The sequence below is a fragment of the Podarcis filfolensis genome (assembly GCF_964270895.1).
Source record: "Podarcis filfolensis genome assembly, chromosome: 5".
NCBI lineage: Eukaryota > Metazoa > Chordata > Lepidosauria > Squamata > Lacertidae > Podarcis > Podarcis filfolensis.
In genome coordinates, this window is record NC_139608.1 from 47590146 (window position 1) to 47731430 (window position 141285).

The 141285-nt window shown below is 41.9% G+C and overlaps 4 protein-coding genes and 2 long non-coding RNA genes across 9 annotated transcripts; 4 read left to right on the forward strand and 2 right to left on the reverse strand.

Moving 5' to 3' along the window:
• The first annotated feature begins 574 nt into the window (after positions 1-574).
• On the forward strand, positions 575-11513 carry PDCD4 (programmed cell death 4). 2 transcript variants are annotated; one of them, XM_083616648.1, is made up of 11 exons: positions 575-671; positions 1648-1947; positions 2445-2539; positions 3177-3293; positions 5296-5517; positions 6166-6263; positions 7113-7227; positions 7948-8055; positions 8740-8850; positions 9722-9861; positions 10834-11513. In XM_083616648.1, exons 1-11 carry the CDS (start codon positions 629-631, stop codon positions 10892-10894), a joined length of 1410 nt encoding a protein of 469 aa, XP_083472774.1. In that variant the 5' UTR covers positions 575-628; the 3' UTR covers positions 10895-11513. The 2 variants fall into 2 exon arrangements, with proteins under 2 accessions (XP_083472774.1, XP_083472775.1); XM_083616649.1 differs by having other exon boundaries at positions 3180-3293.
• Positions 11514-12479: 966 nt separating this feature from the next.
• BBIP1 (BBSome interacting protein 1) lies at positions 12480-15236 on the reverse strand. Its single transcript, XM_083616670.1, has 2 exons — positions 14844-15236; positions 12480-13292 (listed from the first exon to the last, which is right to left on the reverse strand). The coding sequence occupies exons 1-2, from the start codon at positions 14881-14883 to the stop codon at positions 13120-13122; spliced, it is 213 nt and encodes a 70-aa protein (XP_083472796.1). The 5' UTR covers positions 14884-15236; the 3' UTR covers positions 12480-13119.
• An 8599-nt stretch (positions 15237-23835) lies between these two features.
• Positions 23836-74973, forward strand: SHOC2 (SHOC2 leucine rich repeat scaffold protein). 3 transcript variants are annotated; one of them, XM_083616640.1, is made up of 9 exons: positions 23836-24049; positions 44800-45779; positions 54422-54559; positions 60558-60688; positions 63963-64151; positions 67317-67439; positions 68283-68420; positions 69215-69332; positions 70265-74973. In XM_083616640.1, exons 2-9 carry the CDS (start codon positions 45077-45079, stop codon positions 70471-70473), a joined length of 1749 nt encoding a protein of 582 aa, XP_083472766.1. In that variant the 5' UTR covers positions 23836-24049; positions 44800-45076; the 3' UTR covers positions 70474-74973. The 3 variants fall into 3 exon arrangements, with proteins under 3 accessions (XP_083472766.1, XP_083472767.1, XP_083472768.1); XM_083616641.1 differs by lacking the exon at positions 23836-24049 and adding an exon at positions 24336-25152; XM_083616642.1 differs by lacking the exon at positions 23836-24049 and adding an exon at positions 24396-25175.
• LOC310762802 lies at positions 34070-38176 on the forward strand. The gene is made up of 2 exons (XR_014548187.1): positions 34070-34187; positions 34445-38176. It is a non-coding gene; the product is annotated as an uncharacterized lncRNA (long non-coding RNA).
• LOC310763844 lies at positions 72686-76898 on the reverse strand. Its single transcript, XR_014548838.1, has 2 exons — positions 74010-76898; positions 72686-73955 (listed from the first exon to the last, which is right to left on the reverse strand). It is a non-coding gene; the product is annotated as an uncharacterized lncRNA (long non-coding RNA).
• A 22508-nt stretch (positions 76899-99406) lies between these two features.
• On the forward strand, positions 99407-105287 carry ADRA2A (adrenoceptor alpha 2A). Its single transcript, XM_083614982.1, has one exon. It carries the CDS (start codon positions 100560-100562, stop codon positions 101919-101921), a length of 1362 nt encoding a protein of 453 aa, XP_083471108.1. The 5' UTR covers positions 99407-100559; the 3' UTR covers positions 101922-105287.
• The last annotated feature ends 35998 nt before the right edge of the window (positions 105288-141285 follow it).

Consider the following 141285-nt stretch of genomic DNA (forward strand, 5'->3'; position numbering starts at 1 on the left):
ACACACTCACTAGATAAATAAATAAAAACGCTAGTCTTAATTAAATTTATACCTCAGTCCTGAACTTGGATGGCAAACAAGCAACTTTCTGTTGTTCCACTGCAAAGTGGAAATAATGATTATGGGTTGTTCGGATAAATGAAGTAAAAAAAAAATTTTTATTATGTATTTATAGTCTATAAAAGCATTTCAAGGCAGTATAGGTATGAGAATAAAATCAACAAAAATATGCATAAAAACAAATACTGAGTGGGTTAAAAAAGAAAATTCATATTACAAAGGCCCATCTAAATAGTATAGTTTTCCAAAAAATGTCTGATAGAAGGGAGGGATGATTCCTGCCAAACTTCTGCTTGTAGGAATTTACAAATCCTAAGCTTAAGAGAAGTCTTTGGAACAAGAGAATAACTTGGCTGATTCAGTTTCAATAATAAAAATAATAGAAAATTTGCATAAGGTTTAATGTTTACAAAATATTGTGTGTTACAATTTTATCAAAGAAAGTACGCTGTACAGCTACAGTTTTTATAGTTCTAATTGCACTAAAAGGTTCTATTTTTGTGTTTAGGTCTGAAACAACAATATTAAACAATATTTTTGCGTTTGGTTCAGTTACTGTAAAACAGCTATGGAAATAGGAAATGAGCAGACATACAACATCAACTTGACAGGTAAGGAATCAGCCCAATTCATTTGCGGTCTTTGATGCTTGAAACGCTGCAAAATGCATTTCCATTATAGAATGGAACACATAACTAAACAAAGTTTTTTAAATTGAGAAAATTGTTCCTAATACCTGTACTTATTTAAGCTCTGAGATATGCTACTGGGTTTGTTAATGACTTTGTTGTTCTAATTTTACAGTATCCCATTCCATATGCTCTTGGATTTGCATGTTGCATTGTTATAAGAAGTTGAACTAGGTCTTTGTCGCTTACTATTTTCAAAAATCCCCTTGATTTTTTTTACTTTTGGAAAATACATATTCCTATGTAAAGTAACTACTGTACAATAATCAAGGCCCCCCCAAATTCTAATGTCTTTATTAAAAATACATATTCCACCTTTCCATATTTGTATAGTAATTGTTCAAATCACAGTGAATAAACAAAACAATTTAAAAATCAAAGCTTTTGTATAAATCTCGCGTCTGTATAGCACTGCAAGCACAAGAAACACAAAAATACATTTAATACACAGACACCTGTAGGCTTGATGAAAAAGATATGTCATAAGCTGTCCACTGTTATACATATGAATGTGGCTTACAAATATAAAAGTGGGGCTATACTTCAGCCACATCATTAAACAAACCCTTCATGAATATAATTTGCAATAGGTAAACTACAATTTTGTTGCGATATATCCCACTGTGACTATAATACCATGTTAGCTTTTGTCAACTGATTCTTCCTCCTCCACCAAATGCCCCTGAAACATTTCTTCCTGTTCTCACCCAATAATTAGTTTGTCACTTTTGCAGGAGAGCTGCAAGAACTAAATCTGTCAAGGATTGTTAAAAACTTTTTTTTTTTTTTTTTGCATGATGCTTAGAATGGCGTTGGAACTTTTACCATGTTGGAAATTTGTGTGATTTTAAAATTACTTGCCAATAGCTAAACCTTCCTGTATCTTTCTGTTTTTGAGAACTGGATAATCTGAGTGATACTCCATTTTCCGGTGATGAAGAAAATGGTGGAACTGAGGAAATAAAACCTGAAATCAATGGTAACTGGAACGCTGTAACGTCGATTAATGAAGCTAAGATCAATGCCAGAGCAAAGAGGAGACTGAGAAAAAACTCTTCTAGAGACTCTGGAAGAGGAGATTCAGTGAGTGATAATGGGGAAGCACTGAAGAATGGAGTCACAGTACCAACAAGTCCAAAGGGAAAGCATCTGGATAGGCGATCTCGTTCAGGAAAGGGAAGGGGTCTACCCAAGAAAGGTTGGTGTGTTTTGAATTCACAGCAAACAGAAATAACCTATTGAGAGTTTATCTAGGTTTAGATTGATCTTCATTTTGTACTTATTCCTAAATGTTTTGTTTTACATTAATTTGATAGCAACAAGAATAGAGATCTGCATAGTTTATATCTGCATGTATAATACTTTTTCTAATTTAGAACTCTGAAATTTTAAGGTTCATAATTTTAATATGAAATTGTTAATTAAATAAAACAAACACAAATACTTGGAGACTTGATAATGACTGCTGCAGATAGCTTATGCTGTTCTATTTAGCCTGATTAAAAATGATTGCCTCCTGTCTTGTTCATATTAGGAAGATAGTGAACAGTGTCAGCTTTGCTGTTCAGCTTCTGTGAGCCTTTCATGTGAATTTGAAAACTAGATTTCTATGAAAGGTTAGAGTGCAGTAATAAGACAAAAAATAACACTGACTTGTAGTCTGGTTCTCATCTTTGCTGTTAAACTTTTTTTCAGGTGGATCAGGAGGCAAAGGTGTTTGGGGAACACCTGGGCAAGTGTATGATTTGGAGGAAGTAGACATTAAAGATCCCAACTATGATGATGCTCAGGTAAGGAAAATGGTTAGTTTCCTCATCTGATGAGTGCCCCACCCCTGAACAGTTATTTCATCAAAAACTGATGATGTAAGTAGTCTGTGTTTTTCACTGACTCTTTCTAGTCTTGATAAAAACAGAAATTGGGCATAAAGTCCATCTCAACTCTATTTAGCCACAGACATTTAATTCTGTGCTTAGTTAACAGCTCCTAGAGGAGGAGAAAACAGCAGTGGCCCAGTGATAGAATCAGCGACCGGGAAGGAGCAAAACATAGGGGTTTGAAGCAGCATTTGCTGTGCTGTTCTGCTCACCTGACAGATAAATTGTGAAGGTGGAATTGAAGTGTGGCTGAAGAACACACTGTGAGCTGTTTTTCATATCAATCTTCAGCTATAGCTGCATTTCTCCATTTTTGGATTAGTTCAACAGCTTACCTCTTCCTTCTTGGTGTTATAGAGTAGTTGAAACTGATGGCAGCAACTGAAGAGAACAAAGCCATTACTCATAGAAGCCTGACTGACAGTATTAAAGGGATTATGAATGGAAAGCCTGTGAAAATTTATGGGGAACTATGTTCTAAAACTGAATTGTTCTGAGCCTCCCCAATATAAATTTTGTTTTATTAAATTTGTTGCATCTTTGTTTAAAGCAGGATAACTGTGTCTATGAAACAGTAGTTCCACCTTTGGAAGAAAGAGCTTTTGAGAAAACGCTAACTCCAATAATCCAGGAATATTTTGAACATGGGGATACTAATGAAGTTGCGGTATGTCTCATGGCTTATATTTTGGAAATTACAAGCAGTGATTAATGAGATTTAAAATAGTTCTTTCAAGAGTGGGGTACTTAGGTCCTTAACCATCAACCATAAAATCCTTCTGGACCGTCTTGAGGAGCTGGGGGCACTGTCATACAGTGGTTCTGCTCCTTTCTCCTGGGCCGTGTTCAGAAAGTGGTGGTGGGGGATGAGTGTTCAGACCCCTGGGCTCTCACTTGTGGTGTGCCTCAGGGTTCTGTCCTCTCCCCCATGCTTTTCAACATCTATATGCAGCCACTGGGAGAGATCATCAGGGGGTTTGGGCTGGGTGTTCATCAGTATGCGGATGATACCCAGCTCTACCTCTCTTTCAAATCAGAACCAGTGAAGGCGGTGAAGGTCCTGTGTGAGTGCCTGGAGGTGGTTGGAGGTTGGATGGCGGCTAACAGATTGAGGTTGAATCCTGACAAGACAGAAGTACTGTTCTTGGGGGACAGGAGGCGGGCAGGTGTGGAGGATTCCCTGGTCCTGAATGGGGTAACTGTGCCCCTGAAGGACCAGGTGCGCAGCCTGGGAGTCATTTTGGACTCGCAGCTGTCCATGGAGGCACAGGTCAAATCTGTGTCCAGGGCAGCTGTTTACCAGCTCCATCTGGTACGCAGGCTGAGACCCTATCTGCCTGCAGAATGCCTCGCCAGAGTGGTGCATGCTCTGGTTATCTCCCGCTTGGACTACTGCAATGCACTCTACATGGGGCTACCTTTGAAGGTGACCCGGAAACTACAACTAATCCAGAACGCGGCAGCTAGACTGGTGACTGGGAGCGGCCGCCGAGACCACATAACACCGGTCTTAAAAGACCTACATTGGCTCCCAGTACGTTTCCGAGCACAATTCAAAGTATTGGTGCTGACCTTTAAAGCCCTAAACGGCCTCAGTCCTGTATACCTGAAGGAGCGTCTCCACCCCCATTGTTCTACCCGGACACTGAGGTCCAGCGCCGAGGGCCTTCTGGCGGTTCCCTCACTAAGAGAAGCCAAGTTACAGGGAACCAGGCAGAGGGCCTTCTCTGTAGTGGCACCCTCCCTGTGGAACGCCCTCCCACCAGATGTCAAAGAGAACAACAACTACCAGACTTTTAGAAGACATCTGAAGGCAGCCCTGTTCAAGGAAGCTTTTAATGTTTGATGTATTAGAGTATTTTAATATTTTTTTTGGAAGCCGCCCAGAGTGGCTGGGGAAGCCCGGCCAGATGGGCGGGGTACAAATAATAAATTATTATTATTATTATTATTATTATTATTATTATTATTATTATTATTATTTTACTTTTACAATTTCTGTCTTTTATAATAATTAGTGGCATAAACACAGACTTTTATTAGATTATGAAATGTGGGTCTGTTGGTTGCAGATTAGTTTGATGGCATCTAGTAATAATTTTTATTTATTATTATCACTGATTCATTAATTGCCTTCTAAACAACAGTCTCAAGGCACCTTACACATCGGATAAAAACAGTTAAAAACACAAAAGCAAGCCAGTGTATTTAACACAAGACTAAAACCCTAAGAAAGTTGACACTCATGGTAAAGACTGGTAAATTTTATAGGTAGAAATGGTACCTTTCTTTAAAATCCATATATTTAGATTGAACTCCTCTCTCCTGCTACTTCCACAAAAATATAGTAAGAATTAAAATTGCTCCTGAGTGATTCCCAAATAAGTCATATTCACAGTAGTTCCATTGAACTCAATTGATTTAAGTAACTTTCATCCATTGATTTCAGTGGGTCTCCTCTGACATACAGTAATTGGACAATTGTCCCTTATGTCAAAGGAGTTTACTTAACTTGCAAACACATTAGTTAGAGAATTTCTCTTACTATACTGGTTCCATAAGAGAGACATTCTTCCTTGCTTGTTTTTTTCCTCTCATCTCTACTATAAAACTCGTGTGCACTTGTACTAAAATAAAATGACTGCTTATTTTACTTTCCACATATTTAGGAGATGCTGAAAGACCTCAATCTTGGTGAAATGAAATACAGTGTACCAGTGTTGGCTGTATCATTGGCTCTGGAGGGAAAGGCCAGTCACAGAGAAATGACATCTAAACTTCTTGCTGACCTGTGTGGGACAGTAGTTGGCAAACAAGACGTTGAAAAATCATTTGATAGGCTTCTCAGAGAGATGCCAGAATTGGTATTGGACACTCCCAGAGCACCACAGGTTTGTTTAAAATACCTATTATCAGTGCTATTTTTCTAGAAAAAGAGGTGCCAGAACTCACCATGAACGTCTCCCTTGTTCTCTTATAATGGCAATGACATCCACTTGAGAGGTGACGGAACTGAGTTGCTGTGAGTTCTGGTTGAAAAAAGCCTTGCCTATTATTAATTATAATTTGTTTCTGTGGTAACATCTGTTGCTCACATTTATTAAAGTACTTTTATGGCATAAAGGTACACAATAAAGTTTTGATACCCTAATGGCTAAATCATTAGAATTTATATGCAAATTCCATCACAGCACAATGTACCTTAACTTTCTGTGTCCTAGAACTCCTTGTCTTCCCTGCTACCACCCAATGTATTGTATTATCTTTTATGTATTGTGCCAATATATTCTTACATTTGTAGCTGCATGTAATTGGCTCATCTGTTTATGTAAAATTAAGAAATGTAGGCAGCTGAGGTAGCAGCACTGCCTGTACTGCTGCTTGAACCAGCCCGAAGGGGAAACAGCAGGGGTGCTTGGGTATGGCTTCCTTCTCCCATTTTGGGGGTGTACTACTGCTTCGTGTGACATTGTGACTGATCAAAGAAACCCTGTCTATCTCAAATTTAATCTGTAAGACATATTTCTTTTTCATGGCAGTTGGTGGGTCAATTTATTGCAAGAGCAGTCGGAGATGGGATTCTTTGCAATAGTTACATAGATGGTTACAAAGGCACTGTGGACTGTGTCCAGGCTCGGTAAGTGCATTGCCCTTCATAGCTGGGGTTCGCAATTAAAGGTGATAATCCAGTAAAAATTTTGTATTTGCCAGGTTAAAGAAGGCTTACCTATTATTTTTTAAGAAATAAAAACATCAAAGATTGGGGTTTATACTCTTTCTTGAAAAGTTATGAAGATATAATGTTTCTGCTGCCTCCTTCCATTGCATAGCTTGTGGAATATTTAATACCTAAAGGCAGTGAATGGCTAAAAGTACAGAATTCAGAGAAAAGCTTTAGACAAATAATGGAAATTTAGGGAATAATCAGCAGCTGCTAAGTTTGGATGTTTAGGGCATCAGTTCTAAAAGTGTTAGAATATTGAGGTGCTAGAGCCTTAGATAGAAGAAACAGAAGCAATTATCTCAAACATCTGGGTATGATGGATATAGGGTACTCTATGTCATGGACTATATTTTTAAAGAAAATACACCAAGGAAGCATCATGCAGGTAGTGTCCTTTCAATCAAGAAACATGTATCATATCTTAAATAGTAGCTAATAATAGTTCCCTGCTGCAGGATTATTTTGGGAAATAAACTAATGTGACTGTTATATTCACTGTGTAAAACTTTGAAAAATAATTTGAATTGGATTGATGATTTGTAGTGAACAAGCTACAGCTTTTTTGACCTAAGTTAATGCTGAACACAAGTTACCGGACCCCATAAATATTAGGTCACTTTGTTACAATAGCAGTCTTGGTGTATAAATCTTGCATCTCATTGTTAATGCAGATTTCTACAGTGTAGTTTAAAGGCTTAATGGTGAATGTAAAGATTCTTAAATATGTTTGCTTTTATTTGCAACTCTCCTTTCTCTTCACAGGGCTGCTCTGGATCGAGCTACTGTATTGCTGAGTATGACCAAAGGTGGAAAACGCATTGACAATGTGTGGGGATCAGGAGGCGGGCAGCAGTCTGTAAAACATCTTGTTAAAGAGGTAGGTAATTAAGTTCAGCTGTTCATTAGTGGTTAACTTTTATATCCAGTTAACAGGACTGGTTCAGTGTTACAAGGGGCCCCTTGACAACATGTTTTTGGTCTTCCCACTCTCCTTCTGCACCTCCAAGCAGGCCTAATGTTTCTTGCTGCACCATATAAAGCGAACAAGGCAGAGGTGGGAGCAACTGCTGCCCAGTGCCTTTGCCACGTCGTCTCAACTTGCTCACAAGCTGTCTTTCGGTGGTATTCTGCTACCACTGGCTGTTCTTGCATACTTTCTGAGTGGCCCCACTGAGTGGTATCCTCTGTTCTGCCACAAAAAGTGAGAGTGCAAGTAGGAAGAGACGTAGGGTAAACTACTGGACAAAGCAATGATGCCTCTTTGTTTTTTCCTCTAGTAATTTACTAATGCATTGTATATTATTAAATTCATGATTATTCATTCATGATTACATATGTACTGAACTATATTTCAATTCCATTTCATTTATATCTCAATTACAATAATTGATACATAATTTATCTTTTGGGATCTTACCTGCATTATATAATGAATTCATATATTTTTTGTATTTAGCAAGAAAGCATTGACCCACTGTGCCATAGAGGGTGCTCATCAGTAAACATTTAACTTAGAAATTGAAATACATTGTAGATTTCAGAATTGTAAGCTTTTTAACATCTGGTCTTATACATTCCTGTATTTTTAATCTACTAGATTGATATGCTGTTGAAAGAATACCTTCTTTCAGGAGATGTTTCTGAAGCAGAACGTTGTCTCCAGGAGTTAGAAGTACCACATTTTCACCATGAACTTGTATATGAAGTAAGGCAGGATTGTAACTTTATTTTTTATTTTATTTTTTACAACATAGTATTATAACTTTCATTGGAAGTTTAGTTCTGAAGTTACAAACTTTAACAAGCATAATGATTTTTATGTTGAAGGAGCTTTATTGAGAGTTTCTCCTTGGTGGTACTATTTTACACTTGCTTGTAAGCTGACAAAGATGCTTCCTACAGTAGCCTGCGTTACATAATCTGTACCTTTTATACTAGTTTATTTCCCTAATAAAATGCCTGGTAAATAAAAAGACTGAAGTTGCTTCTTAAATAGTTCATTGACTACCTCTTACTTTATTTTCAATGAAGGGAATATCAATACTGCATATTATTGTTAATTTCAAAAGAGAATGTTTTCATATCACCTTTGGGTTTCTTTTACTTTTTACTGGCTTCAAAAACATGTTTCTCTATTACACTTTGTGGGATTACCAAAAATGGACCTGTATAGGACCAGTATAGGAATGCATAGTATCAAATTCCTTGAAATCTCTAGATGCCTTTCACACTATTGATTATGGGAGATTTTCTCTTCTCAAGCTTGTTTTTGTGCTTTCCATAATATCCTTTTCCCTCTGCAGTATAGTTATGTTTGTTCCTTGCTGAAAATATGTACTTTCCCACCATTTCTACCTGAACATTCAGTTAATTTGATTTTACATTTTAGGCAGTTGTGATGGTTTTGGAATCAACTGGAGAAACAAACTTTCAAATGATGCTTAATTTGTTGAAATCCCTCTGGAGGTCTGCTGTTATTACTATGGACCAAATGAAAAGAGTAAGTGTGCCTAACAGATTTCCAAGCATTTCCTGTTAAATATCCTTATAGCTGAAAAGATTGGGTTGCATTTATTTGTGTTTATTAACTGGCATTAAATGAACAGCCCTAGAATTAGATCAGGGAACACAAATTCTGACTTCGTTACAGAATTTGAGGGTTTTTCAATGATATTTTTAAAAAGAAAATCTAGGAAGAATGTAGAAATCTGTCTTGTACAAAGTCAGATTGGTTGTCTGTTAAGTTTAGTAATGGTGGCTCTATTGTCACCTGCTACCTAATATTCAGGGGCAGATCTACTAGAAGACACTTTAGTCAACGTTGCTTAAAATTTTTGGATTTTGTAGACCGAATTTGAGTCACACAACTCAAATCATTCTATGATGCATCATGCATGTATATAACATTTCCCTAATTTTCATCTCCCATAACTTGAAAACTATAAGGCATAGGAATTTTTTTATTTACACCAGTGACTTTGACATGTGAGATAAACCAGTACAACAATTTTATTCAAAATGTGAGATGTAGTAGTTATGATGATGGTGATGAACTGTCATGGAACAACCCCGTTGAAGAAGGTAACAGTGGTTACCCAGACTTTATTGCTGGTTGCGAAAGGGCCCCCATCACAGTTTAAGCTCCAGGGCCCCAAAAACGTAGGTCTGCCGCTGCTGATATTTTAACTGTAGATACTGGGGACTATATTAGTATGAAGTCTGGCAACAGATATAAAAGATATATAATTATATATATTTAAGTGAAAGTTAAAGGTAACATACCCATTTAGTTAGAAACATTTTAAAAGTTTACTTAATTCATACTGAAAATTCCTGAGATAGTGAATTTTATTCTAATTTTGATGTTGCAGGGCTATGAACGAGTTTACCGTGAAATCCCGGACATTAATCTTGATGTGCCACATTCTTACTCTGTGCTTGAGCGGTTTGTAGAGGAATGCTTTAGAGCAGGAATAATTTCCAAACCAATGAGAGACCTCTGTCCTTCCAGGTACATACTTAAGGATCACTGTGTCAGAGAGGTAGCTGTGCAGCAAATTAAGTCCAAGGGGTGCAAACCTAGCTAGTTTGTCAACAGAATTTAATCAAGTCAGATTGGCAACTTATTGATTTCTTGCATGGTAGTACAGGCTGTCTTAGGACTGGTGCTGGCTAAAGTGGGTAGAATAGCTTGGAATCTCTGATCCAAACTTCCATTCTAAACCTGAGCATGTGGCTTGAAGGCCCAAGAGGCCAGTCACCTTGTTGAAGTGAATTAGGTGTGGTTCTAGTCAGTTCCTGAATGGGTGACCACCTGGGAACTACGTGTTTGCCACATTGGGTTCTACAACTGAAGAAAAACAGCATATAAATATAAGAGAGTAAGACTATATGGATATTTCACTTGTGTCTTCCTGTTGCTACATTGTGCTTTCTCAGATATTGCCAATCTTCTTCTGTGCTGTAGCTGCTTTTAATTTCTTTCCACTTCTGCTAGGATGATTGGGGTCAGAGGAAACTGGTTATTATTTATAAATTAATTTATTTATAAATTATTTATATTATTTATAAATTTCCGTAACTTATTATAACCCTGTTGAAGAATTCTTAGATTCCTGCAGAATAAATGATTTTGAAGCATAACCCTCGCCAAAACTAGGATATTAACTGAGCCGATTCTGGAATCTCAATCTATTCTTAAATGTCAGAGTAGGGTTCTCCTTTGTAGATTCCTGGCTTTGGGTCTTGCACTTTAATGCTCCAAACTTTCCTCCCCTGACCCCATCAGAGTTTGAATCCAACAAGCAGCTCATATGCTGCTAATAGAACAGAGCAAATGCAAGTGTCTATAATTTGCATACATATAACTAACCACACTGCTTTGAGGGTGATTTACAATTTTTTTTGCAAATTAACTTTCTGCCCTCTTCATATGGCCAAGTTTAAGGGATATATTGAAAGCTAATTGTATATTTAATTTTAGGGGAAGGAAGCGCTTTGTAAGTGAAGGAGATGGAGGCCGCCTGAAAGCTGAAAGCTACTGAATGAACAAACTCTTGCAGCTGTAGATGTTTAAGGGAATATATATGTATATATTCTATAGTAAGAGTTGCTTAGCACAGTTCATTTATTTTTTAAGAGATGCACTTGTTTTGGGGAACAAATACCTTCTGATGGTTTTAAAAACTTGTGTTCACAAGGGAAATTCTTCAGTTTTCTTTTCTCTGGAGCTATAGTTGGGACAGAACAAGTAACAACCTTTCTGTGGAGGTTTGCTAAAATAAGCTACTATTTTGGAAGGGCCATATGTTTGACCTAATCATTCCATGTTTTGCATTGATGCCTGCCTGCCACTCCTTTGTTTTAAGGACAGTGCTTTTATAGTGAAATCACTGGTTTATACAAAGCTTTATAGAATGGGTCATTAAGCTGCTGGAACCCTATTTTGGCTTCTGCTGGGAGAAAAAAGTTTTTTTCTTTGTTTTAAAGAATCTAAGAATTTAGTTTGATCATAAGATGTATTCATCTTTTTCCAGGGGAACAATTGATTTGCTCTTAAATTAATTCAGCAAATGGTGGCTGGAACATCTATTTTTTCTACAATACTGGAAAAACGAACAGTTCTGATAGAATGTATTGCAAAATAAACTTTTGTGAAGCAGATTTTTGCCATGTTTTATTAAACAATTCTAGAAGTACATAATCGTTTACTCTTAACTATATCTATGGTTGGTCTCCTAATCTACTCCTAGAGGAGCTCTACCTGTGGCCCTTTGTGTTATCTGCTTAAAGTGCACTTTAGTTTGTTTTAATGTATGCCAGCATCATTACTCTACAATGAACTAATCCTGGAATAATTTAACTGATTCATCCTAAAAGCTTGCCAAGCACAGAAATGGGTTTGCATGGCAAGAAAAAGAGGCCACCGCTAACATAAAATTGCTGATTCTTTTATGCATGGTTAATAGGGGTGTGCTATTAGCAGACATGCTCCCACTCTTAGCTAATTATGGTACATTGAAATGTTTGCACCAATGTTAATGCTAGCCTGTAATAAGCTTCAAACTAGTTTGCAGCCATGGTTAAAAGCCTTAATGTAAGAATCAACGCAGACAAAGTTGATGGAAGATTAGCTGTAAAAAAAGAGAAGTGTAGAAGGAATTTGCATACGAGTTAGTAGAAGACTGGGAATATTTTGGCTGTATCCAGCCACAGCTGGTACTGACTGGCTCAGTTAGAATGCATGCAGAGTATGTTTCCTTCTTACATGAAAAGCTATTAGACATATAAAGCAGAATTCAGAGGCAGCCCCACACCCAACAGCATGGCTCTCTGCCAGGAAATGGAATAACAGGAGCCAGCCTGTCTTTGCACGACCTTTGCCAGTCCTGAGTCCAAGGAACCTATAGCCTAAAGTTACGGTACCAGTACTTTACCTTCTAAAAGTAATCTCTGCATGTGTATGAATTAGATAGAATGGATTTTTTAAAAAAACACCTTAAATTCTCATGAACCTAGACATGTCTACATACAGAAGGGTGTGTACTGAATGTTTTCATTGTTTCATTGCTCACCTTACCAATGCAAGAGTGACAGTACAAATGAATAATTCAACACAACACAAAATAGTACTCTTTAGCATATTGGTATATTTAACAGTATAGAAACAGGTTTTATTAATAGTCTAGCGGAGAAATGTCAACATTTTAAAACCTAAACCTTGGGAAATCCAATTGCTCAGCTGATCTCTGCAGAAAGAAGCTTTGTCAGCCCAATACACTGCACTTTGCTGAGCATAGAGCTGGCAAAGCCACTTGCATTGTGGTTCCCAAGTGTTGCACAAGGGATGGGCTGGTGGGTGTGGCAACCCTCATGGCAATCATCCAGCATCATTATGATATTAGGCAACAGGCAAATTAGCTGCCACCTGTCAAGAGTTGTCCTGCAGAGGTGAATGATCTGACCTGCTGGGCCAAAAAGGTTCCCCATGCTAAGTTAAAGGTTCAGTAACATATGTAAGGCTGCTAAGTTGACCTCCGATGTGAAAAACAATACAGAAATCCTAGAGCAGGATTCTGAATGCCATTTTTTAAAAGATTACCTGGATTTAAATGACTGCATATTTGAATATATTTTAAAAGGGAGCAGTACAATTGTGAAAATCTGTAAGAATCTACAACCACTATCCTGTTCATGTGTAATGTTTTACACAGCATATCATATTGCTATATACATTGATACAGCAGTACAGAAACTCCATTTAAGTAAACTATTGAATGAATTCAGAGTTTGAACATTGCTGAGCAAGTAGTTCCTGCTGTCGAATAGTTTCCTGTGCTTCACGTTGCATTTTCTCAAGCTTTTCTAGGGTAACTGACTTTAAAGGTAGCAGCTTCGGCTTGCATAACACCATAGTAGTCACATCTTCTACTGCTAACATCCCTAAAACAAGAAAAATTGAGAAACCAAAGATAATTACAAAGCTCATAAAATATACCGTATGTTCAAGAATATATCTGCCAGTACAAACACTACAGTTCCATGTGGATGCCACCAAACCCACTTCTCTGAGTTATTCAGCTGTGAAATATGACAGCTGTGTAGAGAAGTACACATGGAAGTTTCCATTTAAGCACCTCACATTTTGGGCAGCTGCTGGTATAGTACTTGCATCAAAGCTTTTCATGTTATTGGGCCATTTGTGTACCTGTACTAAAAAAATGGAGTTCAAGTGTGATACTAGCCCCTTAGCACAAATATGCTCCAATATAAGGGTCAAAGGGCAAGCCTTGCTGAAAGAACCTAATCTATTCACCTTCTGTTAAAAATACTGAAGGGGAGATATATAATACAGGATGCAGAGCATGAAAGAGCTAAACAGGTGTAAAACTATTAATAGTTATAAAACAGGCTACTTCTATGAAGAGAAGAATAAAGGCTCCGTAATCCTCCGTAAGGAAGCATTTAGATCTCAACATTGTAACAAGGCCAGTGGTAAACTGTTACCTTGAAGTAACATGTCTGATCCTGTGCTACATATTAACAACATAATTACTTATACAGTGGTACCTCGGGTTAAGTACTTAATTCGTTCTGGAGGTCCGTTCTTAACCTGAAGCACCACTTTAGCTAATGGGGCCTCCTGCTGCTGCCACACCGCCGGAGCACGATTTCTGTTCTCATCCTGAAGCAAAGTTCTTAACCTGAAGCACTATTTCTGCGTTAGCGGAGTCTGTAACCTGAAGCGTATGTAACCCAAGGTACCACTGTATGGAAAAATCCCTGCAATATAATGTTTCTCAGACATCTGTAGATGGCCAGAGAGAACATCACATCAATTCTGAGAGTATTTCACTGCTGCTGGCGAGCTACCTGGTCCAATTTAAGGTATTGGTACTATTATACAGACATCCTAAATGCTCTAGGCACCCAAGTACTTGAAGGAACACCTTTCTCAGTAGGCCCCAATGCACATTTACAATCAGGAAGAGACGCTTTTTGCAATACCATTGCTGTGGATGCCTAGGAGGATGAGAATGCACAAGAGGGCTTCTTCTGTGTTAGCACCCCGTCTCTCCAGACAGTCCCCTTCCCTGCCCATGTTCAGATGGAATTTGAATACAGTTGTATTTATCCAGAGCTCCAGAAGGCAATAGGTACATTCAGGCACTGTGTTTTTTGTAATTGTCCTCATAAATTATAGTATCGTATACTGGCTACAGTTTCACCAAATTGCATCCTGTTTGCTGCCCTAATCACGCTGTTGGGAGAAAGTGCAGAATATAAAATCTTGCAGTGCTGATAAAGAATTTGCCAGAGACACAACCCTAAGAGTGCTGCCGACTTGTAGTGTGATAAGGTGAAACTCCATGCAACCTTTGTAACTTGGCAAAAAGAAGGGGGATCACAAGAGGTAAGCACAGGAGACACAACAACAGCCACTTGAGAAGCTTGGCAAGTGTACTTTGATAAATGCTGGGGAAAGTCACTCACCTTGCTTGGGCAGCACCTCCCGAAATTTTAATTCAGACATTCTTCTAGTGGCAGAATTGAAGAACAACCACCACCAATCTGTCTAGGATTAGAAATCATGGGATTATTGTAAAAGTCAACATTGCATTCCTATCTTCCCCTTTCCTCCTTTAGCTTAAAGCAGATAGGCAGCTGCCAAATCTGACTTCAGCTGATCCAGGATCTTCATAAGGCAGAGCTGCCCTAGAACTTGCTTAATGAATGTTAGCTCGGGCCTGTTTAAGCACCTGCTGGAGATGTTTGGGAGTAACTAAGCAACCTCGCCTTGCAAATGCAAAACCTCTCAGAAGCAACTGCACTGTAGAGGGTTGGACTAGATGGTCCTTGGGGTCCCTTCCAACTCTACACTGGGAGAAAAAGTTGCCCTGAATCTTCCATTTTAGTACTAGGGGGAATTTTAGTACTAGGAGAGGAGGAGAAAAAACTTGTTTATTTCCCCACACCACGTACGATTTTTCTACGTCCCCCATCACGTCCCGCCTTACCCACCGCCATCCCGCATTTAAAAGCCCCAAACTGAAACAGTTCCTCCTTCCTCAGCGCCCCTCCCTCCACATCCCTGCCGCCAAGATCCCTCACCTGCCTTGCCTCTCCGCTTCTATTTGCCGGGCTCAGCTGCTCAACCCGCAGCGGGGACCACCATAGCAGCCCAAAGGCACGGGAACCGCCTCAACCACCCGCGACAAACACTTCTGGTTCCGCGTCGAACTCGTGGCTCAACCGACGCACGACGGAGCACCATAGAGATCCCAAGGAAGAGCGGTTCCCTCGCTTTGGAATAAGGCATCTTCCCCGCACGCGGTGTTCAAACGGCAGCCGGACGTGAGGACTGCCTCCTTTGTCTCAAGCCTCTAGGCCAACCGCGCCTAGACGCCTTTTTTATTGGTCGAGAGGGCAGTAACGTCTTGGTTGCTACTAGCAACCAAGGGGCGGGCGGTGGTCGGTGTGATCCGCGGGGGGGGGGGAGCGGTTGTTCCAAGTGTGACGCAGGTTGCGTTCCATCGGGACCCCCCGCCCCGCCCAATTGGAGCACCAATTGATGTAAACACATATAGCTTGCAAACGGCCATCCGGGTCAGGCGTGGCTTAGTTCAGGAGAGCCTCACCCTGGCCCTACTCTCTAGCACTTGTTCCTGTTACGAGTTTTTCTAAAACGTTCCCAGAGCCCCTAAGCATGTGCAGAGCCCCTTCCGCTCTGTTTCAGGGTGCAATCGTCCGCACACTTTTCAGGGGACACTGGCTAACTTCTGAACACAGGCTTGCAGTTTTAACATGCTGCAGTGGATACACATTCCCATTCTTGCCTAACCCAAGAATTCACCTCCTACCTAGAAGCTAATGCGGAAGTAACATAGTAGACAATATTGATACTGTGGTGTTGTTGGTTTTTTTAAATAATAATAATTTTGTTTTGTCCTCTCTCTCTTAACTGCAAATTTAGTTTTATCATTTGCATTCTCAGGATTGCTTTTATTTTTTGTTGTGGTTTATATTTTTATATGCAAGCCACCTTCAGTTTTACTTTATTGTGGAAATGTGGGGTCAAATAAATAATAAATACATTGTATTTTGAGGTTAAAGGTAAAGGTAAAGGGACCCCTGACCGTTAGGTCCAGTCGCGGATGACTCTGGGATTGCAGTGCTCATCTCGCTTTACTGGCCGAGGGAGCCGGCGTACAGCTTTACGAAGCAACAAATCACAGCTATAAAAATACCCTTCATTATGTATTGGCAGTAAGTGTTCTTACTGAATGATTTCTGAATGATTTTGCAATGTTTGAATTGTTGTTATTATTTATTCAGTATCTTACCTGTGGTTCACCATTAGGTCCCAGAGTGGGTTGTGGCATACACACACACACACACACACACTGTTAAAAACAGTGGGAAAGAAATTGGTGGGAAAGAAGAAGGGAGTGGGTGCCAAAAAATAAAGTTTTTCGAAAGCAATATATTTTAACTCTGGTACGCTTGGCACTAAAAATACTGTGTAGCCCTTCCATGCAGTGGGATCACCTTTGGTTCCTCTGGCACACCTTGTTGCAAGGAAGCTCCCATCTTCAGTGCTTAATGTGGAGCTTTCTATTTCGCTGGCCCTGCATAAAATTTATAACTCAGAAAAAGGCTCTTCTGAACTGATGTACAGAGTTCATAACAAGCTGTGGACTTGTTCAAGGTCTCTCTCCCCCCCCCCCCACTTTCTATTATCTTTTCCTAGTTCAACTCATTAGTCCCAAGGCATAGTCATGTGTTTTCCCGCCTTTCATTCCCACGCATGTGGGAATCAAAGGGAGTTAATTGGTTCTGGCTGCCATGATGGCAAAATGTCTCTCCAGTAGACATGTTAACTAATAATGAGCGGTATGTCCCTTCTGGCAATTTAATCTGCCTTGATTTTAAACTAACAGTGTCAGATTACATGGGAAAAGGAGAACAAAAGACATCAACTTTTGAACTTAATTCCGTAGTAGTGGAGTTTAGTCTGCACACTTTTGCCTCTGTGTCCCTGCTCTTTCACTCCCCAAATTTTATAGAGATTTTGTTAACTTGCTTTGCAGCCTGTGGATGTGGATGTGTTTTGGAGGAGAAATATAACTCTCTGTGTGGACTTGATAGTTCAAAATGCAATTGGCTGGTTTCCATTTTCAAAACCTCTGGGAATTACTTTAGGGATTCATTATCTTTAGCCTTTAAGAGAGTTGTATTATCTTTTGTTGGGGCCTATTTTTGTTGGGGCTTGTCAGTCTACTGAAGACCTGGATCTGTATAACAAACTCGGCAACATATTCTTCTTTTGATTACCAGCCTGGCAACTACCAATGTACATTTGGGATTCTGTAAAAAACTCAGAAACCGCTTTCGCTAATGAAATGCCTTGTCGCAAAATGCTCCTAGAACAATGGGAGTTTCAAACACTGCTTCAGACAGGTGTTTATTGTGGAACTGGTGCTCCCCATGCATGGAAGTGTTGTTGTTTTTTTTGCCATACCCACACAACAGTGCCATTAAAACACCAGCCCATATCCCCCCACATTCAATCCAGATTTATCCTTTGCAGTGGAAACCCAATACCACACACACACACACACACAAACAAAAAAACCATACATTTTAATTTTTTAAAAAAACACTGTTGCCAATAACTCATTTATGATATTTCACCAGCCTGTTTAAATATTAAGCTTCCATCTGGAAGCATTCTTAGTCAAAAGCTTTTCCATAACAGCGTAAGAATGTCACAGATTTTATTAAATTAAATCGTAATATATTTGATATCAGATGTTGCCTCACCCTATGGTAAAAATATGAAATATTTAAATAATTGACCATTTGTGTTCTTTAATAATACTTCAGATCTGATAGCTGCTACCCAAGGCAGGTGATCTCACCTATCTAATGGATGCCGCAAGATTTTTAACACACCCTCTTCAAGCACTGCACTATTCAGTTCAGAAAGTTTCAGTTTTTACTCGAAAACTTTTCTGTAGAAAATGAATGACAGCCTTGTCAGTAACTTGCAAAGGGCGAGGCTGTGTTTTATTTCCTGTCTTTGTGCAGTTTGTGCCAAAGACGTTTTAAGTGGAGTTTCACAAGAAGACGAAAAATGAGTGAGCTGTGCCAGTTTGTGAGGTTTAAAATCCTCTGGCATTTATAATGTGTGTGGGCTTTTGGAAGCCTCCTTTTTGTACCTATTAAGATCATGAGGAAATTTTGCATCTGCTATATAACATGGGGCGATTTATTCTCATGGGTGCTCAAGAATATCCCTTCGCTGGAATTTTCTGAACACGTTGAAGATAACTTTTTGGTTTGTTCATATCATATGTGGTAGCATAGATGACTGGTTTCATCTAGACAGAAATCCATGTTTCCCACCATCCACATCCAATGTCCACTTCTTATTTGCCCATAATTTAAGTTCATTCACGGGAATAAGTTTGCATGTTTGTGGGTATAAACAACTCTGGTTAATTGCACAGAGAAACCAGTGCTTATGTAACATGAATGTTACATGTTAATTCCTAGTAGGTATCATGTTACCTTTTTCATTCATTTATTTAAATATATCCAGTGCTATTTTTATAGAAAAAGATGTGCTGGAGCTCAGTATGAACACCTCCCTTGTTTTCTTATAATGGCAATAGAGCCCACCTGAGAGGTGCTGAAATTGAGTTCCGGCTGAAAAAAAGCCCTAAATATATCTATGCTGCCTTTCATATGCAATAGCAAGGTGGTGTGGTGTGGTGTGGGGGGCAAGGCCAGAAGCAGTGGCAGAGGAAGAGGAAGAGGAGTGCAGGGGGAGTGCACGACCCGCGGCAGCGCGATCCTGGTGGGATGCCATCGCGGCTGCCCCCTGCCTGCGCTGGGTGCCATGCCCCTGTGGGTGGCACGGCACACCCCCGGGATGCACGCAAGCCTCACCCCCACCTGCTCTCTGCCCCCTGGTGTCGGAGCATGAAGCTCTGCCACTGGCCAGAAGTACAATGAAATTTTAACTGAGAACAACAAGGCAGCTGCTAAGTCAACAGCAAACAAGTTAAAACCCAACCAGCTTTGCTCCATTGCGCCATCCATTGTGGCCTTTTCCTACCCACCTCTCCTTCTGGGCTCTCCCATCAGAAACTGGACAAAGGGCTTCATGCACCCTTGGAATACAGGCTGCCCACCCCTGCTTTGGACAAACCTTCCACATTTTGCGGCCCAGAACTGAGTCCCACTGAATGCAGTTGGACTTCCTTTTTAGGAAGTACACCGGAGTCTTTAATCTTAGGAAGTAATAATCGAACCACCTCTCATGGAAACTAGTTACAGCATCTGGAAACTATACTTCATTATGAATCACCCTGTATTAAGCCAAGGTTTTGAGGTCAGTGTCTCTCTCCTTTCATAGGAACACGCTTAAGAACTGTGTTCAGTTCCTGAGATCCTCCTCACTGTCCTTTTGCCAACAAAGTATGGAGGTTAGGGACAAGGAAGCGGCCCCTTTTTGGAAGTGACTCCATCCTAAATTATAGAATAGCCTCCCAACAGAGGTTCATCTAGCCCTTTGCGTCTTGCTTTCTATTGGACTTGTAAGTCTTTTTAATTTCAGCTTCCTGCTTGCCCACAGTAGCCAGCCATATGCTTCCGGGAAGCGCACACAGTACCATATGAAGCCCCACCCTGAGAAACTGGTATACAATCTCAGAAGCGAAAGGATCACTTGGATTATCATGGCTAATACTCACCGATAGATGCCCTACCTTTCGAAAGCTGCTCTCTTGCTAAACAGAGAAGTTCTGGATCAATGTTGTGCCTCCTTGAAAAACATAGAGCAGTTGTTTGATTGCTCTTGAACCATCACTATTCCCTGCAAACACCCCCCCAAAAAAAAAATACAGGGAAGGGAAGTTGGTAGAAGAGACACCAGTTAGTTAAGGAAGATGTATTTTCAAATACAGCATTGAGTAATTCATGCAAATTATTAATGTGTTTATGAAGAAAGGTGCTAAGAGATGCAAATTAGCTGTGTTTCTAATAGCGTGTAGGGAGATCTTTAGGCTCATTCTTTCAAGAAGGTTAGTCATGCAGAGGACGATGCAATCACCTCTGGTCAAATGGGCAAGGCTAAATTTTGAAACGACTGGAAGACTTCAAATGTGTAGACCTCACTAACACTCTTCCCAGGAAATCATGGTCAAAAATACATTGATGCGTCAAATCCAATATATATGAAAGACTGCCCTCTTGTGGTCTCAGATATAATGACTGCTGTTCCTGAGCAGAATCATACAAGTTTTCCAACGTTTGGAAACCGTTGCCTGTTGATAAATTGGAACAACTGTAGGAATGAGCATTGGCAATCACAAGCCATACCACTGTCGTATGTTGGTAAAAGAGCAGCAGCTTTCATGCATCACAAATCAGCCCAGAGACAAACCACATTGAGCAGATTTTGTGATGCATGGAAACATCTGTTGTTTGCAGTTTGGATGGGCTGCACAGGAAGAGAGTAAGCAAGAAGAGAGAGACACCCTTGTGTGATTTAGAATACAATACTATACCTAAAATTAATCAAGCCAGGGTAGCCACAGGCCTTCTAGGGCAGCTTCTGGTTTGAAAGCACAAAACACAGTATGTGATTCTAATCGCAATATGGTAAGTGGTCCTGAAACTCTTAACAACTTGGCTGTCTGGCTGCCAACATTTGCTGTTTCAGGGCTGAAATCCAGCGGGTGAAGCATTTCCTGGCATGGAAATGAATTGATAGGAGAAACTCCACCTTGTAAACTTCTGCCTGCCAAGAGCAGGGCTATTAAGAGGAAATGAGCTCTTCAAAAAAACAAAACCACACTTGGCAGCCAGGAGACACATGACTGCATTGTATACATTTGGCTGAAGAAATTGCATTGCTAAACAGCTAGTGTCATATGAAGAAAATGGATGACTTTTCCTGTTTAAATGTTTGGAATCTTTTGGGTCTCATCAGTATTGTCCTCCCTCCCATCTCCTAGCTCTTTTTGCCTGTGTGGTGACTTACATTTCCATGATTAATTCAAGCCATTTTTTTTCCTCTTGAAAAGCACTAAACTGGGAGGTTTAGGTGGTTAATTCTATGCAGTACCTTCAGAGATGCAACAGTGAGATCAGAAATACTTTATTGGAGGCAGTTTGGGGTACATTCATGATCACAGGGTGTCCCAAGGAAACAGTCCATTTCTGCAGTGTTGTTGTGGTGGTTATGCAGGGAAGGCTACAGTTACTTTTTAAAAAGTTTTAAATTGTGCTTTAGGCTGCAGTTCTAAACACATTTACAGTACTAGGAAGTAATTTCCACTGAACATAGTGGGACTTATTTCAGGGTAAACATGTGTAGGGTTGAACTGTTAGGCATGGAGAATAGAAGAGATATAAAACATTCTCCTTGTTATTGGTTTTTAAAATTGTCACATTGTTAAACAATTAATTAAGGCTTCAATGAAATCTATGCAAAACCTAATGGTTGTTACTATTGTTGCATGGGAATTTAGTTTCAGATCTCTGCTTCTTCTTGTGAAAAATCATACCCCACATTTATTTTTTTGAAAATTTGTTTTACATAAAGCCCTCTCCGCTCAAATATTTCTACCTTGTCCTTCGTCTATGGGCCTAACTATGGTGCAAAAAAGTTGGGACAGAAAAATAGCTGTGGGGCAAAGGGTTAAGCAGTCCCATGCCCTCTTCTGCTTAAAGCTTCAGGCCACTTGGCTATAAGAAGCAGTTGGGGGAATTCACAAGTGCCTGCATGCAACATCTAGTTTGGCTGTGTAGTTAATGCTGTGGTGGTAAACCTGTGTCTGGACTGCACCACTTCACACAGCAAATGGGAGCTGATCTGATTGAAGACTCCTCCACTAAATAAATAAATAAACCTCCGAATGTAAGTAAGTAAGTAAGTAAGTAAGTAAGTAAGTACCATGTCATGGTTTGTTGTACATTGCCCTGAGTGCCTTTGGAGGCAGGAGAGCCATCCATCTGTCTGTGAATGCATGGGAAAATGATGAGGTAGCCCTGGGTTTTTCTACTCCCTTGCCCCCCCCCCATGCCTGTCATTTCATCCATCTTCTTCTCCACCTGCTCTAGTGAGTAGGAGCCCAGGCTGCAATTCCAAACAAGCTTCCAGCAAAGTAAATCCCAATGAACTAAGTAGCTTTGGACATTACAGCACTAAGATGTTTAAGTGTGCTATGTTTCCAGTGGTGGTGCTACTACACAAGATTTGGATTCATATCCTGCTTGCCATTCATTCCTACCTTCCCCTTTGGTCCTTGAAAATGGAAGCATGAGCCTCTTACCACTGTGGATGGCCAAGGGTGCTGTGAAATGCAAAGCCATTTCTCAGTCTAGTTTAAATGTTGAGTGTGTGGTGAAGCCCTTACTTGTGTGGGATTCCACGTGGCCAGTGCCATGTTTAAATCGGATCGCTGGACCCCATACTAGCATGCTCATGTAGGGGAAGGCATCTCAGTTTAGAGGTTATGCCAGCTACGTAATACCCGATATATTTGCTTTTTGTATGCCTAACATGTTGAAATTGGGCCTCTGTAGATCTCTGCAAAAATACTTCTTTGCTTTCCCTACACAATACTGTATACATTTCGTGCTTGCATTTCAGGCAGGCAGAGTGGGCAGTGCCCCACTCCCTTACTTTTCATGACACCCCGTTCCCATTTTGAGAAGACCACAGGGAGGACTTATTTGGCCCCAAACAGGGAGACGTCGGGAGTGGAGCTTGTGGAATTAAATCGAGATCCACCACTGCACAATTCTCTTTGATTTAAACATGGGCCTCCTTTGCTTCTCCCCTCTGCCCCCCAATTAACAAAATACATGCACAAGGAAGCTTCCTATGTGTTTTGGTGTCAAACTCCCACTTTTGCCTGTAAAAAAAAGTTCGCCAGGGCCTATGGTCAGGGCAATGAATTCCTGACGTTGACGACACACTAAAATGGGTGTCGGCGGGAAGACGGGATCCTGACTTGGAATTCAATCCACAAGGGAGCTTTATTTCCTTATTTGTTTTCTCCATTATCCGCCGTGATTAAAAGCCATTCGGATCCAGGTCTCAGCCCCGTCCGCGCGCTCGGCCTCGCCCAGGGGTCTCTCGCGAGCGCGCAACCGGGCGAACGGCAGCGGCGACGTCCTCGCCCTTTTGTGCGGCAAACGGACAGCCATGCCTCTTGGTACGAGGGGGAGGAGAGGGCGGCATTTTTACCCTCAGCGCGGCTGCCTACCTAGCGAGGGCAGCGGGTGCTTTATTCTGTGTCACGTTTAATAAAACCAACTTCGTTTGTTAGACTTTGGAGTCCTAACGAAAGACTTTATTTATATGCACACGCATCACGGTGTTTGCCCCGGTATCCCCTCCGCCATTAATGCATTGAGTCGTGCTCGCCCGTTGCCAATAGCAACGAAGACTCCCCCCCCCCACTCTCCCTGCCTCCGGTTAACATGGCGGCGTCCGGGCGCTGAAGCCGGCGCGCCGCTCCACCTGCCACTTTCCCTCTCTCTATGGTTACCGTGGAGGTCTGTGGGCGGGGAGTCCCGTGACGGGCCGCTCGGTGCGCGGTGACGGCGGCAGGCAGGCGGGCGGGCGAGGCGGACGGTGGAAGCGGCTGTGAGGAGGGGATGGCGGAGGAGCCTCCACGGTAAGGAAAGCTCGGGGGGCAAGAAGGCCTGAGGGCGGGGGGTGGCGTCGGTGGCAGCTATGGGGCGGCGGCAGGGGGCAGCTAGGGGGCTGCAGCTGGAATGTGGAGGGAGGGGAGGGAAGTGGGAAGGGCGGCCGTCTTGTAGGGGTAAGGGCAGCCGGGGAGGGAGGGAGGCGGGCGGCTCGAGCGGGGTATCGGGAGCTTGGGAAGGGAGGCGGGAGCCTTCGCTGGAGAGCGGGGTGGGGGAGGCGGAGGAATGCGGGAGGTCGGCGGGGCTGCAACCGAGGCGGGGGGGGTGGCTGTCGTTGGCAGCTGGGAAAGGGGAGGCGGCGGGAGGCGAAGGGGACTCTGCGCAAAGGTGAGCGCGGAGGGGAAGGGAGGGAAATGGGGCTCCGGATCGGGCAGGGGGCGCGTCTGTCGGGGGGGGGCGCAAACGAACCCGCCTTTTCAAGGGGGAAAATGGATGGGGAGGGGAAGGTTGGGCTGCAGGGGAAGGAAGGAGAGCAGCTGAAAAGGGGGAGGTTCCGAAGGCAAGGCGTGCGTGGAGAAAGGGGGCGATGGGTGCCAAGGGGGGAGAAGGAGGAGGAGGGGACGCAGTGGCAAGCCAAGGCCCCTCCTGCCTCCCTCCCAAGCAGGGGTGCTTGTTGTTGTTGTTTGCACCTGTGCAATGGAAGCCCTTGTTTAGGGGCGCAGCCCCAGCCGGTGGTGGTGGTGTTGGGGAAGGCTGCTGTGGCCCAGGGAGAAGGGCGAGGCTGCAAGGGGGACCCCTCCGGCTCGACCTCGGGCAGTGGGTGGAGTATGCAGGGGAAAGGGCTCGGGAGGTGGTTGGCGAAAGGGCGCGCGTGTGCCTGAGTCTGTGCGCGTGTGCGCCGCTGCTTTGCTGGCTGCTGCTGCTGCTGCTGCAAGGGTGTAGGTGGAGGAGCCTCTGATCCAAGGCTTGTCTAGGGCTGCTGCCTGTGCTGCTGACAGGAGGCAGGGGTTTGGGCCTAAGAGGCCACAAGGCAGAAGGAGAAACGGCAGCAGCAGCAGCAGCAGCAGAAGGTAGTCGCGAGAAGAAGCAGGAAGCCCTGAACGCACAAAGCACTGACGCCCTTTCCCAGCAGGTATAGCCAGTGTCCTCAGATGGGTGAGAGTTGGATTATTTGCTCTAAGATAAAATGTCTGGTGTCAAGAGAAAGTGTGTATATACTGTGGAGGAGTGATGTCAATTACAGAAGCAGAGATGGGCAGCATGTCTTTCACCAAGCATGAAGATCAAGGGGAAAAGTTGTTTCAGGGATTTTGACTGTAATCAGCACCACTGTTGTATTTCCATTTTTAACACTGGATGTTGATTCTGAAAAGCCCTGCTTTCCTTTCTAAAGGACGTGTATGTAATTCTTTTCCTATTTCATTGTGATTATATTTCAGTTTTCTGTATATGATTCTACTGTCTTTAATCATCTGGCTATCAAATTTAAAGGATTTGATTTTAGTGGTTGCCATTTGATAAACACTAAAGTAGTTTGAAATCTGTTTCCATTTATTACGTTGAACAAATGTGTGTGTGTGTTTGCTAACTGTATAAATACAGTTTTATTTAATGCAGCATGAGATTTCAGTGTTGGGTGTTTTGATTTTTTCAAGACTATTTTAAAAGATTTTAAAATGCATTTTTTAAAAGACAAACTTTAATTCAGCATTTTCAGTGCAACATTTCAAAATGTAGCTTAAACTGGTATGTAAAATCATTCATTTTTAGTAACTGCATATGCGCATGAAGAAATATGTTTTCACAGGCAAATAGCAATTATGGCTGAGTTTTAATTGTATATCATAGCCTGCCTTTTGGAACTATAAAATTGCTCAAACATAAGTTAAAAGAGCATTTCCCACAACTGACGCAGATTCTTAGTCATTTTCAACAGAGGTTTTTTTTTTAAAAAACCGATTGTAGCCTTAAGTTTAAAATGGGATTAAAAAATAAGGGGAAATACAATCAGCAATCATATGGGGGTGCGTCCTATTGAACCCAGTGAAGTTACTGTACTTCTGAGTAGACTTGTGTAGGATTGCACTGTAAGGCATGCTTGGCATTCTTAGAAGTTACACAATATATGCAGTCATGCTTTAAGCATAAATACTTTCTTGATCTCTGGAGTTCCACCTAGTTCTTATCAATACATTTATTCTGTTTAGTGTCATATTTTAGATAAGCTGATTTTTCAGACTCCATTACTGTTGACATGGGTTTAAATATTTAGATTGTCTCAGTGATTTATCCCAAGAGCTCTTAGCAAGTAAGATTTCCCAATAGATGGCAGCTGGATTCATTTTAGTTGGTGATAATCATCACATGTAAATTGGTTTGTTGAGCTTTGGAGTTTCTGTAGATGAAATTAACAGGCCATGGTTATTTACATATGATTTGGGGAAGCAGCAGGTTTTTGGTGGGGGGGGGGGAGGAGCTACTTTGTACTTGGAGCTCCGCTTGCAATAGCTTTAAAATGTAGAAGCATGGCTGGAATTACATGAAAGTCTGCAGGCTCCCATGCTCCCAGTAGTTTATAGATGTAGAAAGTGATTTCCTTATCTGTGCTATGGATTATGATAGAAGTAAGGTTTGTAAACAGTGCTGTCACTGTGTGTAGAGCTGCTGCTAGTTACAGTTTTTCCAGTGTTTGCAGATGTCATAGAGGGCAGGGAGAGGCTTGCACATATATTATCTTGATAGTTACAGTATAGTATCATGCTGGTTCTTGTTTTAATTGAGTGAGATGGTCAAATTTTCATTGCACAAGTGTATAATTTCTGCAACAGTTTCTGGGTATACTGATTTATGGATGTGTTCATATTTTCTGTGTGCACTCCTTCAGTTTCATTTGATGATTCTTCTAGTGAGCTCATCCATGGCAACAGTTTCATTTTGACAGATATTAATTTTGTGAGGGAATAAATTCAATATGTGCGGTGGTATTTATTTGTTTTATTAAAACAGTAATATCTTGTCCACCAAGGGTGGCTTACAGCATATATAACATTACAGTTCCATAAAACAATATCAAAAAGAAACAGGATCAGCTGTCAAAAATTCATATACATTATCATGTTTCAGTTCTAAGAAATATGTCCAAGGACTGATACGGATAAACATTCTAGATTGGATCAAAATTAATAAAGGCTTTTGTAAAATACTGTCATGAGAAGACAATTTTGCAAGAAGAATTTGAAGTGATTTTGGAATACTGTAAACACTGTAATATGCTGTGTAAGCATTGGACACAGATTAAAGGTTCAAGGCAGCTCATATATTATTTGCTGGTTTTGCCCAAGCTGTTTGTGGTAAAGTTGATCAGATAATTCTTTTCAGATGAAAGGCAATGGCAAATAGAGGTTTTCATTTATATTCACCTATATCTTTGATGGCTCACTGCTGTTCCTTTATGTATCTTTCTCCATCAAAACTTGCTCCCTGCTACTTTTATTTCCTTCTGTGTTGATTAATGTATGACAAGCCAAGCTTGTGCAAGTTCTTCCTCTTGTCACGGCCATACAACGCCTTTGTGCAGTATGAATTTTGGTGCAACCCCATCCAGGATAGCCAACTGACTAATTTTTCGGACACAGGAACCCCCCCACCCATAGTGTCTCTATCTTGCCAGGGTTCAAGCTGATCTTGTTCTTCCTCAATTCATCCAGGCATTGGTCCAGGGACTGCACAGCATCTCCTGGTTCAGATGTAATAGGGCTGAGTGTCATCAGAATACTGATGGGACCTTGCCCCAGATCTCCTGGGGTCTCATGTAGATATTAAATAGCATTGGAAATAGTACCTTGTGGCAACCCATAACACAGCTGCCGGGGCTACAAAGCACTCTGCTTATCCAGCTCTCTGGACTTGGCCCTGGAGGTAGGATTGGAATCACTGTAACACAGTGCCCCCGATTCCTGTTCCCCAGAGCAGGTCCAGGGGGATACCATGGCCAGTGTCATCAAAAGCCGAGGACAGATCACGAGGCAAGGTCAAACTTCCCTTGCTCTGCTCTTTGCAAAGGTTATCCATCAGGGAACCCATGGGCAGGCCTGAACCCAGATTGGAATGGTTCTAAATAACCTGTGCCATGCCCCACCACAATCCTCATCACCACCTTCTCCCCGAAAGGTGTGTTTTTCATTGGTAGTTCTAGTCTAAGAAATCTAGGAGTGCTGCACCACTGTTTTCTTTCAAGGCAGGGACCCTCACGCAATGCAGTGTTTTTCATGCTCTGGACCCAACCAGTCAGACCACCTCTGCTAGATTTAATGAGCCAGGAGGGACAGGGGTCAAGAGGGCATGTGATTGGATATATTGCCGCCAGCACCTTGCCCACATCAGCTGATTGCATAAGCTGAAACTGATTCCACTTGATTCTGGGACTGGGTACTTCAACCATTTAAACAGAATAAGGGACCAGAGAGGAAAAAGGAGAATAAAAGTTTGTCTGTATGAAGAAGTAGATTGTTGCCGACCTGGAGCCCTTGAGATGTTTTTGGTGGGGCTAATAGTCCAGAACATAGGGAGGGCATCAAGTTAGCAAAGGCTGACATGGAGGAATAAATGACAAACCCTGTTCAGTGTGTCAGGACCCAAACACTTGTCTCTGTGTTAGAATTGCTGTGGCTGATAGCTATATTATTATTTCTGTTTTAAAATTCCATTTTGTTGATATGGTAAGTGTCTATGAGTTGATAACATTGTTTCATTTACCTGCACTGCCTAGAGCTCAGTTTCCATTAGACACGCCTAAAGTACTCAATCTGGCTTGAAGCAGAAGTATTTTCCAGCATAACATTCTTTTCAGTGTAGTATCATTGCTATGTGTTTTTCCAATCATTATCTCATGAAGCAACTGTACTGATCTTAGGCAGTTCTGTGTTAATTGTGTAGATCTGATGTGAGGGACTGGATCTGGGGTGGGGTGGGGGCACTTACGTGTCAGATCACTGTGAAGAGGGAGCGAATTTTAAGTACATTTCTGATTCTTTCCTTTCTTCCTTTGGTCTCCCAAGATGGAACTCAAGATGGGCTGTAAAGGAAGTTGCCTTTACTTATGTTAGTTAACAGTCACATTATTTTTGAAGGCAGTGCCAAACACGATACAGTGGTACCTCGGGTTACATATGCTTCAGGTTACAGACTCCGCTAACCCAGAAATACTACCTCGGGTTAAGAACTTTGCTTCCAGATGAGAACAAAAACCGTACTCTGGCTGCGTGGCAGCAGCAGGAGGCCCCCATTAGCTAAAGTAGTGCTTCAGGTTAAGAACAGTTTCAGGTTAAGAACGGACCTCCGGAACGAATTAAGTACTTAACCTGAGGTACCACTGTAATTGCTTTTATCATTATCATGGTGTTGTTGTTTTTTATAATGTGCTTTCCCCCTCAGATTGGCATTATCTCTGAAGACAATGTGTCCATGGCCTTGTGAATATGTGTGTCCTTTCTGATGCTTGTGCAAATGACCAGTTGCCGTTTCCCAGCATACGTGTGTTCAGTGGGGTAGATGATATGCATGCAGCTTGCACACTTTCATAAATGGAACTGGCTTCTATGTGGGAAGTTTGTGCAGTCTGAGGCAGCTAAGTCCATCTCCTTTCTAACCTCATGTGGATGTCAAGAGAGACCACAAGAGAAGGGCGTGGCAGAAAGAGAAATGGGGGATGCCCTGCCCACTTTTGGCTCTGGCCACACCCACTGCTGTCCCTATCTCCACCAAACACCAGCATGCAACCCCTGACTACTTTGAGGGAATGCAGCGCTTGACAGAAAAAGGATTTCCCACTCCTGCTATAAAGGAGCAATGCCTTTTACGTGATGCAAGTAAATTTTGAAATATCTTCTGCATTTGTACTCTCATGACTTACGAAATATTGCTTGCTGCACAGCTGAGTTCATGCTTGCTGTCTAACTGTTGATGCTAAAATATACAGTATTATGTTTATGGAGATTTGCTCAGAGCTGGCAGTGTGCTTTATTAAAAGAGGATTGTGCAGGATGTTACTGCTAATAGGCAAGGTTGCTGACAGTTAGGGAGTACAGTTTCTCTTCCATATATTCCTAATCTATGGACTAGAAAGGATGGTTGGTACCATCTGGAAGGATTAAATGAAATGACCTTTTTTGATAGTCCATGACCCTAATAACATTATTATCCACAGTGGCCATCAGTGTGAGTAGCTTCCACCAACCCTGCCCTCCCTTAATTGTGTTTTCTAAAAAGACAATAATATACAATTTGTTTCATACATTAAGAGAGATCAAACTGACTGGAAAGATCAATAATTATTGAAATAATTGGTGGTGGTAGTGGTGGTGTGTGTTACTGAAAAGATACAGAATTCTGTAAATTATACTTAAGAGATATACCGGTATATCTTTCTCTCTCATTTGTCCTCATTTAGCATGCTGATACTGATCAGTGATCAATCATATCTCTATTGAGGTAACATTCTTGGTGTAAAACAATATTCCCTTCTTCCTCTATCAGCACAGTTCCTTCCAAATGCATGTGTCTTTAAACTGAGTGGTTAATACCAACTAGGTACTATTTTCTTTCCTTTTTTGTGTTAGCCTGTGCTCCTATTGTCCATGCTGGCAATCTGTAGCCTCCACTGAACCCTTCCCCCCTTAATTGTATGTATAAAAAAGGAGATGAAAACATGTAGTACTCAGATGTAAATGCAAGGTGACGAAACTAGGCAAACTGCGATTAGGCACAGCTCAAAGTGATTTCAAAATTATTTTGCGATCTAGAAGTGAATGTTTGTCACTGGCTTCTGCAATTCAGTATTTCTAAGACTGTTTAGGGTTTAGTAAAAATCCTGATCATGTGAAAAAATTGGTGTGTTTTTTCAATTTCTTTCAGAAATTATGATGGTTGTAAAACACAGAATTTATTCATGCTGAACAAGCTTAGTTTGGGAGCAGTGGAAGAAACTCATGCTTTCATAAGCAAAGAATTTGTCACTGATGACATGTCATGAAGTTTCTTCTTTTGTTTACATGGCTATTTAAAGTTGGGCCAATCACTGAAATTGCTCCTCTTGAGAATGCAGCATTAATGTTAGTTGGACTTGTACCAGCTTGCTGTTTTAAACACAAGTCTGTTGTGCTATGCCCTTTGCAATGAATGCTTGTGGAGAAATTAAAAATAACTTTGAGACTGAAAGTACTTGAAGATACATTCAGGCGACTTAAAAACAAATTTATGCAATGAAAATCATCCTGATTTGGTGATGAGAGAGAGCTAAAGCCAATTTTAGAGAGCTTTTTCTCCAGATAACTTCTTTCATATTTAGACACAGGTTATCAGTGTTCTCTTTATTTCTGATGCAAGTCTTCACATGCTCGTGCAAAGGTAGACAGAAATGCACCACCCACAAGAATGAGGTGTCAGGAGGCTCAGGATAACAGGAGTATAAAAACTTCAGGGAAATACCCCATGGTGGTTTCTCCTCTGCCCCTACCCCCCCTCCCAATATGGCCACACATTGCTGACTAACATAGACTGGGAAAAAAACAGAAAACGGAGTGGGAGGATGATGGAATGGGGCGACTGGAAAAGGAAGCCTGAGGAAGAGGCACATAGAGATAAAAAGGGAAGAGAGAACCGTCTCATTATCTTGATATATTCTAGTTAACATGATGAATCTGTTTTAAGTGTCCCTAGGGACCGAAGTGAGAATCACTGATAGGGATCCATGAATCTGAGCATGCTCAGTGGGCACAGAAAGCTACCTTGATTGAGGGTAGGGGTGGGGTGGGGAGATGAAATGAGTGGCTGCAACCTTGGTCAGAAGTGTTCTGCATTGCAACATTTTGTTGCAGAGCCCTGCTGGTAGTAATATCAAAAGACATGTGCTTTTAGGAATGGTTCATGCATTTAAACGAAAGCTTGAATTCTTGGTATATAGAATCTCCTTAGATGGTACACTCTTGGAGGATATATATTATGCAAGCATAATGATTCTGGAAAAAACTGGAGACCCCCGTTCATAAACTGAGTACTGTCTAAGGCATGTCATGTTGAAAATCTCTTCCCTCAAAGTTGTCTCAGTCATTATTGTTACATATTCTGTCTGTGGGGTTTGTCTGGCAATATAGCTCCAGCATTTATCTTAAAATATTTATATGCTTTCTGTCATGTAAAACATGCAAGTGGTGTACAATACAGTCAAGCACATGTATACAATATACTAAAAACAGCAACACAACGCAAGCAGTAGTGAGTCTTAAAATTATAGTGGCTGGCATTATGAACCATCAGATGCTGATGCAAAAAAGAACATTTTCAGCATGTGCCTATGGTTCAACAAAGTCAAGGCATACTTTATTTCAGGGGGAAGCTATTACATAGTAAGGCTGCCATCATAGAAGAGGTCCTCTTCTTGGCTTTTGCCAGCTGTTGCCAGATGCAGTTGGTTACACCAGGAGGGTCTCTGATGATGACCACAGTAGCTGGACTGGTCAGTATTGCAGAAGGCATTCACATGAATAGCCCAGCCCAAAGTTGTTTAGGCTTTGTAGGTTAATACCTGGTCTGGTAGCAAATCAGCAGCCAGTGCAGTTCTATCATTCTGCATTATCTACAGCTTCCAGAGCATACATCAAGGTGTCTAGGAATAGCCATTGCTGATGTACTAGCCAAAGCTGTTTAAAGAAACTCCTTGCTCCAGCTGTTGGGGTTCCAATAGCAGTAAATGGCTCTAAGATGGGTGGCTAACTACTGATGCTCATTCTCCCTTCCAAGAGCAGTGCTAGAAACTGGGATAGAAAAGCTATTCACCACATGTTTGCTGCCTATGTAAATTGTGTGGCCAATGTGTGTGCCTATAGAGGAAAGTTTTTGCAAGCAATCATTGATTCAGTTCCTCAATACTTTAGAGTTTACTAAAGATTCCTTGGCATGATGGTTAAAATGACTCTTACACCCTGCATACAATGTACACTCTTGGTACATAGGTTAGTTTTAGGGTCTATCAAAGTTACCACTTTTATTGCCTTTTTTTGTGTGTGCTATGAATGAAGCTCTTATGACCAAAAAGGCAATAAAAGTGATAACTTTGATATTGAATGCTTAAAGCTCCAGTGATGTAATGGTGGGCTGTGTGTGTTGGTGTTCGGGAGACTTGTGAAACTACATCGTAGCTTCTCCCAGTTATTAATAATTAAAGCAATACAAGAAGTTCACTTTACAAACTAGGTTGATGTGCCTTGACACAGTGGGTGGCAAGGAAGCAGAAGCCAAAATGTATGGCATTGCATAAATTGGAGGGCAGCTACGTGTATACTGGAAGGTCTGCCACTACATGAACACTGGAAAAAGCGGTGAATCAAGTTTTGCAGGCTGCAAGATGAATTGGTATGAGGCAGCTGACAAGTCTAATGGCTCAAGTCCCTCAGTATATGACTCTTGCTGAAATAATAGATATCCACATGCCTCAAAACATTATTTTGGATGTCTGCTATTGTTTGTGTGAAAAATTATCTTTAAGTACGTAGCAATCTGCTGCACCCAACACTTTCCTTACTCCTGCATATTGCAGCTCAGGTTATCTTGAAGGAACCAGTAAAAGTTTTTAGAACACATATTCTGGTGTTTTGGAGCCTGGTGAAATAAACAATATTCTCAGATATCATTTATGCTAAATAGTGGAGGTAAGGCTGTCTGGTTCTAGCATGAAGTCAGACCTGCACTCCTGCCTACTTCTCTGTGGCATTGCTGCTTGCTCCTCTGCTTAGAAGTCATTTTGGCATTAATGTGTGTGTGTGTGTGTGTGTGTGTGTGTGTGTGTGTGTACCTACCTATCTACCTACGTGTATTCATATGTGTCTATTTTGTGTGTGTATTAAATATAACACATCAGCTTCTGTATCCCTTCCTGTATCTTAATGTTGTACTGGAATGCAGTTGGGGATCGCCCTAGCTTTGTGTTGTATTTCCAATAATTTCAGGAGGGGAGGTACTGTTGTCTCCCATGGGCTGCTTTCCAGTACTGGTATTGCCAGCCACTGTTGGGGTTAATTATGGTTGTGTGTGATATTATCCCCAGGTGTAACTCTGTTTTCTCTCATAGGAATGAATAGGATTTTTCCCCCCATTCCTATATGGAAAAGTACAGTTATACCTCGAGTTGAATGTGCTTTGGGTTGAGCGCGTTCGAGTTGCGCTCCGCGGCAACCCAGAAGTAACGGAGCGTGTTACTTCTGGGTTTCGCCGCACGCGCATGCGCTCAAAATGACGTCACACACATGTGCGGAAGCGGCAAAACGTGACCCGCACACGCGCAGACGTGCCGTTGCATCTTGTGTTTCGTTTGGGATGAGAACAGCGTTCCGGAACGGATCCCATTCGCATCCTGAGGTACCACTGTAAAGGCATGCACACCATTGAGGAGGGGGCTAAACTTGCTCTTGGCAATTCTAGTGCTTGGAGCAAGAAGCTGATTTTGCCCCCTCTAGAGTGAGTTTGTTAGGAATTGGCACGATACTTTACCTTATATGTGAAATAATGTACAGAAATATGGAAAGAATAGTTATCAGTTTTATGTTTGCAGTTGCGATTGAGTTCTGCCTTGGGTGAGTGTACTTGATCTGAACAAATCTATTAGCATGAAGCCAAAAACAGAAACCGGAACCAAGAAGTTAAAAGCTCTTACTGCAAAGTAAGGGAAGCAAATTGTAATTGCAGCAGATGGTATTTTTCAACCCACGCTAGCAATACACTATTTCACTATCGGTTTTTCTTTTGCTTTATCACAATCGGTCTAAACAAGCGCTGTCTGCTTTTTCTCACATAAGTCTAAATTAAAGTTTATTCTTTAATTTAAAAAAAGTTAATAGTGAACACAATGTTTCAAGGTATATTTGGAGTACAGTAAGCCTCAAATTCATAGCTTGGACAGTAAAAGTTTGTTTGAAGTGTAAATACTTGCAGATTCAAAGAGAAAAACCTTAACCAAGATATAATATTGCAGTTAAAAATTAATTCTGCAAATGATTTTACATTATTAACCTTATTGCCTGGGCTCTTTTGCCTGATCTATAAGTCATGCACAGCAGAATTTCTCCTTATTCCATGTGTGTGCACATGTGTGTTTTCACACGTGTGTTGGGAGATGTTTAAATGAGATGCTGGAAACTTTATGAAAACAATAGTCCATTAAAAAAACACGAATCAGCCAAATTTTCCATTTAAAAACATCAGGATCAGTTTCAGGTATTCTTATAATAAAATAATGTTATTACTTTCCCACATTTGTAATGATGTTTCATTTGGCTTCCAGTTGAGGCATGTTCCATCTTAGTTTTAGAACTGTTTGTTATCCTAATAAATCTGATTTACGCTGTCCTTTTATGTGATAAGATTATTTATTTAAAATGGCCAACATGTTTCCCAGAGGCCAAGATCCATCAAAGTCAGTTAGTCTAGATGATCCTAACTCGACAATTCTATGATCTCAGTCTAGAATATGTTCTTCTTTAGCATGTAATTCCAGTGAAGGTGCTGGTGGAGGGGAGTTCTTAGTATGGGATAAACTATCAAGGGAATTCTGCTGTGGTTTTGTTTGAATGGAATTGCTCTGGTTGAATTGGAAGTTGTTCTTTTAACCAGCAAAAGCATTCCTATTAGCACAATGTTTATCTTCTAAAATTATAGTGGGAACAGAGGAGAGAGTGCAAAGGTCTCCATGGCGATAAGCATCTCTGTTCACTTGCTGACGTAGCTATGTCTGTGCTAAGCTAGTTGTTTTCTGAGTTCTTAATGGATAATTGAGCTTGGGAGACATGGGTGCGGGTGCTGTGGACTGCATTTGCAAAATGTGGAATCAGGATTTTTGTGTGTGAGAGATGGGGTTGGGGGAATGTTAGAAAGAGAAACATGAATTGTGATAGGAACATAATATGCGAAGCAGAAAGAAGAAGGTGTGTGTGTGTGTGTGTGTGTGTGTGTGGTGGTGGTGGTGGTTGTTGTTGTTGTTGTTGTTGTTTTGCAAGAGTTTGGCTTTAGAAGTTGTGAATGCTGCAGTTCCCACCTGGCATATGCTTCAGTTGTGATGTTTTTGCACAAGGAGAAAGTTTGTGTTGCATAATCACGGTGAGGGGAGTCAGAAATTCTCAGTTCTAAGTTCAAATATGTTAGGAAAGCCATTATATTTGAGTTAGCCCCCTGTCAGTGGTATGGGGATAATACTGAGCAGCAGTCCACACACTTTTGCAGGACTTAGAAGCCAGACATTATTTACAATCACTGCTAACACTTTCTTTCCCCCTACCCTCACACTGGGCCCTCATTTTAACTGGTTTTGGAGAAGGCCAGGAACAGCACAGGTCTTCCTCAGTGCTTCTAGCTTTCCTGGCATGTCTTATGCAAAGTGAGACATGAGAGCCTGCGTTTTCCCCAAGTTCTCTGCATGCATGCATGTGAGGGTAGGGGTGGGCTGTGCTGCCTCTTGCTCCCAGAATAAACTGAGAGGGTTGGATCCAGACTAAGTTGAACTTAGTTCCAGTTGAAATGAACAGAGCAATTCTTACTATTGTTATTTATTACATTTCTATACCACCGTTCCTCTGAAGATCACATGGTGGTTCACAGCATAAAAACACAATAAATACATACCATAATAACAAACAAAAGCAATAACCTCCCCCCACAGTCTAAAAGACCATAGATGGTTAAACATGCCTCCTGTTGATTTCAATAGGAATTAAGTTCAAGTAATTTAGGATAGGCTGCATTCAATGCAGCATTAGGCAGATTGCTCCATCAGCACACATGTTTCTCCTGCCCAAACATTTTCTCCTTCTCTTCTCCCTTTTCTGCATCCCCTGGGGTTTTACCCAACCCTCTGGAGCAGATTTGGGGTATGTGCAGGGGCAGGAGAGGAGAATCCCATTGTGGCAAGTTATAATTCTTGAGCTAGCACAACTATTCAGTAGAATACTGCTCACTGTCTCCAACCCAGTGCTTTCTGCTAGGCTTTGAGGGCTCTGTTTCTGCCTCTTGATGCTGTGGATGGTGCAATGTGATAGCCAGAATTAAATGTAACATCACTACTGGTGATCATATTTGTGGTCCTCTTATACTGACCTGTCTTACAGGTCTGCTGTGGGCATTATTGAAAACTTGTCTTAAGGCATTTTTGAATACTGAAAACTGCTGTCTAAATGTTGAATTACATTAAGGCTAGAACTTTGTTTAAGAGATTCTGCCTGTTGTTACAGGGTTACTTTGCACTCCCTCTGGAAATTCTTATTGCTGAGTGGAAAAGTTCAATGTATGCGGTTTTAACTTCCCTGGATTTGGAGCATCTGATGTAATAATCATGCTAGCAATGTTTAGCATTGAGGTATAATATGCATTTTGTGCTGGTCATGGACCAAAATACATTTCTGATTAGATATGAGTCTTATCTCATCTTTTCCCAGAAAATATGTTGAGATGACAGAAAAGCAGTATTTTTGCCAGTGTTTTTTAATCCCACCATGAAGATTTATAAATTCCAGATATACATATATGAGAGAGTGAAAAAAATTGAAAATACCTATTAATGACCAAATAGGTATATATGTGTGTTTAATACAAACGGCATTGATCTGTTTAACAATAAACTGCTTGTGGCTTTGTAATAGTCAATATGTGCTTCCCTTCCTTTTTAATTTGAAAATATGGAAATCTAAAGCACTTTTATTCATGACATATAAAAACAGATCGGTATTAAATCTTGGCTTAGTTTGTTTTCTGTGGGGAATTTTGGTAATTCACATGTATAAAGCACTTATACACTCTTGCAACTTAAATGTTCTAAAGACTATAGCATCTAACTAGCATATGGTGAGAGTCTGATTTCCAGCCCCCACCCCCCACAGTAGAAATGTCATTGAGCACATGTGTTTAAAAACGTGATACATCATTTAAACAGACTTTGTAGAATCTGTTTGGAAAATACCTCCCCGCTTCTCCCCTCTTGCATGGATAAGATCTTCTGAAGCTGCTCAGTTTTTCATGAGATGATTTATTTTAATATGTGCAACATTTTTTATGTCACCTTTTGAGGCTGAAGGTGACACACCTCAGCTCAAATAGCAGATCAAAATAGAATATAAAAATACACTTGGAGATAAAACAGCAGTTCAAGCAAAAATAATAATAATGTAGGCTCTGTTCACAAAGAAGGTAGCAGCACCAAAGGCCAAATGAAGAGGATGCACCCCTTATTTTCATGTTCTAAGCTGCCTTGAGCATGGTTTGAACTGTGGGAAGGCGGCGCACAAATGTATCTGAAACAGTTCCGTTACAATTTATATTGCACCTGAGGTCCTTTGACTTCAGAATGCTGTTACAGTGATTTTTTCTCCTTCAATATGTTACATTTCATTCTGAGCGACGGTTCTTGACATTAGCAAGTATCACTGTTATGAAACTGGCCACACAAACACACACAGCATTTCTCTTCTCATATTCTACAGAGTTGGCAGCAGGGACAGTTGCTGTTAAGTCAGGGAGGCTGGAAGATCTCAGTTTGTGGACAGCCTCCATATTATTACCATAAGAGAACTATTCATGGGGGTGCATGAATGATGTTCCATCTAGTTTGGCCTAAGGAAGAACTCTTTTCTACCTGTATTCTAGGATTTGCCTCTTCCTGTCTGGATCTGTGCTGTCTTGCATTGGAATACAGAGATGTTGAACACTTTTAACCTGTTAAAAGATATGTATTGTTGTCTTAGAAGTTTCCTTATGAACTGGTGGTTAAGAGTTCCTGGTTGTTGTTTTTTTGCTGACCATGCCTTGTGGTGTAACACTGTGACCGTCTTTGTGGTCTTTGATGTGTCCTCTAGTAAAGTGATGTAATTAACTTTACGGAAGAGTTCCAGTACTCTTGTCAGTTGCAGCATAATTTATTTTTTTTAAGAAGTGACCCTGGGATTTTATAAACCATCGTAATTAGCAATTGGTGTAGCTGTTTATCATTATTGCTGTGCATCATCTTTAGAAGTTTGCTTTTGCTATAAATATATTTTCATATTTAAATTGCATGCACATTTTTCTGCGAGAGCAAACATTCGTATTTATAGCCTATTTTATCAGCAAAGTTGCCAAAGCGTAGACTCTGCCGTATGTAAGTCTATGCTTGCAAATTGCTGATAGCACCAGAAATGCAGCGCTCCTGGTATCACAGAAATTTCCAAAACATCTTTGTTGTTTTCTTCCTTGCCCACAGGTTTTGGTTTGGGTAAGCCTCCCTTCTAATATACTTGGTAATTGGGTTAGGGAACATTGCTCCACTCTTAATCTACTATAGTGTGTTAGCTTGAGCATAATTAAAACAGGATTACAGCCCTTTTCATTCTTATGTTTACAGCTCTTCATCACAGATGTAGTCTGGGGTTGTTCACCATTTGTCTTTTCCTCACCCATGTTCACATCTCTAACATTTCCTCCCTTTCCTTGCAAGGGCAAGTGATCTGCAGCGTAGGCTGCTCTTCCATTGCAGAGCTGTTTCACTCTTCACATTGCAGTCATGTTTGCCCTGGCTGTGCTGCTGATTGTTGCAGTAAACACATACTGAAGAAGGAAGACATGTATATATCTATATACATACATACACACACAAGTGAGTTGCAAGTTGCCATAGTTCCCCTGGCACCAATCCACTGCATGAGTCCTTTCACAGTGTGGGCTGTATTCAGGGGTTGTGCAAATGGAAAGCTGCTTATGCAATCAATTTTCTTTTCCTCTCCTCCTCCCCTAAGACCAACTTCAGAGGTTTGGGGAGCCCTCCTGAACAGTGGCAGCTGTTTCGTATGGGTTGAAATGTGAAGGGGAAACCACCCAGATCAGGATAAAATAGATATCGTGGCCATTGGAGCATTATCTCCACACCCAATGGTGCTTTCCCCCTTTCATTGCAGTCTTGTGCAACACAGTTCCACTGTTAATGAGGGTCACCAAACCACAGAAGCTGCCTTCTACTCATCGAACCACTGGATGGAAGGTTCCATGAGTGAGATTCAACATTGCAGCAGGACTTCCCTTGCTCTCTTCCTGCCTGCAACACCCACACCCTCCCAATTGGCTCTGGAGGGTCTGCTAACCCTCTGGAGCAGAGTTTGAGGAACGTAGGGGGCTGCATGGTGGAAGAGAGACAGTGTAAATCCCTTAAACAGTTGGGATGCCGTGGTTGGATATCATCCTGTGTACTTAGTGCAGCAAACCAGGCTGTAGTAGCAAGTGAAATGCCTCTTTAGAAATGACATGGCGTTCTTGGGATTTGTGACAATTCTGATTATGGAACTCAGCTTTGGCCTTTCAAAAATGATTTCCACATAGCCACAAAAGGAAGGACGTTAGAAATTTTGCACAGAAGATGCATTTGTGTAACATGTATGTGCTCCCAGTGTGCAAAATGGAAAGAAAATATCATTGAACTGAGTATTGACTGTTGCATTCATGTAAGTAAAACCCCAACTACTGAAAATCAGTCAGTAATAAAATACCACCTACTGTATTTTTTAAAATTGCTTAATTAAATGAAAAGCCCATATTAGCAGTACTATTATTTATTTATTTATTTTTAAAAACTGCTAACATTTAACCCTGTATAGGTGTGTTTATTTGGTAGTGTCAGCCGAGCTGCTTTGCTTTATATTAACATAAGGATACCTCCTTCTTCTTTTCTTGTTCAAGCTTGAGCTGAAAGCACTTCCTTGTTTCATTTTGAAATAAAATCAGTTTCTTCTTTCTGAGAAATACAATCCTGTGATTTTTGAGTTACTAATTGTAGGCAGAAAATGCAGAGTGAAGATCTTACACTACTGAAGCCAGAGCTGAGAAGCATAAAAGCACAAAAGCATTTAAGGGATAAAGCAGGCACAATTTGTAGCAGAGAAGATGGGAAGGCAGAGGAATAGTGGTTGTTAACCGAGTAAGTGTACTTAATTTCCTGGTAGACTTTTGTGATTCTGTGCCCTTGTGAAGCCATGGGGATGAAGAACAGCATTCTGTTTAATTCTATGCAGTCTGTGGTATTTAAGCAGCTGTTCCCTAATAAGCCTTGAGTGTACCAAAATTGACAAAATATCATGAAACATTTTTTCTGTCTTTTGTGCCTAAGACATTACATTCGCAATGCTGTTGTGACAGTAGCTTCAGGGGTGGTGGGTGAAATGCTCTCAACTACAAGAGCAGCCACGACGCATACTCACAAAAACTGTAATAACCTTCCACAGCTGATTGGCGCTAAGTTTCTGGAGGCCATTGCTTTTGCTTTCCCGACCATTGGCTGTGCTGGGTGAGGGGGGTGGGAATTGGGAGTCGAGCAACATTTGGAGGGTCAGGTTGGTCTGCTCTGCCCTGTAGGAACAGGAAGCAAGTTCAAAGTAAAAAGTTATCCATATTTTTTCTGGAATTGAGTTTCTGCTTGTCCCTGTGTTACGATTTCAGAGTCCATTAGTTACCCACGAAGCACCTCAAAATATTGACAGTTACCTGTAGAAATATACCCATCATACTTACTACTTTGTTTACATAAAAAGCAAGGGTAGCCATGCTGGTCCATAAGGAGAAAAAAACACCGCAAACCCCCCACAACTGAGCAATGACTAATGAAGTTATTGCCCTGTTAAGGATTTTGTAATTTTTGAGTTTTCCTTTCCTCCCATTCTCTCACCCTCCCAGCACCCTCATTCTCCTGTTCTGTTATTCTAAGAATATATTTTGTATTGTGATGGTACACATGTTCTCCTTATCAACATTCCAATAATGAAACATTTGGGAGTGGGTCCAAAAACTTGCTGAGATCCTGTGGAGTAATGCCAGTGGAAAATTCTTCTTGTGATCGTGTACAGGATAAGGGAGAAACTCCTTTGGATTGTGTCAGTTTTCTCTTAGTTTTGCTCACCATACTCTTTAGCACATATTTAACTTAAACTAGTGTAACTTAGTTTCCAAAGCCATTCAACATTTGCGTATACTCCCATTTATCAACAAACATGTCAGTAGTGCTAGCTAGCATTTTTGTAATGTGGGTGTTATCAGATGGAGCTAAGACCATCACTCAGAGCAATTTATGGCTTTCAAGATTTTACAGATTATGCAAAATTGCAATACACCACAAATTGCCATGACAACAGTGATAAAGAACTAAAAAATGTACGTGCTGAGGAACCACATGGGCTGGTGTACAAACTGTTTCCAATCACCAGAGGTGAGATAATGCAGAATAAAAGGATTGCTATCTGAACACTGCTTCACAGAGTATTTGCTAAAGTCTAAAGTGGACATACTGACAAAGTTTATTGTGAATGTCCTGATAAATCTTGACTGTTTTCACTTACAACTGCAGTTAAGCAGTCTCTGCTGTGATAAAATTACTTGTGTTCCTCATAACTTGGGACTTGTAAATTTGGAGGCAGAAACTGAAGTGTAACATCATCATCATCATAATCATCAATTGAATTTATATACCGCCCTATATCCGGAGGTCCCAGGACGTTTCACAGAACAAAATCAAAATATAAAAACACTAAACATATAATTAAAAGAAAAACAACAATCCAATAACCTCTCCCCCCCAAACCCCACATTTTAAAAGGGCATAGGATGTCAATCAAATCAACCAAAGGCCTGGTTAAAAAGGAACATTTTTGCCTGGTGCCTAAAATAATGAAGGCGCCAGGTGAAGTTCCCTGGGGAGAGCATTCCACAGACAGGGAGCCGCTGCAGAGAAGGCCCATTCTTGTGTTGCCACCCTCTGGACCTCTCAAGGAGAAGGCATCTTTGTGTGTTAATATCCTGGGGACATAATGATATGGAGACGTTATTTGGAAGGATACACATGGCCTGATTATGGCTTAGTAGAAAAGTAGGCAGGAAAACCCCCCAGAAATATCATTGGTTAGTGTATCCTTTTAAAATGGAGCAAGATTTTAGTTTTATCCAGACTATTACTTTCTATGTACCATCCCTCCAACATTTCTTGAAATACGCAGGTGGGAGGAAGGAACAGACAGAAAGACAGACAGACAGACAGCAGTGAGTAAAAACAACAACAAAGTGGGACATGGTTTTTCTTGTGTTCTCTCCTTCCTTTCCCAGATATATAATTTATTTGTTTGGTTTTCTTTCTCTGGTGTCTGAAATGTTTGCTCCGTATGTGTAGTAGGTATTTACATGTTTGGTTTGAAATTGAACAATGGAGATATATACACATACATACATGTTGGCCATGTGGAATGTCTGTGAAGGTGATATTTACAGAAACCCTTAAGCATGGGATAATTAAAATATATTTTGTTCTTACCTTTCCATGCATGGCTTCTTTTGCTCTTTTTCTGTATATAGTGAGAGGGTGGGGAGGGGTATTACTCAGAAGGGTGGTGGGAATGGGCTATTGCATATTCAGTAGGATAAGTGGATTGTAGAGGGTTCTTAATTCTAAGACCCTTAGGTATAATGTCCAGGTTCTTGCATTTAGTCAGAAAGAAGATGTCTGTCTGTACCCGTGCAAGTTTCTTGGTGAGGTTGATGGACTTCCATTTCATGCGGCTCAATGTGGTGCCTTCCATAGTTCTAGTTACAGGTAGGTAGCCGTGTTGGTCTGCCGTAGTCGAAACAAAATAAAAAAATTCCTTCCAGTAGCACCTTAGAGACCAACTAAGTTTGTTATTGGTATGAGCTTTCGTGTGCATGCAGTGTATCTGAAGAAGTGTGCATGCAAACTTAGTTGGTCTCTAAGGTGCCACTGGAAGGAATTTTTTTATTTTGTTTCGACTACAGCAGACCAACACGGCTACCTACCTGTATCTAGAATTTTTACTAAGAGTATAAAAAATGGTTTCCATTATTTGTTCCTAGTGTTTGGTACTTGGGTGGAGATACACTGCCCCTTAGCATGCATGTAGCAGAGGGTTTTTAAGAGTATTTAAGGAAGCAAACCTGTTTCCTAAGCATCGTAGATAAGCATATTGGTGATAAGGCATAGCAGAAGAAAGTGGTGATAAATTCTGTTGTCAAAAGAATGAAATTTGGTGTTTATACTGAGAGGCACAAAGTGCTGTTTAACATTTTCCACATTCTTTTTCTTCCATAACATCAACAAATAGTATTCTTCAACATATCCTTTATGTAATTTGATTTACAAATTTATAAGAACATTTGAAATAGGTGGTTAGGTAGCTTTTGCTTGGGGAATAAATTGTATTTATTTGTTTTTTTAATCTAACTTTAGTTGCATAACAACTTAGGCATCCCAAATATATCTGCAGTTGCCTTTTCAGATGTTTACATTTTTAAAGGTAGTACACCAAGCTGACTCTCAGAGCACTGTGGTACACTGTAACAGTAGGAAAGATCAGCTCAGAAAGAGGCAGGGGAACCTCCTTGGCATTCTAGTTGATAAATCAGCTTAAGAACTGTAGATATTCGGTATTTTTCTTTGCATTTTACACCTTCGGGAAATATATTACATCTTCTTTGCCTTTAGAATGTTTCCAAACTAATCCAATCCAAATCTTTATTATGGTCATAGATCAGCATAAGATAAAAGCACCTCCATAAATAAATAAAAGCTGCTAGATAGGCAATAGGGCAACTGCAGAAGTACACATACTCATACTCTCATTTACAGTAGACCAGTTTGAAAAAGTTGGTAATGGGGTATTATTTCATGTCTCTCATTTTTTGTATTTCTCAACATATTACCTACCCTTTCTACCTTTTTGTTTTGCAGAGCTTCTAATGAAGATCCTATGATTATCTGAGCTCTAATAGCTGGATCTTCGGATATCAAAGCTGGGAGAAAGTACTTCTGAAACCAACATGTAGCAGATAGCCACTGTTCCGTCAGATTTGCTGCTTTTGGCCAAGGTGTTTGTCTTCTAGACTTCCCTGTGTGTTCAGCAGTGAAAGAATTGTTCTAGGGATTCTTATTTCTTGGGTGGTGAATGAGTTTCGCTGACAGAAATTGAAATTGGATTTCACGTGGTTTTTTGTTAAACTGAGGAACCATGAGTAGTAATCTTGGGAAAGAAAAAGATTGTAAGGAGAAGGACCCAAAAGGGTCTTCAGCAAAGGAAAGGGAGAAGGAGGCCAAGACTTCTGGTGGATTTGGGAAAGAAAGCAAAGAGAGAGAGCTTAAGACCAAAGGGAAAGAAGCCAAAGATGGGAAGAAGGACTCCAGCGGTGCACAGCCGGGTGTGGCTTTTTCAGTGGACAATACAATAAAACGACCTAATCCAGCTCCAGGTGCTCGCAAGAAATCCAGCAATGCCGAGGTGATCAAAGAGCTAAACAAATGTCGGGAAGAAAATTCAGTACGCTTGGACTTGGCCAAGAGGTCGATACACATACTCCCACCATCTGTCAAAGAGTTAACGCAGTTGACGGAACTTTATTTATATGGAAACAAACTGCAGTCACTACCGTCTGAGGTGGGCTGCCTTGTGAATCTGGTGACACTGGCCCTGAACGAGAACTCACTTACCAGCCTCCCTGACTCTCTTGATAACTTGAAGCAGCTTCGCATGGTTGATTTACGACACAACAAACTGAGAGAAATTCCTCCAGTGGTGTATAGGCTAAGGTCTCTCACCACACTTTATCTACGCTTTAATCGTATCACAACTGTGGAAAAGGATATCAAAAACTTGTCGATACTCATCATGCTCAGCATACGGGAGAACAAAATCAAGCAACTACCTGAAGAAATTGGTAAGAGTGATTTTAAAAATCCTGTACTAAATCTTACTATGTAACAGTGGATTGAATTGTTATCCATGGGCAAGAGCCACCTTTGCAGAAATGAACTCCTGCTCCCTAGGACCCCCAAATCTGCTCTCTAGTGTCCGCTAATGCTCAATCTGCTGTGCAAGTAATGTGGATGGGCTTCACCAAATTAATGCATGCCATTTGGCCATTAGATTCCTAAAGCACTGAACCATACCTCATATATTTGTCTGGTTTTCAGCTACTGTCCCACAAATTTTATTCCTTCATATTGGACTCCATGAATTAGGCTTAGTTCTTGAGGAAGGAATACAACCATTTATTGGCTCCCAGATACAGTGTTATATATTAAGGATTGTGTATTTGTGATGCCTAAGACATAAGTAGTAGTATTGTTTGGGGGTAAAGTCGAGAAAGTTAGAAAGTTAGAAATGCCTTCTTAAGAATTGGGGCACAAACAACACTTTAGGAGAAAGCAGTTTTGGTGCTATCTAATTACTAATGCCTGCAATTAATCTTTTCATAAATGTAACACTGAATCATGAATTCACATTTTTTTCAGGAGTGGAAACTTGCTTAAGTTGCAAAAATGGCATGGCTAGTATTTTAACCAAGAATCTGAGTAAATTTAATATTTTTAAAATAGGTCAAGAGATTCCATTATGAATTGCCTATAGAAATTCAATAACTTTCCAACTCCTTTCCTATAAACCGTAATACTGAAAAGGCTATGATCATTTGACAGTACTGTTAGGAGGGATGAGGTTTAGGGAATATGTTGGCTGGTCTCTTGAATTAAGACCATATGGGGATAGCATAAAGACCTGAAGAAGTATCATGCAGAGCAAAAATTTCCACATTTAAACTATGTACATCTTAAACAGTTCCTAAATAACTACGTAACTATATACAAATGTATGCACCAGGATATGTGTGTGATCACCTACTTTGCTTTGTTGCTGTAATTATTCCACTTCTATTTACTTATCACTGGGGTTTTTTTGTCTCTTGTTTCCCTCTAACCTTACTCCCCTCCATTTCTTTCCACTTGCTGATGTGTATATGTGCCTGCCACTTTCGGATTGCAGTTTATTAATTTGTTAGTCTTAAAGTGTTTCAAGATACTTCTATTTTATTTTGTTCAAGAAATTCAGCTTTCTTTCAGCTGGCCTCTTTCCTTAAAATTCTTTTATTCATTCTATTTTTCTTTTAATAAGTAAACTGGTGGTTCTGATTTAAGACAATGTTATGACACTTAAATTTAATTTTAATCCACACAGGCAAGATACATCCCTGCACTCTATCCTGATACAGTGACAAGTAAAGCAGCGTATGCAAACAGGATACACTCCTATGGGATTTCTATTATTGAAGTCACTCAAAAAATTGCCTGTTCATGCAGTGTATGCTTCTATACAGTTCTTGTAGTTGGAAACAGTTGGAGAGGGATAATAATAATAATAATAATAATAATAATAATAATAATAATAATAATAATTTATTATTTATACCCTGCCCATCTGGCTGAGTTTCCCCAGCTACTCTGGGCGGCTCCCAATCAAGTGTTAAAAACAGTACAGCGTTAAATAATAAAAACTTCCCTGAACAGGGCTGCCTTCAGATGTATTTTAAAGATAGGATAGCTGCTTATTTCCTTGACATCTGAAGGGAGGGTGTTCCACAGGGTGGGTGCCACTACCGAGAAGGCCCTCTGTCTGGTTCCCTGTAACCAGAAGGCTGTTTATTGCTGTAGACTCTTCCTTAGGGCAAGTTACACTCTAAAAACTCATAGAAACCTTGGTGGGGGGGGGTGCCTCCATTTTTGTGGCTGGAGTGAACTTAATATATTCACTTGTTTAGTAAAACTTTGGAACAAGTATTAGTTTTGCCAACCTTTGCCCACTGCAGCTTCTTTAAGTAAATACAGTGTAATTTTTTTTGCTGCTGAAGGGTATAAGGTGCACATCTAGTGCAAAATTAAGTAAAAATGGTTAGGTGTTAGGGGATGTTTGATGTGGCAGCAGCATATCTCAGCTTAGGTCATGTTGAATTTGTATAAAGTGTGTGAACTGATCTGTGGACAATTTAAAGAACAGTTTACTTTAGCTGTTAATCTCTGCCTTTGCGCAGTGATATCAGACTAATCTTTACCACTTTTATTGGTAGCTGCTTATATTTGTCTTGCTTTGGAACAAGACTTATTGCTGCTGCCCTTTTGACTTGTGTGATACCTTTGAGGAAAGCAATTGGAAATACTGTTCTCTGCTGTGTCTGTTGGGAGAAGGACTACACAGTGCTTGTGTATTTTTGTATATCCACTGTGGCTCCAGAGAAACCACCAAAGGAGGTTTATTTTTCTCTTCTCTGAACTGTTTAGTCTGAGGTGTCGCACTGTATTAAAAATGTGAAGTCCTGCCAACAGCTAATGCTACGAATTATGCATTCCTGAAGAAAACATTGGGGATCCCCTGTTGCCTAAGGTAGATCTAGCTTATTTTCCATATCTCTCTAGGAAATCCTCCATTCCATTGAAGCAAGGGTAAAGAGTGGGATAAAATTCAAAATTATAGTGAGTCACAGAAGAAGCATGAGAAATATGAAGAAACAAATGGGAGTGTCTCTGACTGAATCCAATGCATTCTTGTAATCCTAGGTTTATCTTATGCATTCTTTTATAGCTAGTTTGTTGTACATGTTCATTTCTAGAGGCACGCCATACAATTAGTTTTATTTTCACACAAAATAGCTTTATTATTCAATGCATGCATTCTCTAATAAAACTACTGACTGAAATGGTGACAGGTTTCTCTATTTTTCACAGATATGCACATGCAAGTAGCAAAGCAGGTGAAAGCTGATGCTTCTAAAATACTTCAATTTGGGGTGGTTTGGGGAAATTGCAGTAAAGGCTGACCTACATATTTTGAACATCCCTGTTGGACAGGTTTTTCAAGTAAGGGGTGGATGGTGTGTAATGGGAGTTGTTGGTTGCCATGCCCAAGAGATGTAAAGCTTATTTAATTTAATTAAAAGAAATTGTTTTCCGCTCTTCTATAAGATGAGCGTAACCTGTGCTACCTTCTGAGTTTTTCACAAGACAGCAATAGAATTGTAGATATGAGATATGATTGATGGGCAGTGCTACAGGTAAACCCAGAGCCAGTAAGACAGCTTGCAGTTGTATATGTTAGCAATGAGAGAAATGAGAATGGGTTTCTAAGAGCTTAGTGCACTCCTGATCAGAATACAAAAGATAATTGCTCTTACATGGGTAGCTGGCAGGAAAAGAAAAATGAAGGTTCATTGTTTTTGGTATACTCTACTGGCACTTTAAAAATCAACCAGGGAATAGAAATTCCAGTACAGTACTTACTATAAGCTTAGTAATATTTTTCAATGCCAGAATTTTAAAAAAATACTTCAAGTTTTTAAATTCTTAGGAGTTATAACAATATAATTTAGGTTACCTTTTTATGTAGGTAGAGAGTCTAGAAGAGGATTAATAAACACTGTTGCTAGCAGACATACACGTATGTCATTGACTGCTCTGTACTGACTTAGTTTGACTCATTTGTTTGTTACTAAAATTTTGTTTAATGCAATCAGTATGCTGGATAATGTGTGCAGGTCTCATAATACTCCTCAGTGGGCTAGCACAACTTAAGAAAAATGGAGGGGAGATGATTTCAGAGAAGAGGTCAGAAGACAAATGCTAACTGAAGCAAAAATCTAGAATTGCTAATATTCATAAGTTCCCTTTCCTTATGTGCCCAGGGAAAGCTCTCTATCCATTCCCTTTGTCATCTGCTGCAGGATTTATCACAATGTAAAGGGTTTTTAGAATTTTCAACCTGGTTACGGAGAGAGCTAGACTGTGCAGCCGGTCAGGAGAGTTGCATATCATCCTTGCAGTCTCAAATATTTTCCACCAAGTTAATTGTGGCAGGAAGAATACATCTGTACATACATACATACATACATACATACATAGTTCACAAAAAGTGAAGGTAGCCATGATGGCTGTAAGAAAAATTACTTACTTATTCAAACCTTTATTAGGCATTATACAAATAAAACGATAAAAGAAAAAGTAACATATAAAAGCCTTGAGATATATACAGAAAGGCAGCAGTTGGCTACATACATATATATATATATACATATAAAATCAGTGGTTTTCCTTGTTAACCTGCTCCTTGGAGGACTGCTACCAAAAACTCGGCTACCCCCGCCGTTACCCTTTGGTCAACGTCGGATAGGCAGAATCCCACACATTCACCTTGTTGGGGCTCCAAACCACCCAAAAGAGGGGACAGCACGCGTTGACGGGGCGTACTGTACAATGGGCACTGAAAGAGAATGTGCTCTACCGTGTCCGGGACATTCATAAAACATCTGCAGAATCTCTTGTTTCTAGGGATGTTTTGATATCTTCCCCTGACAAATGCTGAGGGAAAAACATTCAAACGGGCCAGCATAAAAGCCCTACGTTGGGCTGGAATTATTAATTTGGTGACGTAATTGGCTCTGCTATCTAAGATATTTAAATCATAGAATATGGGCGAGCAAATTTTGTTTACAGCTGTCATAATATTTTGCCTCTCGACATCCTTTAGTCTAGTTAGGATATTATGGAAAATGTATTGCTCATTAGAATTGTACAGGGGCTCCAGCTCGATGCCTAAAGATTCAATCTTTTTTTCGAGGTGCTGATACCATCTTGATTTGTAGGAGTCTTTGAGCAAATCAGCGAGCAGACTTGATGGAGGGCAGCGAAAATGGCAGCGTAACCAGTACTTTATTGAGGTGGACCAGGCCCAATATTCCATTGTGTGTATGCCTATTTCTGCACACATTGTTTCATATTTGATCACAGCTGGGAGTCCAAGAATACGTCTCAGAAAGCTGGAGTGAATCTTTTTTAAATCACTATTATATGCTTGGACCCATAGCGGGATTCCATAGAATATCTGGGATTGCACTTTTGTTTGGAATATCTGATTGGCCGCAGGAATAAATTGATTGCCTTTCTGATAATAAAAACGGGCAACTGCTGATGAGGTGCACTTTGCCTGTTTTATGGCATTTGTGCGATGATTTGCCCACCCTAAATTGCTCTGGAATAAGATTCCCAGATACCTATAGATTTTCACTTGTTGGATTTCCTGCCCTCTTATTTTCCATTTCTCTAATTTCCAACCATTCGAGAAGACCAAAATTTTTGTCTTCTCGTAATTTATAGAGAGCTTGTTACATTCGCTGTAAAGGATCAGAGAAGATATAAGACGTTTCAGACCCAAGCTCGTTAATGATAGTAGGACAGCATCGTCTGCGTATAATAACAGAGAAACTGGTTTCTGATTAAGTTTAGGGGCATGTGATTCTATTTTTTGAAGGTGATCTGGCAAGTCTGATAAAAATAAATTAAATAGGAAGGGGGCAAGAATACACCCTTGTTTTACCCCTTTCGAGTTTGGGATGTCTGATGAAAGGTGACCTTTGGTGTTAAGTTTGACTTGACAGATATTGGAAGAGTATAAATTTTTTATTAGGATCAATAAGCGCTGATCAATTTTTAATTCTGCGAGTTTCCTCCACAGCTTTGGGCGGTCAATTGAGTCAAATGCACCACGAAAATCTACAAAAGCAGCAAATATCTTAGATTGCCTTTGAGATCTGTATTTTTCAACCAAATGCATAAGTATAAGGCAGTGGTCTAATGTAGAGCAACCTTTGGAGAAACCTATTTGTTCTTTCCCTGGTAAATTTAGATTTTTCATCCAGGTAAGGAGTTTAGATAAAAGGTGCTTAGCGTAGATTTTCCCTATCACTGATAATAGGCTTATCGGTCTATAATTCCTTGGTTCTTTTGGGTCGCCATTTTTAAAAATTGGGATAATTATTGATCTTAACCATATCTCAGGTATGATCCCATATTTATCTATGAGAGTAAACAATTGAGCTAAGGGTTCTGCCCACCAATCTATATAGGTCTTAAATAATTCTATTGGTAGACCGTCTGGCCCAGGAGATTTCCCCGATTTGAAATTTTTAACTATCTCTCTAATTTCCTCTTCTTCTACCCTTGGCCACTCCTGGAGTTTATTGATTTTATTTTTAGTGGTTTCATTTCCTTTAAGTTCACTGTGTAGATTGTTAAATACAGATGTAAAATATTGGGACCATTTGGATTCTGCAATTGGTGGTAGAGTTAGTTGATTTTCGGCTTTCAATCCTCCGTACACTAGGTTCCAGAACGCTTTGTTATTTTTACTCTGAATTGAGTCGAGTAATTGTAGCCATTTTTGGGTTGCATATTTCTGTTTCTTTTCGGCCAGAATGTAATGATATTTTCTTTTTTCATCAAGATAAGAGGGCTCTAGTTTAGTGCGATTATTTTTAAATGTTTGGCGCAGTTTTCTTTTTAGCTGGAAACATTCATCATCAAACCAAGGGCTAGCGCTATGTTTAAGTACCCAAACTTTAGGTGGAGTACTAAGTTCTACGAACATTTGGAAGATTTCATTATAAATTTTCGGAATATCGCTGTAGGAATTAGTGGTCTTTAAGTTGGATAATACTTGTTTTCTCAGGTTGGCTGTAAGTTTTTGCCCCACTACTGCACTCATTTCCTGGGACCATTTTAATTGGGTCATTTGTTTGTATTGAGAGGGTTCTATAATATTGTGCTTGGTTATTTTGGTTTCATCCTTTAAGTTAATAGACAACAATAATGGCTGATGGTCGCTTTCAGTACGCGTTCCGATTTTGAGGTCCATAATCGAATTTATAATATTATAAGGGACAAGAATATAGTCGATGACACTGCATCCTCGGGGGGAGAAGTATGTAAACTCCCCGCTTCTATCGCCTTTTGTTGAACCGTTCACAATCTGCAAATTAAAGTTGTTACATAATTCAAGTAGGCGTAAGCCTTCGTTGTTTACAGCCCTATCTCTGGAGAATCGTCCTATTTTCAGGGCATGTGCGATATCATTGTCAGTATTCCAATTTAGTTTGCTACATAGTTGTTCATTGTTGGTTCCCACTCTGGCATTAAAATCACCTGCTATTATCAATGAGGCATTTGGGTATTTAGCGGTCAAATTTTCTATATAAAAGGTTAGTTGTGACCAATTTTCACTGTTGCTGTTGTTTTTGGATGGGGGGATATAGACATTTACAAGTAGCAAAGTATCTTCTTTTTGGGTTAAAAGTAGGGCTTGTGCAAGTGGCAAGCATTTTTCTAGCTGCTTGATTTCAAACCCTAAGTTGTCTTTGATCATACAACAGAACCCTGCTTTCGGCCGGCCCTTCGTGTTTGTTTTCAATGCGGGTTTCGTATAGGAGGAGAATCCATTGATTTTAATATCTCTAGTTGACCATGTTTCTTGTAGAAGTATTAATTCAAAATCTTTAAAGAAGTTCATTAGGTCTGGGTCTCCGTCTTTGTTTCCGTAAGAAAAATTATAAAATCTGCATCATGGCAACACCTTTACTAGGCCAACCAAAGTGTCTCAAAGTAGCGTGCAAGCTTTTGCGTTCTGGAAGATGCTCCATCAGGCTAGATTGTAAACAAAATGGGATGGACAGGAAACAGGCTGACTCTATAAAAGTCTCCGTTTAGTCATAGTCTTATGATGGAACATAGGAGTGGCAGACCTTCAGATGGGGCTCTGCTAGGTGATATGCAGGTTTCAGGTTGCATCTAAGGCTGCTGGAAAGAAAATAGGATGATTAATCCCCCTATCTTTGAAAAGATAAAGTTGAGCAGTTACTTGCATCCATCTCCATCCTTAGGTGAAACACAAAGGTTTCATAGTAGGTGGAAAATGGGAATTAAAAGCAATCAGTTTGTTTTTATATAAGCTAAACTGGAGATTCGGTTCAAGTGAAGAAAAAAACGAACATTACTGTTTTCCACGTATCTGTGCGTCTCAATGAGATGTGAGATTCCTCCCTCCTTAAATGAAAGCATGACAGTATTAAGTAGCCTATATATAGGAGAAAGTGTGTGTGTTTTAATGAGGGAAAATGTATAAATAAGACAGGTTTTTCATCTTCATTGTGAGAAATGGTAGATTTGCTGTTTCTGCTAGAGTTCTACTTATACAGAATCCATATCTGCATCTGTTTCTATAACATTTTAAAGAAAAGCACTCGTATCAGTTGTTTTATCAGAAGTAATTAGGTTCATGGGACTTACTTCCAGGTAAGTAAGCAAAGAATTCCAGCCTCAAATTCCTGCCTTAAATTAGAATTAATCAGTTCTTGCCAGGTTTTTAATTTAGGGAAAACTGTCCTTATAAATACCATGACAGCAAGATAATTTTAGTACTGTGAAAAGTACTAGGTATAAGAGCAGCCACGTTGGTGCAAAACAGAAAAAGAAATTTAAAATGCAGATTCTTCTATTGGGAAGAATACCAGCACCATACAATTACTATTCTTATTCCTACTTTACTACATTACATTGAGAAGAGAAATTGTGAAATTGTGTGGGTTGGGATTAGAGGTTGAAACTTGACAATGCCATGCATGCCTTAAAGGTGGCCTTTTGCGTCTGCACTGTTTAGTCCTGGGCAGAACAATGACTAATTAATACTTGTATCTTTGTGCACTTTCAGGTGAGTTGTTTAACCTCATAACACTGGATGTAGCACACAATCAGCTTGAGCATCTTCCAAAGGAGATTGGAAATTGTACACAGATCACCAAACTTGACCTACAGCACAACGAGCTCCTGGACCTTCCAGATACCATAGGTATGTAAATATGTAAATATCTTTATTTTTTGGCTTCACATTTTGGGGAGTGTGACTAGTCCAGGGTAATCCAATGCAGGCATTTGGACTTATCCCTTGCCATTCTGTGCCCAAATCTCTAGCGACATTTGCTGGGAATCAATATTGAAGGCAGGTAAATATAGCAGCTAATTAGTCTAAAGATGACCAACAGTAATGATCATTGCTTAAATACATGCTTTTAATGTAACTTTTAAAAATTAAATTTGATTTGACAAGATTTGTGATTATCTTATTCTGCAACTGCTAAAATTTACTCATTTTGAAATTTATAAAGTTTATTTTTTTGTAAAAAATCTAGCTGTATTTCTGAAAAACCTTTTGCTACCACCTAAATGGAAATACTGTTTGTAAACTTCAACATGAATGGAATGAATATTCTTTCTAAACTGCTTTAATAACTCCATGTTACCACATGTTTGCCTGTGTAGTGAATTACAGTTATTTAGTTAATTTGTGCAATTTATTGATTTAGTACAAATTATTTCCTGTGAGTGGAAATTTATATTTCCCCAAAGGACATTTTCTCATTGCTCAAACTTGTATGTAGACAACACGAATAACAAATCCCAAAGCTTAATGGGTGTCAAAAAATTACCCATGAACAGTATTTTGGCCTTATGGGAGAAACCCATGTCCTAGAATCCTGATCCATCTCCAGGTTTTCCATAGCCCTAGAAGGACTGTTTTTAACCGTTTCTCAGAGCTCCCTCAAGCACTAATTTTGATGAAGTCCAGCAAAGAGACTTCAGCCTAGCAACTCCAGAGACCATATCCAGAAGCCTTGCATCAGCTCTAATTATATTGAGATCTTTGACATTGTTTTTTCTGCCAAGGCTTTGGACTGCTTAATCTGAGTTTTAAATAGGTTGAGGATAACCTGCAGGAGGCTGATGTCTTCTTCAGCTGAATATATATATATATATATATATATATATATGATGTGTGTGTGTGTGTGTGTGTGTGTGTATGAGCTCAACCCAGGTTGTTACATACCTCCCCCACATACATGGTTTTGCATCCCCTGCTCCATCTACTTTGTAGAGTAAGGGGTGGTTGACATGGTTTTGTCTCAAGAGCCACATTCACCCTTGACCAGCTCTCCAGAGGCTACATGCCAGCGGTGGGTGTGACCACCCCACGCTCATCCATGTAGGCTCTTGCAAGCATGAACACACACCATGTATACACAAACACATACACACAGACACATGTGTGTTTGGACATGGTACAAGCACACAGCTTCCCTTCCTCCAACTCAGCTGATCCAAACAGATCAGTTGAGGAAGGGAGTGATCGACTTACTCCCTTGTAACTTTACAGAACTTTTGTTTGGCATTAGCTTTTGCAGGCAAGATTCTGCCTGTCAGATTTAGATTTCAGCCCACACAAGGATTTTGAATAGTGAAATTGCTAATAGGTTTTGCCATTTCAGATGATTATCGTAACTTAGATATTGACACCATCATATGTGTGTTCAGGCATCATTCCAGGTATTATTGATGTCCCATCATTAAGGTTCAACATGCCTTCCCAGAGACTTCTGTAAAGATCATAAAGGGTGTGTGTGTGTGTGTGTGTGTGTGTGTGTGTGTGTGAAAACTGACAACAGTTTTCCTTGCAACATCTAGCACTTGGCTCCAGTGGACCATAGGTGTGCATTGGATGCATGAAAATTTAATTGTTAGCAGCATGAAACATTTGCCTGAAAGTCAGTGCTTAAATCTTGAAATTAACAAACACAACAGAGTAGATGGGCTTGTGGTCCTAAAGTCTGTCTGTCTGTCTTTAACTTCAGTCTTCAGCAGAATTTTTGTTTCATTTCAATTAGAGATTAAATGTAATCATCTTCAAGCAGATTGTAGCAGTCACTCACCTCTTAGTTATTTCAAGAACTACACACCAATCTCTGAACTCAACCGACTGCGTTTTTTCTCCCCCTTTGTACCTTCTTTTGGGAATGGTTTGCTATAGATAATATAGGTTTCTAATTATTGAAACAGATGTCAAAGCGATAAATAACTACCTGACATTCAGAAGACATCTTAAGGCAGCCCTGTTCAGGGAAGTTTTTAATCTGTGATATTTTAGTGTATTTTTGGTTTCTATGGAAGCCGCCCAGAGTGGCTGGGGAAACCCAGCCAGATGGGCGGGGTACAAATAATAAATTATTATTATTATTATTATTATTATTATTATTATTATTATTATTATAGTGGAAATCAAGCTGACAGAAGCTGAGCTCTTATATAGAATTACTGTTTGTAAAGGGGCATTTTTGGTGGTGGTTCCCTTTAAAGGATCCCTGTGTCTAAGGATGTGAACAAGTTGTTTGGAGAGCTTCAGTTTATTTGTTAGTTCATATTTTTATTTTTTAAATCTAAGTATTTATGTTCTGCATTCCCAAGCAAATAACCTTTACAAAGTGACTAACGAACTAAGCAAATAGTATACATGCTTTTAAAAACCATCACAATTACCACCCATATTTCCCTTAATATAAATTTATTTGCTGAATTAATATCCCACCCAAATTACCCCAGATCAGTTCCTCATCAATTTATTTTCCTTCAGTTAATTTCACTCCCAGATTCTGCTTAAAATCATTCCCTCCATAATTAATAACCTCAAATTACATCCTGATAAGCCCTACTTAGTTCCCCATACCCTATCCAGATAATCCCAAATTGATCTCTCCCCGAAGTCATTACCAACCCAGATACTGTTCTAAATTTGTTTCATTTAAATTAACCATCAATCCTTATCTTTACTGGAGAGGTGGTTGCCTATTGCTGCAAGTCCTTCTGCATTAAAAGAGACACTTGCCCAAGTCCTGCCTCTGTAGTTCTTGTAAATAACCTGTGTGAAAGCAAAGTTTAGAAAACATCATCTTCCTGGTTTCTTATATATATCTCCAACTAATCAAAAAGGTACGTAAATTAAAGGTTGTAGCCCATCTTTTTAAAAAAGAGAAACGCTTCTAGGAAGAGTTTCCTATAATTAAATAGCTTGTACTGTGTGTAGACTTGCTCCTTGCAAAAAAGCCTCACACTCTTCAGGATAGCCTGGTACCTTGCTATTGCTCGAGACTCCATCATCCCTATTGCACTTATTGTGGATGACTGCTTGATGAAGATGAGAGTCAAGTAGTTCTCATACGAACTTATCACTGCTGTTCACTAAGGTGAACAGAGAGTTAAGGACTTCAATGGTAGGTGGATCCCAAGCCCTGCAATATGAAATCTGGCCCACTGTATTCGGATACATATGCTTTAACTTGAATAATTTTCAAAAGCTTTTCATAGGCCTTTTTCTGTAACCTTCACCATTTTGATCCATTGCTAGCAGGGATTCCTAAGAGGAGCTATCTTGGCAGTTTGCAAATATTAAAGAGGCTTGAGAAAACAATTGCTTACTCTTCCTACTGAGATCCACTGAGGTTACAGGAAAATAGATTTTGCTACAGACTTAATGTATCTGTTGTGCTCTTTACCCTGGCCTCTTCTTGCATTCTGGGCTACTTAATATCCTCATAGGACTTCTCTAAATGCTTTGACTATCAGCATTATTTTTGAAAGGTCAAGTGTCACCCCCAGACTGGCTATTAAAATAGTCATTTAGGTGAATGGAGTTAAAGTTGTAGGTCCAACTTTTTAATCTTGCCATTGTGTGTTTGTTAGACCTCGTTGACGGTGTAAGCAGTGATAATCTTCATCATTCTGGTCTTTATTAATTCAAAATTTAAGTTATGAACAGCTTACTTAGAAAAAGAAGGAGTGTTGAGCCGCTAATTCTGTGGGAAGCTTTGTGTAACAAGGAAAGTGCAGATGTAAAGTCCTGTACTTTGGAAACAAATCCAGGCAAGTTCAATACAAGCATCTTCTAAATGCCTATGAGCAAAAAGTTGTTATGGGCAAAGGTTACAAGCATCACTGTAATTTGGTACCTCGTCTATTTCTGTATTACTCATGCTGTGCTAGGTGGCTAAGCATCAATTTGTATGAAGCTTTCAGGTCCTTTGTGTTTGGGATCTGGTTCCCATAAGCCAGCCTTTATCAACCTGTGGGTCCCCAGATGTTGTTGAACTACAACTCCCATCACCCCTAGCTAGCAAGGCCAGAGCGTCTCCATTCGTCCTCATGTCTCTCTACTTTGTTTCCATTGTGGCTACAGAAAAAGGGAAATCTGTCTATCGGTCCTGTTTTTTCACCACCAGCCTGTTTGACAGAAGGCAGTTGTTTTAACTCACATGCTAAGACGCTAGTATCCTACATTTCAGGGCTGGAATAGGGGAGAATTTCCTCCCCTCTGCAGGCAGCATGTAAACCTAGGCTACTAGCCTCTTAGCAAGCTAGTCAAAAAATGTGAAAGCTACTAACTTTTGTGGCGCTGTGGGTTAAACCACAGAGCCTAGGACTTGCCGATCAGAAGGTTGGCGGTTTGAATCCCCGCGACGGGGTGAGCTCCCGTTGCTTGGTCCCAGCTCCTGCCAACCCAGCAGTTCGAAAGTATGTCAAAGTACAAGTAGATAAATAGGTACCGCTCCGGCGGGAAGGTAAACAGCATTTCCATGCGCTGCTCTGGTTTGCCAGAAGCGGCTTAGTCATGCTGGCCACATGACCCGGAAGCTGTGTGCTGGCTCCCTCGGCCAATAAAGCGAGATGAGCGCCGCAACCCCAGAGTCAGTCACAACTGGACCTAATGGTCAGGGGTCCCTTTACCTTTTTACTAACTTTTGTGAGTTTATTTACAAGACTGTGATACTTGATAGACAAAAAATTGTCTGTGTCTTCCTTTTTGCATAGCAGAGAACAGAGCACATAAGATTAGATTGCTTTGTGTGATCTAGTTTTCCATTGGCAAAGTAGGTAGCCAGAACTCGCTTATGTCTGTTTGCAAACTTCCCTAGAATCGTGATTAGTATGTTTTATGAGTGTGAAGCTTATGTTTCCAGGAAAAGGGAGGGATGTCATTCTGCCCAAAGGTGCTGCAGAGTGTGATGGTGGCATGCAAATTTACACTTTAAGCTTCTGTGGCAATCATTCTTCTTATTGGTCTGAGAAATAGCTAAGCTTGGTAATAAAAATGGATATGGACAAAGGTGTCATAAAAAGCCAGTATTAATTTTTTTTATAATCATGACTATAAATATATTTCTGCAGTAACAAAGTTTTTATTCTTCACCTGTGAATTCTGTTTAAACTGCCAATCCTAAGAAATTTATCTCCCACACCTAATAAGAGCACCTTGTAGCAAAAAACATTTAACTGTAATTTTGCATCTCATGAAGTTTTATAGACTGACAAGTGTTGGGGCTTTCTGTTGACGAAATGGATAGCTTGCCCTGGCAATATTGATCTTATGCTCAGTGCACCAAGAGAGATGTATCAATTTGCAATATAGTCTCATGGGTTAAGTTCAGAAAGCATTAGGGGATGGCAGCAGGTTTTTCATTAATTATCCGCTGGCACATGCAGCTCACATGCAAGGTTTTTATGTCCTTAATTGTATTGCTTTTGACGTCTGCTAATTTCCCCTTCCTCTGTTCTTGCAGAAATGCTTACCCTTGTAATCTGAAATGTGTAAAGTGGTCTAAAGTACTAGAGTGATGAGTGGCCAGTAATGTTTAAAAAGAAACAAACAGAAAAACTTAGATGTATGCTTTGAGAGAATTGCTGGGCAGCTAGAGATGAAAGCAAAGCTGAGTAGTGTAAATTGATTACACCAAAATGGGACATAGCTGAAATTCTGAATCCTTCACCAGTGTTTGCATCTATACTTGGGAAATCCTTTGAAAATATGCTGCTCAAAATATGCAGAGATATTATTGTGGAAAGAATGTGTTTACTGAAAAATAAAAACTCTAGGAATTGGTTCTTTTCCAAGAAAATGCAACCAGTGGGAGTCCCCTTCTCCCAGCTTCTAAAGCAAATCTCTCTTAACCCTCTTTTGTTTTTAGGAAACCTGTCCAGTCTGAAAAGCCTCGGGCTGAGGTATAACCGGCTCTCAGCAATACCCAGGTCTCTAGCACAGTGCAGTAAACTTGATGAACTGAATTTGGAGAACAACATGATTTCTGCTTTACCAGAGGTGAGGCATTCTACAGTTTTTGTATGATTGCAGCTTAATGTTGTTTAAATGTTGCTCTAAAGCACTGGAACCAGCATTAGTTTTATTGAAGACAAATGCTCTGGAAATGGAAGGCTGCTGAAATTTGCCAAATTGGATGTAAACTATTAGCATTAGCACTAATTGAATGGGAATGAATGGATATTGCTTGAAGAAGTTGCTGCTGTGAGAAAGTTGCCTGGAAGCTTTTAAGAACAAAGCTGAATTGCCCCTCCCAAGCGCATTATGAAAGTTACTCAAGTGTAATTAAATATACAAAGGAGACTGACAGCAAAACAGATTGCTTTATTATAAGATAAGTTTGGCTCCCAATCCAAAAACTCTTTTAACAAATAAAAATGCTTTATTCAGAAGTGCTAGTCTGTGTATAAATTGTAATTGTTGCTGAAAAGAGCCACTTGCATGTTAGTGTAGTGGGGTAATCCATTAAAGCAAGTCTCTCTGGCAGCAGAAGAAAGAAAACATTTGTAAAGAAAACTGCAGAATTGCAAAATATACCAAGCTCATGATGATGCAATGCCTAATAAACATTAGATCTTAAAAGACTAGTTTGGGAGAGGCAGCTGTCCAACAGTATTCATAAATAGTAAGTACTTTGTTTCTTTTCGAAGCAGTACATTCATTAGCCAGCCTCTTCTCTGATCCCTAAAAAAATAATAATCAGTGTGTTTGAAAATGGCTAAAAAATGTAATATCTATGTGGCTGAGTTTATTATGACAGCCTTCAGCATCAAGCTTTTGCAGATTTCAATATTCTTTGAAAAGTCGGTGGTGCCAAAGCTCCATTGCAATCTTTGGCATGAAGAACTCTCTTAAATATGATTAATATGAAATACCTTATGAGTTTAGGGCAACATGCAGACTTTTGCTCACTCGCTGTGCTCTCCTCAAGTCTGCTCTGGAGGTACCCCAGCACTCTGGAACAGATTTTGGGAGGGTGGGCTTGGGGCTGCAGGAGAAAGAAGAAGAAGGGGAAGTCCTCTTGTACCAGTAAAAATATGTTCTGCTGGAGGGTGGTTACTGCTGGATATTTTGAGAGTTCACTGATGGAAATTCCTATAACTAGTACTTGATAGCATCTTGCTCTCATTTTTAAAATGATTAATGTTGTGCAAGTTTACCAGTATTCCATCATTACAGGCATCATGATGCAATATTAATTTCATCAGAAAGAAAGTTTGGCATAAGAAACCAGAAGAGGAAACTTTTAGTGATATCCCATGGTGTTACTCTGTTGATGGAAGGCATCCCTTAGTGGAAGAGGGGAAGAGGCAATGTTCTGCAATTTCCTCCCCACCCCTTTGTAGCCACCCATGGCTCCCTATTTTGTTTCGTTGGGTTTCCATCCTGCATAAAATTGGGCCCAGCGGGCTGAGCTTGTGTCGCGTTTCCAAAAAATGGTCTCCCTTCCCCAATCTATTAATGGATATTTTCCATCAATCAATCTCTTTATTATGGTCAATGACCAGTAATTTCCTTTCATTGGTGGAACATTACTGTTCGATACTACTCTTTGTAATTTCTGAATTACAAAGTAGGAATATGACACCATTTTAGTAAATAAAGGAAACCAATCCTGTCTTCAGGTGCTTTTCTTTTTCATATATAACAGCTTGCCTGGTGAATGATATAATCTGTTTGAATCTGTTTTGTGTTTGTTTCAATCGTTACTTACAGTTATTTGTCAGAAGCGTAAACTTAAAAAATATTGAGGGTGCAGTTTAAAGCCCCAGACTTGTTAATCCTAAAAGTACGTACCTTATCTGAGCGCACAGTGTAATGGAACAAAAATTTACAGTTGCCTCATTCTCCCTGCAACAGCTGATGTCCCCCAAAAGTCCTCTTTGGGTGACACAGGCAGGTTCCTGAATACTGTGGCCTGGAGGGTGTGTGTGGAGAGGATGGGAAACTTGGTTTTCATGAACTTGCTTAAGCTAACTCCCCTTAAATCCAGCTCAATTTGGAGCAATTCCTGTGTACCTCAGCTGTCCTCTGTTCCCCATTCCACATTGTTCAGGGTATCCTTGGGCACAAATGGCTGCAGGGTGTGAAGATATAGGAAGCGTTCTTCCCGTGAAATTCCTTTTTTAGGATCCAAGCTGTTTTCTTTAAAGTAAGGCTGTCACCCAGTTAAAGATAGTTTAGTCTATTGCTTCGGCATAAATTTACATTTAAATAAAGCAATAATTCCTAAGAAACATGCATGCTTCTATTTCATGTATGGGCATGTTACAGTGGACACCATCTTAGAACTTCCAAGATGGTGCCTGCTGCCACAGTTGTGGTAAGTTCTTACATTAAAAGTACAAGCAGTTTGCTTAAATCTTGCCAATTCAATTGGGGAAAGGGTTCTTTCTTAGTTGACTGAAAGTTTTTCATCTATTAGTCTAACAGATTACTTGACTAAAAGTTGCAACCCCACTTAAAAGTACTCTAGTTTTAGACAGCAATGGATGCAGCAACAGCTGTTTGGATGGAGAATTGATTGTGCCTATCAAATGAAACCATAGCACAGGTCTTATGGAAGCACTGGTTTCCACAAAAATGAGATAAGCAATGCTGTGTTATATAATGCCTGTTACATGAGGATGCAACAATAAATGGTAAGGTGACTATAAGTTAAATCTCTGGCACAACCTCAGCCATGAATTACATGGCTCTCCCTTTCCATAGGCTGAGTTTGTTACAAAGTGCGAAAGTACTATAATTGGCTGAGCTATGTAGACATTACCTCACTACTTGGAATTAATTCTAAGCTTTTCATGTTGCCCAGAGTTTATTTTCAGCCATTACTTTGGGGAAATAATTTACCGGTGTAATGAGTGGGGTTTTTTAAATGACATGCTTATCTTTTTTAAACACATGTGAATCAGCAATTACAGCACTGTATGTACAAGTTCTGTGCAAGCAGATACTTCCTCTTCCCATCAGGGTTGGTGACAGTTCTGCATGCACACTCCCACTGTGCACATGAAACTGTTCCCTGGTATTGAAGTACACATGGAAGCTCTTGTGAACATTTCCATGTGCTTTAGTTCAGACTACTGGTATTTGTTTTTTTTTAAAGTGTGAAGTTAACATTTTTGCAAAAATAACAGAAACCCATATGTTGTCACACTAAGATGGAGATTACCGTAGGTGGCATGCAAGAGAAAAGAAAAATTCAAATATGTTGGTGTTCAGAGTTCATGCAAGTTTGTATTTAGACCTGTGTGCTTCTATTTTGCTTCCCCAGGGTCTCTTATCCAGTCTTGTGAATCTGACCAGCCTCACTCTGGCAAGGAACTGTTTCCAGTCATATCCAGTGGGTGGCCCCTCACAGTTCTCTACCATCTATGCTCTCAATATGGAGCATAACCGCATTAATAAAATCCCTTTTGGAATTTTCTCCAGAGCAAAAGTGTTGAGTAAGCTGAACATGAAGGTGAGACATCGCTGACTATCAGGAACTGTTTTGCTACCAGGCTTGCCAATGTTGCCAAACATTAAGTGCAGTTAAATAAAGAGGTGCAAGATAGCCAGGTATGCATGGCAGTAGTGGATGAGTTCGTCAGATATTAACTGGAAAAAAGCCTTCGTTGATTTGATGCTTCTTTTTTCATATATCTGATGAGAATAGCATAAAATGCAGATTTGAATATCTGTTCTTTAGAAGCTGGCAGAAGCCTTCCTTTCCCCCTACTGCTTTTGTAGCTTTTGCAAAAGACAGAGAACTGTTAAGCATAATCAGTGTTTAAAATTGACCGAGCCCAAGCGGGCAGCATGTTTACGTCTTTGCTCCTTTTTCTTGTGAAAAAATTGCACGGGGAGGTAAACAGAGAAATGGGCCCTTGCCACATACTGGGTTGTCCCCAAGGCTGCACAGGTGAAGTTTGACTCACACAACACTTGCCCCTCATCTCCTCTCCCTGCCCCCTGGAATCTGTTCTAGACTGTCTTCCAATCCTCCGGAGTGAATTCTGAGAGTGCCTGGGGAGCTGGAGAGGAGGGACAAGTTCTTTAGTACAAACAGGAGCCTGTTGCACAAGCAGAATGGCACCACTGGATACAAACAAGTATCCATAAATTACTTGTAATTAAAAATTTGTTTCAAATGTTGGCAGTCTGAAAAATGGAGGAGCTTGCTTCCATTGTTGCTCAAAGTTGTTGCTGAGGTGGTGAAATAGGTTGACTCAGATCATTGCATACTATAAATGTGGTTTTTGGTATTTGGAACAAGATGTTAAGGTGTTTCAAGCCTAGATCCATATAAGTAGACTGCTCACATTGTAGGAAACATTTTTGGTTATACTTGAATTGAATATTAAATTGCCAAAAGCAAATATTTTATTGTCAGTTTCTTTGAAGTCTAGCTGAACTCCGTTGCAACACATAATTTCTTTCATTTAATAATGGTCTAAAACGGAGGATCTGAGTATTGCCAACTTTATTAAATGCTGCTGCTTGTAATGCAGGTGGTGAGTCTTTTATTTGCAGAGAACTGGCTCTTATATATATATCTAAGTTGTACTTCCAGTTAACACAAATACTAGCCACAACCTGCTTTTTTAAATAGTGTATCATCTGGGCAAGGACAATACATACTTCAAATAATATACTGTTCTGATTTGAATTCAAATAATAAGCACAGTGTAGCAGTGCTTTAAACATTAATGAAAATGTAGACCTTGCATAAATATTGACTATTCTTTTGTATGACTTCCTAGCTATAATGCTTTAAAGAAATCCTATTTTCTTTATAAGTTATTGGTTTCTTATTAGGGTTTCCCAATAGTGCTATGATTTCCTTAGTTGCAATATTATTCTAACTTGATATTTGAGAGAACAGCCTTGCTGTATATGGAATCGGTGTGTTTATTTTTAAGTAAAAAACCCAAACTTTGTGCAAACGGATGTGTTCACATTCTGGAGAAAGACAGTATATACCCTTCAAAAGATTTTTTATTTAAGATATTGGTAGGACATTGTTATGGACCTGCATTGGCTCCCAGTACGTTTCCGAGCACAATTCAAAGTGTTGGTGCTGACCTTTAAAGCCCTAAACGGCCTCGGTCCTGTATACCTGAAGGAGCGTCTCCACCCCCATCGTTCAGCCCGGACACTGAGATCCAGCTCTGAGGGCCTTCTGGTGGTTCCCTCATTGCGAGAAGTGAGGTTACAGGGAAGCAGACAGAAGGCCTTCTCAGTAGTGGCGCCCGCCCTGTGGAACGCCCTCCCATCAGATGTCAAAGATATAAACAACTACCTGACATTCAGAAGACATTTGAAGGCAGCCCTGTTCAGGGAAGTTTTTAATATTTAACACTGCATTGTTTTTAACACTTGATTGGGAGCCGCCCAGAGTGGCTGGGGAAACTCAGCCAGATGTGCGGAGTATAAATAATAAATTATTATTATTATTATTATTATTATTATTATTATTATTATTAAGAGAGTAGCATCACATTTCTCTCTATGAAATTTCTATGTGGCCACCATGTGAAGCAGTGAACAAGCACTTACTCTGTATTGATCCTTCTACCAGCCAATGTTGGGGAATTGCGTCAGGTGTCAGCTGTGGTGTAATGGAAACTATCTGGAAGGAAATCCATGAGAGTAGCTGGAGTAAATTGCACACATCTTTTATCAGTGGGAGATGAGACATTGGTTGTGGGTGACTGGGTTTTGCCAGCATGTGCTATTTGCAAAACCTCTCTGTCCAGCAATTGAGAAGGAAGGACTGTGCACCCTGTAGCCCCATCTTCCCTGGCCACCTTTAAAAACAAATTGCTTATTCAAATTCTATATTATCTCCTTGTTTAGTTGGGGATGATTTCATGCCGTGTTTACACACCAGATATGTAGCAGCAAGCATTAGGTAAATGGAGCAGTCGTTCCACACCTGATTACCCCCTTAAACTATGGCTGCGTATGTTCTGTAAATACACAGTGTGAAGCTGTTCCTTGGGCTGTACTCTAGCTGGTTTTCAGCAAAATGAAGGTTAAGGTAAATCCATACAATTAGTAGCACTTTGCATCTCGGATCCCCTTTCTTATAATTTTATATAGATGTGTATAGTCGTTAGATGTGTACAGCTGCATTGATTTTGCACACAGGTCCTGTGATGTAATGAATTTGTCCTTGTCATGTTGACAGTTTAATATTTCTATCCTGCTTTTCTGTGAAAACAGTCAGTGGCTTATATTAAAAATAGTAAAATACAATTGGACAAGGTAAGTTAAAAGAGATCTGTAATGTAAAGATACCTGTTAAAAATATTAATGAACAGTTGTACAAAACTAAAAAGCTTTAAAACAGATGTGGCCAATGTGGTGCTTTTTCAGATGTTTTTGGACTGCAACTCCCATAATTCCTGGCTATTGGAAGACATATCTGGGGCTGATGTGTGTTACAGTCCACAATATTTGTAGGGGAACATGTTGACTGCCCCTGCTTTAAAAGTTTTAAAGCAGCAGATCAGTCGTATTTTTTATTAAAGTCAGAATCAAAGTGATTTTATTCCTCATGTGCCCAATTAATGTCCTTTTCAAGTAGTTGTCTTTTACTTTTTCAACCACATTCCTAAACCTTCTTCATATGAAATTACAGGACAATCAGCTGACGTCGCTTCCCTTGGACTTTGGGACATGGACCAGCATGGTAGAACTGAACTTAGCTACAAATCAACTCAACAAGATTCCTGAGGATGTGTCTGGACTTGTTTCCCTAGAGGTGAGTGGAATACACTGAGATCTTGTGAAGTGCCCTGAGCTCGTGTGATGAAGGGTGGTATAGAAATCTAATAATAATAATAATAATAATAATAATATATAATAATATACAGGTTTGTTCGGAACTCACAAAAAGCTACACAGAAATTTTGTAAACATTTCCTGGGAAAGATTGCTTTTATTCTCAGTACTGTTTCTTTTTCCTAAATGGTTGCTAAAATTATTCAGTCTTTGCTCTAACTAATTTTAGAACTGAAGATTAAACTACTTTATATGTGTGTTGTTGGGTTGGTTTTTTTTTTTTTTTTGCAAAACCTGCTAAACTGTCCTAATTAAAATAAACATTGGCTGGAAAAAAATGTGAAAGTATAGCTGTCGATGAGAGAGAGCTGTTTCATGATTTTCATTTGCTGGAGTCAGTGTGGCAGAGGTAGGGGACCTTTTTCAGCTTGAGTGGCCATGTTCCCTTGTGCGCAACCTTTTCAGAGCCACATGCTAGCGATGAGTGGACCAGAGACAAAAGTTAATTCTACAGTAGGCGACGTTTGATCCAATCTGCAAAACTCTGATATTTCTACACACTCCTTTCTATCCATCTTAGAGGCGTTATCACAGTTGAAGGACACATTCCCACCAGGCAGAAGCACTCAGGGAGGATGCTAAGCAGAACTAGTGAGGAGTTTGGCATAGGCCAAGGGACACTTCCTCACCCCTGAAATATGGCATTTGTAGGCGAAATTAAGCCATCTCCAGCTTTTTAATTGAAGAACCCTTAGTTTACTGAATGTTTACTTCGCCGATAACCTGCTGGTTTATTCAAAGTTCAACATACGTCTTTCTTCAGGTTCTTGTCTTGTCGAACAACCTTCTAAGAAACCTTCCCCATGGCATTGGGAACCTGCGAAAGTTAAGAGAATTGGATCTAGAGGAAAACAAGCTGGAATCCTTGCCCAATGAAATAGCGTACCTTCGGGAACTTCAGGTACCTATCTGTACCACATAAAAACGGAACCTCTATCAATGGGTCTTTTTGCCTGATTTGGTATTACGGACTGTCTCTTTGTACACACGTTTCACCAGTATGTGGCATTGCCATGTAAGGAGGGTGGATAATCTGGAAGTAACTGTAGAAGTCATTGTGTGGAGATATTTTATAGACATCTCCCGGTTTCTATGTATGGTAGATAACATTGCAGAGTGCTAAAACCTAAATTCTGGGTCATGACATGTTGCATGGGGTAACTGATGGGTTATGAGACCTTGAGGTCCTAGTAGATAGCTCGATCAAGACGTTGGCCTGGTGTGCAGCCATTGTGAACAAGACAAATTCCATGCTAGGCTTCTACTTCTCCACACAACACATAGTTAAACTATGGAACTCATTCCCACGGGAGGCAGTGATGACCACAAACTTGGATGGGGATAAGGCTATCAGTGGCTACTAGCTACTATGGCTATGCTCTGTCTCCATGGTTGGAGACAGTAATGCTTCTGAATACCAGTTGCTGGAAACCACAGTGGGAACTGGTGGGGAGAGTGTCCTTCTGCTTGGGTCCTGTATGCAAGTTTCTTACAGGCATTTGGTTGGCCACTGTGAGGACAGGATGTGGGACAAGGTGGGCCATTGGCCTGATCCAGCAGGCTTTTCTTACATCCCTATGGTTGCCGGGGAGGGGAAGGCTCTGATTCTAATGATTGGATAGTGTTACCCATCTTTGTTCTGGGTGATTGAAGATGACATTAATTTGATGCTTACATATGCATATTTCTTCCCAGAGGTTGATCTTAACAAATAATCAGTTGAGCACCCTTCCTAGAGGAATTGGCCACCTCATCAATCTGACACATCTTGGACTGGGAGAGAATTTTCTTACACAACTTCCTGAGGAAATTGGTATGATATTTGTTTTACCCATACATAGAATGATGTGGTTTTGTTTTAGCTACCAGTAAAATGCTGGAGATGTAGTCTACTGGTGTTGATTATCTGCAGTATTTGCTACATTCCAGTTGTGTCCTGCTCACAGGATTGTCCCAAGGATGCTACGCACTCTCTTAAAATGTGGGCAGAACTATATTTCTTGTAACATTTGGAAAGCACTAGGTAGATACTTTGCCAGTTTGGGGAGTCTCTTCTAGCATATCTCTCATCAGAAGACCTTTAGCATAATGAAGTCTCTTGAAGGTAGGAGTTAGGAGTTCAAGATTTTGTAGCTGGGAAGACAGTAAAGGAAGAAATAAGACAATTTTATTATCTACAATGGGCTTCAGTTGATGAGGGGAAGTCGCAATCTCTCAATTTCATACTGCTTTTCATTTGGCATGCAAACAATAGAAAATGGCAGTAGATGAGAAATGCATCTTCAATTTAAGGCATCTGTTTGGATCCTGTGGAAAAACGGGTTGCCGTACTGTGATAACTGACAGAAGAACAAACTATTTATGTGTTGAGAATATCTTAATGAGAGCTTCTTTCTGGGTGGTGTGTGGAGTTCTGTTGGCACCCTCACGCTCACGGGAAGGCTTTTGATCTAGCAGATGTGTCTCGTAATGCAAGAGGAAGGGAGGGAGTTTTCATTGAGTGATCCTCTCTCCTGCACCCTCCCTCCAGAAATCTGCTCCAATCAGTTGTCTAATCCTTCAGAACAGCATAGAAGGTGATATGGGGTACTGCCATGGGGAGAGGGAATTAACAACAGCAGGCTCCCGTCCTCTCCTTTAGCCGGAAAGCCCTTTCCATAAGTGCAAGGACACCAGTTGGGTCTAAATTAGTTTCAGCCAAGGGTGTTTTTAAGTGCTAATTATTGGCAATTCTTGCTTTTGTAGGTACACTGGAGAATCTGGAAGAACTGTATCTAAATGACAACCCTCATCTGAACAGCCTTCCTTTTGAACTGGCCCTCTGCAGTAAATTGTCTATAATGAGCATTGAGAACTGCCCACTCAATACCCTTCCAGCTCAAATTGTTGCAGGTGGACCTTCCTTTATCATCCAGTTTCTCAAAATGCAGGGACCATATCGTACCATGGTCTGATGGATATCTGCTCTAATGATGTACAAAATATAAATTGCATTGAGGGTATCATTGTGTACATAATATTATCTAGGCCACACGGTGCCAGGGTTTGATAAAAGTTGGATTGTTCCATACACTGTACAAAATGCAAAGAGCATTATTGGTATTGCGTATGTGTGAATATATAATATAATATATAGGCTGTATATTATATTATATATAAAGCATAAATAATATAAAACAGGCAAATTCAAGACCATGTTTATGTGTTTCTGCTAATAGAGGAAGCATAGCCATTTAGATTTTTTTTCTTTGTAAAGTGCTTGTCTAAGTTTTCTTTGCCGAATTTGATGGATGTCTGGGTAATTGGAGATACCAGTTCACTGAAAACAATGGCCAACTAATTGCTGAACAATTTAAGGGACAAAACATTTTTAGATGGAGCCCTCTTCCTATGGGAAAAACAAGCAACTTGATTACACAAACTTTTTTTTTTATCATTCCCCTCTGTGCAAATTCTCTGTGTCAAAAATCCTTTCGGGTGATTTGTCCTCTAGTTGGGGAGATTCTTTAACTTATTTTAAGATTTGAAACAAATGGTGATGTATTTGTTTACAGTCAGAGTAAATCACTGGATTATTTTTATTTTTTATTATTGTTGTTGGATTTGCTCTGTTATACTCATATCTAAAATTTATATGCTTCTGCCGAGGGCTTCTTATTGTCTGATTTTATATTAAAACAAAAGCGTAAGTAGGAAAAGATGCAGTTCAACAAAAGCTTGAATTTAGGCCTTTTTCAGTTTATCGTTCGTAAGCATATCTTATTTGATCCACTTATCTTACGGTTGGCCTCATCTAGCACAAGCACCATATTCTGATACATAAATTGACAGATATATTTGAAAACCCGCAACATTCTGTTAAGGTCTAGTAGTGCATTGACGAGGAATGAATATATATTACACCAGGCAAGTGTAAGCGCTCCCCCGGTCTTTGTACAATTAATGAATGTGTCTTTTAAAGCACTGCAGTATATGTAAGATTTATGATTGGTTGACAGTGTTACTCTGGCTTTATATCTTGCCTTGCCTTGTACATCTTTCCATTGTTACGGAGCATCTGCATCCAAGCACAATATCTTCATGCTGTGCTGTTTTGCTGCTGAACTAAATGCACTTTTCCCTGCAGAAGTGGGACACTTGCTTCAAAGTAATCAGTTCAGTACCATGGTTTATTCTCTCAGCTTCATCCTATCAATCTCAGTATTAAAGACCGGTCTGTTTTAAAAGTTTCATTTGTACTTAAAACTTGCTCTGTAAAAAAGAACAGTAAAGTGGTTCACATGCAGTTTTACTGTCATTTTCGTGGCTGTATGAAGGGCTAATAACGCTGCAGTGAAACAGAGACTTGCCACTAACACTTGCAGTGCCATTTCTAGTTTTTGTGTGCACCCATCTTGCATTCTGGGCAGTTGCTTTCAATGTCAGTTCACTACATTGGGTTTGCTTCTGAGATTGTGGAATTTAGAGAGTGCTGTGTCTTTTGAACCAGTTGTACGGACCACAGAAGCCAGAGGAATCTTGTTCATCTATTGAAGGTTTTGGAACTTTTATTTCTGGCACTAAGAGCCATTTAATCAGTACAATCCAGAGATTATCACATATGCCTGTCCCATGTAAATAAGTTAGATGCACACTCCTGGCAGTATAATTAAGAATTACTTCTGAGTAAAGATGCTTAAGAGTGCTCTGCAAGTTTCAGAGGCTGTAGTGGGATTTGGATGTGCCTGAGTTCCTTTGGCGTGAGCCCATCATAACTTACTGCCTTGCTCTGTTTTCTTTGATATGAATTATAGCTTTTATTGATTGGTTTTCTCACTAGCGAGGGAGAATTGTTTTGAAAGAAAGGCAGGTAAGATACATAAAACCTTTAACGGGCTTAAGCTGGTAGCAAAAACTAGTCTAGATGTCACTGGATATACAAAGGAATATCTACTACAGTCTTCTGAAAAATAATAATCTAATGCTATTTCAGTTTAGATTTATAAAATTGTATAGTTTCAGCTGTGTGAAAGCCTATCCATCTGAGCATTAAGGTGTTAAAATACAAAATGGTGGTTTAAAAGGTGAAAGTCCACTTTATGCTGAAGCTGTAAACTTGTCCCAGTAACTCAGTCTGTGTCTTTATATGCTGCCCATATGCACTTTTAGGGGGAGATAATCTTTTCTATAATCAATTGTCTGTACCTGTTACTTTTAAAGCCAGAGTTTAGCCATGTATTGAAAATTATTCCAGGCAAAATGAGAATAGAATCTTTGGAAGATTTTTCAGAATTGATGTAGGATAGGATGCTTCTAGTAGGTTGGGTTCTTCTGCCACTTTGTGGAGTTGTGGGTAGATGAAGTTGAATTGCATTTATGGAACTGGTAGTTTTGTCTGTAAATATATTAATACAATTGTTCATCTTGCCAAGGATTATGTGACTGACTGTTTCTCTCTCTCTGAAAGATCACTTGCATGTTGGAAACTGGTTTTATTCATTCATTAAAACATTTAAAAAATGAACTTTTTTTTTTAAGGTGAATCAATTATACTTCAGTATCACATGTAAAGAGGAGTCAAAGTATAGTCTGTTAAGCACAGAATCTACAGGACTCCCAAATCCAAGTTTATGTTCCACAATCAGCACAGGATGCAAAATGAATAAATTTAGACAAAGGTAGCAATAAATTCTGGGCTAAAAAGAAATCAGAAAATATTTTCATAATGCAGCTGATTGTCTTCTAAATTTTAGAATTTGATTTCTCATGATAGAAAGTTATTATGTCCCAGAATAACTTTACTTTCCTTGGCAAAATGATGGATTCTAACCAATTAGGAAATGTCCACCTAAATCTAGCAAGGATATATTAACTGGAATTTAAAAACTGAATCTGTGCCAATCAGAAACTTGGGGGAAATTATAGGATTTGTGATACTGAGAAGATACATATATCTAGATAGTTCTTTTTGGGATGTCTAGTAAGTGTGCCCCTTGCTCTTGTAACACTACACATTTAGTTTCTCTACTAAGTCAGTTCTACCTTTTTACGCGAAGCTTCAGAATTAGTGACAATCCTCTCAGGTCTCTCAAGCAGTTTTGATGGGTGTCAGTGCATATCCTCCCAAGTTCATCATGGAAACAACAGCAGATATATTTGGAGAATTCTTATTAGACTGTTCCCCATAGAATCACATTCATGGGTTTCCCAGTGCAAGAACAGATGCCATGTCCATCGAGGTCATCACCTTGGCTCCAGGGCGGGTGCCACCATCAGTGCTGCTGCTCTTGTGTTGTTCTCTGGCCGCTGTATAGCAAAGGGATAAAACCTGTATGACTTTGATGTGATGCATATGGATGTCAGTGTAGCCCTTGCTGTGCTTCGTTGGAGTAACCCTGTGCCTCTGTGTTAGAACAGAATTTTAATGGCAAGCAGGACGGAACTGCCTCATGTGCTGCTTTAGCACATGAGGCAGTTATCATGTGCTAAAGCTGCTTTAGCACATGAGCACAAACCACCCTCTGCACTGCTGAAGGAACCCCTCAGATGGGCTGCAAAGTACACTTTGTACAGCTCTGCCACAGTTAGGAAAGTTACAAAAATCTAACCTCCACTTCTTAGGACTGAGTTGCAACACTGAATTGCAAAGGAGGAATAATTGGCATTGACTCTTTGGGAAACCAGTGTATATATCTTAGTATAATATTCATGTTACATTAATGGCAGTAAATTAATTTGGCTGCATAATTTGGCTTTAAAGATCTTTACCCAACTTCCCTGGTGGGGGCTTTCTAATGTGTTTCCTGCTAAAATTTTGCAGTGTTTGCTTTTTGATGTTTCAGACTTTATTTACACAATTTATCTTGGCAAATATTTAAGCTTAGGAGGGATTCTAGCTCATTGAAATGTTTTTGTATAGTAGTACTAAGAAGAGAAAACTGTAGCTACTTATTGTCAAAATGGCAGGCAAAATTTAAAGTAGCATCTTTGACCTGGACAATTTTTGGAACGGGGGCATTGGGATGGTTTTGTATTCTTCACATATCAAAGGAATAATGCCTTCCTGATTATTCAAGAACCTGAATGCAGCAGAGCATTTGTATAGTCAATATTGCACTTCCATTGTATATTTAATCAGCATGTCAGAACTTGCTTTTAATTAGGTATACACTTGGCAGTAATTTGCACAACACACCAACTTTAAAAGGCACATGTAGGGCAATTACTAATGATAATATCTGCAAAAAAATCTGATGGCTTTTTTATTCTTCAAAGATCTGAAGATTCTGTTTATTATTTCAATGTTTAGGTCTTAAGCAGGACAGTGCAGGATTCTGCCTGTTAAATACAAGACCACACTAATTTGTGATTGAAAATGAAAGCGTGTAAAACGGTCTACAAAAATTGTACTTTCTGAATTATTGTAATGTTGATTGTTATGTCTATAAAAGATTGCCTTGCTTTTTTACAAGTCATTCTGTATCAATGTATCATTATAAATAGTATATTTGTAAATGAGCTGCCACTGAGTCTTTTGGGCATTTTCTAGTGGTAAAGTTTAATTTAACTTTGTCTGTAAATCTGTGCAGTATCGCAGATGATTGACATTTTGGATTGCCATTCTCTCTGTCCTTTTTCAAAGAGTTTGTCCCACCCATCCCTCCAGTATAAAATAAGGTTTATTGTATATTGATATTTATTACCAAATTTGCATGATAGTAACTGGTCTAAAAGCAAGCAAATGCAGTTGTGTAAAAATGCAGACCTTTATAAAGGAAATCTTGGTTAAAAAACCCCCTTTACTTCCTTTTTGATCAGTAAGCCTTGAAAGTGTAAGCAATTCATTTGGTATTCACTACATTTGGTAATCAAAAAAACAATAGTTGACAAGGAATTTTGGTGCATTTTATGTGTCCTATATTGAAAAGATGGGAAATCACCTGAGGTCAATCATTTTTCTTGTAGTAGTTTCTCCACTTCTCATACACATTACATCATTTCTGGTAGTTTGGATCCAGTCCATATACTACTAGCTCATGCTTTGCTTCCTGAAATACCTATAACTACAAAACAATTCAAATAATCACAAAAGTGCAACCCTAACCCTGTATAACTGGGAATCAAGCAAACTGGATTCAACAGGACTTCTGAATGCATGTGGGGAAGGATTCAACAGATGAGTCCCATCAACAGTAGCCCTGAGCAAGACCCTCTGCTTGTGCAGTGGAATTGCCCCCCCCCAATTGCTCTTGTAGTTGACTGGCAGGTGGGGTCCAGGAGAACCCCCAGAGCATTACGTGTGGTAGGAGAGAAGGGATTGTTTCACATGGCAAGCCAAGATGCTTGCCGGAATGTTCAGAAGGTCAAGTGAGAATGTTGCAGAACAAAGGGCTTCAACATGATTATCCATGCCAGGAACAGAATATGCAGTTAAGTTCTCCTTTTGTGTTTCCTCTATCAAAAACACAACAAAATTCCTTGCCACTTTCGAGAGTTTCTGTGCTGCTTTAAATATTGCCCAAATGGTTTTTTCTTCTTCCTATGACCACTTTTAAGATGAGAGCCCGTCTTATTTCTGATCTTTACACTTGCTGAGGTGTAAAGCCAGCCGACAGTGCCTGCTATTAATAGCATTGTCTTGTCTTTGCTGCCGTTTCCCTGTGCTGGTCTGACCTCCTTGGTGGCCTTTTGCAAATCTATTCTGTCAGTTTCCTCATTGGTATATAATAAGGATAATGCAGGGTTGCTGTGAGGATTTATTAAAGCTTATCAAGGACTGGAAAGATGAGTGCTACATGCAAAGGAGTTATATAAATGGAAAATAATCCTATTATGGAATTATGATTCGGATTAAAACTATCAATGAAAAATCACCCACAGCAGTGATTTATTCTTTATGATTAAATTAGTTACAAATTACATTATTCTGATCTGTCTTCTGCATTCATTTAATATGGGGAGCTGGAGAAAGTTGAGAAAAAGCAACATCAGGTTCTTGTTTCCAGACGCCCAAGGCATTGTTAAGTATCATTACTCTTAGCGGCATGTTTCAATGACTGCTTCTTTTCTTGTGCCTACAGCTGCTTGTTGCTCAGGCAAACTGATCATCTGATCAGTTATGTCTGTTTTGCAAACCTTAAGGTGAATTGAACATCTCTTCTGTGTGATAATCTGGCTATTATGATCGAATCTGGGTGATTTATAGGTACACTTCTTATTTTACATAATTCCCTGTTGAAGTCAGTTTGCATAGCTATTGGATGAGAAGGTAGAACTTGAGGTACAGATGTTCCTACCATACATCTCTAAAGATAGTCCCAGTTAGGGCCACTTTACATGATTTCCCCCCATCCTGAATATCAATTCCATGTAGTTTCATATACAGCATACAATGTGATAAATGCACACGTGTCTATCTTATCATGTGTGTTTCATGTGGAAGGTAAAGGTAAAGGGACCCCTGACCATTAGGTCCAGTCGTGGCCAACTCGGGTTGCACCGCTCATCTCGCTTTATTGGCTGAGGGAGCCGACATACAGCTTCCGGGTCAGCATGACTAAGCCGCTTCTGGTGAATCAGAGCAGCGCACGGAAACGCTGTTTACCTTCCTGGCGGAGCGGTACCTATTCACCTACTTGCACTATGACGTGCTTTCGAACTGCTAGGTGGGCAGGAGCTGGGACCAAGCAACGGGAGCTCACCCTGTAGCGGGGATTCGGACCGTCAACCTTCTAATCAGCAAGTCCTAGGCTCTGTGGTTTAACCCACAGCACCACCCGCAATTGCCATCCAGTGGGTTCTCATTGCATCCATCTCATGTGTATATCCTTCTGAGTTTTGTCATGTATGCTTTCAGGCCATATTCTGACCTCAAGGCTACAGTGTACTTCAACCACTCTCCCTAACAAATGATCTCTGCACCACCAGCCAAGCACTATGTGGGTTGCTGCCATTTCATTATCAGTCGCCATATTTCTGGTCGGCCAGCATCCCTGATAGGTGTGCGCATGAGCTTGGGGACTCACTGCAATATGGCAATGATTCAGCTGTAAATCGCTGAACGTATTTATAGCCAGAGCTTAAATTGCTTGCAATGTGGAGGCAAGTTTCTTGGGTATTTTTCCGGGTAAAATAACACCTGAACTGAAAAGTGGCAGTAGCGGACAGATACCCCACAAAAGCAGAGATCCACTGACAAAGCAGTTTCTGCCACTCTGTGATCAGGTAAGACAATGTAGTCAAGCACAGCTCTTTAAATTAAAACACAGGCAACCAAAGAAAGAGGTATGTTTTCTGTTTTCATAAGGCTACACCAAAAGCCCACATTGAGCAGATGTGGGTTCCTTGCAATTGCAATTGCTTTCTTCCGTAGCTGCCACCCTTACTAAACGTAGCAGCCATGCATTTATCTGGTATGCTCCCCTCTCATCAATTTGCATTCCTGAATGTGTGATTAAAAAGCAAGAACAGACCTATTCCATGTTTCAATATATTAAGACAGAAAACCATTTTCAAACATCTTTGGTAGTACAGTATTTGAAAATCCCAATTTAATGATTGGTAGAAAATTTTCAGAACTCATTTTTTTTAAAATAAAGAGCTCTGGTCCGATCTTGTTTAAGCCCTAATTCACTATTGTATGTAACAGTCTCCCAGTGTGTTTGTGTGTGTGTGTGTGTGTGTATATATATATATATATATATATATATATATAATATCATCTCTTGGAGGGCTGCACATAAAGTGAGGAACTTAAGGAGCTACTTATCCCTTTCCTCTCTGGTCATATCTGCACTCAAAAATGCCCCCTCCAGCTTTGAAAAAGCAGCTTTGGGTTTGGGTCATTAAAATGGTTGGAGAGGAAAACATTCAGCAGCATTTTCCTGCCACTCCTCCATGCAAATGTGCAGCCTCCTCTGACTGTTTTTCATTTCAATTTTAGGATTGCTGAATATATATCTGGGAAACAATGTTTGGCTCTTAGCTCTTGTAAGATTATAAACTGTTACAATATATTATTTTAAAATATGCTCAAGGAGAGCTTGTTGATGAAAGTAAGATACCACATTAGCAATTTGTAGAGGCCTATCCACCAAACAAGCTAGGAGACGTAGATTTAAAAACAGGAAAAAGAGTAGCCGTGACATCATGTGCCAGGGGAATGAGATGGAGCCCTCATAAATCCAAGAATCTGGCTGATGATTGTTGTGGTTTGCTCAGAGGCATTTTGTAGTATGCGAGTTGTTTTGACAGGACATTTGAAAGCAATGCCATTCAAGTAATGGTGCCAGGGCTCCTTAATCTGTAAAGTGAGCAGATGGTTATTCCAGGCTGTGCCATTTAATTCTACTGCACGGCTCCTGACTATTTTCATGCGGACTGGCTTTTAACAGATCTCTGTGATCCATCCAATCTGATAGATTTCAGTAAAAGGGACAGAAGCTGCCAAGCTTCACAAACTCAACCCTTCTGCTGTTAACAGGCCTTAAACTAACATTAGCAATGACTTTTTTTTTAGCTTAATAAATGTGATTGGCCCTCACGGGCATTTATGGGTAAGTAATAAAGTCTTTAAAAGGAAAATATGCACACTGAGATAGACTTTTTCTCTTTTTGAAAGGTGATGTCTGCAAAACATTGAGTACATCTTGACATAGAAAGAAATGTCAGCAGGAGGGCTAAGGGCACACATGTAGAATGAGTTAAATGGAGCTTCTGGGTAAAGTCAGTATTGCAGCCTGAATGAAGTTTGTAGGTGCTGACCTCTTGATACTTCGAAGCCTTTTTAAACTCTCCTGGATTTTTTTGAACATTTGTTAAATGTTGCCTATTCCTCTACCATCAGGTAAGCCACAAGTAATACGTATTTTTGAAACTGAAACTTTGTGGAAGTCTCCAGTACAAATCTCCAGGATATCTCCAATACAACTGATGTTGTGAGTTATCAGGTGGTGTTCTCTGGCTAAAGCTGTCCATGTGGAGCAGCCTTCCCCAACCTGGTGCCCTCCAGATGTTCTGAACAACTCCTCTCATCCCTGACCACTGGGGCTGGTGGGAGTTGAGAGTCCAGTAACACCTGGAGGGGCACCAGGTTGAGGCAGGATGATGAGGTGATTTATCGTGGTCTCCACCCAACCCAATGTGCTACTGTCTCTGTGTTTCTGCCTTTCTAGCTTGATGTCAACACATTCCAAGAGGTCCGTTGCAAGAACCCTAGCCCATTGGCTTCTGTAGCTTGGAACCCTACACAGGCAGATATTTGCACATACTCAATTCCACTAGGGCAGCCAGATACTGACTTTAAAATCCTTTTGGAGCTGCTTTTTTTTTTTCCTTTTCAGGTGGGGGTGGGAGGTCCATCTGCCTCACTTCTCTTTTCTCTTGCAATTCTCTTCTCTGGACAAGGCTAAGGTGCAGCATGGCTCCTATGGTCTGCAGTGATGTCAGTTCCTCACAACAGGCAGCAACAACCTGCTTTAAAGTGGTGTAGTGATCTCCCCTTCTGTGCTTTCCCCCCAGCTGCCGTCCTATCAAGAAGCAAACTTAAACTTTGCCAGCTTTTCCTGTGTACCTAGACAATGAAAAAGGAATCACTGAATGGAAGGGATTCTGAGGGTAATCTAATCCCTGCAATGCAGGGTCTAAACTCCCTGCAACGCAGGGCCAACAGTAGCACTATTCATGCTTTCTCCAGCAGTCTACCACATCCTCCCACTCCCACTTGCAGGGCTGGCCCTACCATTAGCCAGGGCAAGGCGACCACCTCAGGCATTAGATATTGGGAGGGGTGAGGGGGGACAGTGGCAGAAAACTCCAGCCATCAGTACTGAGCTTCCCTGGTCATTCCGCTCTTCAAGAACAAAGCTGCGTGCACCACACATCCTGCCTACGCCAACTTGCTGGTCTCAGTTGTGGAGGATGCTGCCGCATTGCTGGTGTTGAGTAATAAGTTGCCAGGCTACTGGGCTTCTGTATTTGGAATGGGAGGTGCCATCTTGCCCTTTGCCTTGGGCAACAACTTGTCCTCTTGCTGGCCATTCTAGGAATTGCTGTCCAAGTGAGTACCATACAGTGGTACCTCAGGTTACATACGCTTCAGGTTACAGACTCCGCTAACCCAGAAATAGTGCTTCAGGTTAAGAACTTTGCTTCAGAATAAGAACAGAAATCATGCTGTGGCGGCGCGGCGGCAACAGGAGGCCCCATTAGCTAAAATGGTGCTTCAGGTTAAGAACAGTTTCAGGTTAAGAACGGACCTCTGGAACGAATTAAACCCGAGGTACCACTGTACAAGCAAAACTTGTTAGGATTTTGTTTTCAAAAATCAAAAGATCTGCCTCCCATGAGGGCTGCACATGCGTGAGAATGCCATGCCTGGCAACACCTGAGTTCTGCCCCTCCTTGCAATGTGTGGAGAAAGGTCAAATAGTTGGGTGCTTGTCCTCTTCCGCTTCAAGTTCTTTTGTTCACAGCTTTCTCTTTTTGTGTGTGTGCTGATCACTACATATGAGAAAACCACCATGGAAAGGTGCCAGCAACCTGACTGACTCAAGAAGGATTTGGTGATTATAGTCTGTGCAGCTGGTGTTTCCAACACTGCTCCATTTACAACAATTGCCACATGAAGCTGAGAAAATTAGTGGTTCTGAGCAAAGGAGAGCTGGAGCTTCTGCTGTGTATGAGAATAATGGAAAAAAACACAAAGCTATCCTGTCCAACCAGGTGGCTTACAAAACTTGCTGGGCAGAGTCAATATCCAGCTCATTTGCTGAGGATGAAATTAAGCGCATAATTTGCAAGGGTTGCCCAATCCTCATTGGATGGATCATGACCAGTGAAGCAAAGTTTGTCAGTTGAAACTCACCTGGCTCATCTGAACTGGCAGGTAGTTTGGATATTTCTGTTTTTATGTACTTTTCCTTTGAACTCCTGTGTGAGAGACAAGGTGGATTCCCTTTATCCTAAACATTCTTACTTACCTCTGCTACTCCCTGTCTTCTTTGTTTCCAGTGACACTTGGACAACATCTGTCAATTTCCACTCCAATACATCTGCAATCCTGTTCACCCCTCATGTTGAACTTGCTGAAAGCTGAGTTCAGGGAAAGTTCACCTATATGCAGTTAGAGGAACGGGTTTCAGCATTTCTTGTTTTGCATTTTCAGTCCTCTCATTAATGTGAGCTCATGGAAATGACAAAGAAGGGAAATAATGTTCGATTCGTCCCCAGAAATGTATATACTGCTTTTTTTTTTTTTTTTGCAAAAGCTCAAAGCAAATTGAGTAATAGTAAAAATATCAATACAGATTATTAAAATGACAATGCAATAGTGAGACAATAGCAACAGGGCAGCTGAAAAGCCCAGGGCAGACTAAGCAACTCTTCTTACAGGCCTGAGAGAAAAAGATATGCTCCACTTTGGTTGCTGCAGGTCAACAATTATGCTACTGTCCCTTTTAAGGAGGAGGAAATCCATTCAAAGTCTGTGTGCTGAATGCTGGAGAAACTTTTTGGTAGGTTGACTATGTAATGTGTTGGGGGTATAGAACACATTCACATCATGGCTCAAGAGAGGAGGAGTGGCATGTCCCCTGAAATGATAACATTTCTCAAAGGCTAATTGCTGAACGTCTTAAGACAATTCCCTAACAATTCCAGACCCCAATTAGAATATAGTGTGCGTGTGCTGAACTTTGAACATGTTTCACACAGGTCATTCTGGCATCCATTGGTGATGATCTTCTCAGAACCAATTTGAAGATAGTTTTGGGCAGGCATGCTCACACATAAAACAATATTTGAAGAGGTCCATATGCCCACATGCATGCCAGCTTTGTATTATTGGTCTGGAGGTCTCCTAGAAGAAAAGGGGGAATCATTTTCATTTGTGCAGGGCATGTTTCTTGATACTCCCCAATCTTCCTTTAGGGCCTGCAGTTCACACCATATCCTCTACCGTTCCAAAGGCTCTCCTCAACCCTTGAGAACAGTGTTTTGAGTGTCATGAGGGGCCTTCATTGGCCAGTGGGAAATTGATGAAGATGAGGGTGTCCTGTGGAAATGGCAAATAATGTTTTGCGATTCTTTCTGGCTCCACCATTTGTGGCTGAGCAACAGAGCATAGTGGCAGCCCTACAGAAGTACCCTTGGATTTACATTGCAGAGCCCTTTTAAAGAGGTGCATTTGACAGAGTCAAGTTGTGCCTCAGCCAAATTGACAGAGGTTTCCAGGCTAGGAAGAAGTTGCTGTTTCAAAACACTGCTGCCTCTCTGTCTTCAGAAGGTTTATTCCTATCGATTTGTGATGCAATAAACATCTGCAGGGACTCACTAATGCTGCAGCCAAGCCCAAAGCACTGAGTCAGCCTCCAAGGCTCTTTATGGGAGAAAGTGCCGTGAAGCCAAAAAGACGATTCCCTTTTGCATGAGTAAAAAACACTTTCTATGTTCTGCCTCTGGGATGGGCGAGAACTGCTGCATTGCATTTGCTGTTCTAAGGAATTATACAGGGCAGGTCACAGATTGTTCCACCCTAGCTGGAAATGAGCAATATTGTGGTGATGTAATGCTAATACACGAGGAGCTAATGCAACAGCCAAGATGGGCTACACTGAGGCAAGACTGAAATCTTGACGTTGTGCAAGATCTTGTCACATGAGAATGTAGAGGGTTTTTTATTTTTTTAATATTCCCCCCTTTAAAAAAAAGGGTTTCTAAGCTCTGTGCTTTAAAAACTGTGAACATGTCTTCAGCTTGCCATGTTGTCATCAAAGAACTAGGCTCTCTTCCAAAATACCCGCTTTCCAAAGAAATTAAAGTGATAAATATCCAAGTGCAGATGTAATTGGTAAGAACACACACACCCTTTGTGGCCAAGCTCTTTCAGCTTCAACAGAGAGGGTGGCAGCCCCCCACCCTTTCATCTCCTGTGCCAAACCGTTCCAGGGTCTGATTTGCCTTCAAGTGTCCAGGCAAAGTTGGCTTGACTAGGGCTTGGGATCATTTGGATTGATTGGAACTGGGAAAGCTTTGCCTTGCCTAGCCATCTTAAGTTCTGCAGCTCAGTGGCTAAGCAGACGCTTTGCATGCAACCCCCCCCCCCCGCCCAGGTTCAATCCCTGAAGCTTTCAGTGTGATGGCCTGGGATTCGGACTCGGAGGCTGAACCTGAGGAATCCCAGCCTGCACAGGAGTCCCCGCCTTCAGAACCAGCTGAGCTGGGGCTGGGGCTTGAGCCTGAAGGGTCCTCACCTGTGCTGGATCCTCAGGTGCAGGCACCAGCTGAGTCTGCTCTGGCTCCTGAGGTGATGGAGGACCCATTGCCTACAGGTGCTCCACTCCCAGCCCCGTCAGGGGAAGCTGAGGTTGCCTCTGGGTCTGGTAACCCTTCAGCCTCTCTTGAGCTGCAGAAGCTCAGGGCAGAGGGAACTAAGTTCCCACAGGAGGAGTGCTCGCCTCCAGGCCAGGAGAAGCAAGTCACCTGTGGACCGGGGCCACCCTATGCCTTGGGGCAGATAAAAGCCAGCCAGCCCCAGTCCTAGGTTGCGGGAGCAACATTGTTGTTAGCCTATTCCTGCCTGCACCCTGTCCTGCTCTTCTGCCAGAGTTCCTAACCTCACCTGACTCCCTGCCTTGGACCCCGCTTCAGCTTTGATGGACAGCCTCCATACCGCACCCTCAACCTCGGACTGGACTCGGACCTTGCTGCACGGTTAACCCTTGGGACCAGCACATTCAGGTAGGGCAGGGGTGAAAGCTGCTGCCTGAAACCCTGGAGATGTGCTGCCAGTGAGTGTGCAGACAACCTAGAGCTAGCTGGACAAATGGTCTGGCTCTGAGCTTCCTGTGCTTTTCCTTTTTTCTGCTTTGTGGCTCTCTCAGCAGGCATCACACTATTGACCAGCTGGCTCTTCTTCTAAAGCTTGAACTCATTCTCATGGGCTCCTTTGTACATGGCAGTTGTGGTCTCCACCTGCCCATACAGACTGCAAGTCATGCGCCCACAAGACGAAGCAATTATGCACGTGTGAAGGATGCCTCCCCCCAAGTGAAGTCGGGATGTATAGTCAATACAAAGCATATCAAAATAAGAGCTGCTTTTCTTACAGGGATGTGCCAGAGACTCTTGGGCAGACTTTAGTGTGAACTGCCTGTGATCATGTCAGCCTGTGGGAGCTGTAAGGACATAACGAACTGATTGAAAACCAGTTGCACACATTTATGGAAGAAGTCCAAATGCGACATTAGGTCATATGTCTTCTAAACATTTTCTTAAGAGGGTGTGAAGAAGCAGAAGAGAAGACAGTGGCAGCCCAATAGGAGCCAGCTCCTAGAGGCCTAGGTCCCTCCCCCCCAATAAAATATTTGAGGAGGCCACCCCCCCAAAAAATTTGATGGCATTGTCATTCAAATGGTATGTGCATACCATGTCTTGTGATTGATTATGCAGAGTGGGGGTTACCTGCCCCCCATTTTATTCAAGTTGGCACCCCTGTACTGCCCTGATATCTCAGCCCCTCTATGCAGAGGTGTGGGACAAAAGGATCGCACCCAGTGGTTCAGTTGGGTACCATTGTAAAAGAATTGCAAGTGAAGTTTCTGTGTGATAGACAAAAGTAACTCTCTCCCCCCACCTCTCCCTGGCATGCTACTAGGTGATGAAATAATAACTGGGTGCAGACAAGCCACTTCTAACAAGCTGCTAGGTCACCTCTTCAGCTCATGAAATGGCTCCAGAGCTGTCTGCTTTCTGGAAAAGCTTGCAATTTTGCACAATTATCCCAAGAAACTACCCACCCACCCCTTTTGGTCTTGGCCGTCAATGTATGTATGTGGAAGTGTCTGGTTGTGGGCTCTCTAATTGCAAAGCTGAAGAGAGCACTGACACGAGAGAGAATTTCAAATCTGTCTACCTCGCTGTGATTTGCAAGGTTGGCAAAATACTGAACAAGGAGAACCGGTATGGAAAGCTGCTTAGAATCCCCAGCGGGATGACTCATTTTCATGCTGTAAATGTACATCAGCACCCCGAGCTGGAAGGCTGTGTACAAACAGCTGTTTCCAAGAATACACAGAGCACCTAGAAAGAACATACAGGAACACGCCAGGCTTTCTAAAGGACATAGTTACATATGCAGTACCTTATGGCTAATAAGGTGATGCTTTTTAGTGCACCAGCCTCTGTCGCGAAAGCAATACAAATTGTCGGGTCTATGAGAGCGCCTATTCCAGCTGAAAAAAGGAAACCTGTGGGAAAGCCACAGGCAGACTTTTTTCAACATATAGTCCAGAAATATTTCTCTAGCTAGTTCCTCTCCCCTCCCCACCTGTATCCTTCCACAGCTGCTTTAACTGAAGGGACTAGACTGGTTTCCTTAACCGGCTCTGCTTGTTTTACTGATTTGGCTAATGGATCCTTTGTGCCCTCTCTGCTTTCCATGGGCTTGTCAGCATCAGGGAGTGTCTATTGTCTTTTCAAGGACAACAACATGGCATTCTGATTGTCCACACATAACCGGCAAGCGGAAGGTGGGAGAATAGCTTTGGTGTGCAAGAAAGAGTAATGGTCTTCTCACATGTTACATGCAGCTAGAAGGTTTGGGTATGTGTTCTCCTGTAGTGAGACACATATGTATACCCCCCCCCCCAAAACTTACCTTTTACTTAGTTGGTCTCTAATTTTTCTCTGTTATTTTTTTTATATATTTCAACTGCATTAGACCAACACGGCTACCTAACTAAATCATCTACCTACCGTCATCTAACAGTTGCCTTGCTATGTAATTTTTTTTTTAAGTCCCCAGTGTTTCAGTAATAGTGACTATGAATCTGGGAAGGTCTTTAATTGTTTCCCAAGATGTCACAATATTTCTCTTCTAAGGAAAGCTGAAAGCTAATGAATATTCATTAGTACCTTGGTTCTCAAATTTAATCTGTTCCAGGAGTCCATTCGACTCCCGAAATGGTTCGAAAACCAAGGTGCAGCTTCTGAATGGCTGCAGGAGCTTCCTGCAGCCAATCAGAAGCCACAGAAGCCGCGTCGGATGTTCGGCTTCCAAAAAACGTTTGCAAACCAGAACACTTGCTTCCCGGTTTGCGATGTTTGGGAGCCAATTTGTTTGACAACTAAGTTGTTTGACTACCAAGGTACGACTGTATAGGGCTGCTTTCAGGTTAGTGCCAGTGGGTCATTCAGATGGAACCTTCATTCATTCATTCATTGTTTCATAAAATTTATACACCACTTGATTGTAAAAAAAGAGAGAGAAAAGCCTCGAATCAGTTTACAAAAAGATAAAATCATAAAACCAGGAAACTTTTTGCATTAAAACATACAAAAGTTAAAATACTAAAATGGATCAAAGTTCATCTTAGCATTTCTAAGCATATTGGAAGACTTGTCTAAACAAGAAAGTTTTTAAGAAGCACCAAAAAGAGTACAGTGAAGGTGCCTGCTTGATTTCAATAGGCAGGGAGTTCCAAAGGGCAGGTGCTGCCACACTAAAGGATTGAGTTCTTATGAATGCAGAACAGGTATTATGTGGCGTTTGTAGTAGTGCCAATTCTGCCAATCGAAGTGGTCAAGTGGGCACGTGGGGGTTAGGTGGTCTCATAGGTAAACTGGTCCCAAGTTAAGGGCTTTATATGCTAATAGCAATACATTGAATCTGTTCCAGCAGAGGATCAGCAACCAGTGCAGATATTTGAGCACAGGTGTTCTATGCTGACAAGGCCTTATTCCTGACAGCAATCATGCTGCAGCATTCTGCACTAACTGCAGCCTCTGGATCGAGTGCAAGGAAAGTCCCACATAAAGCGCATTGCAGTAATCCAGTCTTGAAGTAATGAATGGATGAACTACTGTGGCCAGACTTTCCTGGTCCAGGATTGGCCGTAACTATGGAACCAGCCGCAGTTGGTAAAAGGTAGCTCTAAGCACTGCGGCTACCTGAGCCTCCGGTGACACAGTTGGATTGAGAAGCAAAATGAAGACTGTCAGAATAATATCTATGCATGAAACAAGACTAAAACCTTTGCCCTCAGTGCCTACTAGCCATGTTCTGCCTCAACTCTCAGATGAAGTATGGCTCTGGATACCAGTTCCTGAGAATCACAAGGAGGGAGAGTGTTGAGGACCTGCTTGCAGGCTTTTCATTGTCATGTGGGTTGCCCATTTTGAGAACAAATTGCTGGACTAGCCAGGTCTTTGGTATGATCCCGCCGGGCTTTCCTTACATTTCGTTCTCTGCCTTTAAATATCTGTTGTCACCTCTCCTTTGCAATTGCATCGATTAAAGAGGAGTGTTTTGCAGTACAGGTTGTACAAACACCACCTGCTGGTGTGTAAATATTTTTCTTACCTACTGTCAGAATTATGATAGCTTCCAGGGTTTATTAGCATGCTCTGTGGATTTTATTTCATTAAATTAAGATCTGTCAGACAAGCCGAGACATATTATTTGCTATGCTCCCTTCTTCAAGGTCAGATGTAGGACAGTTGCCCTTGTTCACCTCAATTCTCTGGGAACGATCATCTGCTTGGGCTGCACTTTTAGAAGCTAGGCAACAGTGAGGAAACTCTTCATGCTGCTGAATGAGGAATAGCCATCATATTTGGTGGAACAGAGAGAGGGAACATCCAGTTAATTAATTCGTGGAAAAGACTGTCTTGTTAAATGAATGATTCTAAGCAGTGACATAGAGCTGCATTGGATTAGCTTTCCCCCTTGCACAGCTGAAAAGAGATGGGTTTAAACATGTACACAAATTATTGGGGGAGGAAATGGCAGTCAACCTTCCTTTTTGGGCAACGTTTGTCAAAATGCTTAATTAAAAAGGAAATACAATGCTGAAGATAATTGTTCATGATAATGGCTGGTCAGCTTTTTTTCGTAGCAACCATGAGCATTTAGAGAGTGCAAGGATGGGGTGCCTGTGGCCTTTGAGATGCTCTTGGTTTCCAGCTTATCATCAGCCCCAGCCAGCATGGAAGGTGGCCTGGGATGATGGGAATTGCAGCTCAGCCACACCTGGAGGGCCACCCTTGATACAGTGCTTTGAGCATTCATAGAATTGTAGAGTTGGAAGGGACCACACGGATCATCTCGTTCCCGCACCCTCTCTCTTTCGTAAGGGCAAATGCAAGACACTTGAACCATCCTAAAAACAAACAAACAAAACCACTCTTTCAATAAACTATTTTAAAAAAGCAACCTTACCAGAGAAACGTATTTGAGAACAGTTTGTAAAAGCCCATCCAAAAGCTCTGCTTTGCCAAAGGCTTCTGTGAGGCTGAGCAGTTCAAATCTCACATCATTTGTTAACTCTTTCATTGCCCTGTCTCCGTCCCTACACTGCTATAGAATAATACTGACCTACATTATAAGATTGTTGTGAGGATTATACTGCGGAGCCCCTTGTTGTGGGTTTGAGCCCCACAGTGGGCAAAAGATTCCTGGATGTGTATAGTGTTTGTTGGCATGAGGGGTGGGGCTGTGCTCTTTTGATTCTTCTTTCCAAGGGTCTCATTCTCTGGCTGCCTCCCCCACCCCCACCCCGCAAGCTGGATTCAATTCCAATTTCAGAGTCCCCTGGTGGGGCAGGGTTGGGGATTTATTTCTGGAATTGCATTCAACACTGTATCCTTGTTGACGTTTCTAGTATTGCAGGCAATAGGTGCTAATTTGAGTAACTATCCTTTGTTAACCGCCCAACCCCATTATGCCCTTAGGAGGACAATTTCCCAATGTTACACAGGGCGTTGCTCATAAAATGGCACAGCTGATTCTTATGATCCACTGCATTGTGATGGCAGCTCAGGATTAAAAGTGGTTAAGCGCGTTGGACTGAGACCTGCGAGGCCAGGGTTCAATGACCTGCTCAGCCATGAACTTCACTGGGTGACCTGGGGCCAGTCACAATCTCCCAGGGTCAACAGGGTCGTTGTGAGGGGAAAATGAAGAGGATGAGAACCATGCACACCACCTTGAGCTCCTTGGGGAAAGGTGGGATATGGGTCAAGTGGATCCTTGAAGCACCAGGACAGGAGACTCTGCTGTCGCCTGGTGTTTTGTTTTCTCAGGCCCTTAATATTTCAGGAAGGATGTCTGGATCAAGTCATGGAAGTTGTAGGCCAACCTTCACCAACTCGGTGCCTTTCAGATGTTGTCGGACTACAACTCCCATCAGCCCTGGTCAGCACTGCTGGTGAAGGCTGCTTAGGCTGAAGGTTATCTTCCTGTGGCAGCATTGCTTTTCTGCATTGACGGTTGCCTTCTTGCATAGCAGTGTGGTCGAGCAGGATTCATAAGATAATGGAGGTTGGGAGGGCAGGCTGATCTAGTAGTGCAATTGGGACACTGCCCTGCTAACTTCAGTTTGCCCTCAGCCAGCTCCCACCCACTTCCAGCTTCCCTCCTCCTTATTCTCCATGTGGCCTTTGTAGAATTCGTCAGGGAAGAGCAGGCTAGAATTAGTTGGCTCTGCCTCCCATTGCCTCTGGCTCCATAATAATAATAACTCTGGGCAGCTTCCAACACAATATTAAAATACAGTAATGCATCAAACATTAAAAGCTTCCCTAAACAGGGCTGCCTTCAGATGTCGCCTAAAAGTCTGGTAGTTGTTCTCTTTGACATCTGGTGGGAGGGTATTCCACAGGGCGGGTGCCACTACGGAGAAGGCCCTCTGCCTGCTTCCCTGTAACTTGGCTTCTCTTAGTGAGGGAACTGCCAGAAGGCCCTCGGCGTTGGACCTCAGTGTCCAGATAGAACGATGGGGGTGGAGACGCTCCTTCAGGTATACTGGACCAAGGTCGTTTAGGGCTTTAAAGGTCAGCACCAACACTTTGAATTGTGCTTGGAAACGTACTGGGAGCCAATGTAGGTCTTTTAAGACCGGTGTTATGTGGTCTCGGCGGCCGCTCCCAGTCACCAGTCTAGCTGCTGCATTCTGGATTAGTTGTATTTTCCGGGTCACCTTCAAAGGTAGCCCCACGTAAAGCGCATTGCAGTAGTCCAAGCGGGAGATAACCAGAACATGTACTACTCTGGCGAGACAGTCTGCGGGCAGATAGGGTCTCAGCCTGCGTACCAGATGGAGCTGGTAAACAGCTGCCCTGGACACAGAATTGACCTGCGCCTCCATGGACAGCTGTGAGTCCAAAATGACTCCCAGGCTATGCACCTGGTCCTTCAGGGGCACAGTTACCCCATTCAGGACCAGGGAATCCTCCACACCCATCCGCCTCTTGTGCAAAACAGCACTTCTTTCTTGTCAGGATTCAACCTCAATCTGTTAGCCACCATCCATCCTCCAACTGCCTCCAGACACTCACACAGGACCTTCACCGCCTTCACTGCTTTTGATTTAAAAGAGAGGTAGAGGTGGGTAAAGGTAAAGGTACCCCTGCCCGTACGGGCCAGTCGTGTCCGACTCTAGGGTTGTGCGCCCATCTCACTTAAGAGGCTGGGGGCCAGCGCTGTCCGGAGACACTTCCGGGTCACGTCGCCAGCATGACGAAGCTGCTTTGGCGAGCCAGCACCAGCGTAGCACACGGAAACGCCGTTTACCTTCCCGCTATAAAGCGGTACCTATTTATCTACTTGCACTTAGGGGTGCTTTTGAACTGCTAGGTGGGCAGGAGCTGGGACTGAAAGACGGGAGCTCACCCCACCGCAGGGATTTGAACCGCTGACCATACGATCGGCAAGTCCTAGGCACTGAGGTTTTACCCACAGCGCTACCCCGCGTACCTCACAGAGCTGGGTATCATCCGCATATTGATGGACACCCAGCCCAAATCCCCTGATGATCTCTCCCAGCGGCTGCATGTAGATGTTGAAAAGCATCTAGTGTTGGGCTCCCTACCTCGCACCCACTGGGGGTGGCACTGGTCCAGCGGGGCCATTCATAATGATAATCCACACTGTGTGATCCTTATGGTCCCAAGGCCACTAGGGAAAGTGAGGAAAGATGGCACCACCTCATGTGCAGAAAATACAGGACTGGACAGAGGTTGCTCATCTGACAGTGTAGAGCTGCTGCTGTACTTATTATGATTACCTATATTCATATTTATTTATATCCTGCCTTTTCCCCAGGACTCAAGGCAGCTTAAAAAAAAACCTAGAACAACACAGATAACATACAGAAAGCTAAAAACATATACAAGATAATAGTTAAAAAGCAAATAAATTATAAAAAACCCATAAAAATAGATTTATTAAAATGCAGACAGTTAAAACAGCACTATTAAAAGCCCTAAAAGTGGCCCACTCAGTTCAGTGGGACCTACCGTTGAGTAAGCAAGCGTAGAGATGCAGCAGAGGAACACAGGGAAACGCCAGCTCTCTGGCTGTTGCTGGCTGAGCCACCATAGCTCAAAATGGATTTATAACATCAGGCTATAAATCCATTTTTGAAAAGTAGTCTTAACCGTCTCCCTGTGAATGGCTGTCATCAATTCCTTTGTGTGCCGTCATGAAGGGTTTCACAGCTTTTTGATCCATGGTGGTGGTTGATTAATTCCCACCTTTCTCCTTTCCTGCAAAAATATTTCTCTCTTGGTGCTGTTGTGGAGTCATTCGCTTGTCAACTCTCTCAAGCCATAAATCACATTGGGGCATAGGTTGCATCTAGTTTTATATATTAGACAGCCAGATCACCTTGCCTTTAATCCTGGTTCGGAATTCTTTACTGCCTCTTGAAATGCTGCACTATTTTAGAAAAACAAAAAAACCCACCAAGCCACTTTTGAATACACTTGTGAATTTCAAAATCGACGTACTTTGCTCTTGCAGCACCAAATTTGCTGATTGCTCACCGCCTGCTCTTCAAATCCCTGACACTTCTGATTGTCACTTCCCTACCATGAGCCTGTCAGTAACCATCAGTTGCAGATGGATGTAACAGACTTGCTACCTTCTGGCTGCAATGTAATTAGGAAAAAAATAAAAAATCATCCCAGCTCTGGTAAACTTAACTGCAGTGACCTAATACTACCAGTAGGTGTCGTTGCACCCTTGCACTCTTCGTTTTCTGTAGCTCAACTCTTTTTTAGTTTTTGCTCCAGTGTTGAGTTTTTCTTTCGTAATAGAATTTTTTGTTGTTGTTATAGAGGGGATTTTCCTTTATAGCACAACTCTTCTATATATTAACTATGAATTTCCTGTGCTGAGCAGTTGAACATAATGGAATTTACTTTTGTGTAGACATGTAAAGGTTTGCACTGTTAATTAGCTAGTTAATTTTGCTTACAAAATACCTGAGATTATGGATTAATGTTTACAGGAGACATGGTCAGCTGGTAACAGGGGCTTAGAAATGATGTTCTTTTGATGTTCTTAATAGGATAAGCCGCCATTATTTTGTTTAGGGCTTCTCATAATAACCCCATTCTCTCAGACCTTGCGATATTTTAGCACTGACACCCAGGATTAATTAGGAACTTGGTCTTCCTATTACTACCCTGGGAAGATGGAGGCATTGTGGGTTGACGGTTCCTGTGCCTGTCCTGGATGGGGTCACACTCCTTTTGAAAGAAGAGTTGTGGAGTTTGGAAGTCTCCTGGCTAGGAGTGCCATTTACTAGCTATGGCTAGACCATTCATGGACAGCCATGGTGATTCAGGCACTGGTAACCTCAGGACTCAGTTATTGCAATGTGCTCTATGTGGGGCTATACTTGGGCCTACTCTGGAGGCTTGAGCTGATGGAAACCTAGAGGGTTGATAGGAACTATCCAGCACACAATTCCAGTGCGGCCCATATTCTGCTGGGACAGGTTCTGGTTTCTTGTATTAATTGTCAAGACCCTTGACAACATGGGTCCAGGATATACCAGAGATCCTGATTCCTTATTTTCCTATCCAAGCATGGAGATCTTCAGGGGAGTCACTGTGAGTAGCCCCCCTATGACTTTGATGCATGCCAGTATTGTGGGGCCAATTTAATGGAACTCTCTTCCAGTCAAAGTTAGACAGGTCCCTTTCTGGTTGAATTTCTGTTGCCTCTTGAAGATGACGACTTCTTCTTTTTAATCTCAGCAGACATTTTAATTGGATTCTGACTTTATAGCTTTACCTCATTATTATTTCCTTTGTTCTGAGTTGCTATATACTGCAAAGAGGCCATTGTATTTAAGCAGCATATAAATGGTCAAAATAAATGAATAAAAATATCAAAGAATAGTTTTGTACAGATTGTTACTGGCCGTGGCACTGGATGCAGAAGTGTCATATCTCCTCCTTGGAGGACATGTAGCTTACTTTATCTAGGTGGAGGCAGGAAGAGAGAGGGTGAGGGACTGTCTCACAGTGATTATCTATTTTACTCGATGTCACCAATATAGAGATACTGAGAACTCTGGCTGAAGAGGAGGTCAACCTTCAAGGCCAACAGCAGAACCAGAGCTGAGATGGAGTTGACTGTATGTCCAACTTAAGAACACAGAAATATAGGAAGGGCTCTGTTGCATCAGGCCAAAGGCCAGTCCAGTCCAGCATCCTATTTTCACAGTGGATTCACATTCTATTTCTCCACAAACTTGTCCAACCCGCTTTTAAAGATATACGAGTTTGTGACTATGGCTACGTCTTGTGGGAACTTGTTTTAACAGTGATTTCTTCCCCAATTCCGGTGTCAGGTATTCTGATGTGAAACCTACACTAAAATGGACTGTTTTCTCCTGCTAACAGTGTTTGAAAGTGACACATTCCCAATGGAAACAGATGCTGAAGATATGTCTATGGTCCCTTGTATCCAATGCAGGGCTACGTAACCGCCCTATCAGCGCAAGGATTTTTATTTGTACAGTGGAACTTCCTCCCACTGCACCCTCCCCAAACCTGCTCTGTGGGGGGTGTGGTTTGGGGACAACGACCCCAGAACAGATTCAGGGGGCAAGTGATGGGAAGGAAGTCCCATTGCGCAAGTGGAAATCCTTTCGCTGATGGGATGGTTACTGAATGATGTGTTGGATAAATGCCAGTGACACTAACACTTTGCCTACATATTGGCCCTCACTCAAGGATTTGTCATGGGCCACTCAAAGGTCTTCCCAGCACACCCTTTAGGAATCTAAAAGGGCCTTAACTCTAAATGTGAGTTTTGATTTCAGTTCATTCTCTTCTGTCCAATATTTGAAAAAGAATGCACTCCTGTCCTTCTTAAGAGTGGAAATGGACAGAGGTATACAAATGGACATGTGTGGGGTATTGTGCCAAAGCGCCTTATCCCCATTTGTAACTGAGCTTAAATGTAGCAGCAAAACTCTGCCACAATCAGAGCAATCCTGGTTTGCTCAATCCAAACATACAAAGCTTGGATGCCGAAGGAACTCTCTTTGATGGCAAAGTTTGTACACAGCAGCTCCCCTAACCGGGATCTTTCAATGATTCACATGGCAACAGGATCCGAATGCCTTTTTATGGCACTCGGAGGCATCGGGCTTGATTGATGTTAGACAAATATTTATAAAGAGAACAGCACAGACATTTGAAATGGAACTTTCTTACCTCCCTGTTTGAGGAACTACTTCTTCAGGAAAGATAAAACATTTCATGATTAGGCAAGCAATCCTGGCCATCAAACATTTTGAGCCAAGGGCATCAACGCCATAGCCCTGACCTTGCCTTGCTTCTGATTTTCTTCTTGGAGATCAGACAAACAAATGAAGAGTTCTGCCTGCCACCCCCTTCTTTTTCTTATCTATCTTTCACACAAACATACGACAGATGCTTTTGAAAATTCCCCTCCATCTTTCTCCTTGGATTTTGGTGTTTCAGATGACTGAGTTGTGTTTCTGGTGCTTTAAGAATCCTACACAGGAAGCTGCTTTCTACAGAGCCCACCCATCTAGGTCAGTATTGTCTGCACTGACTGGCAGCAGCTCATCGAGGTTTCAACCAGGGGTCTCACCCAGTGCCACCTAGAGATGCCCAGGATTGAATCCAGACCTTCTGCATGCAAGGCAGCTACTGCAACACTAGGCTATGGTCCACACTCCCTTTATAAATCATACACTGTTTGTTTCAGTTTCTGAAAAATAGAACTCTTCTTGTGCAATCTGGCATCTCTCTCCTCTATTCTACGCCGCTGATGGGCAGCTGTGTAGGCACTGGCGAAAAAGCAAACCGAGCATCCACTTACTCCGCTTGCATCACGATTCTTTTTCTGGCTTGTGGGCTGTCCTACTGATGTTCACCCAGAAGGTTGCACAATGGCAAAGCACAAAATAATCGGAACGAAATCATACATAATGTGTTTGAGTAGATTACTAACACAGAGAGGGGGTGTTTGGGGAGGAGATGGAAGTGCATGCATTGCATGCTCCTGTTCTGGAACAAATTTGGAAATCAGGAAGAGTGAAACAGAGGGCAGAGTGAACCCACGAAATAAAGGAACAGAACAGAAAATCCGCTTGTCCTTAACACATGCACAAATGCCTGTCAAAAGCCATATTTTGCCACAGCAAATATGACACATTTTCCACCTACCTTCCTAAGCTGCATGGCTGAGGCTGGGCATTTCTTCCAATAAAGTTCTGGTTTTGTGAATAACACACAAACACGGAAACTCTCTCTTTGTGATCCTGGTCCAGACAGGTTCTTGCGCAACAGTGGGCTGCACATCCTTCAGTGCCCAAGAACTCCCCTGCCCATCTGAATCCAGACCCTTCTGTAAATCCTGACCACAGTGATTAGCAGTTTAGGAAAGGTAAGGAGAAGCGCCTAAACAAGTGATAAATGGTATGAGAGCAGATCCTGCCTGACAAAATGTACAAAGCACAATACTTGCATATTGGCACAGTCCAGCGAAGAGGATCCGCATACTCATACAAGTGCTGAATCTTCTCTCTGGGAGATAAAAACAGCATTTGGCACCACTGAGCTGTGGCCCTTCTCCAAGTAACCCCACCATGTATGTTTAAACAACACACTTAAAGATAGTTATGAGTGCCCACTAAATGTTTAACATCACACCATTGGTTTTTATACAGTACTTTCAAACCACTTAGAAGTCTGTTTTGGCATTAAATGGTGTATTAATGAATTACTACTCCTTAGCATGGCTAATGATAGGAATTGTAGTCCAACACATTGGGAGGGCTGCAGGCCCCCCCATCTCTGCTCTAATACCTTCCTGGGTGATGTCTGAAGGGCATCTCCTGCATCTTTATGCAGTGTGGTGTAGTGGTTAAGAGCAGTGAACTCGTAATCTGGTGAACCGGGTTCGATTCCCTGCTCCTCCACACGCAGCTGCTGGGTGACCTTGGGCCAGTCACACTTCTCTGAAGTCTCTCAGCCTCACTCACAAGTGTTTGTTATGGGGAAGGAAGGGAAAGGAGATTGTTAGCTGCTTTGAGACTCTTTAGGGTAGTGATAAAGCGGGATATCAAATCCAAACTCTATCTTTAATTACTGTCTGAGAGGGAAGATCATGATCACCACAAGCCTGCTCATGGCTCTTAAAGGCACTGGAATCCTCAGGTGTACAAAGTATACAATACAGAGTCAGATTAATCATGTTAATATCTCATTGAAATTAATATGATTTGGAACTGTGGGCTGATAAATCCCAAATGCTGGTTTAATAAAATATGGAATACAGTTTACGAACATATGACGAAAGAAGGTATAAAGTTCAAGCAAATTTATAGAATGAGTTCATTTTGATATCTCAGAATGGTAACTTTCTGGCCAATATCCAGTTGTATTCTTCTTTTACTTTACTATATTTATCTATTCTTTGTATCACCTTTTTATGTTAATTTCCCCCCTTTTTAAATAAAAAAATATTAAGTGGGTGATTTGTGTAATATGAGTACAGAATGCCTGAGACCCAGGTAACCTTAGTTTTGTGAGTGGCTGGGATATAGGCAATGTGTCTGTGTGAGGATGAGAGAGGTGCAATGAAAATGTAAAGCAGAAGCCTATGTATGTCTACTCTGAAGTAAGTCACACATAAGGTAGGAATGATTGTACAAGCCCACTTACCTGGGAGGAAGCCCTGCCGATACATTCCTTGAAACAAACCAGGACTTTCTGCACATACTTATTTCAAAGCATCAAGCTACGCAGCAGGTGGGTGTGTTTGTGTTCTGGGGAGTCTTGTAATGCAAAAGGCTTGCTTGTAGGGACCGTTTGTGAACAGGGAAACACTGGTTTGTGTAGAGTTTTGATGCAGTTTACTGAACCTCAAGATTGGAAAGGGACTATGGACCTAAATAGCATCTCACCCAGCCTCCCTGCACATGCCAGAATAACTGAAGGCAGACTATTCACTAACCCATGCGTACAATTTGCTGTGCCTACAAACTGACTTGCGTATATACCAGAGGCTTAAATGGGGTGCCCCAAGCTCAGTCTGCTGTGAAAGGTGAGATGGGATGTTGGGGTGGAGGCAACAGGAAGTGTGGGAGTGCAGTTCTATACATGTCTACACAGAGGAAAGTTGTGTAGAATTCAACAGGACACACTAAGGTTGCGATGGCTGCTTATTTGGGAATAGTCTCATCTCTTCAGGTCATACTTGAGAATAAGTGGGCACTGAAGCTTTGGATCTGCACCATGCATTTAAAGCACATCCAATGAACATTTATAGCACAAGACTTTCCTCCAAGAATCCTTGGGAACAGCAGTTTCCACCTCACACAATTACTGTTCCCAGCATCCGTAACTATAGTTCCCAGGAACCTCTGGAGACAGTAATGCACTATAAATGTGCATTGGATATGCTTGAAATATATGGTGTGGGTGGGCCTTGATTATGAAGGGATTACTAGGTTTTTCTAGAGAAACAGGGATGTTCAGTGATGAACCAGGAAGGTAGGCTAGTTTTGAGAACACAGGGCCTGATGCAACCCAAGCTAAGCATGTTTTTAAAGGCGCGTGCATTTCAGTGGGAGAATTAATAACTTAACATGGCTTTTCCTAGTGAAAAGCCACGAGTCAGTGCTAAATTTTCCCATTGAAATCAATGGGACTTTACAAAAATGCTTACGTTTTCCTGGATTGGGCCTTGAGTGTCTTTTGGGAATCCCCATGCATAATCTGGAGATGTATGTGTGCATGCGCGCATGCATGTGCACAGATTTATTTTAGCACTGTCCTTTGTGCGTATGTCTGAGTGGAGAATGTGGACACTGTAAAGCAAGGAATAGCTATCATGGTGACCTCTAAATGTTGTTTACCCACAACTCCAATTGCCATCAGTCTCGGACAACGTGGCCAATGTTAGGAATGATGGGATTTGGACTCTGACAACATCTGTTAGGTGTCATGTTGGCTAGCTAGCCCTGATGTAAGCAGTGGGTGTAGGATCCATGGGCATAGCTGGGGAGGGGCAGTTGCCCCCCCCAATCAAGTAAAAAAATAAAAATACTCAACTGACCAACTGCATCGCAGATAACTTGGTTCTGCCCCTTCCCACATAAAGGCTGCCCCCTCCAAAATAAATCCCAGCTAAGCCCATGGTAGGATCTTTGTGTACAGAATAAAGAGGTGCCTATTTGTATGGGGAGATATGTAGACATTCCTTAGCCAAGGGATCTGGGCAGGTGCTGTGTGCATTTGCAAGGGGTGCAAGTGGCCTGTGCTGGTCTCTGCAGCTCTTATCTGTCTTTGTGCACAGAGGTGGTAAAAGTGACCCAAGGAGGGACTTGTGACTGTGCAATGGCTGTGCAAGGTACTCTTGTGTAGGTGAGCAGTTGTGTGTTGGCCCCACGCCAGTTCCTCAAGAGCTAGTGCAAGCAACAGACCACTTGTTGGTTTTGTCTAACTTTCCCTGGATGAGGGAGACGAACGTTTGAGAGAGAGAGAGAGAGAGAGATATATGGATGGATGGATAGATGGATGGATCAGAGAGAGACGGTGGCATTGTACCCCGGTGAATGCTATGCACAGTGGAGAGACGATATCCATAGCTGTCAGGTGCATGTGTGTGAGAGAGACAGACAGAGAGAAAGATAGATGATAGATAGCTCTGTCTTGGGTGTGTGCGTGGCTCCAAAGTGTGCGAGAGAGTGAGAAGTCTCTGTAGCCGAGCGGGTGGGGCGCGCTCTCGCTCGCGTCCAGCCAGCTCCGCGGGAAGTTGCTGGGCTCCGCGGGAGCGCCCTCAGAAGGGCGCAGGTGGGCGAGGTCGCGCGTCTTGCCAGTGGCCCGTCGGAGTTTCCTGCTCTCCCTTCTCCGCCGGGGGAGCGAGCGAGGAGGCAGAGGCGGAGAAGCGCGCAGGGGGCCGTCCCCACGTGGCGCTGACGCTGCTGCTCGGTACCACCGGACCGAGCCCGGGCTATAAAGCGAGCCGGGAGCGGGGAAGGCAGTGCTCGAGCGGGCGCCACTGGCTGCGGACGGCGCTGGCTCCGCCACCGACGAGAGTCTGCCGGGCGCGCCCCCTGCGCCGCCGCCTCCGCCCCGCAGCAAAGCCCGCCGAGAGTCCTCTTCCCTCGCGCCCCGCGACTGGCTTCAGCGAACCGCGCGGCGTTTCTCGCTGCCGTCTGGGATCTGCTCCGCCGGCGACTGGGAGCAGAAGCCGCCCCTCGCGGGTGGGGAGGTCCTACCTGCCTCGCCGCCCTTTCAACTCTCCGGGACCCTCCCGGCGAAGGTAAGCGGGACTTTCGTCGTCTCCCAGCCCCGGCGGCTTCTGAATGGCTTCCTGAGGAGCCCCTCCCTTCCAGGCTGGACTTATTGGCGACTTTGCGGGAGAGGCGGAAGACGGGATCGACTTCGTCCCGTCGATCCGCCCGGAGATGAGCTAGCGAGGGCTGGGAGGGAAGAGGCGAGCCGCGCGCTTCCCTGGCCGAAGGGAGACCCGGAGACGGCAGAATCGGAGCCGGTTCCCTCCCCCGTGGAGATCGCTGCTGCTGCTGCTGCTCCTCTCGTCGGTTATCGTCAGCGGGGACTGGGAAAGCTGAAGGCAGCGGTTGTTCCTGCTGACTGGATTAAGGCTGCTCTTTCTGACTTCCCCAGACCGGACTTGCTTGATCCGCCGGGCACCCAGAGCTCCCCTTCCTCGCAGGGTGTGTGTTAGGGTCACATCCTCCAACAGCCTACCGAGCTCGGGTTGATGTTTAACCTGGGGAGCCCGTTCACCGAGAGGGGGGGAATCTCTTCCCTGGCACACCTGCACCACCCGCTGCTGGAGGAAAGCAGCTACTCCCAGCACATGGATGGCAACGGGAGCCTGAATGGGAGCGACGGTGGGCAGAAAGGGGGCCTCCCTTACCCCATGTACACCACCTTGGCCCTCATCACCCTTGCCACGCTGCTCATGCTCGTCACCATCTTTGGCAATGTCTTGGTCATCATTGCCATCTTCACCAGCAGAGCGCTCAAGGCCCCTCAGAACCTCTTCCTGGTCTCCTTAGCCTCGGCCGATATCCTGGTGGCCACCCTGGTGATCCCCTTCTCTCTGGCCAACGAGGTGATGGGCCACTGGTATTTTGGCAAAGTGTGGTGCGAGATCTACCTGGCCTTGGACGTGCTCTTCTGCACCTCTTCCATCGTGCATCTTTGTGCCATCAGCCTCGACCGCTACTGGTCCATCACCCAAGCCATTGAGTACAACCTCAAGCGCACGCCGCGCCGCATCAAGAGCATCATTTTCCTTGTCTGGATCATCTCTGCGGTCATCTCCTTCCCACCCCTCATCTCCATCATGAAACAGGGTGACCCTGATAGTCAGCAAGCAAAGCTGAATTCGGAGAGCAAGGAACCCAGTTGCAGCATCAACAAAGAGACGTGGTACATCATCTCTTCCTGCATCGGCTCCTTCTTTGCTCCCTGCCTTATCATGATCCTGGTCTACATGCGCATCTACCAGATTGCCAAGAGGAGGACTCGGGTGCCTCCTGGCAAGAGAGCGGAGGCCGCAGAGAGGAGGCAGAATGGTCTGGCAGATAAGGATGACATGCCCGCAATGACCAAGCTCAATGGGGAGAAGGCAGCCGTGGCAGGAGGAAGCCAGGAGAGGGAAGAAGTCAATGGTATAGACCTGGAGGACACCTCTTCATCGGAACACAATGAGAGCCATCAGACCAGGAAGCAGGAGAGGCCACAAAGGGGCAAGGGGAAGACCAAGCTAAGCCAGATTAAGCCTGGGGACACTTTGCCAAACAGAATTGATGAGGAAAGAGATGCGAAAGCTTCCCGGTGGAGAGGCAGGCAGAACCGAGAGAAACGCTTCACTTTTGTGCTGGCGGTTGTGATTGGGGTTTTTGTGGTCTGCTGGTTCCCTTTCTTCTTCACCTACACATTGACTGCCGTTTGTAAGAGCTGCCCCGTGCCCGATACACTCTTCAAGTTCTTCTTCTGGTTTGGTTATTGTAACAGTTCCCTCAACCCTGTCATCTACACCATCTTCAACCATGACTTCAGGAGATCCTTTAAAAAGATTCTCTGCAGGATAGACCGGAAAAGGATTGTGTGAGGGATGGACTCAAGTTTGTTTACAAGACTTGTTTACGGAAGAGAGGCTCAGCTCTGGCTGGGCTTTGGAAGTGGGTGGTGTCTTATCCAGTGACTGGCCTTTGACTTCTCAAAGACTTCAGGTGACTTTGGCCTTGGCCCAGGTGGAGATGTTTCTGCCCAGTGATGGCTCTAGAGACCTGTTTGTAGGTATTGTTTCTATACACTTACAAGCTGAGCTTATGGCAAACTGAAATTAACTGTTTGGAGTGTGTAAGCCAGGGAAGCAACAAAGATGAAAATATAAGTCATATATTTCAGAAGCACTTTCTTTCTATTTTTGCCCTTTGGACGATATGTCCCTGACATCCTTGCAAAACTACAGTATTGCATCTTTGAGATCTGTACATCTTTAACTTTTGTAGGAGAAAGCAGCTTTGAAACCACTTTAAATATTTCTTGAGAACTTGAAATATATTTGGGGTGGGGGGAAATAAACAAAGACACATCAGAATGAACCTTCAGAGCCATCTCATCCATCTTAAAAATGACAGTATTAAATGCTAAGATTTCCAATGTGGTTTTGGCTTTGTAAACTGATAGCATAAGCTTGACCATGGCCAGTGTTTTATTATACACCCTATATGTATTTTTTTAAAAAAACAATGTTTATGTTTTTTGTTTATGCAGTATTGTTAAAAAGCTTTATTTCCTCTTTTCCCATCAGCTGAAAGAAACAAGCATTAAAAGTTTCACAACTGAGAAGCATAGTGCCTCTCAAAAGGATGAGCTCCTTTTAGATTTGTGATGCTGAAGAGCAACTGGGTTCTTAAAGGGTTAAGATAAGGTGCTCTTCCCTTGAAGTTACTCCACTGTGTTCAATGCTAACTTATTTCCCCTACCTGTGACTGTAAATAGATAAAATGATAGATGCAGCCTTTTTGTTTTACTTTACAGTGTTACCTGATTTGCATTGATTACATTTTCATTTGTGCAAGGTTTCTGCACAAGAAAACCTTCTTTCACAAGGACACTTCAGTGTGGGTATGGAATTTTTTAATTATTATTATTTTGGAGTAACCGTAAGCATGTCAGCTTTCATTTTTTTTCTAATTTCAGGTTTGGTTTATAAACATTTTCTTTGATTTGTCCTAGAGAAAAAGCAAATTATTGGTGTTATTCTACACCATATGTAAAAAACATTCATAGCAGCACAGGGGGGAAAGGAGTCAATAATTGTGTTAAACATCTTCCTGATTCCACACCCCACACTGTCCCAGCTGATGGCAAATAACTTCCTTGTCCAATAAGACAAACATCCTGAATATGATTAAAAGGGTGTAGGATGGGAAAGCAATTGGGGACATCATTTAAACATTATAAAAAGAGTATTTGTTTAAATAAAAACTGATCATGATAGTTTCTGGCTGGTGATGGTGGTTAAAAACAGACATATATTCACAATGCTAAGGTTACCCGAGTTCTTCCTTGAAGGCAAATTTCTTAGTGGAATTGGCCCTTTTTAATTAAAAAATGTCTTCATTCTACAGAACACAACTGATGCCCCTCCTTTCAGACCAGTCCTCTTCTGACTGTAGAAACAGGCAGCAAGTCTCAGCGCTGCCTCTTAGCTTTGAATGTGACAGCTCTATTCAGTGAAACAAAACAGCTGTCAGATGTGATGCTACAACCAGAGGAAGGGAAGCAGAGGTAGCCACTGAACACTGAAAGTGTTACTTGTGCCCAGCTTTGAAATGGTTTTCTCGTTGGAGAGCCTGCTACAGCTGACATTTCAAATGCAGAACTTCCTTTTAAAACAAAGCAATTTTCTAGGGAGAGGAGATGATGACCCTTCTGTAGAACTGCATACTGGTATATACAAAGTTGTGGTGTATTTCTAAAGTGCGCAGGTGCACACATGTGTTTACACAGCGGGACATGCCATTGGCTATGCCAGCACAGTGCCACAAAACGGCAGTCTTAACAATGGCGTTGCAAACCTGTTGCAAAGATGACTCATTTTAGCAACGCAGGGAGAAAACGCTTAGAAATGAACCAGGGGTTTTGGACTGGTATATGTATTTCCCTTCCTTTTTTTCTTTTAACGGTGTGATAATACTCCTTGCAGAAAGATGCAATTAGAAAGGCCCCACCATTATAACCTTTGTGATTTCCCCCGCTCATTGCAGCTACTAAAATATGAAATGCCTGAATCTTAATTATTCCCTATTTGCTAGAGAAAGAAGAGGATTAGATACGGAGGAGTTTTATTTCCGTTTTAGGCAAACTGCCTGCATCGTGGCTCTGTCCAATGATGTCCTGTGCTAGTTGAATAAGGTACCTCATTTGGGACACATTATGGGGCCTCTTCTCTCAAGGTTTCATAGGAGTGCTCAGGGCAGACTGGCCACTTCTGAGCTGGGGTATTAGTCTCTAGCAGATTCTGGCTGGCAAGGAGTTCAATGGTCCTTCGAATGGAAAGCACAGTCTGGTGTCTGGTGTCCATCACTCGGAAGGTGGTGGACTCTCCTTCATTGAAAGTTTTAAAACAGAGTTTGGATGGTGTCAGGGATTCTTGAGTTTGGATGGCATCTGTCAGGGATTATTTAGCTGTGATTCCTGCAATTGCAGGGGGTTGACCCTCAGGGAATCCTTCCCAACTCTATGGTTCTGTGCTTCTTTAGGAGATCAGAGCAGGCACAACGCTACAAGGCATAAATCCAGAAGAAGTTAGAAGTGGTTAAGGCTTATTTAGCTGGAACACCAAAGTTGTCTCCAGCCTGTGCACACATGCCTGGAAACTGATTTCTTATGAGTGCGGTATAGCTTTAGTTTATGTATGGAGCTCTCGTTCAAATGTGGAGCTTCCCTGCCCATCAAAGCTGCTCTGCTGTTATTCAGTGGGCAAAGGAATCATGCATACCCATTGGTTTGCACATACAGATGTTCTCCTACCATTGGCATTTACAGGGCCAGAGCCATGTCCAGATGTGTGATAAAGCACTCATGGGACTCTTCTTTCGGGCTGATAGTTTTTAAGGCAGAATAAATCACAGTTTTTCAGACAGCCAGTCTGAAGTAGCATAAGTAAGAAGTTAACTGACTGTTGCCAGAGGATTCCTTTTTAAAGAATTGCCTATTTTTTAGGATTTCAATATTAAGTTAACGTATGCATTCATGAAACAAATGGATAATATTTTACATTGAGGATAATATTGATTTTTCTGGAATGTGTTTTTGAAACTTTAATTGCACCTGGTACAACCACCTCATCAATGCCATTTTTTTTTTGCTTTTTAAGAGAATGATACCTGTAAACAGATATGGCCATAATGTTTTTTTTTTATTTACAAAAAATAAGAATAAAAAGTTTACACATTAAAAAGCATGTTACATCTCAACTTGTCTGTATTTTCAGCCATTTCCAGGTTTTATGGACTTACATGGAAATGGGAAACTGACCTTTTAAAGCACCTGCTGAAGTCGCCTCTTGTAGTTTGCATAAGTCATTGTTATGCCTCATGTTAATGTGAACAATGGTCTGCTTCATTGTGCACCGACAGACTGACAAACAAGCCTTTGATATTATTTTGCTTTCTTCTTTGCTGGCACAGCAAACCCATTCATGTACCTCTTAAAGAACAAGGATTAGGGCTTACTGTGTGGGCAATTTATCCTTTGCCTGTTTAAGCTGGCCATGTTTTCCACCTCCCTTCTCTCTGTCTCTCAAGTGAAATATTGTGTCCATGTAGTATTTACAAGCTGCTGACAGACTGTTGACTAACTAGGTTACAAGTGCAAGAAGAAGCTATTAAGAGTAGGAAGAAAAGTAGAAACTGAATTCTACCAGGCACCTGCTGGGGAAAGGCACATTCTCACAATGCTGGGAGACGGGGGCTCATGCTAGAGCAAGCCAGAAAAGATTGCACCTGCTCAGAAATAGATAACAAAGCCATGAATGGGGCAAAGGCAGCAATTTGGTTTTTATAGTTGATTCCTGGGGATTTCCCCTGCAATAGATATTACTGTGATTAATGGAACAGGAATTTTGTTAATGTGACAAAAGATTTGGGCTTCTGCCTTTGTCCGCTTCTCTGATTAAAAAAAAGATCAGAAGCTGAAACATTTTGTTACATAAATAAAATCTCTGCATTGATTATCACAGTAACACACACACACACACACACACACACACACACACACACACAGTATTTTAGTGATTAACCAAATTTCAAAAGGGACCCAGAAGAAGCATGTGTGAAGTGCTGTTTGATTATTCTATAGCTATAATGAATATATAGTTCATTATTGTGTTTCTGTGTGTAATATCTATTTCTATATCTATCTATAGCTATCTCTCTCTCTGTCTCTCCCATGTCCAAATTGCACTGCACATTATTTATAGTACACAACTTCCTAATCCAAGAAGCTGGTTGACTCTGAACAGATAACCACAACCGGTGGTGATGAAGGGCCAATTCACTCATTATCCAATGCTAGTTCAACTCAGAGACCCATTGAAGTTATTGAACATGACCAACTTACGTCCATTTGTTTCAATGGGGTCTACTTTGAGACTGATAAAATCTGGAGTCTGCTTCAAGACCATTAGGTCCAGAGTCTATATTAAGTGTGGTACCACAGTGTATAGGTACAAAATACATAGTCTGTATCACTGCATATGGGTTCATAAGGGAATTCTAAATATGTTAGATTCTGGCTAAGATTTTCCACTAACCAGATGAAAAAGGATGAAGGATGAGTTAGAAAGGTAACCTATTGTTTTCCCTGTTCATTCATCTCTTCATCTCTTGTTGATTATTTCTTTATTGCAGTGTCTTGGCAGAATTATCCCCGTTATTGTTCCTCTAGGATTCCTCTCCACCCAACCGCTTGCCTCATGCTACATAATTTTTGTTGCTGTTCTTCAATATTTTTTGAGCTGAACTTGGTTTGGCTGTTTGAGTTTCAAGAATCAGTGAAAATATAGCACATAAGTGGATGAAGCATATACAGAAATTGTCTTTCCCTTGGTAACACAAACACAAAAATCAAAGTGTAAGTGGATGATAAGGAAATCCTGGTTGCTATTTGACTACACCTACAATAAACATGAATAGACTATCAGAGATAACAGATCTCAGGGATATCTCAAGTGACAAGTTAATCAAACATTTCTCCGAGACTTCCCTGATTTTTTTCACTCAGAATATGTTTGCTGTTTTCACTTCAGGCACTGTTGAGTGAGAGCTTGCACAAACAACTTGTTCCATGTGTCTTTTAACATGCCTCATACTTTCAGTGCCTGAATGAAGACTATCTGCAGAATGGATGCTGGAAGCTCTCAGAGACTTCATGGGACATTTCCCTTATTTGTAATGGTATATTCTGGAATCCAGCAACATGAGGACAAACTATAACTGCTCTTTGTAATTGGTGTAATGATTTAATCTGAAGCTTTCAAAGTGACTGCCAAAATGTAAAATTGTAAGCATATCGATACAAATCTACAACATGAAAAAGAGGCTCAAGCACCAAACCTCTATGAAACAGTGTGAAACAGCATGATGCAGGCACATACAAAACACTCAACTGAAAGTCTGTAACTCAACAATGAAGACACCGGGAAAGCAATTCTAGGGTGTGCATTCCAGAAATAGGATGCCATCACTGAACAGCCCTTTCCCCTCAGTCACCACTCATCTGCTCTCTCATGATGGGAGGGCTGGTACATAATATAGCCTTAACTGGGCTGATTTTCTGCCTTTTGGCAGCTTAGAATGGCTTGTCCCCCACGAGTGTGGAATCTGAAGACTACTACTAGACTTCGGTAGCGTCAACTGGTTACAACTGTTGGTGCTGGTGAAAGTCTTCACATCTTGGGGCGGTGTGGGTTACGGTCCACATTTATTGCCACAATATGGTGTAGCCACACACTAATTATTCTTTTTTCAAATGGAAACACTAAATCAAATGCTAAGGAGAAGGCAGCATGGTGAGGTTAGGATGGTGGAGGCAATTTTTTGCTAAAGAAGTAGGTTTTGAGTGCTTGGATACATACCGAGAGACAGAAACTGGAAGGTTTGAGAATGCAATGAAAAAAGAGGAAGACAAGTTGAGCATAGATAGATGAACTTGGATTTAGCAGAAGTAGCAAGTGAGGGATGGTGAGGAAATGGCAATACTCAAAGGTCAAGAGCTTTCAAAGTAATGATTACCAGCTTGAAGTTGATCTGAAGTGCAACAGGAAGCCAGTCCAGGGAGCAGGGTCACTAGGAAGAGAATCCAATGAACTAGACAGCATGGACTGGAGGGCTGCATCTCGTTCTCCAGTCCAGCTGTAGAGGGAGTTTGCATGTCTACCAAGGAAGAGACGATGCTGGATAAATCCTCTCATGGATAAAACCGAAATGTAGGAAACAAAAGCAGGAGACACCCACACTTCCTGAGCCTCCTGTGAATCAATGTTCAGATTCAACCCACTCATGAGGCCAGGTGAGGCAACTGCCTCAGGTGGCAAGATCCCCAGGGGCAGCAGATCCCAATGTTGATTTTTCTTCCCCCGGCTTTTCCTGATGTAGAGCTTCACTTACGCCTTCTTCCATGGCGGGGAGGGAGGCACCATTTTGGGATCTGCCTCAAGTGGCAAAATGTCTTGGGCTGGCCCTGCCAAGCTCCTATCATTATCCTGTAGGAGAAGATGGCATTGTTCATACCACTGCAACATGCAAACTGTTGGCTTCAGTTCAGGGGCAATAAACAGATATTCCATCATGCTTACAGAAGAAAAGTGGGGTCCCAGTAACCCCCAAAGTCTTCTGGAGAAATAGGGCAATTGCCACCAAAGTTGATGGCAGAGTTTGAACTGTCTGGCAGTGAACTTCTGTGACAGAATACATTTCTCAACCAAAATGCCTTAATAACTTTTGACATTCTCTGCCGAAATGGATGTAATTTCCGATGGATATTGACAACTAACATTAAGCATTTTATGCTGTGTAACTCCAGTCATTGTCACAGAATTGATTACTGGGCATGAAACTGATTACCAGGGGAACTGCATGATTAGTGGAGGTTTGGTCTACTTGGCATCCAATAAGAAAGCTTAATAAAACATTTTTGTTCTGCTTCTGGAGTACAATTAATATGAATTGATCCATAGAAACCTGGGGTGGGGGGTCTCTCATTTCTCTAAATTGTGTAGTTCCTTTAAAATGTCCACTAGAATTGAACATCTCAGACTTTCATGGGCTACAGGTCACTTCATCAGAAGCTATAATGAATTTGTTAATCTTTAATGTACCACAATAATCTTCTTTGTTGTTTTTCAGCAGGAAATTCTACCACACTTGATTGTTCTTTGTATGTGCTAAAATAACCTTTTCCAGGAATTAAGATCAATTACTCAACTTGAAGCACTTCTAAAATTGCACAAGGACTCAGCATTTTCATTCCTACATTTAAATTAATTCATTAAGTAAATTGGATAGCATCCTTTGGGTTTCTTCCCTTTTAACTCCATTTTTATTTTGTATTGAAGTTTTCAATAATACATTGAAGTCATGCACATATTTTGCAAATAAACCTAGAACTGCCTTGGGCAGAATTATTTATCGCATATGCTCACAATACCATGGGGAATGTTTCTGTGGAGAGTGAAAACCAACAGTCATATAACCTCTACGTTAATCATTTAGAACAGCCAAAGAGCATGACTTTTATCAGAGGAGTAACAAACTGATTTCAAACCTTTGTTTTATTGTCAAGGACTGAACTGTGGCTAACATCTGGAGGTTGCCTGAATAGAACGTGCTGGTTGCAGTGAGACCTGCATGTATAACTGTGCTTCCAAAACTAAGCACAGAGTGGAATAATTTTCTTACAGCAATCTGGGCTACCAGAGAAACAGTTTCATTGGGTGGTGGTACAAATGCTGATTTCTGTGTTTCTGAGAAAGCTTTGAAAATGTAGGAAGCATAGAGGAGTCAGTTGCTGAGGTGGGTCTAAGGGGAGAGTTGACAAATTCATAGACAGTAGGCTTGTCCGTGGCACCTCCTCTGCATCCAAAAGCAGTGGGCTCTAAGTACCAGGTCCTGGGAATATACTGATACAGAAGTTGGGCACTAACCCCACTCCGCTGAGTGGTAGTAAGGTTCCAGGGTCTCACCCAGAGTTTGCGCTCCTTTGGAGAATTGAAGACATGGCAGAGAGTGTTGCAGCTTTAAGAAATAGGATTTACTCACCTATTTACACCTTCAGTTTGCATGGAGGGAGTCTAGATCTTACAGCATGGTTGTTTCAAGAGAGGCTGGTTCCCCACAACAGTGCAGCACTGGAGCACAAGAAATCTCTCCTGGTCAGCCTTCAGCCAGCCTGCCCAAGATGACTCTCTCTTTCCTCCGCTTCCTCTTCCCAGCACACCTTGCTTTAAAGACTCTTTTTCTGATACCTCAAGCACACACCCCATCACCACGGCAACCTATGTCTGCCCATATCCAAAAATTCCACTCAGATGGGCCATCAACACCTTTTGCCATGTTAATGCCAGTAGGCCCTGGCCTGCAACCTGCCCTTCAAACAGGTTAATTTCTGGGATTTTGGGGTCCCCCCTCAATCTATAACAGTACACTTAGGGTGGGCTTTTCATGTCCTGATTGTGGGCTCCCTGAAAGCATCTGTCTGAACTGCTTGCCTATAGATTCTTGATCTGATCCAACAACAGGGCTGCTTTTACATTCTTGGAAAGCACACAGGGACCATTCAGATGTTTCTCCTCTGAAAAGTTGTACATACTGTTTTAGCTCTTCTGGTTCCTAGTTCTTCAATCTAGGGGTATTCACTGGATCCAGATGATTCTGAATAGAGATGAGGTGGGGTACCTGGAAGGGATTTTGGGCTACTGTAAGGTCAAGCAGGATCTATAGAAGGTGGGCACAAGCGAAAGCAGGACCCGTGTAGTACTTTGTAGCAATCCAGACATCAGAGCTCCACTGCAGGCAACTGTCTGTAGCAAACAAAAGTGTGTCTCTGAGCTTTATTTCAGGAGGTGACAGGAGGGGAAAGAGGGAGAAGCTTTGTAAAATTTAAACAGACCTCTAGCTTAAAGAAGATGCCAGGATCAGGAGAGGGGCCGAGGGAGGGCTTCTTTTGAGACTGACAGGTCTAGTTTGTGATCAGAGGGAATGCTGTTACCAGTGCTCTCTAGGCTCAGTGCTTTTGGGAGAAGGGAACAGCTTTGCAAGAGTGAAATGAAGGTCTGAGTTTAGGGAAAGAAAGGGTGAAAAGAGAGCTGTATTTTGTCTGTCAGTTCAAGCTTGTAAGTGCAGTTGGGGGACAAATTTGATTCAGTTCATATGTGAAGCCCTTTCCAAAACAAAATGCAAACTGAAACACAGACATCATTTGAAATTTGCATGTTTCTGAAGTTTGCAACGCGGTTCTCCAACCAAGCAATGTGTATCAAAAGTGAAGTGAACAAGCAATGCATATAAAAGGGTAAAGTGTGCATATAAATGCTTATATTAGAGAAAAATATACTACAAACTACTTTATATCAGGGTCAGTTGTTTGCAGAATGTGTATAATAGTCAAAGCTACCTGCAAAATATGTTTATTAGGAGAAATTTGCACTAAAATAGTACTGAATTTCTATGATTATTTTTTTAAATTGCTAATTGTTGCAGAAATGTGAACAGAATTTAAGATTGGGAAAATAAAAAACCCAGAGAACTAAAATGGATGAATCTGCCCATTTGCCCTTTAGTCCCTATTCTATATAATAATAGTGAATTCATTGAGTGTAGCTCCTTATGTAACCCAAACAGCACCATCTACATAAAAGATGGGGAAATCAGAAAGCTTGGGGAAACCCTGATGTTTGCAGAAGCACCATAAAAAATATCCAAGGGGGACCTAACTGGGGAAAAGAAAGAAAACCCACCCCAGGAGGACTGAAATTGCTCAAAGGGCATGGATTATTAGGGGGAAATGCTTGCCAAAATGTGTATATTTTTAAAAACGGCATATAAAAATATGTTTATTGGGAGACATTCAAACTAACATGCTGAATAATTTTCAGAAGGATTTTCTATTAAATGCAAATTGCTGCAGAAATATGAAGAACAGAATTTAATACTGAAAAAACGAGGAACTGAGAGAACCCAAGAGTGACAGATTTGCCCATCCCTACTTCTAAGTACAGTACTGTAATCACAGAGGGAACACAATTCCTCCCTCCCTCAACTTGAAAGGAACCTAACACAAAGCGCCTGCATCTATTTGCCTGCAATCTGACAGGTTTCTTAAACCTAAGAAGACCCCTGCTGGATCCGCCCAAAGGCCCATCTAGTCCAGCATTTTGTTCCTATAGCAGCCCGTCATATACCCGTAGGAAATCCTCAAGAAAGACTCGAGCACAAGACAACTCACCCCTCTTGCGATTTCTATATTAGTTGCTCTTGCAGGAAAACTCTGCAGATATCCTTCTGAAATTTGGTAGGATTCATGCCTTCAGGAGTGGGGACTTAGCCTGCAAGTTCTATCTAACTCTTGCCAAAATATTAAAAAGAGATCATTCTTTTTTGAGAAAAGAAATAGCATTTTAGAGATATCCAGCACAAAAGCCCATAGACCTCTTGCCTGTAATTTGTCAGGCTTCATCGACCATAGTGCCTGCTAATTTAATCCACTTCTGTCAAAAGGGGGGAAATGTTATGGAGATGCGGAAATGAAACAGTCTAATCTGAGTTGAACTGGCCAGATCATGACATACTTTGGAATGTTATGGTTTTACAAAGCTCCAAATCAGGATCCTAACCAAATCTTGCAATCCCTGCTTCACACCATACTGATTTTGCACCAGAGGTAATGTGCCCTCAGGATGGTGTATGTAATCTGGGTTGAGGATGGTTGAACTGTGGCCCTCCAGTTGTTGCTCAACTCCCATCAGCCACAGCCTGCATGGTCAGGGATGATGGGAGTTGTAGTCCACTAACATCTGGAGGGCTATAGCTTAGCTAGAGTCTGCTTGTTGCAAGGGGTATAGTAGAGAGAGGGTATCTCAAGGGAGAAAGTAGTAATTTCCCTAAAACCATTCTTCTGCTCCCTTGCACTTTGCTGTAAAGTTGCAGTTTGATTAGCAATGTTACCAGATGAATGGTCACTGCTAATAGACTTAGTGAAAGGGCAGCAAATTAGAGAATCAATGGGGGATTTCAGTAGCTCCCAAGCAGAGTGTGACACACACATACAAGGTTTTGTAATGGACTTTATTTGCTTAGAGGGAAGGTTCTGGGGAGTTCGGCGAACATACAAGGCTTGCATTTACAAGGAGAAAAGGAACTACATTTTCAAGTCTGATATCTGAAGATGATATACCCTTCTAGTGCTCCAGTGACTATGTAATCTAACAATCACATTCATCCAGATCATCTCAGTGGGTTGAACCATCTGAGGTCCTCACTGTTATACTGATGCTTGAAGCCTGGCTATAATCGCACACTTTTATATCTGAGATGTTGGATCAGAAGCTACATAGGGATGTGCAAAGCAAGGTTTATAGGTGTTCAAGATAGATGACGACCGAACCATTCACTCAACAAAGTGGCTCATGGTTTTTGCTGAGGAACAGGTAGTGCAAAACATTTCACTGGATGAGCTTCTGGTATATTCCGCTTTGTATCTACAGAATTCTATTTTAATTTTAATTTTGGATGAAACCTAACTGGTTACTAAGCCAAGGTTTTGTGAACCACAATCAGTACACAACTGTAAAAAAGATTTCTGTGTATTATTTCCTGATCTATAGCACACCCCCACACCCTCTAACTGCAGACTTTGGATGAGTGAGCAAGAGGCATAAAGGATATTATGAAACAAGAATGTGGTCTTAGGCTATAATAATCCATTTCCAACAAACCTTGTTATCTCTGATGCACTGAATCTGTGTTTCAGGCAAAGAGACCCAGATCTGATAACATTTGCTTTCCTCAGATTTTACTTCATTGAAAGTGTCAGCTGTCTGGTTTGAGAGGCTTTTTGTGGTTTGGGTGTGACGGGCTGTTCTCTTCCTCAGACAAGCAGTATATATCAATACACAATGCCTGCTTGGTAAAAGCAAATGGCTTGAGGTGTGGCACAGATAAACCTTAGCCACTCATTCATTGTGAGGTATCTCCTTGCATTAAAATCTCTTTCCCCACGTCCTAAATGGGAAATTAAAGAAAAGGAATCTAGGGCTTCATTATTTGGAAGGCGCAAGCCATGATGTAATAGGTCTCCTAGGAAAAGCAACTATGCACAAATAATTCAACACCCTAGAGTATTATATATGTATATTAGGAAAGTAAAAGGAAGCTTTGATCTCCCTGGGATGGTGGACACTACTGACCATACATGACACTGAATGCTTGCATGAACCAGATCAACATTATGCTAAATAGCAAAGGTTTTATAGCCACCAATATTATTGGGGTTCTTGTGTACCCAGAAAAGGAGCTGACAGAGCCCCTGCAACTTGGGGTTTTATTGAGCTTAGTCATTTATTAAGGTTGACACCTGTAAACAAGCAAGAAAACACATGCTCACGTATGCGCGCACACACACAACGTTACAGCAGTTTAACAGGGAAGCTACCATTTTCTGTATTGTGTTCATATGGCCTAAAAAGCTCATTGTGTTTTCTCCTCTGTGTTGCTCTGTTAAGACTGTCTGCAGCTCCCTGATGCATTCATTATTCAGCCCAGGCATGTATAATAGAAAGTGTGTTCTGTTTCCATCATAGGAGCTATCAAGCTTTCCGGCAGACAGCTCAATTGCTTATAAAGGAGATAAGGATTCTCCCCTCTTTAATAAAATTATCCAGATCTCTTATAAATGTTGCAGTTCTGTCCCCAGTAGCCATGAGAGACCAGCATTGATTCATAGCCTAGAGCAGGCAAACAAATCAGTCGGACTCTCACATGAATAGGGATGTTCCATCCTTATCAACAGAGCCTTTCTGTTTACTTAAAAGATTGAAATTATTTACTTTCATGTGAATTATCAGCCAGGGAAGGGAACTAGATTTACAGGCTGAAGGAATGAAGTTGTCTCCTCACCCTTTGACAAAGAATAGGTGACAGGGCTTCCTAGCTCTTTTTATCTCTGTCCAGAACTTATAGCTACATCCAGGGATGAGAGACATGTGTGTTCTCCATGTGTTTTCTTCTTTCACACTTGGTATCTTAACAAATAAAAACTGCCCATCTGTTTTCATTGCTGCTTAACTTTTATTTTTTTCAACCAGACAACAAACCACAGAAAACCCCATAGAGATGGCATTCTACAAAACACTTGACTTGGGAATAGCCTCCCCTCACTCAGAAAGACGAAATATATACCCTAGAAAACAGGGTTCAGAGTTGCAGCCAGACAACTTATCAAGGTAACCAATTAAATCAGGGCTCTTGGGTTTGTTTGCTTCTAGTTATGTAGCACAGATCACATGCAGCTCCTTTCTCTGTAGATGTAATGCATGGCTGGGAACCTGTGGCCCTTCAGATGTTGGACTACAGCAGTCATCAGCTGCACCTAGCATGGGTTAATGGTCTGGGATGATAGACTACGTAGTCCAACAACTTCCAGAAGGCCAAAGGTTCCCCAACCATAACGTAATGAAATAGAATGTGTGGTTCTTTTCTGCAACCCTTGGCTTTGGCTTCAGTACAGTGGTACCTCAGGTTAAGTACTTAATTCGTTCTGGAGGTCCGTACTTAACCTGAAACTGTTCTTAACCTGAAGCGCCACTTTAGCTAATGGGGCCTCCTACTGCTGCCACTCCGCCGGAGCCCAATTTCTTCTCATCCTGAAGCAAAGTTCTTAACCTGAAGCACTATTTCTGGGTTAGTGGAGTGTGTAACCTGAAGCGTATGTAACCTGAAGCATATGTAACCTGAGGTACCACTATATTGCCAAAGCGGAAAAGCAGCTTCTGTTGGACTGCTGGATGGGCAAGGCAAGAATCTGCTTCATCTTGGTTGGTGTAGCAAAGTGGAGGTAGGCCTGGGGAGAGTCCTGAGGGTCAGAAAGAGAGACCTTGGGGGCTTCATTTGTCCTCTGGGCCTGAGGTTTGCCACATTGGTTCTAAAGATTAATAAGAAGAGGACAAAGCTCTGGAAAAAGCGAGATAAATAAACAGAATAACTGAAAGCAGTGATAGGAAGCTTGCAACCTTCCAGGTGGTGTTGGATTTCAACTCCCATCAGCCCCAGCCAACACAATAATTGGTCAGGGATGATGGGAGCTGTAGTCCAAGAATAGCTGGAGGCCCATGGATTCCTCATGGCTGACCCAAAAGGCTCAGAGGAAAAGTAGATGCAGAGAGACGGAACTGGGAGTCCAAGGAGGGCAGGGAGAACAGCCACGTCTAGCATGATTAATGGCAGTAAAGGGCAGTTCAAGAGCCAGTGGCAGAGATAGACTTATTTATATCAGTGCAGTTTTTCTAACAGCATGTGTTGAAAACCTTTATAACTAGGATGAGAAAAACAGCAAGGATAAGGAAACTAAAAGAGCACCTCTGGTCACATAGCACTGCCTTGAACAAAGTGTACACGTTTTATTTTTGTGTAGCAGAAGAATGTGTAAGGGTGGTGTTTCCTGAATCTAACAAAAGAGATGAGAGATGTTGCAGATGCCCATTTTGGTCTAAGGACATGGAATTGGCTCTTCAGAGTTTGGGTTGGGAGAGGGCCTGAAGTGCATCTAGTGATGCTCTCAAGCTGAGAGTCTCAGCTTCCCCTCAAGTGCAGAGAAGCCATAGAACAGCATGGTAATCAGGTTTGCCTGCTGGGGCATGTGACTCGTTGCTGCCTTCCTTCCTTTATTTGCTTTGGGATGGGATGGTTAGTGTGTGGCATTTCTGATGTTGTCTATGGTATGACATCAGACACTGCAATTATATATACCTTTCCTGATCTCAGTTGGCCACTTTAAGAATGCACGGCTGAGTCGGAACAATGGTTTCCATCGCCTCAACCTATCTTTGTGTTGACATCCAGATCAGAGCTACAGATAAAGTTTTCCTGCCTTGGGAAATCATATCAGTCTAGTGTAGTAGCCTCTGCACTCTCCAGCTTGCCTTTGACACAGAAGGTCCTTTGGGATATGTAGTGTTTGCTGCTTTAAAATGCAAAAAGATCAAGGGAACACCTCATTATTATGGATATATTCATATTCAGTGCCAAAAAAATTCTTTTGCATTATTTTCTACCATTCTCTATGAATTAGTGGGAAAAGAAATTGCATTGAAATGAGAGAGAAAACGACAGCGAACTTTTCATGGGTGGGGTATAGTTTTGTGCTTACCTTATTTTGAGGTGGCTGAAGGGCTTTCTGAATGTCCTTCTTATGATCTGCAAATCATCTCTCTGCAGATTTGCATTTTGCAGCCCTCCTGGGTGCTTGATGTACTCAGCTGGGGTTTTCTGTAAGTGTAGGAAGCCAGGGAGGTTGTCTACCATGCCCCTGGCAGTTGTTGATTGTTACCTTTTTTAAAGCAAAGTCATTTCATTTTAAAAGAAATCAGATTATTTTTTTAAAAAAATGAAAGAACCTTGCTTTAAAATAAAGTGTATGCATTGATCTCAGGCACTTGATAGCCCATTTCAGTCAAACCCCAGTGGAAGCCATTGTGAGATAATCTCTCCCATGGGCCTTTTTCAGATTAGGAAGTGTGAGCAAATTTCTTATTTCAGAAACTAGAGGACAGAATTTGGCCACAGCACTGATTCAGAGCCCCTCGTGTGTGTGTGTGTGTGTGTGTGTGTGTGTATTCTGCAACATGTAATTGATGCAATGAGAGCACATTAATGGTGGATTTCTATTGTCCACACATCATTCTGCTTTATTAGTTGTTCTGCAATGTTTCCCCAGTGCTTTCTTGCCTTATGTAGTGGCACTCTTGCACCATAGCACAACAAAAACGGAGTGAAAAATAAACCAGAACATTTGTGGTATAGAAAGTTACAGGACTTCAGCATCAAGTTGCACTGATTGGAAATGAAGCATTACGCCCACCCTGAAATTTTTGCAGGACCAAACAGTACTGAAAGAGGGATTGTGTATTACCACCCCAATACCATCACTGGAACAAATCGAATGTGCAGTAAAAAGGACACTTGGAGGGGCACTCAGTTAAAGATACATAAGGTATGCATTGCATGTCAAGATATTTGTTATTTCCAAAGCATCTCAAAGGTCTAAATGATGCACAGATTTAAAACACAAGGTGAGTCCTGTCTGCATGCTCACAATCTGATAAAACAAGGGAGAGGAGAGGAAAGGACTAAGACCCAGAGGAACACAAAATGTCCTACCAGATAGGATGCTCTCATGTCAAGTGAAAACCACCCCTGCTTCAAAACAAAAGTTTGTGAGAGGTCAAACACAATGACCCTTCTAAATGTAGACCTTACAAGCGGGAGCATGCCAAGAAAAAATTGCAATGGCTCCTTCTTAAGCTGTGGTTATATACAGTATTACTGAAGCTCAGGAATGAAAATGTGGCTGGAATTCTTTACCAGGACCTTGTGAGCTGGGCCCTCTCCATGTGATGTCAGGAAGTTGTGTGGCATCACATACAACCCTCCACAGAAGGTGGTGCCTCTGGTATCAGGAGTGGCTGAGGACTTACAGGATCCTAAGTGCCATTCCTTCCACAATGAGCCCTTAACTATTCTAGCCCTGAGCTGACATAATTAATTGTCTGCTGTTCACTACAATGAGATAAACTGACAAAAGAAAAACCAAGGAAAAGCCCCACCCAGGCCATGGGAAGCTGGCAGGCTTTTAGATATATTAATTTCTGTTGTACATTAACAGTGAAATGTTGTGGTTATGAAGAAAAACCACAGGAAGTTCTTCATAAAGCTATTTTCACACTATTTTTATGATAAAGAGGGAGAAAGCAGGTATTAGAGGCATTCTGATTCTCTGATGCATCTAGTATTCATGCCACTGGAATCCCTTATGCTTTCAGGCATAACTGGGAGCCAGAAGGGCACTGTGTTAAGCCTTTAGACTTCTTAATTTTGTGGCAACAAGCTTTAACAATAAGCTAAATTTGTAGTGAGCTTAGGTAGACATAGGAAATCAGATATAATGATCACAGGGACTTCTCTAGAGCTGTTTCAAGTATTAAACCACTCTGTCATGGACTCTGATGCAGGATGCTTGACGTAAGTGAGAGGCTTTTAGGAGCATTTTAACCATAACCATCAGGGGGCTGGAACAGAAAATGGGATATACTGGTACAGGTACAAAGTGTGAGAGAACATTTTGTGGTTACAAAGGAGATGCCAACCCATTGCAGGTGGCTTGGTGGTTCAGAAAAGACATGGAAAACTGGAACCAATGGCTTTGCCAGGTTTTAAGATAAAATTAGTGATATTTGTCACAATAAGGAAAGCATGAAGGGTAAAAAGCACATGGATGGAGATCAGGGTTGGGGTCCAGGAACATCTGGAAGGCCACAGGGTTTCTCATCTCTACTCTCTATAATATACATTTTAGATCACCTCCCCCCTTTATAATAAGCAAGCCTACCACCTACTTCAGATTTTGAAAGTTGATCGTTATTGGAGTGATTGTATCAATTTAGAGACATTTCCTTACAAGAAACATTGGGATGGGAGTTTTGATATGATCTCCGGAGAATGGTGTGAGAGGATAAAGCCTGACTGGCTGAAGGAGCTCTAAGAGAAAACTAAATGCTGTGACTGCCATTTAATAAAAAAAGATTATGCTACCTTTTGCCACAAGATACTGAACCCAGGCTTATTGCAATTATTATCAACCATAAAGGATGCACCTTGGCCTGGCTGTTGCAATCTATGCACACATTTCTTGTAAACCACTATTCCAAATACACAGTTGTCTGCTGAAAGCTGTTCCTCTTCCAAATTTGACTTGAGTTCTAAAAAATCATGGCTGGCACTTTCCATATTGGAAATTGTTGACACAGAAGGTTATTTTGCATTCATGTATGCCAATATAGTTATTTCTAAAAATACTATCTTGTATATAGTTCAGCTAAAATGAAAACCAAATGTGATCCTTCACGAATGCCATCTTGGCGTTGCCATGAAGTGGGATGGCTGTCTTCGGGCTGTAGAAAAGAGTGTTCCTTTAGGTTGAAAGACTCATCATCATAATTTATAGAAGCACTCAAAATACACTGGGCACTGTGCCTGAATTACATGCACAGGCCTGCCTGCCTGCTGGCTCACTCTCAAGATAGAAGCCAGGGATGGGGAACTTTCAGCCCTTCAGAGGCTGGGGGACTCCAGTGCCCATCAGACTCTGCTAGCATGGCCAGCGATCAGGGTTGATGGGAGATGGGAGTCCTACAGCATCTGGAGAGCCACACATTCCCCATTCCTAATATAAACAACGTGGAAAACAGTGATATTCATTTGTACTTTATCAAACATTTTATGCCCCATGAGGAGGATCAGAAGGTGCTCTAGCAATGCTTAAAGAAAAGCCACACATTACACTGCAGCTCTGTGTAAAAGAAGCCCTGGTGACCCCTTCTTTTTTTATAGAGCCATTTGAAACTGAGAAAGGGGCATAGGGGAAGGGGCCTAGTGTAGCTGCCCCCTCCTTGCAAACATTTCTGACCTCCCACCATAAGACTTCACCAGTGTGGATGGAGGCAAAAGGATATTTCAGACCCTCCAAGTGTTCCTATTTTACAGGGATAGTCCTGGATTTACAGAAGCCATCCCAGTTTCTGATTTGATCCCTGAATGTCCCACTTTTCCTTAGGGCATCCCTATTTTCATTGGAGAAATGTTGGACGTTATGAATTATTTTACAAGGCCCACCTCAATGGTTCTCTCTGCCACACCCCAGAATTGGTTTGCCCCCAGAGACATAAGGGAAACCTGAATTGGAAAAACAGTTGAGTTCACCTGGCACACTAAAACTTCAGGGCACTATAAAAACCAAAAGAATGCCAGCCCTATCATCTGATGCTGGTATGCCAACCAGATGTTGAACAGCACATAGATTAGCTAGCAAGGCTCTCCCTCCCGGATTGTGGAGAAGAAGTCTATGTGGATGGTGCCATAGATGAAGTTTGGAAGAGCAAATCATGAGTATGCAGTTTCATATCATCTGTAGCATCCGCAAAAACTACCATTCATCTCCACCTTAAGTTGTCCCTTGATCTGTCTGCCATTCTCTAAACTGCAAAGTATTTTTGGCAGTATTGTGGAAGATAACCCAACCCAACCCAACCAACTGGTAATGATAGGAATATTTTGCCAATGATTCACATTCACTGTGCTAGACTGTGATGAAATGGTAGCAGTACCAGCATCAGACGGTCAACACTGTTTTGATTTAAGAAAAAGGTGCTTCATGTGTAAATTCATATGAGATTCTTGATCAGTGCTGGATGAATGTGCTATCAAGTTCATGTCAAAAAACGAAAGCCTGCCTGGATGATTTAGGTCATTGTTTTCCTCCAGCTACTCACTTTTCATGTAAAATGGCTTCAAATACATATAACTCATGCTGCTGTGGTTACAGATCCATTGGTGCAATGGCAGTTGCCCTATGAAGCCTTAGGTGTTGAATGCTTCCTGCTATGAGCAGGCCTGTATAGCCTTAAGCTTAATACGGTATCAGTTGTTTCACTCCTCTCTCTTTTATAGAAGTTTCCAAAGTTTGATACCACTAACAGGGATGAAGAGAGTCAGGATGGATGAAATTCCTGCCAGAAAATTGTTCTCCAGCAAGTTTAGTGCAGGCACTGCTGATCTGATGATAATCTTTTTTTAAACCCCTCAGACAGAACATTTCTTTGTATGAGTCATCTGATTAACAGTAGTAGGTTAGTCTTTTAAAAAAGAAGACTTTGCTTATATTCGATGGAAGCTCTCGTCTCCATGACTAGATATCTGTCTCCCTGAGCAATTCTACCCATGTCAAGGAAAGCGCATTAGAGATTCTACTGCTCCCTTGTTATGTCTCCATCTTATCCAGCATATGTGGATATTTAATTTTATTGACATAAAAATATTGCTTACCTGCCCTTCCTGGTACTCCAAGCAGCAAACAATGTAACTGAAAAGACAATTACCTAAATACTCAATTAATCCCCCCACCCTGTAATATCATATGCGTGCAATATTGATGTTACACATCACTACCTTAACATGAGCAAAATTTTCACTGATGCCATCAGAAATAAAAAATTATTAGTCATTCTGCCTTGCAGGCAAATGGTTAATCACCTTTTCAGTTCATTGCATCTCTGCTATCCGCTGAATCCTCTAATGTGGCGTTTTCTGAAGGAAAATGGGATGTGGTGATGATCGGTACTTAGCCACACTTGCATCCTATAGCACCTGTTTGTGCAGGTGGATATGAGATTTTCTATCAAACCGTTCCCAACGGGTCAGGATGGGTTCCCACGTCTCTGCAGATCTCATCATGAATACGGGAATGCCGCAGGGGTGCGTGTTGAGCCCGCTTTTATATACGCTCTATACAGCTGACTGTGCCCCCAAATACCCCAGTAATAAGATCATTAAGTTTGCAGATGATACAACAGTGGTTGGTTTAATCACGGCTGGAGAGGGGGAGGCAGCCTATAGGAAGGAAGTTGAGCAGTTGGGGGAGTGGTGCAGGAAAAACAACTTACTCCTTAACTTAAAGAAAACAAAAGAGATTATTGTGGACTTTAGGAAATGTAAATTGAATATTCAGCCACTTATTATTGAGGGGAAGTGTGTGGAACAGGTCTCGGTGTTTCGATTTCTGGGAATGGAGTTGAGAGATGACCTAACCTGGGGAAAAACAGCAAAGACCTGATGAAGAGAGCACAGCAGAGGCTATATTTTCTGAGAATCCTCTGGAAAAATAATCTCTCAAAGGACCTGTTGATGGCATTTACCACTGTACTGTTGAAGGTGTACTAACATGGTCTGTGTGTGTGGTTTGGGAGCTGCACAGTCAGGGGAAAAACAATGTTGTCTAGGGTTGTAAAGACTGTGGAGTGAATAATTGGGTGCACTCTCCCTACCTTAGATCAAATCTATGCTTACAGGTGTCATAAGAAAGCTGCAGAGATCGTGCAGGATAGTGCGCACCCCGGAAATGATATCTTTTAGCTTCTGCCTTCTGGAAGAAGGTACAGGGTTATAAAGACTAGGACTAGCTGCCTGAGAAACAGTTTCTATTCAAATGCGATTTTGGTTTTAAATGCAGTGTAAGGTAGTCTCTATGGGACTATATTGTATTTAATTTTGGCGTATCAGAGTTTTTAAGGGGCTAACCAGGCTGGGATAGCTGGGAGCTGGCTTGTTGGTTTCTGAATGTCTGGTGTAGATTTTCAATTTTGTTGTTCTGTATATGACAATGACAATAAAGATTATCGTATCGTATTGTAAACCAACACCACAATGCAATTCTTAGACCTGTTTTTTCTAGTGCATAGCACATAGGTAGACTAGGGCTGTATTGCATGTGAATTAGAGTCATAGATAGCTACGAATATGTGAGAACTGATACATGAGCCTATGCAGCAGGGATGGAGAACCTGTGGTCCTCCAGGTGTTGATGGACTACAACTTTCATTGTTCCTGATCATTGGCCATGCTGACTGAGGCTGATGGGAACTGGAGTCCAACAACATTCAAAAGACATCTGACATGCAGGGAAGCAGCTATAATCAAACAGAAGCAGGAGGCAAAACACAAGGCATACATTTGGTTGCTCAAATAAAAGCGGGAGGGAAGATTTCAGGCTTGTGGGATCTACTTTGTATTTTACTAAGATCCCGAGCAACCAAAGCCAGTTGCAAAAGACACACACTTGGAATATAAGGACTTAGGGCCTCTAAGCAGCTGCTGAGCAGTGAAATTTGCTTTGAGCACCAGAATTGAGCTGAGTTCACAGTTCTGGCACGCATAAATAAACCATTTCTGGTTTCCCCAAGTTTTCTTCATATCAGCAGTCTTCCTTGTGTCCACTTCTGCTCTAAAATAGTGGATGACCAGATGTTGGACTCAAACTCCCAACAGTCTCAGCCTGCCTGGCCAATGGTTTAGGATGAGGACAGCTGCAGTCCAGCAGCATGTGGAGGGACACAGGTCGGCCACACCTAAGTGAAATTCCAACACACTTGTGATTTTCAAGAATAAGAGTAATCCCAGCCAGCAATTTCTGTGTCCTTTTACTTTCTTCTCAAACACCCCACTCCTATTAAAAGAAAAGGCATCAGGTTCTGCAAAATCTTCTCCCAAGTGCGAGCAAGAATACAGCATGCAGATTAGGTAAATGAATACTAATGTGCCTCAAGATCAGAAGGCCTGGCTTGATTTGCATGCTGCACATACGATACATGCAAACTAGCCAGAGTATAGCAAAAACTGCCATGAAATCCACAGTTTTACACCTTTCACTTGGAGTTAGCAACATTCCAAATGTGTTCAGCATACTGGAGAATCCCAGCCCTTTGGCTAATTAAAGTCTATGGCCTTTTAAACTGTGTGTGTGTGTGTGTGTGTGTGTGTGTGTGGCACAATAACTTTGTGTTATTGTTTGTTATTATGGTATGTATTTTTGTGTTTTTTGTTTAACTGCCCTGTGATCTTGGGATGAATGGTGGTATAGAAATTTAAGAAATAATAATAAAAACAACAACAGTAGCTATCAAGACATCCCCGCCCAAAGTATTGATGGATACGAAGACTCTTGTTCTTGTTAATGCCAAAGAACATTAGTAACAAATCACATTTCTGGATAATCTGCATTTCCAATGTATTTCTTACTCTGGTAAAAGGAACACTGGATCAGATTCCATGTTCTCTGACTGCCATCTCGAGGGCTGTTGCACTAGCGAAAGGGCAAAAACAATGGTTGCACAATATGAAATTCAGTGCAACACTTGCACTAGCAGAAGCTTTTTCTGCAACAGGTTGCACAACAGGAAGCATTTGGGCTGCAGAATCTATTATGCATCCAGCCCTGAATTCTATGCTGGCTTCCTGTGCCTTCTCCTGCACAAGCTATTCTGCTTGCACAACTAGAACAGTGCTAAGGGATTTGTGTGCTACACAGAATTCCTCCCAATGTAAATATTTCGGTTCATGACTGAATTTTGTTTGTTCTTGTCACTCAATTTTTGCCATTACTTGGCATGGAAAGAGATGGCGGAAATAAACTGAAATAGCCAAGAAGGACCAGGAGGGGCCATTGTGCGGTGTTTGTGTTCCTTGTTGAATGTGTTGCTGACCTTGTGTAAGAGAAGAAAAGCTCTAGGTCACTAATCCTAGAGACTTACATAAATCGCAGCACCCCACCCCCCAGCTTTGCTAATCGTAGGGTTGCACCAGGGGAATGTAATTCAGCCTTGTTGTCAGTCCTGAATGTTCAGTTTCACGAGGCACTGTTCTTGAAATCATAAGATTGCCTCCAAAGCATTCTTTTACTAGATTATCCATTAGCTGCACTGCATACTTCCACTTTTTTTAAATAGAAATTGCCATTTCCAACTTTTTCCAGTAATGAGAAAAGCTAGCAGGGTTTAATGGAAAGTCTTACATTTAGTTGGCTTGTAGAAGTCAGTTTAAATCCTTGCTCCACTATGTGATCTACAGGGGTAAAAAAATATCACAACAACAACAATGTGCAAGGTGGTAAAAGGGGAGAGACCCATGCCCCAATGTGCATGCGATCTAAAATTCAACACAAAGAAACAGAAGTTGGGTAAACAAGGACGAGAATATGCTTTAGTTCAAAGACAAACTACAAGAAACAGGCAGATGAGGTGGAAGAGTTGGTTCTGGACTGTAGCACTCAGCACAGCAGATGGGGGTCTTCCATAATGTTCTTCCCTCCTCCATGATATCTTGTGTTTTCTGTGTACTGATTCCAAGAAGCTCATAGAGAGAATGGCACCTGTTTCCTTTCTACTAAGTAGCCTATTAGAATCAATTCACAGTGCACAGCTTCCCTCACCCCACTGAGTTCATAGAATCAAGTTGGAATGGAATCTCATGATCATCTAGTCCAACACCATGCAATGTAGGAATATGCAGCTGCCTCACACAGGGTCAAATCTGCAACCTTGTTGTTATCAGATTCACACTCTAATCAACTAAGCTATCCATTAGATTTGATCTAATGTTTTGTTAAAAATGCCCCTTCATGTCTGAGCAAGTCCCAAAGATGTGCTCTTGTCCTTGTACTGCCGGAAATTCATTGTTCTTTCGTGATTCTTCTGCTCATCTTTTCTGTTCCAAGCTTTCTCTTTGCTCCGTTGGCGTTGTTGCCTCGAAACCAAAGTGCAAAACCTCCAAACCTACAAGCTGCGTGTTACAGGAAGGAGCTTTTGAACCAAGCACAATAAACCCTGGGACAAAGTTTCTGATTTTGTGAATTGCAGCTCTTTAGGTTGTGCTTTGACTGCTTCAAAATTTAGAAAAGAATGCTAGCTTGGGAAGCAAACAGCAGGTCATGAAGTCTCCCTCCCCTCTTTCCATGATTAGCCATGATTAATTCTCACACGCTAATCAGCTGTCTCACTCTGCGGTGTTATTAACGAGGGAGCTATTATAAGCAGAACTTTACGCAGCCTTTATTAAGCCTTATGAAAGGCACTCAGACGCCAAATTAATAATGGCGACTTTTGGAGCTGGGAAACGTTTGAGAAATAGACTCCCTCTCCTCCTAGAAATAACAAGTTTTCAGGGATTTGAACCCAAATCCCTTTGAATCTCAGCAAGCCTTTTTAAGTAAGCGTGGGCCATTCTGAGTTGCTTCTGACCCGCCTTCCCTTACTCCAAAATTTACATTCCAGCTGGAAGGTGGAAGAAGCTCAGCTCAGAGCCAGCCACTGTGTGCAGAAGTTCTCCAGATTCAAATTGTGGTGCTTGCCTGAGACGCTGCTAGGAGCTGAAGCCAGTCAGAGTAGACAGCAGTGGAGCAGATGGACAGTCAGTCTGACCTGGCATAAAACAGTTTACAAAATATTTACAATTAGCAGAGCAAGAAAAGACCCCAGGTTCAGTTTTTGGCATGTTCAGATAGGGCTAGGGAAGGCTGCTCCCTGGGACCTTGGAGAGCTGCTGCCATTCAGAGAAGACAATACTGCACTACAGGATCAAATATTCCAGGCTGGTCAACAGGGGCGGATTTTAGGCTTTTCAAGTGGTGTGCATGCACTGGGTGCTGAGCTGAGGGGATGCCATCTCAAATTCCAGTAAACAAGGCCATTCTGAGTTGCTTCTGCCCCACCTTCCCTTGCTCCTAGAGTCCTCCCACATCCTTCCCAAAGCCTATTTAGTACTTTCTCAGCTTTGGGAAGAAGGTGGGAGGGCTGTAGGACCCTGCCAGAGCCCCACACCTTCTTCCCAGAGCCCAACACCTCCTTGCCCACCTTTGGGAAGCAGCGAGAGGCTGGGGGAGGGGATTTTGGCCTTGCACCAGGAATCATAGTCCACCACTGCTGGTCAATTGTGGCAAGTGTGGCAGTGTCCCACCAAGTTTGGTCTGCTTTCAGCCAGCCCCCAACCTGCCTACCTCCTTACTTACAACCAGTCTGGGAGGTGACATTGGCTGTCAGCCTCCTTGGTCTCAACGTTGCCTTGGAAGAACTCAACCAGGAGGAGAAAGAGGACAAAACCTGGTGAATGGTGAATCGGAACAAATGAAAATTCAGGTTTTCTATGGATTGCTGTTTGCTCTAATTCAGTGGCAAAGAGTGGGTTTTCATGGGGTGTGTGTGGAACTGCTCAGACACAGAGTTTTAAAGCACAGGTGTGTGTCTAGAAACAAGGCACAAAAGGACATCTGGGTGAGCCGTGTCTTTGAATTCTTCTCTCTGCTGTGATTTCCCTCCTCCACTTTCCTTCCTAATTAATCAGACTCATAGGGGCAGAGCTGCAGGTCGGGCTCCTCACACCTTATCCCTAGAATCTGTAGTGGAGCTACGCAACTGCAAATCAGAAATGGAGATGAAAGTACCTCTAAATATGGGTGAGGTGTGTTTCTCTCACTGGCTCTTAGTCTGTTTCTGGGCTCAATTTAAAGCTCTTTGTGACCAGGTTACATTCACTGGCGGAGGAAGGGGGGGCAGGGGGAGCACACCGTCCCCAGCAACACGATCCTGGTGGGGTGCCATTGCGGCTGCCATGCCCCCAGGACGTGCACCTGCCCCCCCAGTGCTGGAGCATGAAGCTCTGCCACTGGTTACATTGAAGGTTTCCTCCTTCTGAACACACCTATGTGAGCTGTAATAGACACAGCTTGGCAGTCCTGCCCTGTGCACCATGGGCAAGTGAGATGAGTGGCTAGAAAGGAGAGGGCCTTCTCAGTGATGGCACCACAGTTGTGGACCAGGCTTACCAGAAAGGCTTGCATGGCCTTTTCAGCATCAGGCAAAGACCTTTTCATCCCCCCCAGTCCTGCTTGTTTTAAAACAAGCCCAGAATTTGCTGATTTCAAATAAACCTTATGCTCTCACTCTTAAAGCAGCTTATGAAACAATAACACAATGAAATTATCAATTTTTGAAAAGCTGATAAGAACAACTATTTAAAATGTTCAAAAAATAGTAAACATGAACAATAAGCTAAAAACCAGATTAAAACACATGTCAGTGTTCTACAGATTTGCCTAAAGAAAACTGTTTTTAGCAGGCATTGACAAGAGTCAGGGAAGGCATCTTCCTGATGTCAATAGGCAGGGAGTTCCAAAGCGTGGGTCCTGCCACACAAAAAGATCGATTTCTTACAAATGCAGAACAAGTAATATGTGGTACTATTAACAGTGCCCCCTCTGCAGACAGAAACAGTCCAGGGCACATGTATGGGGTAATAATGCCTGATCTCTGCTCACCTGCCTTCATGCCATTACTGCTGCATCAAGATCAAGGTAAGTCAGCAAAATATTGAAGTCACTGGATGGGTGATGGAAAGGGATTTGAAGGCCAGGTAGTGTCAGGAGTGCGTGCAGGAGCCGGGCCCTGTGACTAGTAGGGCTTCACAGGACTGGGGCCTTCCTAAGTTTGTTCTGGAGAGGCCAGGTGTGGCCGCACAGGTGAGGCCACTTGGTAACTCACAGCACCTGGTGGCAAGAGCCGGGAAGGGATATAAGGTCAGCATTTCCCTTTGGCTCTTTGCTACAGCAACATGATTCCTGCCTTGCTGCGTGTGGCTTCTTGCTGCCTGATCCTCGGACCTCGGCTTCTTGACTCCTTCCTCCTTGATCCTCGGACTCTTGACTTTGTGACTCCTTGCCTCTCGACCCTCGGACCCTTGACTTTGTGACTCCTTGCTTCCTGACCCTCAGACCCTTGGCTTCTGGACTCTGGTTCCTGCTCCCACCCCGTCATCTTGCCCCTGGTCCCGACGTCCTCATCCAGGACTTCGATCGCCCATAGACTGGACCGTGACAGGTAGGAGCAAGGGATGGATGAGCCTAGGTGTGAAGAAGGCACGGATTCTTCCATATTCTTGATAACATGATTGGAGGCATGGCAGGGTTTGAGTTGGCTCAGAACTGAAATAGCTCTACTGTTGTCGCGAGTGCTTGTTATGAGAAAATAGTTGTCTTTGGAACCTCACTGGGGGACTTCACCCCATCGCTGCTTGAAAGGTTAAAACCAGGGTCTTGAACTAACCAGATTGGCAGTGAGTGGGGCTGTTTTGACACTGGCAAGATGTGTTCCCTGCTGCCGCCTTATATGTTTGCACAGCTTTGGTTTGTTAAGCGTCTTAGCTGTCATCCAGAATGAGTTTTCTAGGGGCTCTCCAAAATACTCTCCCCTAGAAAATACTCTCAACAGTGCTCAGGAATAGGATGGCTGGGGTATATGTAGCAAAACGTTAGGAAAGTGTTCAAATGCTGATGCCTCACTTACTGCCAGTAGGAAGAGATGCCTGCCAGCATTTTCTTCAAATGAACCTCAGGAACTTTGCAATGTTTCCAGTTGAATGAATAGCTGCTTGTTGTTTAAATTACTTTGTTCCACATCCCCCCATTTCTAAGCTTCCATCTGCCCCTTAAATCAGGATGGCCAGAAAACCTTCTGCTTTTGGACAGAAGCTGGGAATCTCTGGGTTCAAAAGAGGTTTTCTGAACTCTGCCACTCTCCCATTAGAGCTGTTGGTGCATTACAGCAAAAACGGGTAGAAGCATGTACAAGTGTCTGCATGAAATTGTGTACACCAGCTTGTTCGTACAGCTCAACTATTGTGTACCTGGGTCAGAGACTATGCTTAATGAACATTACAGGTGAACTGCTGTTACACTGAGCACAGGTACAAGCTGCCTCTACATATGTACTGCATGAAAGAGTACACACTTGTTGATTAGTACAGTTCAACTAAAGTGTATGCAGGTACACAGATTATACACTCATTGAATGCAAATATCACAGCCGGTCACAGTTTCATAACTTTGCCACCCACTCCCCTCCAGCTGGTCTGTATATACCGGTAAGCAGAAAACATAAGGCTTGCATAGTGAAGTGGCCAGCAGTCTCTTGGAATAAACTTCGGATATTTTTAAATATATATATCTAGTTAAAGCACTGTTTGTTTATTTAAAACCCAAACTTCATTTACTCCACATCTCTCTTTCAGAAAGTTTGATCCAGTTTTGTTGATTTTTTAAAAAAATATTAAAACAACAACCCGAACAGAGTTGCATAACTGAACAAGAGTTTTGTTTCTATTTTTGTCACTTGTTAGAGCTTCTCATGTGGGAAAGAGAGGGTTTTTTTGTTTTTTGTTTTTAAGAAAATGACTCCTTCAAACCACAAAACAGGCTTCTTTATTTTATTGCTGTAACTGTGGCATGTGTAGGAAGCCGTGGAACAGAATAAATAGTGCCGTTGATGGGTATAGTCACCACTTAGCAGTGAGATGAGGCTCAAGCACTGTTAGGCTTTTCTTATTTGCTTTCTTATCTTCCGCATAAGTTTTGTGCCCCACTTAGGGCTGGGAGTTTCCCCTATTTGAAATCTGGAGAACTGCTGCTAGGCAGTGCTGGCCAGATCCAGAGCTCCTCCAGTCCTTGTACCCCACTTTGACTGGTGGGCAGGGCTGCCTACATCTTATGACACCAGACAATCCTTTCTCACTCCCTTTGCAAGTGCAGTTTCTACCTCCACCACCAGGGGCAGTATGCTTCTGAATCCCTGGGAACTGAGGAGTGCGCGCTAGCATTTGGGTCCTGCTTGTGGGCTTTCCATAGGCACCTGGTCCTCTGCAGGTATTTGCCTCCTCCCTGATGGATTCTCTGCTTGCCTGGCCTAGTCATGTTTCAGATTGTCCCCTTCCCCAAACAAATGATGGTTTTTTGTTTTTTGTTAATAGATCCTGATCTGATGCAAACTCTGATGTAAGCTCTGACTTATCACCCGATATCTATTTCTCAATATTGAAGGTTTTATAAACAGCCTCTCTACTTCACTCACCCATAGCCACACCTATGTTTTTTATTCATCTGTACATCCTGTTGACTTTTTACAGCTGCATTTTCTAAAAGAAAAACCATATATTTAAATTAAACAAATAAATAAATGCAACCATATAAACTCTCAAGTGATGTTTTCTAATTGATAACTGGTCACTTGCTTAAAAATAAAAATGTATTTTTATGGGGTGGGGTGTGAAGTAAAACTTGTGGGAATCAAGTAATTTGCAGGACTGTAGATTGCACGTGCATTTCAGCCCCTCAGCTGAAATGAGTACCAGTAATTTTGTGGGTGGGCAGGGACAGGGGAATGGAGAATTCTCCTCCTCTCAAGCTCAGAATGGCTTTTGAGCATGATTTGCTTCAGGGTTTCTATTATTCTCTTGTGAGCGACATATGGCAGGTGAACTGTCTGCAGCCTTCAAGGCACTTGTAGTTCTACAAACTCCTGTTGAAAATCTGAGACTTCAAACTGTATGGTTCCCCCTCCGAAGTCCCATAAAGTAGATGTGAACCCCTAGTTTTTCAAATCTTATGATGTCTTACACAGTTCTGTTACTCTGCAGATGTAACGACGCTCTTTTCACAGGCTGATAATAGGACTGTCAATAAGGTAGAGAACTGCAAGGATGAATCCCTAGTTGTTTTTCAGATCTTATATTTCACACACACACACACACACACACACACACAGTGTGCTTTTTCTGCAGAGATGATGTCATTCACCAGGATTTGGGAACCTATGGTCCTCTAGGATTTCATGCAGGAGAATTTCCCAACCCTACTTGGAGATGAACCTGGGCATGGTTACATGTGCTGCACCACTGTGCTATGGTCCTTCTGCAAGTAACTCCTGTATGAACAGGTACTATGAATATCCTCTAAATGAACCCTGCAGATCTTCTTTATTAAAATAGTAGGCAGCAATGAATGTGGGAGAATTAATATCTTTACAAATATTGGGAAGTAACTAAACCAAATAGAGAATTAAGAGGTGGAACATAAAACTGGTTGCTAAACAATTCTCAATTCACTCAGTGGTTGACTGAGTGGTGGCGGCGATGTCACAAGCAGACCACAGATGACACCTTCCTGCTACTGATAGAATACAGATGGGCTATCTCTGTGTGATGATCTACCATGTTGTGTCTCTGGTGTGATGGAGTTCCCTAAATGCTCTACCCTTCCAGTGGTGTAAGCATTAAAAACAAAAAGAGCACCTGCCAACCACATGATCTTTAAAGCACTTTCATAGTTCTGACCTTGCAGCTTTAAACATTTCAACCCATTCCTCCCTGTGTTACTATGATTTTCCTGAATGCCTGACCTCCATATAGTTACCATATTTTTTGCTCTATAAGACTCACTTTTTCCCTCCCAAAAAGTAAAGGGAAATGTGTGTGCGTATTATGGAGTGAATGCAGGCTGCGCAGCTATCACAGAAGCCAAAACAGCAAGAGGGATTGCTGCTTTCACTGCACAACGATCCCTCTTGCTATTCTGGCTTCTGAGATTCAGAATATTTTTCTTGTTTTCCTCCTCCAAAAACTAGGTGTGTCTTGTGGTCTGTTGCGTCTTGTAGAACGAAAAATACGGTATGTACTGTATACCTCAGGAGATTATACACTGACAATCTTCCTTATGCACTTCTTTGCCTCCTTTACTTCCTAATCAACTTTTGAGGTGCACAAATATTTTTTTAATAGTGTGAGCTGAGAAATGTTTTCAGTGGTCAGGCATTGAGGGAAGGAGCTGCTGAAAACTTTCATATGTACAACAGAGACTCTTCAGCTGCACAGGTGAGGAGTCCTTGATCTCTGAGGCGATTAATTTCAGTGGAGTAACTTGAGATAAAGTTCACAGAGAATGAAGCTGTCGTTCGACTTCTATTTCTTTTCTTTTCTTTTTTTACAGTTTGAGGCTCTGATTGTCCATTTGCCCCTAAAGCACGACACAGGGGCTTAATGGAACATGGCAGGCCCTCCTTCCCCACATGTCATCTTTCTCACACATTGGTCATGCAGTAAAAGGGATGATGTGAGAGGTGCCAGGTTTCAGTTTTGCTGGGAAAACACAATTCACTTCCTGGAAACTGAAGAGTGCTTGGGGGCAGACAATAGAGGTGCCTGCCAGCTGTTTCTAGAATGTCCCATTGTTGGCTCCTTTGGAACACGATCTGGAGTGCAAACAGATGGCACAAGCCCATTTGATTAGAGAAAACAATCCAATTATTTGAAATTCATAATCAACAGAAATGTTTTGTATGCGGAAAACTAACGTTTATTAGTCAGGGACGCAAATTAGAATTGGTAATGGAGGAGAAGGGTTGCATCGCTGCTGTAGCATCCTTCACTTTGTTTTGGGAGGAAGGAACTTGCCCAGTTTAAAGGCTGAAATGGGCCAGCTCGACCATGCAATTAAGCAGTCATTGCACAGCTGTTGTGCCACTAATCACAAGCCACCTAGGAACATTTCTGCCATGTGGCTTGCACATAAAGGTAAAATTCATTCAGCTTAGCTCGGTGTTTCCTTAAATTGAAAAGAAAAGATTGTGACCTGATGAAATAACAGCTGTTTCCACACCTTTATAGTCTTAAAGTTGCATGTAATATTGTCTTGGATCATAATTTCAGCACTGAATTTTATAAATCTCCCCCCAGCCCCAATCCTTAAAGCTGGATCAGATTGTTATGACTATAATTTGGCACTGATGTTCAGAGATGAGACAAATGATGCGCCATTATCATCATATAGTTCCTCATTAATTGATTCGTAGACAAGACCAAGCTACAGCTTTTGTCTTTTGGCTATTCACTGCCCTGCCACGTTTCGTGCGTAACTCTGGCATTGCAAGACTTTGGTTTTTTTGGGGAACCCTCTTATCTGGCCAGTGTGGCTCCAGAGTAGCTTGAAGACAGTGAACAAATGACCTTGCACAATTTTGCACTATACTTATCTTTGACAAGGACGAAGATTACTTCTAAAACCCTGTACTGATCCAGTATCTGAGCTGCTGGGTGTATTATTTGGTAAAGCAATTAAGCGTTAGTGATAAAATGTAAATGTCTAGTCACTGAAATGTCTAGTTACTGCAACTTTTTACCCTCAGATTGTCCCTTCCCAGCTGGCTTCCTCTAGGGTTCCTACACAAGTTTTTATCACTAGCTAGGTGCAATATATGGGGTGATATTCAACTAGCTTTTACTCAGAGTAGCCCACTGAATTTAATAAACATGATGAAATTAGGCCCATTCATTTCAAAGGGCTTACTCCAAGCAAAACTTGAATATCACCCATGAAATGGGAGTTGCAGTCCTGAAAGGCACCAGATTGGGGGATACTGCTTTAGGCAGTCAATGCATAGTTGAAAAGTTGAAACATTTCAGGGCTCCGTAAGTAATTAGAAACCACGGGTTGTTTTGGATGGGCCATGTCATTACAGAAAGATTGAACGGAACAGAATAATAATAGACTTCCTTTTTCCTGGGACCTTTAAAGTCAGAAATATTGTCAGTTGATTAATTAGCTGGGCTCGTGGTCTAAGACATCTTGCAGAGCTTGAGGAAACAATGACAGCAAGAAGTCATCAGGGACTGTCAATAATGTGTGACTTGCAGTAACAGAATTACTGCAAGTTCTGGTTACATAAAGAAATGGAGGGAAAGGGATTGGCTGGCCAGTTTCAGCAGGGGCCTGGAAGTAATTTTTGATCATTGTGAAACCATTCTCCGTGTGTGTTAATATAAGTTAAAGCTATTACAAAGTTATTTAGATGCTTCCACTTCAGCCCTTGGAGGATTTTGTCCTGAAATTGGTATAAGCTGCACAAACCATAATGACAGAGGGGTGGTATATACATCTGCACACATTAGATGCAATTGCTCCGACATAGCGAAATTTTAGGAAAATGTTATTAAACTTATGAAAGCTATTTCAGGGTGTCAATACCACAGATCCTGTGGTAGTATTATTAAGTTATCTGAAACTTCATGTTGAAAGAATAATACCCTTGAGTTAATTTGCAGTCATTTAGCAGGTGCAATATTGTAGCGCAATATTGTAGCAAGAGAAAATGGCCCTCCAATTGATCATTAGATGAACAAGGTTTGGGACATGGTCGTTTTGGTAAATAAACCTTGGAACTTAGCTTGTGCTTCAGGCATGACAAATCCCCATGTTGATGTATTTAAGTCTGGAAGGTTGAACTTTATGGACAGATTACCAGAATGGCACAAATCGGTTTCTTTTTGAAAAATCTAGAGGATTTCTCAACCACTACTTGCAACCTTCAGAGTGTGATTTAAGTAGGCATTGTATTTTCACATAATTACATTGTAGGAAAAGAGTAAGATTAAAATATTAAGGAGGGTTCCCTAAGAATTGAAATTATTCTTTTTATAATTATCTTTTCTTAAATGTATGGAGACACAACTGAACTGCATGTAATCATTCTCTTCCTCCACAACCATGAGGAGCAAACATTTTTCAAGGGAGACATTTAAATGTCTTTGATATTTTCCCTTGACATGCCAGACAAAAATAAAAGCCAGAAGCTTCTTAGCTTACCTCTACTTAGAGCACATTATCCTACATAGTAATAGCAAACTCATTCTCCAACCACTGATACTTACGTAACAAAATGACATCGTCCATGCTCAAGAAAGGCACCAGCAAGCTCAAGGGAACCTGAAGGTTTGCAGAAGTGCAAAAACATGTTTAGAATGGAGGGGGGGGGGGAACCATCAATGGAGCAACCTCAACCCACCCCAATCCAGGCCAGTGAGAACGCACCATGCTCAGTAGTTGCAGAATAACTGATGGTTAGTGGGGAAGAAGGAAAAATAAGGAGAGAGAGAGAGGAAATGGCATGGAATAGTCTGGAAAATGGCATGAGTGGCTGGAACCCTTAACAGTAGTACTAGACAGTGCAACATTTTGTTGATAACCCTACTTATTCTCTCCATTTCTGATGTTCAGGCATGAGTACCAATCCTTATGTAGCCACCAGTGGTGCCACCCATGGACAGTTCTAGTGGAAACCCAAAGTTTGCAGAAATAACCAAAGTCTGTTTGGGGATAGAATCCCAAATAGCTGAATGAGTAGGATGTGTGCTCAGTGGCTGTTGGGGGGGGGGACAGAAAAACAGCTGGGAGAGGGAATGGAATGGAGGAGAGCATGGCTAACTCAACCAGGGAACAGATGCACTCCACACTGCAACATTTTCTTGTGAGTCTTGCTTGTTTTCTCTGTTTCCAGTGTTCAGGTGTGAGCACCATTACTTATGAAGTCAAAACAGCACCATCCAAGCACAAGGGGGAGGTACCAGCAGCTGGATGAAATCCTAAGTTTTGCAGATGAGTTAGACAGGGAAGGGGAACCTGTAGCCCTCCAGATGTTGCTGGACTCCAACTCCCACCATCCCTGGCCATTTGTCATGTTGTCTGGGCCAATGGAACTCTGGGATACCTCAGTTGGTGGAGCATGAGACTCTTAATCTTACGGTCATGGGTTCAAGCCCCACGTTGGGCAAAAGATCCCTGCATTTCAGGGGTTTGGACTAGATCAGGGGTCAGCAAACTAAGGCCTGGGGGCCGGATGCGGCTGCCCAGGCTCTTAAATCTGGCTCATGGACCCTGCTGCCAGCTTGGTCAGTCCCTGCACGCTGCAGACACCTCGCCACCTTGGGACTGGCTTCTGTGACACTGGAACCGATTCTGGGCAGGCGGCGATGCTGGCGTGGCTTCGGATTGGCTGCAGGAAGTTCCTGCAGCCAATCTAAAGCCTCACCGCCTGCGGCTGAGGTAAACCTGGCACAGCCATGGATGGAGACGCCAGCGGGTGAGTGGCGGGTCTGGGCACACCATGGGCATCATGACGGGCTTGTAACGGGGCTTCAGCTGGAGCTCAATATGTATGGAACATGCTCAGTACTCCTGGAATTCTAAGTAACCATGTTGACAATGAAAACTGGGCTGCATACCTGACATCCTGGCTGTTGAAAAGGAAAGAACTATTTGGCAATATTAATAAGATTCTTGTGCAATTTGATGGAAATTATAGCCTTGCTGTCCCTTGAAGAATCATCTCTTGTCACTGCCTTTAAAGAGCAAAGGCACTGTGATATTTCTTCTTGACTGATTAATTGTTTCAGCTTCAAGTCGTGGATAAATCTGGTATACCATTAGTTTAATTAACATACAGAAGAGCCTAGCAATCAAATCTTGAACAGAGCTAGATGAATGGACCATGAGCTTATTCTGCAGTCCAAATGGACGGACACACACACACGCGCGCACACACACACACACACACACACACACACTTTCCTTCACAATTTGGATTCTGTATGATTCACTCATTGAAATAAAGTATTCTGTAGGAAGTCAGAGGCTGACACAGCATGGCAGAGCCCTGATTGGCTCTCCTGACTTTAAAGCAATGTGGGAGGCACCAATTAAGTTAAGAGCAGAGGGCTTAACCTTGTCTTCCCACTGATCCCCCTGGTCTTAATCCCCCCCATGTTGATATTAGCTTCATTTGGGGGCAAATACAGATTTTGTAATCCACCCTAACTTCTCTGGGAAGGGAGAAACAAAAATGTATGTTGGAGAAATGGTAGAGAAGGAAAGGGTTGAACATCTCCAAGAATTGTGGTTCGAGGACCCAATCCCCGCATAGTGGAATGAAAACACACGGACACGTGATATAAGGTTAATGGGCAAGAAAAGCGATGAAGAGTGAGGGCCACGTGGCTGGCGCAGCAGTGATTTATGCTGCCGTCCACGCCCCTTCGGAGGCACCTGGTTGGGTGCCTGCCCATGGGCGTGGTGCGCCAGCCAGGTGAGAGGAGGCAAGGGGGCTAACGCCCCCTGCTTGAGGCGGGAACCGGCTCCCGCCCACAACCACTCCCCTCTTTTGCAGGAGGAGAGTCTTTACTACTCCCATCAAAATGGCAGGAATCTTCACCCCACTTTAAAGGAAAAAAGAACATTGCTGGGAGGCTGTTTCCATTCTTGACATTTACAGTGGAATTGCCACATTTTGTTCACTCACTTTTTATAGAGCATCTGCATGATCCTGTTCTCTTTCCCCCCCTCTGTTCAACTTCTATTCCCCTGCAACTCAGAAAATTTGATGTTCAAAAAAATAGTTGCACCATTTCCCCAGGTGTAGATGGCCCATCACACAGCTTTTCAGCAGGTTGTTTGGTCAGTTATGGCCTGTATATATTCTTCTATTCCTTTTCTATAGTCTCTTCTAGGAATAAACTCTTATCGCTTTAATTCCTACTTTTACAAATTGCCTTTCTTCACCCCACCCCCACCAAGTCTTTCTCTCTCTGAATCATGATCTGGAGTGCAGCAAGAGTTGAAACAAGTGCTTAACCTGTTCTCCCTACACCATGTACAGTGGTACCTCGGGTTACATACGCTTCAGGTTACATATGCTTCAGGTTACAGACTCCGCTAACCCAGAAATAGTGCTTCAGGTTAAGTACTTTGCTTCAGGATAAGAACAGAAATTGTGCTCCGGCGGCGCGGCGGCAGCAGGAAGCCCCATTAGCTAAAGTGGTGCTTCAGATTAAGAACAGTTTCAGGTTAAGAACGGACCTCCGGAACGAATTAAGTACTTAACCCAAGGTACCACTGTATAGCCAATGTGGTGCTGTCCAGATGTGATGGATTCCCAACTCCCATCCCCATTCTGGCCAATTGTAGTCCAAAACATGTGGAGGGCACCATCTTGACTACCTCTGTGCTACACCATTGTCTCCCCCACCTAACACTGAAGAAAGGGGACTGCCCATCTAGAATCAAAGTCTGGAAGCAGATTTTTCTATTCTACTTACAGTTTAAAGCTCAACAGTGTTGCTAAGTAGTCCATGTCTTGAAGAATCCACAATCACAGATCTCCCATCATGTGTCACCTCTTTTTGCCCTCTGTGCTTTCAATTTCCATTCCAGGGTAGGCTGCAGTCCAGTGGTTAGGTGAACATTTTCTAAAGTCTGTGCAAACTTGTTGGGAGGATAGAGGGCTGAAATTTGGGATTTGGTGGTAGATTTGATGGTGACACCTCTGTTACTATCTCTTTGTGTTGTACTATGTAAGTCCTCTTTGGGCTAGCTAGCATATTTATGTCCTGTGTAGAGCAGCTTTAAACAGCACCATGCAAGTAGCAGCTCACCAGATGAAGGAATCTACTTCTCCAAGAGGCAGTGGTGGCCACCCACTTGGATGGCTTTAAAAGAATATTACACAAATTCCTGGAGGAGAGGGCTATCAGCGGCCTCTCACCCTGATGGCTATGTTCTGTCTCCACTGTATGATCTTGAATATTGGTTTCTGAAGAATGCAAGAGGATGGAGTGCTGTTGCACTCAGGTCCTGCTCACAGGTTTCCCAGAGGCATCTGGTTGGCCACTGTGAGAACAGGATGCTGGACTAGATAGATCACTGACCTGATCCAGCAGGCTTTTCTTATCTGCTTGTAATAAGGATATACGGAGCCTGCTTGGAGCAGTTAATCTCACAGGGAAAAAAGTGTTCTGCTTTAGGGAGGTCTGCCTCAGATGATTTACTGAGTAAATTTACTTCTCTCACTCTGCAGATATCCAGTTATTTATACTCCTTTCCTATCTTGCACCAAGAGATCAGGTTGGGCTACAAGATATCCTTCTATTATCTTCTCAATAACGGTAAAATAAATTAGCCAAGGTCATGAGATGCTGACTTTGCTGAGGCCATCCAGTGAGCTTCCTGGCAGGGCAGAGATCAGAACATCAACATCTTAGATACAACTCATTCACTTGCTTTGCACTTCACTTCAAACCATAGTGAAACTATTTTCAACTCATGCATCAGCACACTTTGTGTTCACTTATGAACCGTAGTTAAACTGAACTACACTTTACAAAGTGTGCTGGTGCATGCATTGAAAATTGTGTCCGCTTCCCCATCTCCTGCTGAAGCACTACTAGGAGCTAAGCTATGTTTTGACTTAGCATTATGTCCAAATGCAGGACTCAGGGTTTGTTTCTTTCCAAGCGAGCCACAAGCTGTGATCAAGATTTGTTCTTGGCTTGCCAATTACATTTTGCTTGGGGGAAACAAACCATGAGCTTGGCTTCAAATGTAGTGCTAAGCCAAGCCATAGCTTAGATCATAGCCATGTGGCGGCAGCAGGAGCAGGGGAGCACCAAAGCCCCCATGATTTTAGTTTAAATTGACGTTCAAATGAGGTCTTTCTCTACTGTGCTGCACTGACTCCTCCCCTCAAATAATCCAACATCTTTCTAGTTTCAGTACCTACATATTACACCTTCTCCATGTCCCTCCCTGTGTAAATTGTAGCTACCGTATGTTGAATGAATCCAAAATGTTGGGCAAATTGTAGCTATGTTGAATGAAACTAAAATGTTGGGCTGGATCTACATTGGCCTGATATTAGATATAACATTCTAAAACGTCATAGGGCATATGTGTAAATTAAAAGTGTTTCTTACCTTGTTTCCTCCATCAAGATGCTGTCTCCCTCCTGGTTGCTCTATTGCACCCTCTGGTGTCACACTTTAATAACGCATTAAAGGTAAAGGTAAAGGTAAAGGGACCCCTGTCCATTAGGTCCAGTTGCGGACGACTCTGGGGTTTCAGCGCTCATCTCGCTTTACTGGCCGAGTACAGCTTCCGGGTCATGTGGCCAGCATGACTATGCTGCTTCTGGTGAACCAGAGCAGCGCACGGAAACGCTGTTTACCTTCCCGCTGGAGTGGTACCTATTTATCTACTTGCACTTGATGTGCTTTCGAACTGCTAGGTTGGCAGGAGCCAGGACTGAGCAACGGGAGCTCACCCCGTCGCGGGGATTCGAACCGCCGACCTTCTGATCGGCAAGCCCTAGGCTCTGTGGTTTA

Bases quoted from the DNA above. Each gene is read 5' to 3' on its own strand.
- PDCD4 (XM_083616648.1), top strand. From the start codon at position 629: ATGGAAATAGGAAATGAGCAGACATACAACATCAACTTGACAG. The intron at 672-1,647 runs GTAAGGAATCAG...TCTGTTTTTGAG, and splicing joins ATACAACATCAACTTGACAG to AACTGGATAATCTGAGTGAT. The intron at 8,851-9,721 runs GTAAGTGTGCCT...TTGATGTTGCAG, and splicing joins CTATGGACCAAATGAAAAGA to GGCTATGAACGAGTTTACCG.
- BBIP1 (XM_083616670.1), bottom strand. From the start codon at position 14,883: ATGTCTGAATTAAAATTTCGGGAGGTGCTGCCCAAGCAAG. The intron at 13,293-14,843 runs GTGAGTGACTTT...TTCTTGTTTTAG, and splicing joins GGAGGTGCTGCCCAAGCAAG to GGATGTTAGCAGTAGAAGAT.
- SHOC2 (XM_083616640.1), top strand. From the start codon at position 45,077: ATGAGTAGTAATCTTGGGAAAGAAAAAGATTGTAAGGAGAAGGACCCA. The intron at 54,560-60,557 runs GTATGTAAATAT...TTTTGTTTTTAG, and splicing joins GGACCTTCCAGATACCATAG to GAAACCTGTCCAGTCTGAAA. The intron at 68,421-69,214 runs GTACCTATCTGT...ATTTCTTCCCAG, and splicing joins CGTACCTTCGGGAACTTCAG to AGGTTGATCTTAACAAATAA.
- ADRA2A (XM_083614982.1), top strand. From the start codon at position 100,560: ATGTTTAACCTGGGGAGCCCGTTCACCGAGAGGGGGGGAATCTCTTCC.